At 48.6% G+C, this 131,445-nt stretch overlaps 3 protein-coding genes across 4 annotated transcripts; all 3 read right to left on the reverse strand.

The window, feature by feature from the left end:
• Positions 1-5,960: 5,960 nt before the first annotated feature.
• zdhhc18a (zinc finger DHHC-type palmitoyltransferase 18a) lies at positions 5,961-23,352 on the reverse strand. 2 transcript variants are annotated; one of them, XM_036538823.1, is made up of 10 exons: positions 22,874-23,349; positions 22,179-22,339; positions 20,122-20,271; positions 18,018-18,155; positions 15,767-15,818; positions 14,970-15,072; positions 14,116-14,228; positions 13,741-13,843; positions 8,706-8,793; positions 6,970-7,046 (listed from the first exon to the last, which is right to left on the reverse strand). In XM_036538823.1, the coding sequence occupies exons 1-9, from the start codon at positions 23,110-23,112 to the stop codon at positions 8,752-8,754; spliced, it is 1,101 nt and encodes a 366-aa protein (XP_036394716.1). In that variant the 5' UTR covers positions 23,113-23,349; the 3' UTR covers positions 6,970-7,046; positions 8,706-8,751. The 2 variants fall into 2 exon arrangements, with proteins under 2 accessions (XP_036394717.1, XP_036394716.1); XM_036538824.1 differs by lacking the exon at positions 8,706-8,793 and having other exon boundaries at positions 5,961-7,046; positions 22,874-23,352.
• A 4,030-nt stretch (positions 23,353-27,382) lies between these two features.
• pigv (phosphatidylinositol glycan anchor biosynthesis, class V) lies at positions 27,383-30,614 on the reverse strand. The gene is made up of 3 exons (XM_036539636.1): positions 30,122-30,614; positions 28,529-29,695; positions 27,383-27,998 (listed from the first exon to the last, which is right to left on the reverse strand). Exons 1-3 carry the CDS (start codon positions 30,182-30,184, stop codon positions 27,690-27,692), a joined length of 1,539 nt encoding a protein of 512 aa, XP_036395529.1. The 5' UTR covers positions 30,185-30,614; the 3' UTR covers positions 27,383-27,689.
• Positions 30,615-34,144: 3,530 nt separating this feature from the next.
• On the reverse strand, positions 34,145-101,321 carry arid1aa (AT rich interactive domain 1Aa (SWI-like)). Its single transcript, XM_036538081.1, has 20 exons — positions 100,102-101,321; positions 72,503-72,718; positions 68,076-68,663; positions 67,732-67,851; positions 51,446-51,686; positions 50,903-50,992; positions 50,573-50,743; positions 49,261-49,567; positions 46,877-47,019; positions 45,777-45,874; positions 45,270-45,479; positions 44,587-44,791; positions 41,712-41,844; positions 41,433-41,608; positions 40,911-41,052; positions 40,188-40,310; positions 39,561-39,657; positions 38,386-39,208; positions 37,602-37,732; positions 34,145-37,492 (listed from the first exon to the last, which is right to left on the reverse strand). The coding sequence occupies exons 1-20, from the start codon at positions 101,014-101,016 to the stop codon at positions 35,621-35,623; spliced, it is 6,801 nt and encodes a 2,266-aa protein (XP_036393974.1). The 5' UTR covers positions 101,017-101,321; the 3' UTR covers positions 34,145-35,620.
• Between the last annotated feature and the right edge of the window lie 30,124 nt (positions 101,322-131,445).

The raw sequence follows: 131,445 nt of genomic DNA on the forward strand, positions 1-131,445 counted from the left end.
CGTCCACGTTTACATCAGTGCCCTGCGCCAAGCTGTGCGGCCACCGATGAGATGGCCAAGCGGAAAGACACTTAAGGGCAAAAAAAAAAAAACCAGTCTGAGTCGTCTGAAGTGGAAGACACGGCTGTATTTACCCCCGTTGTCTGTGTGCTTATTTTAGCTTTTGCATTGTCTGTCTGCTCCTCCACAGAGGTCATTATGAAACCAGACGGACCGCTTTCACGGTCGGCGTTCTCTGCCTCCCGTTTAAAGAGCAAAGCTGCACGTCCAGGGCGTCAGGCGCGCCCTATCAGTTTATATCTGACAGACGGCGAAATTAAACAGAATCAATAAGAGGAAGAGGTATCTCAATGCTGCAGCTTCCGCATGCAGCGATGCTAAAAGGTCTCATTGGCTACGAAATCCTGTGCTGAAGAGGATTGAGAAAATAAAGTGAAAATGCTAGCGTTAAGGGTCTTCCTCTTGTTAGGGTCTTCCTCTCTATCCATCTCTATCTATCTTATCTATCCCTATTTTCTATTTTAAAAAAAAGCACTCCACTAGTTTAGCACCTAACTCAGTATCTTACTGACCTCTTGTAAGACTTCTTGATAACACTTATTTGGAAGTCGCTCTGGGTAAGAGCGTCTGCTAAATGATGTAACGTAACCCCTCAAAACCAAACTGACCATTTATGTGCACGTGTATGCAAGGAACTGGTGCAAGTTGTGCTCTCTGAAGCCACTATCAAGTGATGCCACACAAGGGCTTTTTTTTTTTTTTTATTTGATTAGCCAATGTTCTTACCTAGGGAAGCCTACATGGCAATTTTTACATATTATTCATTTATGCTGCTGAATATATATTAAAGCAATGCAGGATAAGCACCCTATTCCATACCGCAGCAGCAGGGCCCCACCCAGGACTCAAACCTGCAACCTCTCAGATTACAGGCTTGGCTCCTTCGCCACGGCGCCACCCAAATCCCGGAAGCCGGAGGGACAGCGGGAGTGCGGAGTCTGGGCTGCGTACCAGACCAAGCGTTGGCGGATCAAGAGGCCGTGAATCAGCATGGAAGAGCTAGCCTGGGAGTTGTGTCACAGCCCGTGTGGGGAGAAGGGCAGTCTGGCCAAAACGGTGAGACACAGCTGAGCGGGCTGGGTCGACGCCCCTCTGACACACACACACGCCACGTGGAACGCGCGGGTGATGTGAAGCAGCACGCCGTGACCACAGCGGCTTGCGCTTACACACCTGTCACGCTCCGAGCGTGACTGGACGCCGCGGCCGGTCCTCATGACGACGCTGAGTCACCAGGCAGAATGCTGTGGGGCGGAGAGATGCCGTGACTCCCTGAAACATGGCACTATGGAGAAACATGGCGGCGAAGAACAAGACAGGGCCATATTCTTTCGTGCTGGAAGTCGCTCTGGATAAGAGCATCCGCTAAATGAATAATGTAACCTAATGTAATGAATGCGGCTAGCTGTTCGGCGACTTCTCAAAACAAGTTTAATCAAAATTTCTAACGTGGGTATGGACGAAGTGAGAGCAGGAAAAACTTGACATGCCTGTAATCTGATTGGCTGTAGGATTATCCTGTCTTTAACGGTGCTACCTGCTATTGTGTCTTTGTTTTCACAGTGTGCTCTCACTACATCCTGCCGTGACAGCTGTGTAAGTCATGCAGAATGACAGCCTCCACCAAATGAACAAATGATGTGTTAATAGACAATGGAACCTCAGAGAGCCGGTTCAGTTTCAGTTTTGTTTCTTCATATTTTAAAGGGCATTATCAAGGTTTTGTAACATGAAAGGCTAGGAATGAAAGGTTTGTCCTCTCCTCAGGAAAAATGCTTTGACCAAAAAAAAAAAAAAAAAAAAAAAAAGGCATGGCTAGTCCCCACTAGTAATGAGAGAGAGAGAGAGCTTTCATTGGCCCCATGACTGTGACATACGCTGTCGATCACTGGCCTATTTGAGCAAACTGACTGTTGCAGTTGCTAGAGGCTGCACGTTTTGTCGGCGTGAGCTGCAGCCCTCCCTTGTTTGATTTATGGACACGCCTAAATCTGCTCTTCAGACCGCCACCGAGACCATTCAGCGACATTCCTGGGGAGACGGTGAGCACTTCTGCATCATTTCAGGGACCTGGAGCTGGAGTGAGGAGATATGAATGGATGGGCCCTCCACAGTCCCCAGGCTACCAGCCTTCAAATGTCCTGTAGAGCATTTATGTTTGTACATTGCATTGATTAAGCTTTGTTTAAAAAAAAAAAAAAAAAAAAAAAAAGGCCACTGTACTATCTGTGCATCTGTGGACCACTGTGAATGCCATGTTGTTGTAATTCTGCACATGGTTTTCTTAGAGGAAGCCGTTACATCCAGGAGGAAAACCTGTGTCCCCTGAGATTTCGTAACTGTTAAAAGTTTTTCCAGTTGGTTCACCTCCCTTCGTCTTGACACTCCTTGTTAAACATCACCCACTCTGTGCTGTCATTAAGAGGAACTGGCCCATGTGCAACCACTGTGTCTGGCCCCCACCCCCTGCTGCTTTGTCACAATGATGATTATGACATCATCACAGCTGGCGAGTGCTTGAGCAATTGTGAGCAGCAGTGTCGTACACCAGTAAGGCGAAGCGTTCATAAATTGCCAATTTAATCCTCAGGTTGGCAATCGTTGGGCAAGAAACTTAATGTGAACTACGTCAGTAAATACCCTGCTATTAATGTAAATATTACACGCTATGTACATTGCTCTGGATAAGACCATCTACTAAAGTTATGGCTAAACAGAATTTTTTTTTTCCTTTTAATGTAAATTGGGCACACGGTGCCAAGGTTTTACCCCTAGTGATGGTTATTTTGTTGTTTACATTAATGTATGTGTTCAGGAAGCACCTGAATTCTTGAGTTGTGGGGAAGGATTTTACAGTTATGTGCCTTTTCGCAATGGCTGTAAGCAGAGAAGCAGTTCAGTATTCTGCTCAGCTTTCAAGCTGTGTTGATTTTAGCTATGAAAAATGGGAGCACAAATTATCACTGTCTTTCAATAGATTTTTCCCAACAGAAAATGAAAGCAGAATGGAGTTTGCAGCCGAGTTAAATTTGTTTTAATTAGTCTGTCTGTCTACTCTCAGTGTACTGTTATGACTCATTAACTTACTATTGCTTAAAATATGGCGTAATGCCAGCCAACCTTTCAACTCTCTTCTGTGAAAAGTAAAAAGCTACTGGCTCGCATCTTGTCTTGCCTTTCTCAATAAATATGGTGGTGAATGGCGCCCTCTGCTGGTCACAAGAATTACATATTACGAATTACCGCTCGTATGTGAAGTTGCGAGTGCATGCCCGTCGTGCGTGAGCGTGTTGCTGGGCAAGCAAAGGCAAGCGTTGCCAGATCGTGAACACCTCCATCCATGGGGAATTAAGACAACAACTTCTGACTGGATGCTTGCAAATGCAACAAGCGAGGGAAACGCAAAAGGACGACGACCAGGCTGGCAGCTTGGTGTAAAAACTAATAAAACTGCTATTATATGGAAGTTCACATTCCTGTACATAGTTAAATTTATCTACAGATGTTAGGAGGAATATCAAAAAATGCAACACATCTATTCCACTACCTTAATAAGGTATTTGATTGTCACTACTAGGAAGCATGGAGTAAAAATAAGTGAACATTTTCTTTTTACCCCATCCATGAGGGATTATACGGAAGGAACCTGGCAACCTTAAGCAAAGGTCACGTAAAGGCAATCCAACAACTTGCCTAGTAGATGAGATCATTTTACAGTTCTAGAATTTTCTGGTGGAGCAGTATCTGTAACACGTCCTTGTTAAGTTGTCACATCAATCATGTGTGCCCTATTTTCGCTTTATGCTGTATTAATTTGCCACAGGTGGTTCTGTCCTAACCGTGTTATTTACAGCTTTGTTAGAGGATATATAAACGGAATAAATGATGCCCGCAAAAAACGTGAAATTATTACCCAACCTCACACTGAAGATAATCTGCAGCTATTGCTGAGTTTGGCAGCATAAGTGCCTTCACTGTTGCGTTTAATGTAGTAGCTAGACTGATAAAAACAATCTTTCCATCGCAGAACGGACAAAAATAAAAGCGGAACCCCCTGTTTCAAATTGTAGTTATCTGGCGTAAAATGATACAAAATTGAAGAACACGGTTTCATTTTAAAGATCTTTTATTGACCTTATTTTGTGAGGACCATTAACTTGAGATAACATGACAAGCCCTTAGGAATCATAAAAAATATATAACGAGCATTATTATGAGTTATTTTTAATCCTCGTTGATTTACCAGTTCAAGTGTGTTGGCAATGGGGATTTAGGATTGAACGACCTATCACCTTAAATTTAGCAAGGAGATCACCAGCAGATTCTCCTCTGCTTAACACAGACAGGTTCAGATGTCCACGTTGGCAAATTGGATGCTATGTACTAAACTGTGGACGATACGTCACATGTCGTTTTCTGTGCAAGTATTGCAAAAGTGAATAAGAAAAACGGTTTGCCCTGAAGAGCATCACTGGTGTGGAGGGGAAGGCTGTGATAATGTTCAGACAGCTGGATTACACTGTATAACCAGGACTTCACTTCCTCTAAATACCTACATATTACATCCCGACTTCAAAACAGATTCAAAGCAATGCCAGACCACAAAATGACCCCTAAACAAAACACCAAGCAAAAAAAAAATACAGTTCTGTGAAATCCCACAAAGGGAAAATGACCAAGATGTATTTCCTCATAAAAGGTAAAATTTGCAACACTACCCGCTTCCTAAAACAACAAAAAAAGTGAGAAACCTTGGGACATTTGCAGTCGGCGTCCTGGTGCGATACATAACATTACATCCTGTACTCCCGCCAGACTCAGTGTGAACTCCCAGCTGGCCACTGATCTCATGTGTGTAGGGGGGGGGGCTCAGATTTCAGCAGGCATTTCAATAGCTGACTGCGGCGAAGCAACATGTGATCCCCAGTGAAGTACGAAGTGGGGGCCCTCTTAAAGGGGACCCGAATATTAACAATGCAACCCTACCCTGCAGCCCGGGGCCACAGAAAAGCAACTCCACCTATTTGTATCAAACAGCCTCAGATCAGGTCATTCGTGGCCTTGTCCTCACCTGTGTGTGCTGCCTGTGAAGTGATGTCATATTGTGTACGATCCGCATCTGCAGAAACTGCAGAATTATATCACATTTGTAGGATTCACACTGTGGACTGTGGAATGGCATCACATTTTTTCACAAGATTTGCGTCTGTAGACTGATGACTGCATTTGCATTCATTTTAACCGTGGAGTGATTTAGCATCTTATGACTGGCGTCTGTTTTTGCTGGAGTGAGGTCATATGTGTTTGATTTGGGTCTGTGGAGTGCTGTTTTTGTATACTTTGCATCGGATGTGGTCGGAGGACTATTACAAATTAGCGTGCCCTCTGTCTTCTGCGACCACTGAGTGGAGTAATAAGTGGGGAGACTCTTCCAGGCTGTACCCATGAGTGAGACAGTTAGGTAAACTGATGGATCCTTCTTAAGCTCGTTAGTCTCGCCTGACGAGTGCATTTGCTTCACTGCTGGTGAAAGGGACCTGAAGCAACGAGTTCCACCACTTTGGGGTGACCGTGATGAGATTATAAAAAAGAAAAAAAAAAAAAGACAATGCAATTGTTTCACTCTTCTGTGTAGCAAAAAATATAAATATACATCTCTGTGGGTTTGCATAACAAGGGTGAGACAGCTCTTTACCTCAGAGCCCCTTCCCATGGTGATCACACCAGCCCCGCAGAAGGCCTTCCAGAGCTGTGGTTTCCGGGTGAGACCAGTTATTGCTGTACCATCGCTAGCCCCTATTGCCTTTTTTAACCCCTTCGTCTGGCAGTTCTGCAGTAGAAAATATGGCTCAAGGCTTTGCACGACGTCCACTTGCTGGAACATGGCCTCAAAAAAAAAAAAAATAAATAAAGAGATAAAACGTTGGAAAAACTAAACTCTTTGACGTGAAGTTTTGTGCTTTTTATAGGTTCCAGGCTAATAAGTCAGTTATCAGTTGCTTTTTTAAAAAATTATTTTAGCATTTTGGCTGTGCCCCTGTGCCACGTTCCTCCATCCCAAACCCCCCACCCAAAGTGTGCATGGTGCCCAGGGAGGCTTCAGTGGGTAACCCCTTGCTGGCTGACGCTCTTGCTTGGCATGGCCCACAGGTGACTCCAGTTCCAGCTGGCAGGTGGGCCTTAGCTTTTTCCACCCCATCTAATTCTTTGGCCTTCTGACAAGGACTTCCATCTTCTGAGGCTAGTCCTCCTCACTAGCCAGTTCCCCCCTTTCACCAAATCACAGGAAAGAAAAACTGGTTTGTACTTCCTGAGCAGTAGGGCTGGTACTCTGGGTCCTTCCACTCCTGTGTGTACCCCAGGGGTGACCACTTTCTTTACAGATCACACAGCGTCACACAAGTACAGTACCTGCAGCCACAAATCCCAAATGACCAGGAAAGCGGAGTGAATTCGTTACAGAGGGGTGTGAATTAGGACGTTACTTGCTTTTCTCCCAACGCCTCTCCCTAAGTCCCGAGTCCTGTTGAAACCTCAGTGGTTATAGGCTCCCTCAGATATAAGGTCTGAGGGGACCAGTCAAGCTGCTCAGCACCGACCCCCTCGAACCGGCCGCCGAGAGGACGGGACGTTGGGCCGCGAGGGTGCAGTCAGTGCAGAGAGATGAAGCCCACGTTCGGGGCGTCGCCGAGGGAGAGTGAGCCATGGGTGGGTGAGGCGGGTGGGCTGCCCACGTTGTAGGCGGGGTTGGGGGCGTGAAACGCCGCCCGCTTGCTGCCGCGCTGGGGGCAAGACTTGTCTGAGAGGCGGCGGGCTCGACGGCCGGCGCAGCCGGTAGGAGGGGGCCCAGTGGGTCGGGAGGGGAGGCTGCTGTTGATGATGTCCGGGCCAGCCGGCGCCGTCTTCAGCTTCCCCGGGGAGCACGGGCCCAGGAGGATCGGAGAGCGGGCGGCCGCTTCCAACAAGCCCTTAGTGCTCTGCGTGAACTGTGGGGGCGGGACGAGGGGCAGGGCCAGAGAACAGGTCACGGGGACAAGGAGGAAGAGGGGCGTATGAGAAACCAAAAAAGGGTAAAAGGAGGCAGGGAGAAGAGGAGAAGAAAAAAAACAGATGTGAGCAGAGTAGGTCAGAGTCCATAAAGCACAGCACACACAGGGAAGTGAAGAACAGAATCACCTCGGAGGATAACGACTCAGACACTCAAGCTCAAACAAGCCAGCGCTGGATGGAAAAGGACATGGCGAAGATGAGCGCAGGCTTTGAGGCTGTGACGTTAGTCCTCCTGTGTGATTGTGGTACGAGCAGCCATGTGCAATGTGGTTATGTTTGCAGCAGCCATACTGGTGAGGGAAAGTCATGTGATCGTTTGCAGCAGCCATATTGGTGAGGGAAAGCCATGTGGTTATGAGCAGAGAAGTCGTCATTAGTGCATAAGGGAAGAAGCCATTAGCACACTGACCCCCATAAAAGAAGGTCCTTTCTTTAGAGCTATGAGATGGCATGACTTATAGTCCTTCCTCAAAGCAAGGTAGGAACCACTCAAAAAAAAATAAATCAGGCCTTCCAATTTGACATACACAGCAGGATATGGAACAGAAATGTATGCTCTCGGGTGACAAAGCATTACTCTTCACGTAACTCCTTCGTCCCACAAAAAGCCGAGGCACACAGATGAGAGAGACTGGGTCATGGCCTGGGATACGGTTTCTCACAGGTCAGAGGAAAGAAAAGCATGGCCTAGTTTGCATCAAGAAAATAAGGGACTACAATCCGAGAACAGCTAAGACTTAAACGCTGCAGCAAAGATATCAAAACTATGCAACGGCCAGCAGAACCCTGTCCTGGTGATCTCACAGTACAGCAGTACCATTATGCTAAGTGAATCCAATAAATCATTTAATGACAAGAGGGAAACTGTGAGAGCCAAAGAAAATTATGCCTTTGACAAGCAGCTTTGCTACGGAAGCGGGAAGAGTTAAGCTCCAGCATCTTGAATTAATCTCCGTCACGGAAATTACTGATTTTGGAAAGACTTAAGACAGGGAACATAAATACATACATAAACAAATACACGGCTCCCTCTTGGCAGCGAGCTGAAATATTAAGAAGTCAAAAAGCGTCCTTTATTTATCCTATACCCCTTCGCTTTGCTCAGGGGAGTTATTAGAGAACTATTTGGGGACAGGGTGGAACAGCCCCCTACATCCTGAGCAGAATAACAATGAGACATAGGAGCACAATCAAGCAGAAACACATGTCTCAAAACCAGGGTACTGGGAACAGAGGAGCCCCTGCCAAAAAGAGAGCCACGACAGTCGGACGCATCCATCTCCAGGTGCACACGCATGGCTTGCATCCAGTTGGAGAAAAAGAGCCACACACACAAACACACACACACTGTATTCACAAATGCACACGTGCTGACATGCACAGAGACCCCCTTCCTCCTAGGACCAGAGGTGCTCAGCGCTCAGAGATTGAGGGTTTTCTCTTCAGCAGCGTCTGCCTGTAAGGCAAGATGTGGATGAGAGCTGGGGGGGGGGGGCGAAAGCGGGGCTGGTGCCTAGCGACGGTTAGCGAATGTTAGCGGTCAGGCAGCATGCAGCGATGGGGGGGGGGGCACAGAGCGGCTCTCAGACTCTTACCAGCCAACCTCAGAGACGCTCCACCCTGCTGCTGCCTACTGTCCCATCAGGCAGTGCAAGACAGGGCAAAGTCCTGACAGTTCTCCTCCTGGGGGGGGGGGGGGGGGGGCAGGAGTGGGGAGGGACAACCACAGAACAACCACAGGTTACTACTCATGGAGACAAGACGACACAAGGACACACATACACACACACACACACACACACAGCAGTGATCACCAGCACATTTGGAAGCATACATACAAGCACCTCCCGCAGACAAAGGGGTAGACACGGAGAATACAAATCAGAAGCCACACAGACATACAGACAGGACAAACAGACAGAGTTGTGTAACGTATCTTCAGATTGATCAGAGCAGGATAAAAACACACACACATATGCACAAATGATCAAGAACAACATCAGGGAACGGATCCAAAAACCTCTTGGTCATTGTTATTAACGGGTAAACAGTGGCGAAAAACAGCCCAAAAGATGGTTGGATTTAACTCTATGAAATTACATTTGTAACCGTTGATGACACAGGGGTTATTTGTTTTGTGAATGTGCTGTGAGGCATATAACCGTAGCAACTTTATTTACACTAAAGGACATTTATAAATGCATGCAGCAGATATTTATCAATGCATGGAATACCAGGAGTCACTGTGGAAGCAGAGAACCGAGTATTAAACACCAAGTTTTGTACACTCTAGACTATAACGAAGAGGCTAATTGAGCTAGTTGAGGCTAGACAAGTCCTTTCTCCTCATTAAACTTGTGTTCTTGTGTACAGCGAGTAGCTGTCGAAAGAGCTGCCAAAGCTAGCGGAAGAAATGAGTGGACGAAAGACAGTTGAAACAGGAGCACTGCAGTGAATACCCTGACCTCCAGCCCACAATGGTCAACAGGTCAAACCAAGGATGAAACCTATAGGATAATACTCACAGGTACTGAAAAAAAGAAAAAACCTTTAGTACTTAATAGTGACCCAGTCACTCGGCCATGTCTGCCGTAACCCTGTGCAAGTCAGGCAGAGGAGATGTCACACAGTTTGTGCGCAGAACTCAGAACAAACTGCATTATTTCCAAGTAACGAGCAGCAAGCAGGGAAAACTTAGCATTCTGCACTTTAAGGACAGTACAGGCTTCAAGGCAATTAAGACAAAGTGATCAGACATGATTAGAATGACCGTGCATGACTCCTCTGATGCACAAAGGCTGATGGCTACTCCCCGCTTTCTGCTGCATTAATGCTTTCAGTGCATTCTCTTTTACAGTTTAATTTACATCCAGACAGAGTCATTTCATTCGGTACAAGGTTATGCTTTCCTTTGTTACTCTCCATTTTCAAATTCTTTTTGGTTGTCAGGACTGGGCTGCATCACACTGGTCTGTAAAATGTTGGTATAAACCGAAAAACACATTTTAAAAATCAATAGTTTCTAAAAATGGAAGAAAAAAAAAACATTCTGTCCAGCCAACTCATCCAGTCATCCACTTTCAGCAACCATACTATCCTGTAGAGGGCAGTGGTGAGCCACAGTCAGGAACAGGGTGCAAGGTGGGAACAAATACAGGGCAGGACTGCATTCCACTATAGGGTGTGTGTGCACACATGTACATAATGTGCTCATACGCGCACATACTCTGAGATGCCAATTCACAATGAATAAATACAATGCCCCGCACATACACATCAGCTGAATGTTGTACCTCGCTCTACACTGCGACTGGGTCTGTTCACCTTCTGCAAGTAACCTCGGATAAGGGCATCTTCCAAAAGAGTTAGCAAAAGCAGCGGAGTGCAGCTCACATTGGCAGAAATGAACAAGCGGAGGAGGATTAAGAGGAGACGGATTAATGCTGCATTAGGATGCCAGTCCCGGTTCACCCTCCAGAGAACTCCAAGTGCTGCGCAAAACTAAGTACAGAGGAAGAGCCGGTTTAGGACTCCGTGTAAAGCTAACGACTTAAAGTGCCTCGCCGCACTGGACAGACCCTAATTATGGTATAAATCATAATAACCCTGAGGGGATGGTGAGGGGGGGACAATGTTACACTTGAAAAAACATGAAAACCACAGAAAACCAACAGTAAAATAAGGAACAAAAAGCAACTGAACATGCTGATATGTGGAAAAATTTTATTTCTGACCAAAAAGGGAACCCTTTAGACATTTAATACTGGACAAAAACTTAGTTTACATTCAAAAGCACCAAAAGAGAGTTCCAAATATTTATAAAAATGTAACGGCTGTCAAAAAAATATAAACAGTACAGTTAGAAAGCAATTACAGGAATAATTTACATATATTACAGATTTTAAGACCTGTGTGTGTGTCTGGCATGTGTGAAAAGACCAAATGTTAAATAAAGCAAGGTAAAAAACAAAGGACACAGAAGAAACCCTATCATCATATACCCTGAGTCTCCAAAAACAGCATCTCATGCTGCTGTTACAGTGCACTCAAACACTGCTTTCACTGAGGACTTCATTCTCCGTTGCACTAAAGGACGTGCGGAGCAAGGAGGTATAACACGGAGGGGACACATTTGGGTGTTACACACACCGACAAGCCATCTGTGAGAGTGACATACTTCACTGGCTTACGACAGTTTCTCCTACCAGGTCAGTTCTGTACACCTCTTTTTACGGCTGGCTGTCCAACCAGCCTTTACCATGCAGAAATTTCAATGAATTCTCAGTGAAAAGGCTGGAACCCACAGGAGGACACTGCAACTGGGTCGTTTTGGCTCCTTTCCCTTTAAGAAGATCCACCTCCAAGGTGAGGTAGAGTAAGACATATTTGTATCTGCTCAGCCTTTGATACTCCAGGTTCACTCAGTGAATCACACTGGTGGCAGTTTCAGCCAGTTCATACCGTTTTTTTTTTCCTCGAAACAGTCTGCTTCTGACAGTATAAGGTGTCAGACAGGGGAAACGGTGGGGAAACGAGATCACGGTTAGTTTCTCTCTGTCTGGGTGTTCAGCAAACACAGACAGGAAGGCACTTGTTCGAGGCTCTGGAGAAAAAAAAAAAAAAAAGCAAATAGAGAATAGGAGACGCCCCACCCCCCCCCCTTACACTGCGGTGAGAGAAGGTTCTAGAGAACCGCTCAAACCAGGCTGTGAAACTTCTGAGCAACACGGAAATGCACAGCTCTTCTTAGTCATAAACTGAAGACTTTCTCAGTACTGCAAAACACAGCACACACTGAGCTCAAACCGAGGGCCCTGAAAATCTCAACTACCCCGACCACAGAACAGGCCCCACAGTCCACCACAGTTACATGTGAACTGGCAACGCCAACTAATACCCTCCACAAATAGACAGGCGTGCAACTCCCAGAGCTCTCTCCTTCTTCTCCTAATCTTTTCGATCACAACCCACGCGTCCCACGTTCCCGGACCGAAGACAGCATGCTCAAAACAGCGCAGTTACAGAGACGAACTTCAGCCGAGCCGACAGCGCCACACCCACCACGCCGACTGCGCTCTCAGTATAACGACTCAATTATTTCCCCTCATCTTCCCCAGACGCTGAAGGAATCAGAGTAATAAACGCCTGCGCCAGGGCTGCCAGTCTTAATCAGCACCCCAGAAATAGCTCTGAACCCCCCCCCCCCCCACTGGCATCTTCACAGACACAAAATAGAAGCTGGCAGCACATCCTCCACAGAGAGCTCTGCTGAGGAACATTCTCTGCTATTAGGGGTAATGAAGAGTAAGTCAATAAGAGATGCACCACTGAGCCCCTGGTCAAAGATATGAATCTGTTCTCAGCGCAGACCGGACTCATGCCTTGTTACATTATACAACAGTCAGAGCTATGTTAAACAAGGTGTACAACGCATACGGGCATAGCCAGTACAAGCTTAAATGTTACCGCTGTTATCCAGGAAGGAGGAGTAGAAATGAGTCACTGTGATCGCATCCTTCATTTTTGGGAGTTTCAGAGGACTACCTACGGGGAACGCCCCGTGTGTCACACTGCACCTGTTGACCTGACAGGCTGAGCTGTTGCAGGCAAGCTGTTGGCAGCAGCTGCTCACTTTAGACAGAGAGAGACAAGCAATTCGGCCTCTGGAGAGGAACTGACTCGCGCTGTGGTCTGACAGAGGTCAGAGGTCAGACTGGGCTGGTACAGGGGGGAGAGAGCTGCCCATCTTTGTATCTTTTGGCATCTTTGTTGTTGTGTGTGTGTGTGTGTGTGTATATGTGTGTGTTGGGGGGGAGTGTGACATTTGTTGAATCACTGGAGTGGTACCGCCTTCACCGCCTCCGAAGGATGGAAATATCTTGCGTGATTGACAGGGGAGGTGAGAAGGGAAACTACAGCAGCCGCAACAGTGGACAAAGAGTGGAAACAGGAAAGCATATCCTCAGTGACATGGATGGATACTTTACAAAATAAGAAGAAATTATAATGACAAAAAATGTAAAGAAAGAGAACCGTTGGAATTGGGGGGAACATCTGAGCGCAGCACAGTAGCACGGCACCTTGTCTTTAGGGCCTGCCTGCTGAGCCCTCAGCTCGAGGCGTCTTACACGGTGCCCGTCAGAGGAGGCAGAGGTGTGTGCAGGTGGGGTGGATGCTGTGCACGCACGGGTACCCGCTGTGTCCGTAGCAGAGCGTGCATTCCCAGCAGGCCCCACGACTAGGAGCGGACACGCCCCAGACACCTCCGCCCCCATACGGCACGCTAATCTGCCTAGCACCAGAACCAGGCACGGTACCAAGCCCCAAACAGGGACGCGGCCCAGAACAAGGCTCGTTATGAAGTTCAGGGAAGGGACCTGGGACCAAAACCAGGCCTGTTACCAAGCTCAGAGCACTGACCAGGACCAGAATCAGGGTTTAACCTCAGGCCCAATCAGAGGCCCCACTGAGCAGAGGGGTGTGGGACTGGGGTGGGTCTTCAGGGTGTTGGGGCGATGCTGGTGGTACTGGAGTTCTGGTTCTGTAGGCCACCTGGCGATGGGGGGGCAGGAGTCTATGGGGCTACAGCACTGCACAGTCTTCATGTCGCCACTAGGTGGGGCTTCCTACCATGTTAGTGTCGTTTTTGGCCACGAAGGGGGGCAGATCCAACTCCTGCGGGGTCGCCTGGGGGTCCCCATCTTCCGGCACAAACCCTCTCCTGTCAATCAAACTGTGGGGTAAGGGGTGAGGGGTGAGGGGTGAGGGGTGGGGGGGGGGGGGGGGGCAGAGATGAACACACTTCATCACACAAGGCACAAAAGACACAAAAATACAGCAGCGCATGAAATGTACTCAATGCGTGATACAAACAGTGTATTGCTCACTCGAAGTGCTTGAAACTCCATATTACCAGAATAGTGCTCTGAAGCAAAATGATTCATCCTTTGCAATTCACAACCGCTGGAATGTGTCATGGCCTGACCCCCCTTGCCCCTGACTCACCTGGGGGGCATGGGCCCACACAGCACCACACAGCAGTTGGTGAAGATGTTGCTGTAGCTGTAGGGGTTCACCGAATCCTCCGCCCCCCTCTTCCCAGACCACGAACCTTTTATCTGCAGAGGGACACACCCATTAACATGAGAGAGGAGATGCACAAAGCCCCAACCAGGTGCAATTTCTGAACCAGGACATGGGATACAGGACTGCCAGGACACACAGCATAACCGTCTGTAATGAGTTCATTATACCCCCAAAACAACAGAACCACTGGGCAGGTACACATACGGGCAGATAAACTTTCACCTAAATCCTTAAATCTAAATTTATTTGATTGATCAATTCCTATAATTGTTCAAATTCCTTGTCTTTTTTCAATAACACACTCAAACTGGCTGCCCTTCCTGGGTATAAAAAGCATTTTAAAAGTATGCAGATCTAAATTTTCCTGCTTCCCACTGACTTGAACAGTTAACACATCACAGAGATAAATATGAGGCAACAAATAAATTCTATGTGGAACTACTTCTATGTTACTGTCTATCTAGCACAATCTGCTAAAAAAAACAGAACCTATGTTTGATGCTCTCTGGGAAAATAAATAAACTTAAGCATGCAAAATATGCCTGGTTAGATGGACCAATCATACAGCAGTATGTCACTTGTCAGCTGATAAGCAACATAAAATGCTTCACTATCACTTAACCCTGTCTTTAACAGTGAATCACCTATTTCACCAGCCAGTCCTGCAAAAAATCTATCTATGACCAGCGTTGGAATAGGCTGTCCATGAGGGGCACAGGCCACATCCCAGGGTCATAACCCATCGTATCCCAGCATGCATTGGCAGTACTCACATCCTCGTTGGTGGTGAGGTTGGAGGCAACAAGGTAGGTATGGAAGCCCGAGAGGCCCAGGATAGACCAAATGGAGAAGAAGCACACGACCAGCTCCAAGACGGTGCAGAGGGAAGGTCAAGGACAGCACTTACTCAGGAGAGGGTTCAGTCAAAGACAGTCAAAAGCCAAGGAGAACCTTTCCCATTTTAACCAGGGAGACCTCAAAACCTTTCATTTCTGACAAGAGCAGCCACACAGTGCCCACAGCATACTATTGCAATTTGTAATTTGTTCAAATGACAAACGTTTAAAACAAAATGGGCAAAAAGAGATTAGTAGCATGTGATTCACTCCACTAATTCACATTTCTATAGCTACAGCTGGGACTTCAGATGGGTTCCTTGAATTTGCTCGCACACAGAACCACAATCTTCTAACCACGAGTGTGACCAGCGACATAAAACTACACAGGTCAGCACAACCCTCAGACATCAAAACACACACAAGTTAACCTAGCCTTGGCAGAGGTTCAGTCTGACCTGCTGTCTGTAGGATGTGCTAAATATCCAGACAAAGGCCTTAATACCGGATCTAAATGAGTAAAAATGTGAGGTGGAGGAAGGGGATCGCAGGCAGGAGGCTTGGGTGAAGAAAGGACACAGCGTTCAGTGCTCACAGCTGTCCGTCACTGACTCGGGCATTGAGTCAGCCATCGCTGCCACCCGCTGCAGGGAACAGCGGCGGGCTGTGCTCCACGGAGAACCCATTCATTCGCAGCGTAAGGCCGGGTGCAGGCGGCAAGGTGAAAAGGATATCTGGCAGGACTCTCCTGTAGTGCGTAGACAAGACCTTTCTCGTCCTGGGCACCTGAGGGGAACAGACAAAAGCTAGAAGAGTCTTTGCATGTATGCACATCAATACTGCCCCAGCAGGCTGGAAGAAGTCCACACACCGTAATACTGCCCCAGAAATCTACATACCTAAATACCACCACAGTAGGCAAGGAGACACCTCAATACAGCCCCAGCCGGCTGGGGTTCATCTACAGACCTCAATACTGCCACAGGTCTTGAGGGGCCAAGAACGGAGGACCAAATTACTTTGTGCCATATGTGTAAGACTGGCTATCACTGCACTAAGAATGGAACTACAAATATTTTGTTATCCCTGGTACACATGAATCACCAACATGTTTACCTATGTTTACCATACTTTTTAATTTCCAAACTGTCTGCTACAAGGACCCTGATTCTTATGTTCCTTCCTACTTCACAGCTGTTTGTGACATCACAATCAAACTTCAGACATGTTCATTCTGGAGCAGCTGGGGTGACCCTGTACAAAACATGCTTCATCCTGTTGACCTGCAAAGACTTGTGCCACAGGCAGGCACACATCTGCTCACCGGCCTGTCAAACTGTCCGACTCCCGCCAAATCCCGCCCAGTCCGGGCGATCAGAGAACACCACCTGTCACAGCGGTAGTATTAGCGCAGATTTACCCGCGCGGATCTGACAGAGTACAGGTTTGGGGATTAGAAAGCGTCTTCACATACAGTATTCCCATCCAGCTGCTAAGAGAGCTCTCTCTGCCTCGTCACTCTCCCTCCACCCCAGAGAGAGAGAGAGAGAGAGAGAGAGAGGGGAAGAGGGGGCATGAGAGACAGAGTGTGGGCATGAGTGAGAGCACGACAGAGAGTGTGGGTGAGAGAGAGAGAGAGAGAGATAGGCAGAGGCCAGAGACAGAGAGAGGGCAAGAGCACGAGAGACAGGGCGTGAGAGAGAGAGAGTGGGCGCGAGAGGGAACATCAGAGAGAGAGAGAACAAGGGAAAAAGAACATGAGAGAGAGTGTGGGCAAGAGAGAGAGAGAGAGAGAGGCAGACGTCAGAGAACAGGGACATGACAGAGGGAGAGATAGAGAAAGAGAGAGAGCAGTAAGCGAGCAGGAAATGAAACGAGGTAGAGAAGGCCAGGACCACATGAGCTGCCCCCTGTACCTTCCCAGGAGCACCATCATCAGATGTGGGGTCTGCGTCAGCACAGGAAGAGAGCTAATCTTCCAGCTTCTCATTTTCCCAGATGGTTTTGGTACATTAACTCAATCAATCCTTTTTAGCCACCCATTCAATCTCTTGACCAGGAGCCCACAGCTGCAATCCAGTACCTGCAACTTGCTTGGGTGGCGTGAGTGGAGTGGCACCTACCCTCCAACTGGCAACCACTTCACTTCTTGCCTGAGAAGGAGCCGTTTGGCTGTGTGTGAGTGTATCGGAGGACTGCATCTGACTCACTATAGCACAAATGCAGGTTGCTGTGGGGGGATGAGCTGAACGTGCAGTTACCATTACAAAAAGGGCTGCAAAGGGAAAAGGCACTAAAAGGCAAAAAAGAAACCCCCCCCTAATCTGTGCAGAGGCTGGTTTCTCAGGGGTGGGGTCACACCACAGCAGGCAGGCCCTTGGGGAGGCTTCACATGACCATGATACTAAAGAACAATGCGCGCACACACCCCGTGCGTGTGCATACATGCACACTCGCGCACACACGCACGCCCATGTGCGTGAACGCACACAAACATACATATACGCTGGCACACATTCACACGCTAATCCCAATGCAAAGTACAAAGTAGATGTGCTCCTTAAAGCTAACTGTGTACTCTTTTCTAAAACAATGGCAAGTAAAACATTTCTTTAGAATTGAAATGAACAGCTTGTCACACAGACATCTCCTCATATGCTGGTGATATCAGTATTCATCATTTAGTAGTACCTCAGTTAAGAAAAAACTGTATACCTGTTCTACTGAACACCTACTGCAAACAAGCCTCAAAGTGCCAATTAAGCCCTGCCTTGTAGACCGAATATTGGGTGAAAACAGTGTGGAGGCAGAGCTTATGTAGGCAGGAGGTGTGCTTACACCTCCTGCCTACATAGGGAGGAGGTGGAGCTTACATACTCAGGGTGAGGTGTGTGACCAATCCCAAGCAGAGAGGAGGTGGAGTTTACATACTCAGGGTAAGGTGTGTGACCAATCCCAAGCAGAGAGGAGGCGGAGCTTACGTACGCAAGGTGAGGTGCGTGATCACGCAGCCAAAGATGAAGGCCGTCAGGAAGGACAGCGACACGATGAAGGTGTAGAAGAAACGGTAGTTGCGCTTGCCCACGCAGTTTCCTACCCAGGGGCAGTGATGGTCGAACCGCTCTGAGGGGGAACAGAGACACAGCATCATTCCTGACCTCCAGCACAGTGCTGACATAGTGAACTGATCCCCGACGCTGAGGAAACTTCAGCAGACCAGAGTAACAAATTATACAAGTTAGGCCTGTGGTCCAAAGTTGACCATATCATAATAGATACCGTGTGACCACAAATACAATATCATAACCGGCAAAATAGACTGGGTTCAGATACAGACAACAGATAGAAAGTACAAAGCAATGTGTTTCTTTTTCAGATGACTGGGCTGTCCTTGTATACCCCTTTGGATATCGTAGCTGGATGCAGGCTGGCAGGAACAGCAGCCAAAGCAGACTAACCCAGCCTTGAGCACCCGTGATCTTCCACTGCAATGCCCACACCCAGGGCTGTAGCATGTGACACTGTGACATCACAGTGAACACTGGCCTCAGAATCCACACTGATACTAACGCCTTCACTTTATGCTGGGGCATGCTTCCATACAGAAACAAAAACACAACACACATTACTCCTGACACACTCTGGCTGTTTGCTTTGTTCGACAACGGCACACTCTTCCCACTCTTCCTGTGTTTATACCCTCAGATTGCTGTGCCGGCACCAACGGAAGCAGCAGGGTGACACAGCCTGTCGATTGCACGCTCTGCCCCGCTGGTAAGTAGGCCAGCGACAGCGATTCTAGCACAGAGAGCTGACACGGGCCCGCATGATGAGAGAGATAAGGGAAAACCACCTGGAACCTGAACTAAACCCGCCTGCCTGTTTCAGCCTCTGCAGTGCTACAAGGGTCCTGGTGCCGTGTGCTTGCACCTTCACACACCAGTAACACAAATCAAAGCTTACACTCTTTGCAGGATCCTTTTATATTAGGAAGAGTCAGAAGTATCACACTCACATCGTAGGCCATAAAAACTTAAATATACCACTTGCTTACCTTAAATATCTTACCTTATCTTACCCACTTGCTTACCTTAAATGTCTTACCTTAAATATACCACTTGCCTATATTAAAAGGCACAAGTCGTTATAGCACCTATTTGCACAGGGGACGCACTTAACAGCCGTTTGCAGTCGATAAAAGTTCACATCCTGCAGCCCATTTACACAGCTGGGCTTCTGCTGGAGCTGAAACGCTGTGCTCAGGGGTCCATAAACAACGTCACACGGTAACTACCCACCACCCACAGAAACGTATGGAGAGGCATGGAGAATATGAACTGAAACAGACACTGAGTCGAGTCTAGCGCATGGCCATCTGATTCAAAATCGGTGCTAATGACACTAATAAACTGAGCAATCTGGTGCAGCTCCCCTGGGGTTCCTAGGCACTGCAAGGGGTCCACGGCGTCAACGTGTCGAGGGCAAAACCGAAAGCTGAGAAGACAGGCATACAAGACCGCATGCTCCTCGACAATCCTGACGATTTAACGTGACATTTTGCACTGGTGTGGGCAGCAACGTGGTGTAGCGGTGAAGAGCAGGGCTTGTAGCTACAAGGTTGCTGGTTCGATTCCCTGCAGGGGACACTGCTGTCGCACCCTTGAGCAAGGTACGTAACTCGCAATTGCCTCAGTAAGTATACAGCTGTGTAAATGAATAAAATTGTATCCTATGTGACTCGCTCTGGGTAAGAGCATCTGCTAAATGACAATAATGTAATGCAATGCAATGGTATCACCATACGCTGGTAATAAAATGGGAAAGACGTCACAAAGATGGCCTTACAGCCCAAAGGCAGCGCTGTCATTTACTTGAGCAAGGTACTTCGCCTGAAACGCCTTCTCAAACAGCCAGCAGTCTAAACGGACAACATGCAAGCTAAGCCGGACACGGCAGAAAAGGCTGCTGCTTAGAAAACCGTAATTTAACAGGTGCATCACCTGAATGCAGGAAAGACAATGACCTACAGAAGAGGGGAGACAGTTTGGAAGTGCCCCGGGCAAAGGCTTCAGATGGGAACCTCTCTTACCCACACAGTTGTCGCAGAGGCTGCAGTGGGACGTCCTCGGGGGGCGAAATATCTTGCAGGTGAAGCAGTACTTGAGCTTCACCACCTGCTCATTGATGACAACTTCCTTGGTGCGCGGCGGGGGGCGGTAGGTGGAAGAGCCTGAGTTATCTGTGTGAGAGAGAGTGAGAGAGAGAGAGAGAGAGAGAGAGAGAGTCCAATCAGACGCCAACCAAGCATATGCAGATACAGGCAGAAGAGGCAGGAACCCTTTCTAAATGTAGAACTGGAATCAAGTACCAACTTGATTTAGCTCAAAAGATGCCACCAGGAGCGCCACTTAAATCAAGGCGCACGCAGCCAACAAAATACTGGAATCCGAGCCGGCGTTAAACACTTCCTGCTAATTAAACAATCAGACCACTGGGAACCGAGCCACCAAGGACTCTGCCATAATGAATAAGTGTTCAGCAGCACTCTCCGATCCACATCCCTGTAAAAAAAGCACTATTTACACATACTAGGGTTACACTGAGTAGCAGGGTGGGGAAGCACAATGCTACCATTCAAAAAACAGTGTGACAGGAAAAAAAAATAGTTTAAGTGGTGAAAAAAATAGTTTAAAATTAACCTGAGACAGGCTACAGTGAGTTTACAGGAAACTTTCAGGGCAGGAAGAGGGTGCATTAATATGAGCTAGCATTAATATGAGTCAGCCACAGGACATTCCTTCTTGTCTGTCTTAAATGTCTGGAAAGTAAGGGATATATCACGAACTTCGTGGAATGCAAAATGAGAAGTCATTGTTTTCAGTGGGAGAACAAAGAAGCTTGTGACAGCGGTGCTGTCGTCTCCGAACAGCCTGGTAACACTGCTCAGCAGCGTGTTCTGTGCGGCTGTTTGTGACATTAGAAAACAGAAACCAGTTCTGAGCTAGTTTGACCCGGTCAGACTGTCAGAGGAACTGTCCCAATAGGCATTACGTGAAAGACAGGACCCCCCACAAACTCTGCCCTCTGGTGAGCTACAGAAGCACATGTGTACCCCATCATGTCCAGACTGCCCCTCCATTCAAACACTGCGAGGGTGGAACAATTTTTTTTTCTGTTTTACTGTCTAGGATACGATGCTATTGTGCTCCAAATCTGAACGCAGGAGGTGGCATATGAGAGACTTATACAAAGAAATGAGATTTAGCAGTCAGCACAGCATCGATTGCCTGCATGCTGGGGTGATCTTTCCCCGTTTCCCATTTTGGCTTCATCGTAACTCCTCCCTACCCCCAGCTCTCCCAGGGCAATCACCAGCCTGCCTCCCTGAAGACTCTCCCGCCCCATCTCTATTCATGCGAACACATAACCTTCACACTCCAGCCACACTAACGGCAAGGTGCATTCATCAAAAGCCAAGGAGCCACGTGAAAGTCACGCTGTGTGTTTAAAAAAAGACTGCAGTTACGTGTTTAAAAAAAGAAAGAAGAAAGAAGCAGCAATGGCATCTGCTGTAATTGGGACAGCATGTCCTTTAATCTTTCTGCCACACAAAGAGCAACTTTCAGCTCCGGGGGCTTCGAGCGCACAGCAACAGGCCGCGCCATCAAAAGCCCTGCTGAGCTGCGAGGCTCCCACAACAGCGCCGGCGTTTCCGAGCGTTTCTTTCCCAGAGTTCACAGCTACCGCTCCGGGAAAAGCCACCTGACACCTGGGGTGGAATGAGCACATTCGATCCAAGTGCATGTCCAAATTACAAGTCCAATGAGACTGTCAGGGACGGTGTGGAGCAGGAATGAAAACAAACCCCAGAGACTCCCCAGGACAATGAAATCAACCAGTCCTGGCCTCAACTGCGGCTCCTGTCCTGTAGTTCTAGGCTCCATCCAAGCTACCGCTGTGTATCCAAGGTTTTCTGTATGACAAAGAAACACCTGGCAGAAAACACTCTGTGTGCCTCAGAGCACACCTGCATGTATGTACCTGTCCAAACCGATTTTCAAACACCAGCAACACCTTCTCATCGCAAATAACCACACCTCAACTCATCAAAGGCCAGCAGGCCTTTCCCAGGGAACCCGCCCTCACCGATCTGCTTCTCGATGTCGGCCGCCTCGTCTGGCGTGGCCCTGGGCAGGATGCCGGGGTCGGTGAAGCTGGTCTGCAGGAGGGAGACCACCACGAAGACGAAGAGCACCCCTCCGATCACCGGGACGCAGCTGGTCAGGTGCACCACCAGGAAGGGGCAGCTGGGAAGAGGGAGGAATCAGAGCGGAACACGGGTCGGTCTGGGGGCGGAGCATGCTCAGACTGCAGCACTGAGCTCATGCCAGAGCGGTCTCCCCCTCAAGGCCCGTCAATGAGGAGTGCCAGGAAAAACGACAGCATCCAAATGACAGGGAGTGACTGCCACGCAGGGCTGCACAAGAGCTTCTCTTTTAAAGTCCTGCTGACTATAAAAATATGTCATTCTGGCATTCCTTCAGACCACAAAGTCTGTATGCTAAATCCCAGATATAAACATTGAACTCTTGCTATATTTTATGCCAAGCATAATGTCATACAGTGCAAAGACATTCAGACATTACAGTATGTAGTCCAATGTAAACACATAAGCGTGGTCTTACAGTAGGTACATTCCTGCACAACAAAATGTCAGCAGAATGTAAAGATACCGTAAACTACGGAAACACATCCTGAATCTGAAACTAACACGCATAGTAATAGGTCGTGTGGTTTCACTTACTCTTTTTAAGGAAGGGGGGGGGGGCGGTGTCACTTACTCGAATATGAAGAACAGGCCACTGGTGACGAGAATAAGGCCGAGCGTTAGGGGGAGGACACCGCTCTGCCGTGCGACGATGATGCGTCCATCACAGTAAAAGCGATTTCTCCCCGGGAAAACTTCCCATTTTCTCCGCGGTCTCTGGCTTTTTCTCTTTGCGCACGGAGGAGGCGGAGGTGTCGGTGTGGGTGTCGAGAGCGCCCGCGGGTCAATCTGCTGATACTCGCAGTTTTTCATGATGTAGTTACCGTTACCGACTTAAGGCGTTTAAAATGTATTAAAACAAAGAAGGTAAAGGACATCCAACATAGAAAAAGACACTATCAAGCAAGCGTTATGTGGTGACTGTTGCTACCTTAGCCTGCTAGCACAGTCCGGTGTCAACTGCCATTACCCCAGCAGTAACTCGCAAGACGAAACAGCCTCAAATTAACTGAGCTGTTTACACCGGCTAATTAAAAACTCGTGTGTTCTTTTACAGCTGATGTAGCTAGTCATGCACTGGCTAGAAAATGTTGCTTAACAGTCGCAGTAGCTGGCTACTTGAGTAGAACACCTAACGAACCGGTTAGCTAGGTAACTACAAAGGAATCAATGAATTGTCAGCTAGGGATCAGCAATCAGTGACTAATCTAGTTAGTTCGCTAGACACCACAGACCAGTGGCGACAACCATTCTTAGCAAAGACATCAGACATTAAAATCCTCCCAGTCTGTGTCAAACCATTATACTATATTATGTCTATAGATTATGCTATTCAACGATTCGTTAGCTACCCTAACGACCTGTACTTACGAAACATAGTAGCCTACCTTGGTAGGTAGCTACAACTTCTGCTTTTATCTTTGATTGCAGAATCTATTAGCTAGTCAGTTCACTGATTAATAGCTTTGATTTGCCTTTTTCGAACCACCCAGCAATTTTAAATATCGTTAATTAACTTACCAGTTAGATTGTCAACAATAACCCGTCCCTAGCAATCTGCCACCACAAATGTGGACATGTTAACAAAGTTACTAGCCAGGCAACTAACGTTATCTAGTGATTCGTTAACTAACGCTAGTTAGACTACAGCATTAAAACACATTGACGTTAGCTAGCGAGCTATTTATAGCTTGCCTGCTTGTTGTTTGGCAACAACCAGAGTCTCCGTGTTTGCGGTTGGAGTTAGCGAGCTAGCTACCCGCACACCAATCCACAAACGTAGCCATTTCACTGCTACTTTTATTGCTCAATGAAGTCTGGATGCCGGCATTCACGGTTCACCAGGTGGCTAGCTCTCTGGCCAGCAAACAGCTGTGTTCCGATTCCTCCAGGCGTCCAGGCATAGGTATGTAGCCAGCTAGCTAAGCAATCAAGGTAGTCCGTGGGTCCGGCATAAGATTGGTCCACGAAGTTTCCTGTTTCATCGGACTGATCGTGTCACTGCCGAGGCATGCAGCGCCTTTGTTAGCTTTCTGTGAAAAGGAGCTATCTTGTTCGTCGTCTCCCCCATAAGACAGCGTCTTTGTCAGACCGTCTGCGAACAATGAGCTAGCTGCCTAAATCGCTATATAATCCCTATGTCGACCCCCTGTGTTCACTTACGCACAGCAATCTTGGCGAGGGTCTACGAGCAGCACCGCTGCTGCAACGGTTTACAGTCGGCTGAAAGGAGTTTTTGCGACACTTTACGACAGTATTGAGGTACTTACGATACTTCCTCCTCCCATGCGGCGTGTAGTCCTTTGATGCGGGCTTCAGATCCTGCGTTGTTTACAAACAAAGAATCTGGGAGAAAAAGAACTTTTTACACCACCTTGTCGGCACTAATTGTAATAAAATATAATCACGGTTTTGCTAATTTTAATAAAAGTGCATCTGCAGTAAAAGTGGCACAAAAAATATAAAGACATCTGGAGCGTCATATGCTATGAAGTGACTCACATGAGGTCTTCATCGTTAACGTTCAAAATCACCTTTATCCAGAGCTATCATAACATTTATTAATAATGTTATTCAAAATGATCATACTTGGAAATATAATGTCATTCTCCTCTAATGAAAGAATCTGAATCCCATACGTCTAAGCCAGTTTAGAAGAACTAGAGATGCCTATTCCAAATAGCCAATTAATGAAAATCACTCCAAACATGAACTCGTCCCATAAATGTCGAAAAAAAACTGATATGATTTGAACAGAAACACGTTTGAGAAATTTACCATTTTACCAATATCTGCAGGCTCCCTTAACTATGGAACAATATTAACAATTATCAGAGCATCAGCAACATCTGGGAACACAAATGATCTCCTTGTACACATGCACCAATTTGGCATAATCAAAATTTTAATAAGCCTTCTGCTCTTCCCTTGTGGAAACAGTCACCCATCTGCATTGCTAGTGTGAGAACAAGCGATTCATAACTTTGCCATACCTTCAGTCCAAGCTGAACATCCCTTCCAAACTCAGTTTGTGCCTGTATTGTACCTCACTTGTAAGTCACTTTGGATAAATGAATGCATGTAAATGTCACTGGCTTTAGATATTTCCAGCTAAAAATTCCACAAGACAAACAGTTAACAATGATGAATTTACTCAAGAACCCCCACCACTTACCAAAGATTTTCTAAAATCTCAAAAGTACAAAACATCAATAAACTTAAACCATATCCTGGACTCCACCAACTCCTGGCTGGCTACCAGGAGACCTGTCTCTACCTACAAACATGTCACCTCCTAATTCATACTTATCTCCATGACCAAGGAAAGCTGTTCTCGCCCATTTGGGGAAAAAAAGCAGACATAAGCTGTCATCAGTATATCAGATCAACTGCAACTCACAGCATGCCAATGCTGAGAAACTCACAGCCTCCATACACAACCATACCAACACCTACAAAGAAATATTGTCCCCTTCCACTTCACTATACACAGTATAAAACTTTTTAACTTTAACTCCATTTAAAAATAACTACTGTGCCATTTTCATCATTTCATCAACCACAACTTTATTAGCTTCCTTTACCTGTTCACCTCAAAAATGTATTATACCAGTTAGCTTTTCCCCTAATGTTTTTTATTCCTTTTTTCTTACCTACCTCACTCACACCCACCCTATACATACCTGCCCTCTATGTATTACACATCCCTATATTCCTTTTTATCAACAAACGCAGGCCAATCATTCTGGGTAAAACAGGAAAAATAAAACATCTTTACACTATAGTTATGTTCAACAGTTTGGGCGGTGACAATGAAAATGAACTAAATTACCACATACATATTTCATGAAAGGTATAGGAAGACAAACGGTGCCTTTAGATTCAACACGTTTTACTTCTAAAACTTACTATTGGTTCTAAACTTTATGGCAAGTACTTCCACTGCCATTATTTATTAGACAAATTCAGAGAAGCACACACAATTCTGTAAACTTAATGAATTAAAAAACCGCACTAATAAACTGATAAAAACTATACTTTGCTTGTTTTTTGGGTGTGCGCATGCTGACGTTAGCTAAGGGGAGTGTCTCTATTGTAGATGCTTCCTGGGCTTTTGCACACCACACTAAATAGTATTTGGTTTGAGATTCCTTTGGCTTCAGTTTAAGTTAATACATCTTCTCACACCCGTGAAATACTTTGTGATCCATAGATATGCTGATATGATAGCAAGCAGCATGTTATTTAAGTCTTGTAAGATGCAAGATATTTTTAGGTAAAGATCCACATAACCTGCCAAAAAACTAGATGTGAATATAGCCTAGATAGGAGCACAGGCCAACTCTTTTTCATCCAAGATTTCCATACTAAAAATGACAGCCTACACATAACATTGATTATTACAGAGATAAAGGAAGAAGTATTAGGTACCATGGCAACCAGACAGTACTTGACACATTAGCTGGCAACTCATTTTTAGCAAGCAGTTCAGTGATGATACGTCTTTGCACATCACCTTGCATTATCTATAAAACAGACCTGTATGCAGTCATCCAAAGAGTAAGTACAATGGCACAATCATTTCAGGGGTGAATTTACAAGCCAGTTTCTCTCTAAGAACCCACCATTTGTTCTATGCCTGGATAAGTGCAACCAGTTTGTGTGTTTGCGATTTGGTCATTTTCATCATAACAATCACCACAATAATTTCTCATCATTAAAGCCAATATCGCAGTAGTAGTATCTGCTAAATGTGGACCTGTATGTCTGTCTATGTATAAATAAAACTCTGATATATTCCCTAGCTCAGTTCCCTAAACTGAGTCAGTTCTGTGCAACAGCAACAAGACATTACTTGTCACTTACCAATTAAACAACTGGTGTAATCTTTCAGTATGGACTAAAACAATCTAAAGTATTTAAAACACCTGCTTTATTCGGTCATACAGAGAACACGTCCATATCAGTGAAAAGTGTAAACGATATATATTTTTTTGTAATTGCTGAATAAAACTTGTGCACACAACGATTTGTGAAAATACTTCATCTGTGCAAGGGATTCCTGAGGTGGCTGGGCGCAAATCACAGCAAGCTAAGCAGGAATCGTGGTGGCTTGAGGTGACAGATCAAGACCAGTGGCTCTGTGGCTTCACATCAGTGCAGTTTCAAACTAAACATGTCTACACATAGCTGAATTTTGAAATAACTAGCGTCCAGTGGATATCTTGACAGACAATACCACTACAGTTTCTGTGTAGACAAATAGTGAAACCCATCCAAACCCCCAGCTGACAGATAATGCTCTGACAGTGTTTTCACAGTGACGGTGACATACAGTTGTTAAAGCTGGTTAGAGCTTTTCCCTTCTCTCAAAAGCCCCGGATCCACTGTCAGGTCCAGGGCAGAAAGTTGCAGTGCAGTGCCAGGCCCAGCAGCCAATAGGATATGAAGTATCCCAGCAGCCACCGCGTCGCGGCAGAACAGCTCCTCCATTGGAGAAACAGCCGGGTAACAGGGTTACAGTACGGAGCTCTCCACGGGGATCCGCGGATCCCCGAGCCAGTGTCATTCTGCCTCTGCTGCTCCTCTGCTGAAGCCCAGAGACCCTCTTCCTGCAGTAAAGGCTCGTAGCGGAGAAGGAGGTGAGCGCTGAACCAGTACAGCACAGGAGAGGAGGAGGCCAGGAACCGGGTCAGAACCTGAGGAGAGAAACATCAAAGGAGGACAAGTACATCAGAAAATGCAAAATGATTCTGGGGGGGGGCTGGGGGGCAGCAGTGTGGCACACTGGTACCGAGTGGTGCTCATAACCAAAAAGTTGCTGGTTCTATTCCCTGCTGGGACACTTTTATTATATTATATTGTCAGGCAAGATACTGCCTCAGTGGAATACCCAGCTGTATAAACGAATAAAATTGTAACCTATGTAAGTCACTCTGGATAACAGCCTCTGCTAAATGACAACAATGTAACGTAATTTAAGGTATTTCATTCCAATCCCTAAATCCCCCAAGGCTGGAATTCAATCAGAACTCTCAAGTATCTGCTCAGTCATCACTGATTGCAACCCAGGAACAATCAGCACGTTGCATTACATTTTAGGAAGGTTAAGGACTAACACAAAAGAAACTGCTTAGAGCAGGATTTTTTTTCCTTGGAAGTAGACTTGGGTAACGCACTGAATGACAGCTGGCCGCTTCGTGCTTTGAGAATGATAAAGGGTCATTACCTGCACATGCATGCAGAACACCCCAAAGCCCAGGAGAGCAGTGGCATGCACCACGTACACAAACACCCTGGGGTTGTGGAAACCAGAGGCTGGTTTTTCGGAGCCCTGCTTTAGTCCTTTGCCCCAAAGCCCCAGCCGGAGGCACAAGGCTGGATTAGCGGCAGCGTAACTCCACGCCGCCATGGCGATGATCACAGCCATGGGTGTGGCCAACAGGAAGTTGGGGGCCTGCCTGAGCTGGAAGTAGCGCAGGAAGCCCACGTCCCAGTACACATCCTGGATGTAGGAGTAGAGGAGTGGGAGGGGCCTGGAGCACCAGGGGGGAGGGGGCTGGGTGGCGTCTGGGACCCTGTAACCTTTTCTCCGCGCTAGGTCCAGGAGCGCAGGGGACACCTGCTCCGGCACCAGCGAGGGCGTGCAGAACGTCCAATACCCGTAGTACTGAAAGACACCGAAGGGAAGTGTGAGGATGGCGGTGCCCAGGGCAGCCGTGAGCAGGAAGCGGAGGGCGATCCAGGTATAGCAGAGGCACCTGCCCGTCACACCTGCGTCCTTACGGACCGCCCTGGCCCAGGCGAGTCCCCACTGCAGAGGCAGGTAAAGCAGGAAGCCGGCGTTGACCAGGCCGTTGGCGCGGGCACCGGTCGCCAGGGCGAGGACCAGGCAGGCCCTCAGCACGCACCCCCTCTCAAGCAGCCACAGCCCCCCAAACGTCAGCGTGGCGAAGAGGCCCTCCGAGTACCCGGCGGCAAAAAACACGTTGGCGGGCGTGAGGCAGAACAGCAGGCTGGCGAGCAGGGCCAGGCGTCGTTCCCCGAGCACAAGACGCCCCAGCCCGTACAGGGCCACAGCGCTCAGCAGGAAGAGGGCGCTGTTGCCCAGGGCGACTGCCAGCAGGAGGCGCCCGCGCACCGTCAGCCAGCCGCCCAGGGGCTGGAGGAGGGTGGCCGCCACGGCCCGCAGGCTGAGCGGGAGCAGCGGGAAGAAGGCAAAGTTGTGCTCATAGAGGTAGCCGCGCTCGGCGATGAAGAGGAAGTGCTCAGCGTCCCAGCGGGAGAGGCCCCCCAGCAGGGTCTCCGCGGCGGGGTCCAGGAGCCGCGCCTCCTCGGCACGAGGGGGGCTGAACGCATCCGCCGTGTGGTCCGGAATCACGGCGTTAAACGTGGCCTGCAGGAGAGCAGGTGACACACGGTCAGTGGGCCCAGCGCTATGGGGGTGCACCCCCAGCTGTCTCCTTACATCCCCATGTCAACAAATTTATTACTTTTTTTTTTTTTTTCTTTTTTTAAGGTATGACTTTTTGTGCCCCCCGGCGGATTGCAGTTGCACCCCTCTATATTTTGTCCTGGCACCAAGCCTGATAGTCAGACTGAAGAAAGGTTGTAACTCTCTCTCAAAGACAGACACAGCATTTATGCAACCATAACCAAAGGATGTGCTTTCTTTATTACTTATGTCACTGTAAGCCACTCAAGGTATACACATTTTGAAAATCACCCCAAAACCACTACACGTAATTTCATATAAGCAACGCCTCAATTCAGTTAATTGCAGGTGATGACCACAATTCAACCGAAGCTCTCAAGATCCTACCTGTAAAACTAGAGTCAGGACTCTGGTGTATGCCGCAAACCGCACCACTGTCGTCACGTCCATCTCGACCGATTCTTTCCCACCTGTACGAAACTACACTGGGACGCAAACGCTCCGTATGGCTACTGAGAGAGAACCAGCCATGAAAGCTAATGCTTACCGTTTTTCATTGGTGCAAACTTGCAACCTATTCCATTTACAGTTACGATGCAAAAAAGTTAGCGTGTAGCTATATATCGAGTTTATTACAATTCCCTCCCTGGTAGCTAAACTGCTAACGGCTTCTGTAGCTATTTGCAACAACTGTGTAATATTGGGTTCTGATGTTTCAATGAATAGATAAGAAATTGGACTTCCGTTAATTCTGTACACAACCGGACAACACGTGTACAATGGTTTCGTAAATACAGCTTCACATTATGCCTTAAATGGGTGTTGCTACCACTGAATAGCTAGGTTCCAGGGCAACCAGACAGACAGGTTTAGCTGTGGCTGTTCCTGTTCCTGGTTGAGAATGCGTTGCAGCGTGCTGACGCTAAACTGGACGCATGCGCGCACCCCCAACTCGCTGGCGTGCACAATTTGACGTAAAAGCGCGCGGCGCTCTCTCGACCACAAGAGGGTGCTACCATTCCATATCTAGCACAGGCGATAGTAAGGAATAAGCAAGCCATAATCAGCGCAGATTCACGTACGTCTAATGCTCCCAACGACACAATAATGCGAAAGTGTGCATGAGTTTTAAACAATGAAAGCGAGCTGTGTACGTGTAGTATTCGCTGCTTAAGGCAACGGAAACTGATGAGACAACAGATGTTTAAAAGTGATATTACAATGACAATATTAGCCTAATACTTAACGGCTAAAAATCCTCAAAGATGCGAGATCATCAGCAGATCATCAGTAGGCCCAAGAGCGACAGAACGGGATGCAACAATTACAGGCCCAAGTAGGCTACACAAACGTGAGAAGAAAACGTAGGCTATATACACTTCCTCCCTAAAAAGGGAATGCGGCAAACCCGTATTAAAATGACCCTGATTACATTACTATCCACAGTAAAGACCTGAAAATTACCGGTAAAGAGCACCCTGATCCAAAATCGGCTCCTGCTGTCAGTGGTACCTCAAGTTGGTCTGATGTGACATACTGGAAAACACGCCATGGCATTTAGGCAGCTCGTGGGGCTGTTTTACGACCACTTTCGCACTTTTTTCTCCATTTCGTTCAGAATGCCAGGGTATGGCAGCCGACGGTTTCCTCAGATCCGCGGTGTTCAGCTGAGGGCCGCCATAGCAGGGGTTTAGTGACAATGATCCGTGAAAACCTAGTGAGCCAATTAGGCTAACGAGCGGATGCTGGCAAACATCCCAGTTTCAACAGTTTAATCGGCAATGCAACGGACAGAAAAAAAGACACCAGGATAGTATAGTTATTACAAACTAAGCCGATGTAGCGTGATTTTTCTACTACCTTTCATTGTTCCTGTGCCAAATTGTGCGTGTTAACATTTGACATAGCTCGCTCAGTCTGTCAGTAGACCTAATTGCAGCTACAAACTTTTTTTTTCTGACCACCAAAGACAATGTACGATTTTGTCTGATTATTACAGGACCCATAATGACGTAACACCACGTGCCCAAACTTGGTGAAGCGTATTTATTTCTTGCTGATAAATGGCTGGTAAATACCAACATATATGGGCAAACTATTTCAATCATCATATTGTCGCCGAGAACATTGCATAAAATACTGCATGCAGTAGTATTTTTACCGTTTTGTGATTCTCACTTCGGCATGCAGTCTTCTCTTTGCTGGACAGAAGCTCCGAATAGGCTATATATTTTTAATTTAAAATACAGCTGAATTAAAGATGGCAGAATACGTGCAAAATGTGTTTGTGCGTAAATTATTCTTTAAAGAAAACAATCCTAAAACATGTATTTTAATAAGAATTTGGTTCGTTGGTTACACCGCTAGACGTCAGCCATCATCAATGTTAGACGTAAGGAGGGATTTGATTCGTTTTCTTTGATATAGGCTAATATCAAGAGAGGGTGGCAAAAGGGAATTGCTTTTCCGGTCTTTTCAGAAACGTGGAGCTGTTCAAGGCCAGTCGGATTAATTCTACGTATAAACTGATTCGATCACGAGTAATATGAAACAGAATTTGCTAATTAGGCCTGTAGGCCTGAGCGAACGGACACAATTAGCACACACTACGATGTTGCGCGTTTGCAAACTATCCTTATCTCGACCGTTTATTCAGAAGACAGATCCGAGCGGTACATTTGGCAAGGGTTCGGGGCAAAGTTGAGTAGCCTGTCAGACAGGGTGAATTGGTAGTAGGGAATCCCTGCAATAGATCATACAACAAATATTCACTTCAACTGTCGCATTAAGACAGCTATTTTGCACACATTTTGACATATCAGGTCTATCCGATTTTATGGTGGGGTTTAAAAAACGTTACAGGAATGAATAAATCAGAAGCCAGATAACCCTGCCAGAAAAGTTGCAGTAGCAAGGCGTACATCAGCAAATCCACAGGACAGCAAATGTAACGTATCGGTCAAGAAAATAACGGCAACTTTTGGAAAACGTTCTTTGAATTCCATAAACTGTAGCCTACCACATATTTCGTCATTTATTGGCAAACGTAAGAAGTTCGACAGTTTGCCATAACGGTTTTAATGCTGAGATAAAGGCCTACTCCTGCCGAACAAATTAGCCTACAGCTAGCTGTGAAGAACTGGAGAGGGGGAAATTTGCATTGTGGAATCCCCAATAAATAATTCTTGTATATGTCAATGTTATACGGGGTGTCAGTCAGACACACAGAAGCAACCGAGAGAGGCTCGTGAATGAATGTGAGTATCAATAATGGAAAATAATCTTTCCACGGCACCTCTGCGAGACCCGTTCCCCATTACTTATACCGACGTTCATTTTTGCATTCGGGCACGACGCTCCAGCGCCACCGCCGCAAATCTCTCTGATGGATTCCTCAGACAATGTAAATATGGATGCAAACGCGCGATGATGGAGAGCAGGTGCGAGGCGGGCGACGCCCGCAGGAGTCTCGAGCTTCATTCCGGCGCGGTGGCGGGAAAATAAAGGCGACGCTGCGCGTGATTTATCGCGCGCCGAAAGATGCATAACGGCCAGAAAAAGGGGAATAATTTGTCCCCCGTGTCAGTTGCGTTTTAGGCGCAGACACCAGACTCGCAACCAGAGGTAATAACCCACCAGGTTCACCATCCATCACCGGCTGGGAGAATACGGAAATGGAGGGGGAAAAAAAGAGGGCGATGGAGAGGTGCCAGAAAGCTGTGGCGTCTGAACACGGGTAAGGGTGAATAACAATGAAAACATATCTCAAATGAAATGACATTGTGTAGCGGCGCTGATATTTTTCTTCGTACCGGTAGGAGTCGACCCGTCCCTTCAAAACACCCATTTTCTGACCCCGCAGTTGAGCTGTAATATCGGTTTCATTATTTATGTTTGGCAGGTGGACCGCTCGCACCTCGGGACAACGCGAATCGCCCGCCTGAATTACAGTTTTTCGGGTCGAATACAATGGTCGGTGGCTCAAGGCTTAATTTCAAACGGTGCCAAAGCTGGGGCTAACAGTAATGAGAAAAAAACACCATCTGTGAATAATTCTCTATGTGACAGTATGTGATAACATACTATACCACCCCTCTCTGACAGGGCGAAAAACAAACGAAAGCATCCCAAAACTAACCACATCTGTGTTCCAATCCACATTTTAGAAGTGGTGACTGTTAGACTTTGCATTTTTCAGATGTAAAGAATGAAAGACATAATTAAATTATGTATCAAATATATGAACTGTGGCTTTAAAGCTTTTTCATTGCCGTTCTGATTTGCTTATTCCAGCTGCAAATAAACCATGTAGGAACTACCAACAGACAACCTCATGATGGGTACATCAAAAGAATAAAACCATCACAAACGTCTTACGAAGATTTAATGTACATTTATTCTTAACACGTGGAACATATAGTATAAAGATTTCATACTGAATAAATGATATTCATTAAGCCAAAAAAGGAAAAAAAGAAGGAATTTACATCAAGTTTTTAGCTACATTGTCTGAAATACAAATATGTAGAATCCATATCACTGAAAAAAAAAATCTCAAATTTGTGTTTCGTCATCAGGGGTTTCGGTTCTGTTGTACACGGATCTGAAATTGAACCTCAAACTAGTTTCTCTTGTCTTTGATTTCCACACCTTTGACTGGAAATGCAATGATCTGTCATGTGATTGGTGGAAGGAGACAGCAGCTAAGACCGGGGATGGTTAAGCGCAGTACTGTGTACTCCCCTGATTGGACAGGGGAGGTTGTAGGGGGATGGGTTAAATTAGCACATGGTGGGGACTTGATGTAGGAAATCCAGCGTTTGTGTAACCTTTTATTCTTCAAAGATATAAAGGGTGAAGAGCTTCAGAGGGTGAGAAAGAGAGAGAGAGAGAGAGCAAAAGCGAGAGAGAGAGTGTAATTAATGTACAACGTCATATATACAACCGCAGCCTGGGCTGCATCTAATGTTGAAAACCAGTCCTAAGAGGTGATTTCTTTTTCAGGGTCAATTCATACAATCGAGGGTTAAAGAGAAGAGGTCGGGGTGTTGTAGGTTCACGATACTTTGGGGGGAAAGCCTTTTTTTCTCTTCAACGTTAACTAAAAACATTTTTTCTTTTTTTTTTTTTAAAAACTACAGTTTTGCTGCCGAGCCAGCATTTCTCAGTGTGAAACAGTATTATTACAGTATGTTTACAGTTGTATTCTTAAGGTGTACAGTACAGAAGAGGTCCTACAATCTACTGCACAGGCCTCCCATTTAAAGGCGTCTGTTCACAGCCAATAACCTGGTTCCTGTAGGTCTGAATATATAGCGTCCAAGTTACAGCAATTATACCAGAGTCCAGAAGTCTGTTTAGCCTCCAAATATGAACCATAAAATTGTACTCATCACACCCCCCCTGGGGAGAGCTAGGGCACATATCCCCCAAACTCACTGTAAACGAGACAGCAACTTTGGTTACAGTTTTGTTTTTTGTATTTTTCTTTCTTTTTTTTTTCTTTTTTTTGTTTTAATTTCGTTAAAAAAAGCCTTCCTTGTCAGGCGGTGCACTCTCCTAAGCCAGGATCTCGATCTGATCGTCTGCGTTGATTATACCGTCGGTTGAATATCTGGTTAAAAATCCACAGCTACTTCATGACATCCTTCCTTTAGGGCAAAGCAGGGCAGAAAGGGGAGGGGGGGGGGGGGTTCAGACAGTGGAATCCGAGGTGTTTTTGCATAAATAAAAAAAGGACAAAAACAAGTCAGTTTCGCTCTAAATCATCTTCCACTCACGCTCAACATACACACAAAAAAAAAATTTGAGGAAAGGGGATTTTTTTTGTGGGGGGGGAGAGAAAAAAAAAAACCGAGGAGGCAGAGCCGCCAGGCCCCACAGCTGTCATGACTGGCCAATCAGAAAGAGTACATCACAGATCACATGGGACACCAGAGAGTTCATGAGGGGGGACACGGAGATGTCCAGTAGCCGCGACTCGTATAGCGTGAACTCGGAGTGGTTCTCCTCCACCTTGGCCATGGCATGCAAGGCCCGGGCCGCCCGCCGCATCATGTCCACGCTGGTGGGCTCGAAGGGGGCACTCTGCAGGTGCAGCAGGGAGCTCTGGCTCTGCTGGAACTGGGTGGCCGCCAGGCTGTCCTCCAGGAAGCCCAGCAGGTTTCCCACGCTGCCCTTCTGCACGGCGATGGCACGGGCCGCCAGGCTGTCGCCCTGGGCCAGGTTGGCCAGCAGCACCACCGCCATCTCCCGGCAGACGGGCACCTTGCGCTCGCCCACCAGGCGCACCAGCGAGCCGTATAGCTTCTCCAGCCGGCTGAAGGGGGGCGTGGCCAGGATGAGGTCTACGTTGTTGTCCTGGATGCTCAGCTTGCTGAGGGTCTCGAGGACCAGTCTCTGAGGGGACAGCGCCCCGTTGAGCCCCAGGGTGGGGAAGGGGTCCTGGGCCTCGGCCGAGGGGCAGACGGCCCAGTGGAGCAGCCCGTCCAGCAGGGGGAGACAGATGCTCTCGGGGTAGATGGACAGGTCCAGCTGGCCCGAGATGTTGGCCAGGGTGACCAGGCAGTTCTCGCGCAGCAGCTCCAGGCAGTCCCACCACCACTCGTCCTTCTTGCCAGCGGCTCCCTCCTCGCCCTCCTCCTCCTTCTCGTAGGTGAGGGGCGCCTGCTTGCGCTCGGGGTGCCTGTGGTGGAGCAGGATGAGGCGGCCCAGCAGCAGCAGCAGGCCCGGGTGCTTGGACATCTCCAGGTCATTGCCCGGCACAAAGGAAAGGCTGCGCACAATGTTGGAGACGCACACGCAGCGCCTGGCCAGCGAGTCCTGCCAGTCCGACAGGGTGCTGAGGGGGGCCTCGTCCTTGCTGTGCGGCTCGTCCTCCAGGATCTTGATGTTGCGGAGGCCCTGCTGGCCGGGGTTGCCGCTGAAGAGGAACTTGCCGTTGTCCTGCTGGCCCTCAGCCGCCGCCCCCGCCTCTGTCATGGAGCCCGGGCGGGCTGAGAGCACGTCGTCAATGGTGGCCGTGATGCTGGCGGCCGGTGCCATCTTCTCCACGAGAGGCTGCTCCTCGCTGCACTTGGCCGGCCCCTTCTCCTCGCCATCCCCTGACGTCGCCGCCGTCGTCTTCTTGTCGGCCGGCGGGGTTGAGGGTACCCTCTTCCGGGACTGCAGCAGGTCCATCTTGCTCTCGAAGTGGGTCTGGATGTGCTCGGTGGAGTCCCCGCCCCCGATGCTCCAATGAATCAGCCCGCTATCGAACTCCTGTAGCCGGCCCAGCTTGCCGGAGCAGTCTACCACAAAGGGGTCCTTCTTGCGCACCATCTTGATGGGGAGCTTGTCGAACTTGCTGGCCTGCTTGGGCTTCTCCTGGGGTCCTTCCGGATGGGAGGGGCCTTCCACCACGTTGGGCTCCTTAGCGGAGGACCGACCCTCTTTCTCCTCTTCTTCCTCCTCTTCCTCTTCCTCATCAGTGTCCACCTTCTTGCCCTGCGCCGGCTCCTCCTCCTGCTTGATGTGGACCTTTGGCGTGACTGCTGGCTGGCCGTTCTCTTCATCCTCCTCCTCGTCCTCCTCCATGTCCTCCACCTCGGGCTCCTCCAGCTCCTCCTCCTCGGAGTCCCCCTGCTCTCGGTCCAGGGCGTGGGGGTCCAGCAGCGTCTGCTGCCCTGGGTCTCCCACCTCGTACTCCTTCAGGATCCCGAAGATCTCAATGAGGCAACGTCGGAAGTACTCCACCAGCAACTCCAAGAAGCCGGGCAACTGTTGAAGAGATGAAAAAGAGCACATTCACTGGTACGCCACAAACGCCCAGGAAGATACAGTTACAGTCACAACACAAGAGAATCGTTTGCTAAGCTGATGGGCTCACCTGGCAGAGGCTGAAGGTAGAAATGCTGTTGTCATCATACAGTAGAATATTAATGGTGTCTAAGGCCCAAGTGCTCTCGGCTAACAGCCCCGATTTTAGTGACATCATCACTCGCCAAGCCTCAGGGGTTCCTGTTGGAAGACATGTTCAAAGTAAATCAACCGTGTTTTGTGCCACTCTGAAAACGTCACTATACAGTAAACGCTTTCGACCACAAGAGAACTTAGACCAGAGCAGTCAGAGAATGACTCCTCTTTGGGATTGCTGCTAGAACGTAGATGTTCTCCCTAGCTGCCAGCCTAGGACAGTTAAAAAGATAGCTGCCCAAAGCTGGCAGGCACCATAATCTCTGACTTGGCATCAGTGGGAACTTTCATACATGGATATTACACACCATGGGTATCAAAGTCAAAGCAGCTTCCATGCACAGTGCCAAACATGAAACTGAGACTGTAGTCTCTGTAGTCTATGGTTACTGATAAGATAAGGCTGCTGTTCTGAGCTGGGTTGATGAAGTGCTGTGACCAGGGGTTGGGAATACGGGGCGTGTGTGTGTGTGTGTGTGTGTGTGTGTGTGTGTGTGTGTGTGTGTGTGTCGAAACTGCTGATTAAATGTTAAAAACATAATTTTAATAAAAACCAAGAAGGACCAGTCCGGCCAGAGCCAGAAGTGTGTTGTGGGTGTGTGCACATCTGTGCATGTGCTGCTGATTGAATGATGAAAACATGATTTTTAACAACAAAAAAAAAAAAACAAGAGCCAGAGGTGGGGTGCAGGTCGTACCGATGTCCTTCATGGTGAGCCGCCTGCGAGGTTTGAGGATGGGCTGGGTGGCCTCGACAGAGCCCGGGGGGAAGGTGATGTCCCGCCGGATGAGTGGCGGCTGCACAGGGGGTGGGGCGATGTGCGAGGCGGGCACGGGGGGCCCCGCCTTCTGCATCTTTATGCCGCTGTGCATGTAGGGCGACTTGCTCGGGGACGTCCGGCTCTCCATGGGGCGGGGCATGGGGGCAGGGCTGGACACCTGCGGAATGTGGTTCTGCATGGACTGGGGCGACTGGTAGCTGGACTGCAGCGGCCGGGTCATGGGCGGGCCGGCGCCGGCGGGGCCATAGGGAGGCTGCCGGGGGCCCACGTGGCCTGGCCACTGCTCGTGGTTCATGCGCTGGTCAGCTGGCATCATCTCCTCAGAGCGGTTCAAGCCGTGGTAGCCGGGCCCTTGGGCAGGCACCCCGGGGCCCTGCCGGTTGGGGTAACCCGGGTACCCCATCTCGTTGCGGCCCTGCCACATGCCCCCCTGGGGCCCGTCCGGGGCCGACTGCATGGGGCTGCCCATCATCTGTGGGGGCATGGAGGGCTGGGAGTTGGGTCCCGCCGAGGCCTGCACCCGGTCCCTGCCGAAGGGGAAGGGGAACTGGTTCTGGGGCCCCGGGGGCCGGCGGTCTGGGTAGGCGTTGCTGTACTGGTTGTACATGTCCTGCTGGCCTGGAGGGGGTGCCGACTGCGGCGTCTGCTGCTGCTGCCCGCTGAAGGGCACGTTGTACATCTCCCCCTCGTGGCGCTTAGCTGGAGGCCCGTAACCCCCATCCACTGGCCGCTTGTAGTTCTATGCAAGGAAGGAGAAGGCAATTTGACACAGATCAGTCTCTCTGTATCACGGGACAGTCAATTCAAAGCGTTGAGAGGAGTTTACGAAACTAATCTGGTTTCTGGGAGGCTACATTACGGTGTACTTCAGTTTCTTCAGTTTTATACTGACAATCTAAAAACCGAATTCATTTTTCACACGTCTAAACCTCGTACCAAGTGTCTGGCTTCGCTTCTACTTTTGTTCACTTACATGCTGTAATTTATCATACATTTTATTCACAGCTGGTATGACTTTGCGCCAATTAAATGACATTAAAACTCAAAGCCCCATGATTACAAAGCAATTGTGAGCTGCAGGGGACACTGACCGGCTGTTGCTGTGGATACATTCCTGGCTGCTGATTGGGGTATGGGCCACCAGGGGGCGCGCCTTGGCCAGGGTACTGATTACCATAGGAATCATGCCTGCAAAAACCAACACACAAGTCAGGAACAAGCCACAGTAATACATCACCAATACTTCGCCATCACTTAAAACACACACATATCTATGAAATACATGGCTTGAATACCGTGAATAAAAAGCTCAGAGAAGATGTACACACACATTAAATTATTGAGGGGAGAGTTGGGCTTCGTGACCCTTTTAATAGGTTGAACTACCACATACCATAACTCTGACTCATAATAACCTTCAAAGGGCACTGCCCAGCTAAACATTATGATCAGTAAGTCAGTGATAAGACATGATAGTTTCACCCATCCTGCACTTAGTGAATCCCTCTTCTCTCATCAACTACATTAAGCATGAAGAACATGAATGGCTCATGCACGGGACCAACCGAAGGAAAACCATGCACATTATCAGCAAAGCTTAAAATTTAAACTCCCCCTCCCCGACCCCCCCGGGGGACAGCACTGTGGGGGGGTTCAGAGCTCAGGGGACACGTTGGGGGGCGACGTTCGGCGAGGGGTGGGGCGGGGCAGAAACTGACCGCTGCGGCTGCGGAGGGTAGCGGTTCGGCGAGTACATCCCCGTGTCGGCGTTGGAGGGCATCATGTTCTGCTGCTGCGCCGCCGCTCCCATGCCGCCCTCCGGGCCCATACCGGGCTCCTGCCTGCGGGGGCGTCAGAGAGCCAGGGTCACATCACTCACACACCTTTCCTCCAACCTCTAGCCAGTTTACCATGGCTTTAACTTCCATGCAGGCTTACCCAACAGCTAAATACACCCTCGTGCTTAATGCTTATCCTTAATAGATATCGCCATAACAGTTATGCTTAATAGATATCGCTACTTAAATAAAATAGCTCACTTGACAGCATGACGTTACATCAAGAGATAACGGGGGGAAAAAAGATTTAATAAACCACCAAAGCCAGGGTTATCAATAACTAAGTTTCTCTGTAATTATAACATTACATTAATGTCATTTAGCAGATGCTCTTACCCGAGTTACATTGGTTACAATTTTCGATTTTATCCATTTACACTGGACATTTACCAAGGCAATTGTGTGTTCACTATCTTTGCCAAGGGTACAGCAGCAATGCCCCAGAGGGGAATCAAACCAGCAACCTTTCGATTACCAGTCCTGCTCCTTATATTATACATTATTATACTGTTATACAAAGCTCCAGTGGGACATGCCGAACGTTGGTCTCCACATGCTCACTTTGCTGCTCTGAGAGTGGGACAGAGAGGCCGGCCCTCGTACCTCCTGTCGTAGCTTGGTCCGTAGGGGTACTGCTGCCTGGGTCCCATCTGCATGCTGCCCATGCCTCCAGGGGGGCCCCGGTTGTACTGTTCGGCCATGCCGCTGTTGGCAGCCTGTCCCGGGGGCATGAACTGCTCTCCCACTGCAGGGACAAAACAGCACCATCGGAACATCAGCATCAATGAGCACGCTCAGTTCAAGACTTCCTGGTTCAGGTGTGAGAGGAGCAGGGAACTGTAGAAGTCATAACTGACGGTACTGAGAGAAGGGCTTTGTTTTTAGCAGGGCTGGCATATGGCGGTTTGGGTGAAATTTGCTTTTAAAACACTACTGACCACACCCATTGTGCCCTTGTGCATGTCATTTTTCTGTTATTTACAAATGCAAGTGCTCAATGTTATGTTTTCACACACACACTGATTTTAAAGACAACAATTTGAACTGCATCTCAATAGATTTTATTGTTTTTTTGCATATCTGGCTTCTGTTTATATGTGAAGTTGCCCCACAAGCCGCTCTCACCTTTCCTCATAGCCCCGAATGGGTCTTTGTTGGGTTCATAGGGGCCCATGCGGCCCATCATGTCTGTCCCGGCCATCCCGGGCTGGTACCCCGAGTTGGGGGTCATGGAGTTCCTCCTGGGGAAGGCAGGGTCACTGCCGTCCGCAAAAGGGTCCTGCAGACTCACCACACTGCTCCTGCAAAGGGTGGGGATGGCGGAAAGGGGGATGGGAGGTCAGTACCTGTGACAGAGGCACTGCTGCAGGTATACGGATCAGAGGGAGGAGGGTGAGGGCGTACCTGACCCCCGGCATGGGGGGCATCTGGCTGTGCGGGGTGGAAGCCGGGGTCGGGGGCTTCAGGTCGCTCCCCTCCGCCATGGAGCTGCTCGTGGACTGAGGGGTCTGGGGACCCTGCAGAGACCCGGAGCCCGCTGCAGGACACAAACGCACAGTTAAGTATTAGGGTGAAGCTGAGACACACGCACGCGCACGCGCACGCGCACACGCACACGCAAATATTAGGGTGAAGCTGAGACACACAGACACTCTAATACTGGGGTGAAGCTGGGAGATAGTCACGAAGGAGAGTCATCTATTAGAGAATCAGTCACTTAGCATCAACACATCTGGAACAAACCAGCACAAGCCCACGTGAAACGCTCCACAAACCAGAATCAAACCGTGTTTGATGAACGGGATTCTTGGAAAGGGATTAATAATTCACTTCAAAAAAAAAAAAACTTGAGTGAATGATTTGCGTTTCCCTCCGCCAGCTAGGCACATCATGGAAAGTGTAACAAACGCTCAGGGTGTTTGCACCTCCCAGATGAAACCCATCAACAAAGCCTGCGGAGTGCCGATCGAACAGAGGCCACGGCTCCCGCCGGCACTCCGCTTTTCCCAAATTCCATTTAAAAATCCCACGCGCGGAGACGGGGGGGAAAGAGGCTTCCGCTGGCTCTGAATAGAAACAGTCCTTCAGCTCACCCCAGTGAGCCAAACCGTTCCCCACAGGGCTGGACGCAGCCACGGGAAGGGGGGGGGGGCATTGATCCCAGCTCAGTTCTCTCTCAGTGTACCGCCCGCCCCAGCCTGTGTGTGTGTGTGTGTGTGTGTGTCTGCAGGCATGCTCTTGCCCACCCCGCCACCAACCGTGACTTCTCACTATTAGCATGCACGGTCTGATGACTCATGCCTTCTATTCATTAACTGGCAAGGGGTCGTTGGCAGGTCACATTTATTTACATGTTGGCGCATCGTGCACGGCACACACGCTAGCCCTCCCTCCCCCTCCCCCTCCCCCTCTCCCTCTCTCCCCTCCCTCCTCCTCTTTCTCCTTCTGGGCAGGGATTTCCCTCTTAGGAGGCAGGAAGGGAGTGGAGGAAGGAGAGAGAGAGAGAGAGAGAGAGCGCAAGACCGAGCTAGCAGGAGGGAGACCCCCCCCGCCCCCCCCTTCCCCATTCATCAGTTTTCTGGCTCTGCACAAATATCCGCAGGACTGGCCTCTGACGGCCTCAGCCGGGGAGTGACACCACTGCCGCCACAGTACCCAGCGGAGGGGGGGCTGGGCCCAGTGGGTCGCTAACCCCAGGCTGGCAGGCACTCCCACTACTACGGCTGGAGGAATTCCCTCACCTACCGCCCCGTCCCCTGCCGCCCCTCCCCTCTCCCGGGAGCACTCCGCAGCAGGCCTGCAACCCGGGGAGAGGGAGGGAGAGAGAGAGGGGTATCCCTGCGTCCCTGGCCTGCGTCTGCCAGGCCAGGCAGCGCCAGAGCTCTGACACACAGCTCTGCGAAAGACCCCTATTCACGTTTCCCCTTTTTCCACCCCGACTGTTTTCGGAATCGACGACTGACCACACCCCCCACCTCGAACCTCTGCTAAAGCAAGACTCCTTCGGTTCCCTCCACCGCAATGCCGGCTGCCATTTCCCCCACACACCATAACCACAGCAGAGCTGGTGCCCGCTGGGGAAGCAGCACTTTCAGCAGCCTCACACACACCTCAGCACCGTACGACTGCCTGGCAAACAGCTGGCACTGACACGGTGCTAACCCCAGGAACACTGGCTGGTTTCAGCCCTTCCTACTCCTGGAGGACAAAACCAATTACATCTCACTGCAGTGGGCTTCCAGTCATACTCTGCTAATAACCTACTTTAGACTCACACTAGTGCTGTCTGGTCAATAGGGCTCAGCCTGCAGAGGGAGATGACTGCACCACTCAGGAGGCCACGAAATTTTAACACATCCATGCATCCCTCAGTAGAACGTATATGCTTTGCAGTAAATTATGGCAGCTGCAGTTGTTCTGCTGTAACTAAACTATATGACCTGCAGCGACAAAGTCTTGCACAGAGTTGCACTAAAAACAGTTCACGCCTCGTTATGAAGACCACAAGGGAGTAGAGACCTTCTGACGGCGAACAAGCCTGAGAACGTGATCTCCCCCTTTCCAGAGCCAAGGCCGGGAGCCTTTAACGTGTTCAATAAAAGGGGGGAAAAATGCAGACTGTCAGGATGAATAATCGGGTTCACAGCCATACAAAAAGACACCCACATGCTAAGGAAAGCGGCTTGCTTCGTTCATCACAGATGATGCATGGCCTTTAATTCATCCTCGCATTTCGCATATTTCCATTAATATCATAAAGTAAAATACGCCAGCTGACAGACATGATGAATGATAAAAGAGGTAGGAAGGAGCAAACATGACATTATGTGTATCTGTAATAAATGCAGAGTCTGAGACCTGACTGAGATATCAGGATACAAATAAAGCAACACACACAGAATTTGACACAAAGACCCACCTTATCAGACTTTTATCTTGGCTCAACTAACTAACTCTTAAGTTATAACCCTTAAATTTAGCCCTGTCTTATAAATTACTGATGATGTTTCAGACATTTTCACAGTAGTGGTTGTAATTGTTTTATTGTGGCCCTTGCTCTGATGTCGGTATGGCATTAGCTATAACAGCACTGTCTGAGAGAGAGAGATTTTCAGGTGTGGTCTGTGCTGTTGTACATTTAGCCTCTTTAAAGGCACGTTTGCACCTTTGAACCTTTGTTCAGCTCTATGTTGCCCTGAATAACAGTCTGTCTAATGACAATATAAATGTAAACACAAAGGCAGAAGGCCGAAGCCTGGGAGCAGAGTGTCGAGCAGACCTGGGGAAGGTGGCTGGATCTTGGGCTGGTTCTTCTTGGTGTCGGTGGTGAAGATGTCCGGGGGAGGGTCTTCCCCGCGCTCGATCTTGCACTCGAAGGCGTACAGACACTGGATGTACTGCTTCTTGAGCGAGCTGGCCGCGCTGCTGGAGGTGCCCACGTTTAGGTTGGTCGCCAGCTCCCGCCACTTCTTATTCTTGTTCACCTGGACGGGCGGGCATGGGGGAGAGGGATCAATTTAAACCACTGGCACGGAAGGGGGACAACTGGTCACCCATGCGACAATGCAGGAGTCAACGAGTGACACCCCCTAATCCAGACCCCCCACAGCCTGTCAGGTCACTGCTGGGTGGCTGATGACTTCAAAATGTCAAAATCAATTACGTACAAGACGTACCAAGGACGAGTGAATTCCAAATACGGAATCGCTTTGTCATTCGTTATCAATAGGTTTACACTGAAAACCTTTACCGGAGTAATATTCAATTAAATATTGTGCCAGTGCAGGTTTTAATGTCAACCTTTGAATGTTGTGGCAGTAAATGTTTTAAAGATATAACAAAGTCTGACCATGTAATAAACCGCTTATATAATTCTCCCTATTGCCAGTGCGTTCGGTTCATTACAAAGATCAGTAAAACGGTACTGTGCTCGCAGGCATTGTTCTGGCCGGCCACGCTCACCTGTGTGAGGCCCCCGATCTCCTTGACTGACACGTAGAGGCGGAAGAGGTCGAGCGGCTTGCGGCCCACAGCGGGCAGGTTATTCATCCCCATTGCCTTCTCCTCGATGAAGGCCAGGTAGCGGTCCACCCACATCTTCCTCTCCGGCTCCGGGCCTAGCTCGTACAGCTTGGTGATTTTCTCGTTGGTCGTCGTGGAAGAGCTTGACTTCTTTGGGACAAAGAGGGAGGGGGAGGAGAGGGAGGACGAGGAGGAAGAGGCAGGTCAGTTCCCACAGGGCACCCAAATGTAACATTAGCCTGAATCCAAGGGGACTTTGCTTTACTCTGTTACAGAAACCTCAGAGTTGAGTTAAAGCTATCCGACTTTATAAGTTAATCTACTCTCTAACGTACCACGCTGCTTGACCAGCATCCACCTTGTGCGACTTTTTTTTTTTTTTTATTATCTGTGACAACGCAAATACCACCAAAGGGTGTCACTGGCCTGTCGATTTCAGCCAATTACCTTGGATTTCGTTTCAGGTTTCGGAGTCCCGTCTGTTTTGTTGTTTATCTTCTGATTTAATTTCACATCGAGGCCAAACTCAGGACTCGGAGCCATACCTGGAGGGCAGGAGAGGGGGGGGGGGCGAGAATCAATCAAAATCCACCTGGCAGCAAATCATTCTCTGAGAAACGCGGGAGTGGCTGTAATCAGCCCAGCCAGCTGCCTGCCATGGCCTTACAGGTCGAGGTGCAGCCTGTCTGATCACAGCACTCTGCCCTTCATGATAACAACCGCAGCAGACTAACTCACGCACAATGGGACATACGCTGTTCACGGAGCAATAAAGCAGTGCTTGTAAACCGACGCTGTCAGTGGCACGAGATGCTCGTTTTCCCCTTGTTCAGCTGGGTCCAACTGTTGGTTTTACACTGGACATAATCAAGGCTAATATCTCAAACATTGTAAGTGATTTCATTTGCACAGCCGTTCAGAAAAGCACTGTAGCTGAAACTGCGGCACTTGCAATAGGGAAAGCTCTGGCTAAGCTCTGCAGACAATACAGTTTTTACCAGTGATACAGTTTTGCTGAATTCTTGCTTATTTTACTGATAAATTTTCCAAAAACACAAAAGCTTGCACTCTACGGTTAAGAGATAACGTAAGTTTTATATTTACGTTTACATTTATTCATTTGGCAGACACTTTTATCCAAAGCGACTTACAAGCGAGGCAGACTACAACAAAAGCAAAAAACCATAAGGAGTCAACAATATCAGAAGTGCTGCACGACCAGGTTTCCATGGTTAAGGATATGGATTGAACAGTATCCTTGATCGACCAAACTCATGCTTTGCTTTCATACAGGCCAATAGGACTGGAACACAAAAATGAAATTCTTAATTCAAATGACTGGAAAAATTTTTGCACTTGCTAGCCACCCACTGATCATTCATTGCAGTGCATTCTGCTCACTCTAAGGGCTCTTCTGAGAGTATCACATCCCACCCATGGGTATCGGAGCTATCCAAGCATATCACATCCAGTGACTTAACACCTTCATTCCTTTCATCCTGGACACCGGGCACGGCGCTGTCTGGCGGGGCCACGGCGGTACTCACCTGCGGTGTTGTTGGCCATGTTCCCGCCCATGGGGTACGGGGGGCCCTGGGGGTTCATCATGCCCGACATGCTGTTCATGGTGGGGGTGTAAGGAGAGCCAGTGCCCATCACGCCGGGAGACATGCTGGGGTAACCGGGCGGCCTGCAGAGGGAGGGGAGGGGGAGGCAGAGCGTGAGATTCTCTTCACTGTCAGGTCACACAGAACATCACAACGGCTCTGTGACTTCACAGAACATTCTCTCCAACGCTGGGTGAAATGAACAACATCGGCTCTGTGGCGTCACATGGCGCAAACGTAGAGGAACTACACATTAAACAGCAGAAGCTGCCAACAAAATCAAAACCTGACGTTTTATTTACATGCTAGGAAAACGGTTTATGCTGTACATTACATGTTAAATGCCGTTCAGCACAGGGCTCATCACCCACGGTTGTGTGGGGCTGTACTTTGCCATTTTGTTACATTTCACTACCTACCCACCAAGTTCAGCTACGAATATTCAAGTAAACCATTATAGCATGACCTGTTCTGCGGGTATTAGCTGAGCATTATTTTGCAGCTCTCAAAGAAACAAAGAGAATATCTTCAGTTTATCACACACATTAACAACACCAAGAAGTTTAACAATGAGCACAAGCTATTCAGCCCACCTAGCTTCTGCCTATAGTCTAGAGTTCATCTAGGAATACATCAAGCCTGACCTTCAACACTCTGCAGGGCTCTGCTTCCACTGTGAATCCCGCTAAGATATAAGCACACATTTATGACTTTCTGATTGAAAAAACTGCTTCCTACCGTCAGTGTGAAATTGCAATACCACTGCGCTGTGCCCACACCAAGCAGCACCTCCACCTGCCTACCACAGCTCCTCTCTCTGATCCGGCTGCACAAGAACTCATTCATCTCACTGCTCAATGCATACATGCCTCAGCTCCAGATTAACCAAAGACTACCGTGCCACACGCACCATGTGATCATATGCCTCTGAACAACATACCGATGTCCAGCTCACTGTCCTTCTAATTAATTATAATTCTTAGGAAGTAAATAATAATGATTATCTATAAAACATCAGCATTACACTGCCACTTAGCAGACACTCTTATCCAGAGCAAATTATATAGTTTACAATTTTATTAATTTATACAGCTTGATATGTACTAATGCAATTGTGGATTAAGTACTTTGCCCAAGGGTAGAGCAGCAGTGCCCCTGTGGGAAATCGAACAAGGATCCCTCCTCCTTACCACTACGCCACTTATCACCGTATCAAGTAAGTTGCTTAAGTAAGCTTAGTAACTCGGTGGTCGTTTCAGACACATGCAGAGACACAGCTTCAGATAGAGACAGCAGCCTCTCAAAGGCAGCTAAATACAGCACCCTGGCCCTTGCCAAGAAGAAACTGGCATGAGCTACATCACATACCGGAAAGCTATTCAACTGAACAGTTACCGAGGGAAGATTAACAGTCAATGTTTAACTTAAGTTCAAAAGGTAAACAAGAGAATTAGCTCAAAAAATTTCTTCAAATTTACATTTGGACTGTTTTTCTTCCGCGAGACACATCGAAAACACCAGCCATTTCATTTAAGCACCAGCAACAGGAGGAGAATAAAGGGAGTGAACTGAAAACAAGCCCTGTGTTTCATACTGGACAGCCCCATGGCTCATACTAGAAGACCTGGCAAGCCTGGATGTTAGAAACGACTTCTTCAATCAAGCTGGGTAGTTAAACTGATGTTTATGTATTGTCTGCAGATGTTTTCTCCCCAGTCCGAGGCTCTGTGAGGCTGAATAATCTGAACTCGCGGTTGAAGCTGTGGTTCTCTCCCTCTCCCTCTCCCTCGTTCTGCCCCTGCGTGGTCGCCGGACTCGCCTCACCTCCAAGCCACGCACACAGCTCTCCTGCCTCCTTCCTGCCAGCCTGCCTGTGCCTACACCTCTCTCCCCCCTCTGGCTGCACTCTCCCTGGGCTAACCCCCTCCTCTCACTCCAGCTACGGACCTTTAACAGAGAACGGAGATTGTGAGAAACCAACAGGGCCAAGATACAAGCACCACACAGGTTCCTGTAGTGTGGCCTCTTTCTCCAAGTTTCCCTTTACAGCTACCTGCAAATACGCAAAGCCTACAAAATAAAGTGTTTAAGTCCAATGATCTGAGCACAGACAGCCATAAAATAATTTTTACAGCTAAAGACTGTTATCCCTGCCAGTGCAAAGACATCTCATCCTCTGCTCAAGGTCTCATGGCTCTGGGCATGTGCACGGCCCCGCCGAGGCCTAGCGGAGTTAGCGAAGAGCAGACTTTCCCCCCCTCCAAGTGCACCCGTGTAGCTGCTGTGTGTGGAGCTGTGGCACACGCTCCCGCGCTCGCACCTACCTGTTATGTATAGAGTTGGCAGCGTGCTGCATGGCGGTGGCCGCGGCTTCCTGTGCCTTCCTGTTCATGCTGCCCGGGGGAGGGCACATCCCTGAGCCCACCTGCGGGGGCATGCTGCCCATGTTGGGGCCCATGTTGGGGCCGTAGGGCCGGGCGCCCATCTGCCCAGGGCCCATCCTGCCCGGGGGCATGCCCCCGTAGGGAGGGCCCCCTCCCTGCCCCGGCATGGGGTTCATGCCCCCGGCCATGCCGGGACCCGGGTAGCTGGCATTGGGCATGCCGCTGTAGCCTGGTTGCCGGGGGTAACCTGCAGGATGAGGAAGGGGGGAGACACACATGAGGAGCTGGCGCCTCAAAGCACACCCCCCCCCTTTTCACCATGCCAAGAAACATGTTCTGCACAATAGGTACAAAATGGATTATTAACACTGCTAAAGTGAGACCATGATTAGTGAAACTGTGTTGTGCTGGATTACTGCAGGTTTGTGAATGGCGTGTAACAGCTACAACAGCTCAGGCTGCACAGAGGCTGCTGGGGGCTGAAGGCCTTCATGCAGACGCGCTGCCCTCTGTCCCACACATGCTCAGTCAGCACCCACTGACTTCACTAACAGAAGCACCACAGCGTCAGCCTGGCCCTCTTCCTCTCCTAAAAATAGCCGAATTCTCTCCGCTCACACGGGCCCTCTGAAGGAGGAAGGTTTGGATGTTTGGTTGGAGGAGCGATGTTTATCCTTTCATCTCGGTCCCTCTGAAAGCCCGTGGAGAAAGGAGCTCCCGGGGACGGCGGTGTATGAATATTTTTACTTAAGCCACCTCAAAGCCGTACAGTTCCCAGGGTGCCTTTCAGACGCGGTTACGGATGTCAGAGGACAAATGAAAAACCTCTCAGTCAGTCATAATACGCATTTGTTTGGGTCAACTGCAGCGGCTCTTCGGTTACCGCCGTTTCCCACCGTGCCTTCATGGCTGAATTGTGTTCGCTTTTTACGCGTGGCGTCTACAACGCGATTCATCCAGCAGGTGTACATTATCATCGAAGGAAAAAGGAAAAAAAAAAAAAAAACCCTTATTCATTCCAAAAAGGGATTTTTCATATTTTGACAGAAATTCCTGTACCAAAAGAAATCCGCTGAGAACATCTCAGCAGCAGCTGCCTCTGACAACTCCTGCAAAAATGTGAGGAGAAACTGAGAGGCGGTATTTCCAGAGCTGCCCGTATGGCGGGTTGTATTATGGACAGTCCAAACCTCTCCATTCCTCTCCTCCCAGGGGTACATGTACACCCCCTGCCCCCACCCCCCCTGCTCACCTTGCGGCCCGTATTGGCCACCCTGAGGCCCGTAGTTGCCCATGGAGTTGTTCTGCTGATACGGTCCCATCCCAGCATGCATCTGGCCCCCTGAGGACTGGCGTGGAGATAAGGCGGAGCCAGGCTGTGGCGACCCGTAAGGAGGCATCTGTGGATTCCTCTGCATGAACCCTGGCAAGGGGGAGGGCAGACCAAGGGGACATCACCAAACCACGCCCCCACACGGCCAACACACGCTCCCACACCATTCGATGAATGCCAAATAAATAACGTTTTTTTTTTTTTTTTTTTTTTTTCTAAGGCTCCCTGAGGCGAGCCCCGAACGCTCACCTCTGTCTTGGCCCATCGCAGACTGGTTCATGGAAGAGTGCAGGATTCCGTCCGACTGCACACTGGGAGGTCGGGGGGGCATCTGGTTCCCTGCAGAACCAAACCACTCCAAGTTAGACACACAACAAACTCCAGGTGCTGCGCTGGTGTACGGTCATGCATCTGTGCCGTAGCTATGGTGTGATGCATCTGCGCTGTGCTGTGTCTATACTGCGTGTTGTGTCTGCGCACGCATTTATCTGTTATGTCTATTACAGTACATTACATTTTGTGCCCATTACATTACCTTACATTACTGTCATTTAGCAGAAACCCTTATCAAGAACAACTTACATGCAGTAGGCTACAGTTTTATCCATTTATACAGCTGGATATTTACTGAGGCAATTCTGAGTTACGCACCTTGCCCAAGGGAATCGAACCAGCAACCTTGAGGTTACAAGCCCTGCTCCTTACCACTATGCCACACTCCCAGCCGGATACTGTGGTGCGCATTTATAGTACACCATTACACACGTGTGTGCACGTGCCACGCCCTCTCACCTGGCACGGCGGCCGGGGACAGCGGGCCCGAGCGGGACTGCGTGACGCTGGCGGGCGAGCCCACGGGTGAGGGCGAGGGGCCACGGATACCGGGCAGGTGCGGGGAGGTGTGGGGCGAGAAGGGGGACTGCGCTGGGTTGCTCTGCTCGCCCTGGCTGCTGGACACGCCCGAGGTGCTGACGCCCGGGCTCAGGGCAACCTCGGTGCCCGTGGGCAGGTCGTCGATGGACCCCGACAGATCCTGGGGGGGGAGAAGAGAAGAGAAGAGAGGGGGTGTCATTACACAGGGAGTTATGGGTAACGGCAGCCGGGGCTTTTGTTTTCAGCGGCTGCTGGGCAGGCACACTTCTCCAGGGCCACAGACAGTTCTGTAGAGTGAGCGCTGTTCGCATTCTGCCGCTCACACAAACAGCTCCTTTCAGGTGAAGAGCAGGTTAAGTATCAGCACCCAAAGGCAGAGGTGAAGAGGATATGTTCTGAGTCAAGTGTGGAGGCAATGCTGAAGGATCCGGCAAATCAGGATTAAAAAAAAAAAAGATGTAGAAACATGAAATTCCTGCCAAAGCTGCCAGATGCCCTGTCTTCACAGAGAGTAGAACAGAGAACGTGGGAGGTGTACCTAAAACCGTGCATTAAGCAGGGAGCTAGAAATCGAACACTGGCAAGACAATCTGGACGGGGAGTAAAAGTTCAAGATCGCAGTGCATAAAGCTGTCAGAACAAAAACATTTCACCTTTTCAAAAAAAAGGACAACAGGCCTGTGTCACAGTGTAATCAGGGCACCGAAGTACAGGCAGAGGCGGAGAGCAGGGTACCGGGGTGAACCCAGGCCCGCCTTGCTGGTGAACTCACCCGAGGACTCTGCTCTCTCTGCCACCTGTTCACTCTCTGCAGAGGAGCGCTAGAGCTGGAGGGAAGCGTGTGTGTGTGTGTGAGAGGGCACGCGTGTGCTCTGAATGCCTCCCTCACAGACTTCCCCATGTGTTTCCCAGTGTTGCGAGATCATCTGCCAGTCAGATCAGAAGGGGGGGGGGGGAGGTGGCTGAGGAAGGCGGGGGGGAAAAAAAAGAAAAACATTGGAAGGGGGCCAGAAATTTCCCATAGAAATCTGGCACTCCGGAGGCTGGCTGTAGCCCCGAAGCCGGCGGTTTTCAGCTTGAAACGGAGCCCGCTGCTATTTTTGGGACGTGACCTGACGAAGGAACCCTGGAGAGAGTGACAGGAGGACGGCAATCAGAGCTGGAGCTCATTCAGACTCGCTCGCTCGCTCGCTCTCTCGCTCTCTCTCGCGCCAGCCTTGCCTACGGGGACTGGCGCCCAGCGTGAAAACACCGCACAGCACCGGAGGGGCGGAGCGCACGGTTAAACACACAAGCCGTGAGTTTATCTGGAGGCAGTGGGCCCGGGGCTATGACAGGAGCGAGAACGGGGCAGCGAACAAGGTGAGAAAGGGATGAGAAGAGGGTGAGAAAGGGATGAGAAGAGGGTAAGAAAGGGATGAGAAGAGGGTGAGAAAGGGATGAGAAGAGGGTGAGAAAGGGATGAGAAGAAGGTAAGAAAGGGATGAGAAGAGGGTGAGAAAGGGATGAGAAGAAGGTAAGAAAGGGATGAGAAGAGGGTGAGAAAGGGATGAGAAGAAGGTAAGAAAGGGATGAGAAGAGGGTGAGAAAAGGGCAAGAACAGGGAAAGGGATCAGGGCAAGAGAGCGGAGTGAGAGCGGGGTGAGAAAGGGGTGAGCCCGTGCCCCTGCTGATGTGGGTGGGGCAAAGGCCTGATCAGCCGCGTAGACCACAGCGCTGTGGCGTGATCAGCCGAGCTCCACACACCCAGCCTGAGCTGTGCGCTCAGATCAGCAAGTGCATGGACAAAAACACTGCTAGCTCTAGCTCTTGTGATCACACTCCCTTCAACTGCCAATCAGCAGTGTAGAACGGAAATCCGGACAGCAACTACACTGGAAAACTGAGACGGACAAGACACCGTTTCCTCTCCTGCAGATTATCAGAGCTAGTAAACCAAGATCATCACCATCAATCTGATTTGTGCATGGTTCATGTAAGCCAAGTAATCCACCACGCTTTCTTAGACAACGCTCATTCATAACTGAAACAAATTCGGAATTACGCCCCCCTTCTCCACCACATTAGCTCTGGTACACATGTGTGGTGTTAAGGACCGAGTCAGTTCAGAGGAAACCCTATTGATAAAAAGAGTTTTTCCATCTTCATTCAGTCATGCTTAAAACCCACTAAAGGGCCCTCACATCTGCACAATGAGCTCTGGACACGAACCCTCCCCCCCCAGGCATCACAAGACCTGCCATGTGACACTGGAGGCTGAGCCGAGGGAGCTGCCCCCCCCCCCCCCCCCCGGTCCTGAGCCCCATTCACTGTCAGGGCACCGAGACGGTCCAAGGTGTCAGTGTGGCACAGAGAAACATCCGGAATGTTCAGAGCACACAAACAAACCCCCCACTCACTGACGGAGCTGAGGGGGTTCAGTGTGTGCCCGAGACTGAATGCTGGGTATTGACTGCATGTTCCAGAGCAAGGCACGGCTACACACTGCCATATACATGCTAGGACACAGACTGAACACGGTGTGTGTCTGTGTGTGTGTATGCGTGCGTGCACATATGTATGGGGGGGAAGACTGTGTGTGAATGACAGTGTGCATCTGTTTACAAGTGTGAAAGTATGTGTGTGTGTGTTTATGAAAACATGTCTGAGACAGTGTGTTTATTAGAGTGTGTGTGTGTACGCACATGCGTGTGTGTTTATGAGTATAGGTGTGACAGTATGTGTCTGCGTTTATGGGACTGTGTGTGTGTGTGTGTGTGTGTGTGTGTGTGGGGGGATGTGTGTGTGTGGGAGAGGGAGATAAAGGCAGCAGTAACAGCACATCAGCAGTGTGTGAATACTAACCCCCTCCCCACCCCTCCACCCCCCACCCCCCCAGCAGGGAGGGTGAAACAGGCTCCAGTTAGAATTGGAGTGTCCTGTGAACAATGGCCCATTGTGGCCACCAACAATGCCTCATTCTGCAGAGGCCAGCCAGAGACGGGCTTAAGAGCGGGGAATCCTCCCCACATGACAACCCGACAGGAAGGGCCCGACGGCTGCCCTCCGAAAACAGCGCGGGGCCCTTTGTGTCCCGGTCAAAGCACGGTGTACCTTTTCTGGAGGTGTGAAATCAAGATTTATTAGCGCACATAATGGGTCTCTGAATGGGGGCACGTGGTTCACTTCCATTAAGGGCAGGAGCTAGACCACACCACACCAGGGCACGCTACGCTATGGTGCACCACGCAGGTCTGGCTCTGAGCGGTCTGATGCTGGAGGGGTGGTGCATCTTGCGTTCGCGCGGCGTGGAGAGTCGTCAGGAAGCGGAGGCATTTGATCAGCGCATTCTGTTTGAACTTCATCAGCGAGGCCTCATCAAACAGGTCCTCGCACTCAGACGAGTGCCACCCAGCCCTCGCAGGCTGGAGGAGCCTGCAAACCACTTCAGACCGCTTCTGCTTTTAATCTGGCCTGGGAAATTTGAAAAATTATGCACCGGCAGGAAAGAGCGCTGTCGTTAAGCCAGTGTGACAAGAGTCGTTTTCCGTACCGAAATGGCAAAAAAAAACGCGCTAAGCTACGACACAAGAATGCACAGGGACAGGGACAGGGACGCGGCCTGAATCTCAATCTGAAAAAACTTCACTTTGTATTATTATTATTTTTTTTTTTATTGTGTGTCGTGGAGAAGCGTGGAACACAGACAGACGTACGTGGGAGGTGGTGCCGATCCCTTCCAGCACTCTCACTGTGCAGCGCGTGCTCTGAAAACCAATGAAGCCATGAGAGAGCGCCATCAGATAATGCGCTAAAGCCGGGCCTGGCTATGGGACTGTGCAGAGACCCCAATGCCCGGCTATGGGGGGCCCTAAAAGCTCCCAGGTCTGGCTATGGGGGGGCAGAGACCCCTGCATGTGGCTGTGGGAGGACCAAAATTAGGGCTATGGGACTGCAGAGACCCCCGCGTCTGGCTATGGGGGGGGCCTACAGGATCCCAGCCCTGACTACGAGAGCGCCCGCAGGCTGCTGGGCCCCCCCGCAGAGCCTCCCCCGCCGCCTGCCGCACACGGCTCCCGCCCGAGGGCACTCCACATCCTGTCTGCAGCCAGCGAGCCCGGCCGCCGACGAGCTGACCGCGGGTCAGCCTTCCGGGTCAGAGCGGGAGGCCGACGGAAAGAGTGGGATTCAATTAGAGGGGCCAACTGCGGAGCATGGGAGTGAGAGAGAGAGACAGGAAGAGAGCGTGTACATGTCTCCGACTCCCATTCATTCTGAGACGGATCATTCCCCGTTTTACAATGACGGTGGCGCGAGGAGAATACGTTTGAACCAATCACAGCATTTCGGTATGGAGAGACATCTTCTGACTGGTTTATACGAGTGATTGACAGCTCACAGCAGCCCCACCCCTACATTTTGCATGTGTTCTTGAGCACAAATTAAGAGATTCAGCAACGAGATTAAAGGTTATAGGCCCAGCTCCAGAGCGTCTCTGTTCTTCAGCAGAGCAAGCACATTCACAACACTTAAACAGCTATTGTTTAATTGATGTTTTTTTTCTCTTCTCCATTGTTACTGGGCACGATGAGAAACCTTTTGAATTGCTTGTCACTGTAGTGCCCACTCGTGAACCCGAGTGAATAATCGAGATCCTACAGCCACATGGAAAGGAGACCGGCAGCAATGAGCTGCGCTGATAGCTGCTGTACTCCCACCCACTGCACGGCCTGTACTGAAGAGACAGGCACTGACGGGGAAAGGGAGCGAGAAAGGGAGATGAGAGAAAGAGAGACAGAGAAAAAAAACAAAAGAGAAAGACGAAGGAAAAAGCTAGAGGACAGAAAGAGAGCAAGGGAGAAAGAGACTGACAGGGAAACCGAGAAAGGGAGATGAGAGAAAGAGAAAAAAAAACAAAAGAGAAAGATGGATGAAAAAGCTAGAGGAATGAAAGAGTACAAGCCAGAGAGAGGCAGACAGAGAGGCCTGGTTTGGCTGAGGACTGTGAGGCACATGGTGGCTGGATGTGGGGACTCGTATCGACCCAGGGGAGGGAGGAGGCCCGCATCTGAGAAACGCGTCACCCCATCGACCGTTTGCCGAGCAGCTCTCAGAGCTCAGTTCCCTTTCCCTGCGTGGGGGTGGGTCACACATAAACCGCTCAGAGATTTCACTTCCGCAAAGAGGGGGCGGGGTACCACAACATTTCACAATGCAAATGAGCCCGCCGCCATCCGAGATAAACCGCACAGGCCCCGCCCCTGGGATATTCAAGTCATGAATATTCATCAGCTGTCTTCTCCTGAATAGACTCCATCCAAGCTTTGGCGGCAATGCACAGTAGGTTAGATGTGAGAGTGAGCGTGTGTGTGTGTGTGTGTGTGTGTTTAGAGACAAGAAACCAAATATCATCCATCCCCTCTGGGGAGCAGTGTAAGCTACACAAAAAACCCTGCCTCCTCCCTGACAAGCCGAACAATGAGTGTTTGCTTCTCACACACTCTCTCTCTTGCGCACGCACAGTCTTACACACACACACACACACACACACACACACACACACACACACACACACACACACACACACACACACACACACACACACACACACACACACACACAGAGTTTCGGCCCTCACATGCTGCAGTCATTGATTTTTTTTTTTCTCAGCCCGATACTGCACGGCCGCCTCCCAGTTCTGCTGACTACACAAGCTCGCCCCAGAAACGCAATTACATCCCAACTGCATGTGCCAGTCAACGAACGCTGGTCACTCTTCACCGGGCAGGGAAGGAGGCGGCAGCATTCGCCCTCTTTCGGCTGCGGACAACATCAACAAACGTGAGAAAGGAACCAACTGGGTCAGGGCTGTGTTTCCGGCCCCACCCTCCTACCCCAACCCTGCTCTCAAGTCCCACCCATATATGGACACATTGGCACATACTGCACAACCATACAACAGGCTTACTCTTGCAGCCTCAAGCACTGGAAAACACAGGCAAGGTGTTTCTGAGAGGGTGCCAAGCCCTGAATCACACAGGCCTACACTCAAAGAGTTCTCAGACTCAGAGTACCTTAACACCGACTATCGGCACTGTGTTACGTTTTCAGATACAGATGCCACAGTAATCTAGCTGATAAGGTAGCCTGCAAAGCTCTGGACTGCCTGTGCTGTTTCTGTGGTTCCGTTTTGCTTTTTTGTACAGCATACTATCGACTCCAGTGATTCAGGCAATTTGCAGAAAAAGGCAGCTGCTGTGGAGCGCCCCGAAAATGAAATCAACATGTACCCCCAGAGCGCTGGACCGGCCAGCGCGGACCCCGTCACTGTGAGGCCCGCGGGCCGTCATCTGGGAATCCCGGAACGCGGCCAGCCCCGAAACGGGATACACAGGGAGAGAGACGCGGACGGAGGGGATGCCTGAGGTCTCTTCTGTCACCACACGAGGGACAACCCCCCCCCCCCCCCCACAATCCCAGCACTCCTGCTGTAGGACAATGGCCAGAGGCCCGGGGTCTTGACTCGCTCACTCACTTCTCCCTGCCTCATTCCCTCTCTCCCACCAGGCTTGGCACCTTTCCCTGGTGATTCCTACTGCACCACACACAGACACACACACACACACAGATTGACATGCTCATTTGTCCTCTCCAGGCAAGGAGGGGGAAAAAAAAAAAGAAAGGCGTCTCTGCAGTTGCCATGGTTACTGCATTTTTTTGCTCCACGTGTGTTGACAGAGACACCCCCCCCCAACAGGCATACACTGCACCCCCCTCTTTGCTCTCTCTCTCTCCCTTTCTCTCTCACTCTCTCTCTCTCTCTCTCTCTCTCTGACTCAGGGGTCACAGCCAAGTCAATTCCTACAAAGAGAGGCCTGTCATTGTTACAGGAAGCTCAGGCAGACTTCAGCTATCTCTCCTGCTCTGCGCTCCTTTTAATTAAACTCCCAGAGCTCAGGCTGGACTTTTCAGACACACACACACACACACACACACACACACACACACACACACACAAACACACGCAACTAACCCAGTCATCCCAGTCGTCTCTCCCTCGCTCGATTCCTCTCTCAGAACCCGGCAGCCTTCAGCCGTGTTCGTCCTCTCATCCAGAGTCAAGACACTAAAAATAGAGACAACTGAGTCTTTGTGAATAATGACCCACATACCTCTTCAAGTCCTGGGTAATATTAGACTGGCAAAAAAAGGAGAGGGGAGGAAAAAAAATTCAGCTAAATGGCTTTTCGTGAAGCGGGATTGAAAATCCAATTTGTTTTATCTTTCCATCCCAATAGCGGCCGTCTAGCCCCCTTGTAAGCAATATTCAATAAGTCTTTAGGTGCTCTCAGATTTGGAGGCATGCTGGGTACTAAATCACAAGACACGCCACTCTGAGCCGCCGCTCCGGCCAGCGGCAGGAAGCTCGCCCACTCGGAGGAAATAAGGCACGGGGAAAGGGGTTAAAAGCTTTCGGGGACCTCGGCACACAGGCACCCCATTTCCCAGAGCGATTTCCCACGTCACAGAGCTGTCCCTTTAACTGCCGTGTCACGGCGGGAATCGGTCTTCGGTAATCCGCTGTGGCGTTTCAATCACGGCGTCAATGTCAGCCGTCTGAGGAGCGCAGACAGGGGCTTGTTTCTGGAGACGGTTTGAGCTCAGTGCTGCACCTTTTTTTTTTTTCTTTTGCCCGCAAAAGAACAAGCGCCTGCCATCTTTCATCAAGTCACATGGTGTCCCTGGAGTCACATGACCCTGGCAACGGCAGCCATCTTAGGCAGGAAAGGGAGGCAGCTGAGTGCGAGGCACAAACTGTGCAATGAGCGTAAACTGCACAGGGCTGTCAGACTGCTGGGGAGCCGCACATCTGCAGCATCCGCACCTTCTGAGAATGCAGAGAGGGAGAGGGGCTTTCAGCAGCTGGGTAGGCCAGACTGCGGCTCTCTCACTCGCTCCACAGGGCCCAGTCTGCCCTGTGCCCCGAATCCAGCTGGACCACAGCCGGCCGGTGCAGGACAGCAGCATCTGAACTGGCTGTTCCTAGAAGCACAGGGTCTGCCAGGGCCCACTGTTCTCTATCACACACTCACTCACTCTCTCACCTTCACACCGATCAGGAGCCAAGGTCCGCATGCCCAGAGTCAAAACCCAAGGCTTTCCAGCAGAGCTACTTTAACTAAAGGTAGGACCTCCTCCCAGACTGCTGTCTATATAAGCACACTGGGCTTTGGACAGCAGGGGGAGCTCAGATGGCCGGACAAACCTTTCTGCAGAGGCTTACAGTCACACACCAGGACTCCAAACAGGCCCCTCTATGGGTTGCCACATAATCCCTGCCACCCAAACAAAATCTGCTCCATTTTCACAGCGGCGGAGGTTCATTCTCCATCTGCGGTCCTCGGCTCGCAGCTAATTCTGAGCGCGCCCGGTGTAGCTCTACTGTTTGACCCCTTCTCCAGGGACGTGGAGGGTACCAGGAGGTGCACCATGGGGAAACGGGCGGGTCGGATCGTGGACGGGCTGAAAACGCAAGCGCTCCCGGGTCTGTCCGTGGTTTTATTCCGAGCAGGCTGGGCTGCATCGGCTCTCTCAGTGCCGCTCTCTGCTTTGCAGAGCGGATCTCCACCATAAGAGGGCACTCCCATTCCACCGGAGAGCCGGAAGAGCCAGGTCCCGGCGACTGAAACTCCCCCCCCTCCGCCTCCACGTCCACACCCCCACGCCTCCATCAGGACCCGGTGTGCTTTACAATGCAGTTTACACACCGGCACACGCGCACAAAAACACACACACAGGAGCGGCCATCAAACGGCCACAGACTCAATACACACGCACAGACAGATAAAACCACGGTCACACAGACAGGCCCACACGTGTGTTTATGGCCAGAGAGGATAAATGCGCTATATGGGCGGCTGTGCTCTCAGAATGCCGGGGCGGGGGTGGGATGGGGGACACAATTACAACCAGGAGGTGGTGGGTTTCAAACACACACAACACTGCTGCCACTGAACCCCTGAGAAGGGCTTAATTTTATATCCTGCTGAACGTAATGGGTGATGTACCGAAACGGAAGCCAGGCCCCAGAGAGTCTTCATCTGCTTTGGAAACAGACAGCGGGGTGAAACCGTGCTGTCCGTGCCTCTGTGTGTGGACAGAGGGGGCTCCGGCACTTTCTGCCAACCTCGTTCCTTCGCTGTGCCAAAGCCAAGCAACACTCCGCAGCTCAGAGGGAGGTAGATCTGAACCCACGGACAACGGGGAACGAGTTCCAGCCCCCAGAGGGATCGGGGTACATTTCCCACGGATGCCCTCTGTATAGACATCCTCATCATGTGCTCAAATCCCACCTGGGCCAAAAGCTTTAAAATAATAACTACCCCCATCAAGAAGCACTCTCACTTTTGAGAAAACACAGCAAGTGGAGGTGTAACCGCCAAATTTCAGGCTCCACTAGGCATGAAAGGCCTACTTTACGAGACGCAGAGGGAAGAGGAAGAATATGTAAAGTACAGCACAGCTAAACAGATACCCAATCAGCGGTTTAATGCAAGCTGACCACTGACTTTAGTTTTGGGACCAGAGATATTGGACCAGGTCTGAAAGCTACCACAGGTATCAGCTGAATCGCGTCAGTGTGAATCATCACCGTCTGCTATGGCTAGGCTGGGCAGTCAGTGCCTGTGGTGTGCGTGTGTGTGTGTGTGTGTGTGTGATCTGCATTTGTGCACTATGATCTGCATGTGTATCCCAGGGCTGCTCGGCAGGTCACTCTCGGTGTGGGCCTCTGCCAAACAAGCAGAAAATAAAAGCGTGGGGCCGGTTACTTGGAGACAGACGCTGCTCTCTTTAGATTTTATCACAGAGCCGACTTGTGCAAAGTGCCTTCATTGTGCTGTGCTTACATCTCTGTGAGCTTTCAAAGAGAGGGAGAGAGGGACAGCGATACAGAGGGGGAGAGACAGAGAGAGAGAGAGAGAGCGACAGAGAGAAAGAGAGAGAGAGAGAGAGCGACAGAGAGAGGCAGAAATAAGCAATGAAGAGAGAGAGAAAGAAAGAAAGGGAGACAGAGAAGCAGAGAGAGAAGGAGATGGAATAGGAGAGCAATACAGAGGGGAGAGAGAGAGATACAGAGAAAGGCAGAAGGAGAGACAGACAGAGGGAGAGAGAAAGAGAGATAGAAGGAGACGGGGGGGGGGTTCCAGGGTTGCTGCACTTAACCCTGGGGACCGCTGGAGAAGCAGCCAAGCGGAGTCATGACACAACCGCGGCTGGCCTGGTGAGACTCCCACAGACCGCCATCACCCACTTAACCGCCGCTGAATTTCGGGCCACTGCCAGCATCCCGGGGAGCGGGGCCTGACTGACCCGGAGAACTCCTCCCCCTGCTATGCTTCCAACAGAGGCAGAGGTACTGCCCTCCTGACCCAGGCCTTCAGCTGGACAGACAGGAGCTGCTGCTCTTTCAGGGAGGCCTGGAGGGCCTTTTCCAGCACGGCAGGACAAAGCAAGCCAATGACCAACGAGCTTTCTACAGAGCCAGGCAGCAAAATGATGATCACATGTGCCAACCCACCACATATCTGAACATAATCGCACACACACACACTCATGCGCACATGCACACTGACACACAATCACGCACAATTACACCCACTTCACACACACACATACACACACACACACACACAGTGCACTGAGCCTACATCTCTTCTTCCTGAAGGTGGAAGGTGGAAGCTGGATATTTACTGGGGAAATTCTGGGTTAAGTACCTTGCTCAAGGGTACAGCAGCAGTGCAGCGCTACAGCAGGGAATCAAACCAGCAACCTTTCGGTTACGAGACCTGCTCCTTAACCACTATGCCACACTGCCACCCCTTTTAAACCCTTAAACGAATCAGAGGCTGATGTGGCAGCCATCGGTTCCTCAGCAGACAGCGCAGCAGCACAGCCCTCAGAAACACAGAGAGGAGGGAGGCGAGAGGAGGGGAGTGATTCAGCGCTGCATTTCTAAATCTCCCTAAAACCCTGATACATTCCTCTGCCTCTCTCCATCCAGCTCATTCGGCCGGTCCTGCTGTTCTCCAGCTCCCTCTGACTCAGTTCCTTCCCTGGAAGAATTCTGCGCCTCGGTGAAAAGGAGAGGCAGACAGAGAGAGGGAGAGGGAGCGAAAGCTGACTGGAGTGGAGAAGTGGGAGGCAGGCAGGCAGGCAGACAGGCCAGGCAGGCAGGCCCCGGAATCTGAATAAGACCACGCACACAGGAAATGCAGGCCCATGAGCCACGGGACCAGAATAGAAACAGGAAACACGCCCCAGACGCTGAATACTGCAATAGCGCAGCTCCGCAAAACAAGGTCGAGCGGAGAGAGCGCTCTTATGAAAGCAGAGTTACACAGCGGCGGAGGGAGAGGGGCGAGAGAGGCAGGGTTCTGGGGGGAGAAATGCGCCCGTTTCAGCCGCTCAACCAACTCCCCTCTGCGCTCAGCCAGGGGAAGGAGAGAGCAGGGGCAAACGGGGGAACAGAGGTAGCGGAGTGGGTGCGACACTGAGCGAATCGGGGACTTTAACCCAGCCCACGATGCGGCGGCAGGCCGAGCGGAGGTCTCGTGAGTCCGGGGGAACATTCTTCACGCGTGAAGAGGCTGCCTCTGCTCATTTCCCAGAGTGCAGTTTACATTCCCCCCCCCTCCACAGGACAGAGGAGGGAGGGGAGGGGGGAGAAAAAACCTAGACAGCCGGTCTGACCAACTGGTGACCTTCCTTTCCTGCCCCAAGAGCTCATTCAGACGAGTCTGTTAATGAAACCTGCGTGTGTAAGTGAGTGTAGGCGAGTCTGTCTCAGGGTGCATGCGAACAAGGGTAAGCATGTGTCGGGGTGCATGTGAGAGAGTGTAAGTGTGTGTCGGGGCACATGTGAGAGTGTAAGTGTGTGTGTTACTGAGTGTGTGTATATGTGTGTGTGTGTGTGTGTGTGTGTATGGGGAGTGTGTGTGCAAGGCTTGGTCAGGCCTGTGTGTGTATGTGTATGCGGTGTGTGTATATATGAGTGTGTATGAGTGTGAGTATGCAGGGTGTGTGTGTGTGCGTGTGAATGTGTATGTGTGTGTGCGGTGTGTGTGTGTGTGTATGTGTGTGTGCGAGTGAATGTGTATGTGTGTGTGGCTCTGTCTCTGTGATCCCCGGGCCTCGGCGGTGGTCGGGCCCGGGGCAGAGAGGGGCGGAGTGGAGCAGGATTAGGCTGATCAGGGGAGAGGGACACAAAGAAGCGCCTCACTGAGGAGAGGCAGAGATTAGGCTCACAGAGCGGAGGGAGGAGGGGCGCGGAGAGGAAACATTCCCACGCACCCACATGCAGAGGATGTGACTCGGGATGTGACTCTTCCACAGAGAAAGGCCTCGTGCTGCTCACAGCGCAGCTGCTCTGAGCTACACAGAACACACACGCGCAGACGGGTACGCACACACACGCAGACGTGTACACACACACACACGTACGCACGCACGCACACACACTCAAAACCGTGTACACAAGCACAAACACACACACACACAGACGTGTACACATACAAACACACACACACACAAACGTGTACACATGCACACATACAAATACACGCGCACACACACAAATGGACACACGCACATATACACACACAGACATAACCATGTACATATACACACAAAAGCACATACACAAGCATGCATATAAAGACACATGCATACATACACATACAAAGACACGTACACATGCATGCATACAAACACACGCACAGACAAACACACACAAATACATACGTGCACATGCACACACACATCAGGAACTACCATGACCAAAAGCCTGACAACTGGCACCGCGCACAGATATTGCCAAAGTTATCGAACACAGAAGGCTGGGCAGCTGGATGCAGCCTTTTCCAAGAGGAAGGATTTTTCCCCCAGGTGAGTGACAACCAAGTGCAATCAAGAAAAAGCACAGTGACATCCAAAAAACTGTGTGTGTGTGTGTGTGTGTGTGTGTGTGTGTGTGTGTGCGTGCAAATGTGTGTGCGTGTGACATTTTGCCTTCAAAGCAATCAGAACATCTCTGGGTTAACCTCACTTCACAAATATTAAGGCCCATTTTTTGGTTGGGACAGCTCACGAAAGAATTGCTCCCATAAATATCTCCCAAGAACCAAAACCAATGTTTGTTTGTAAAAATTAAGTTACAGTGGCAGTGTTGTGTGTCCATACAAGAACAGCCGAGCAGCTTCAGAGCATGTCTGTGGGTTGGTTCATGAGCACTGTACGGATTTCTACCCTTTTAGGGTAAAACCTGCCAAGCAGTGAGCCAGACACTACACCCAGCTTTGTCTTAAAACCCAGTGAAAACCGGCCCTCACTGCAGGAGGCATGTCTCAGGGCAAACCCCTTTCAAGTGCTCAACACACCTCACTGCCAGCTCAGTGCTCAGTGAAAATAAGATGCACCTCTCAGCAGTGCCAACGTAAATGCCAAGCTAACAAGCGTTCCGACAACATCTCCGTATCTCTGCCCGTTAACCCAATCAGGCTCCAACCCAGGCTGCCAGCCAATTGGTCCCGCCTTCTCTAACCGCCAAACTGCCGCCACAACCCGACACCACAAAGGCCCCCCTGGGAGGAGGGAGCTCCCCAGTTCCCACAACAGAAGTGGAGGAGGAGAGGGAGAAGCCATCTGACGGTGTCATGTTCGCTAATCCTCTCGCACGGACCTACCACCAACCACCACCCACCCCCCACTAACCCCTCCCCAATCAGCATAGCCTAAACCCTAATAATCTGCTTGGCACTCCCACGCACACCCACCCCCCACCACGCCACCTCCCCCCCAGCCCTCCGTCCACGTGGGCCCACTGCCACTATCCCACTCCGGTCACTCCACCCCCCCACCCGGAGAGGTCACCTCAGGGGTCAAGTGTGCATCTTGTGCCCAGACTTCTTAGCGGCAGACGCCTGTTTAATAGGGGTTAACACCCTCTTGATTTAAGCACCGCACCCTCTGCTCACACAAACCAAATCAGGGCTCCACAGCAAACTACCTGAGTAATTCAGCAGGTGACTTTTGCTGCTAGGTCTGGTATGCTTCAGAAATATTATAAGAAACTGTTATTAGAAATGGTTATTTAGAAATCATTGTTTGAAACAGTGGCAGTCTAAGCCAGCTCATGCAACGGTAATCTAGAAGTGGCGAAGGCCGCGTGCTGCTGCCAAGAAAAAACTGGAAAGCTTTCAGAGGTGAAGAGGCATCCGAGACTCAACAGCCCACTCCGGTCCTCAGGACGAAAAAAAATTTTAAAAATCGTCAATCGGCGCTGGATGAAAAGGCTGACGTCCTGTCGACCGCGGGCGGGTGGCGGCGAGGGAGCGATGTCACGCAGGGGGCGGGGCCCTGGCGGCACAGCGTGGCGCGGTGCAGGCACGGCGCGGGCGGCAGGAGGGCCTGCTAAACCTGACGAGCGGGTCCTTATCAGATGGCAGGCAAGTGAAGGCGCTGTCATGTGAGCCAGGAGCGCGGGGCCCGCAGCGCAGGCTGATAGCCAGATTAATGGCCCTTACAGCCAGACGCACGGCAGGGAAGAAGAGGGGGGAGGGGGGGCGGGGGATTTCCTCTTCAATAGGTAACTTCCTGAGTCGCGTCCAAGGGCTTTGCCACTCCAAAAAAAAAAAAAAAACCTGAAAAATATCCTCAGGGTATCCCCCACCGGCAGAAGAAGCTGCACGCTTTCTCTCTCTCTCTCTCTCTCTCTCTGCTGCTCGGAAAGAGGGAGTCATCATCTGGTAACTGATAAGCACAACTACAGCAGGGAACAGGGGTGCACAGCTCCTCCAGATCATGTGGAGTTCAAACCTCTGTCATCGCTTCAGTGCCCTCCTCCGGCAGCAAAGCAGGGTTCCCATTCGTTCCACACCCGCGGGGCTCCACCCCCCCAGGCCCTTACAACCAATCCCCACGCTCCGGGCAAAAGAAATCTACTCCAACATAAATGGATGTGTTAGCACTAATGAACACTCAATACCGCCGCCCAGGGGTTTAACCTTGGCCCGTGGCATGTGTTTTTCCAACGACAATTATTGACGTTTTCACATCTTCAAACGCAGCAGTTTTTTCTGGCAACGGAGAGCGGATCTGACTTGACCATGGCTAAATGACTCGGATGGAGAGATGGCCCTTTTGGGGTGCTCCCCCTCTCCCCCACCCCCCTCGCTCTCACCCAGGACAGCTGTTTTTGTTGACGCTGGTTCACTGTAACTCTGTTACATTGTAACACTGTGGCCTGCGAGACACTGCTCTCACACTGTCGCTGTGGATGACATCACCTCTCCCTGCCCCCTGGCACTGCCCCGCCTCTCACATTACACACGAGTCACAATAACACACAGGTGTCACTCTCTGGGCTGCGGGGGAGGGGCTTGGAGAAGGGTGGGTCCATGGAGACGGGAGGGGCCAGAGAGAGAATATGCAGCATGGTGTTTTCAGTGCACTTCAGATCACTACACCACAGGGGCTGGGGGGCATGAATTTATGAAGTCCTCTATGAGGGGTGTGGGGTTTGGTACACAGGTGCAATTACTAGAGACTGCATTGTACATCCTGACCTTATCTTCCGGGTGCAATCAATTAAATCCTGAAAAGACGAAACGAGATACGGCAGGCGGGTTTTTCTCGCTCGCCGGTTCCGCTTTGATCGCAGCCAGCTGAAGTATTCTCACGGCAAGAGATCCGTTTTGGATTCCCGCCACAGAGAACTGTCACAGCGCTGAGTGGCGTGATTTAATGCCAAGTTCACGCTGTGGCCGTGATCAAACTAATGGGGTATAATGACAGGGAGAGACGGCTCCCGTGCGGAGCGAAAGCCACGCTCACACTGGGCATGCTAAACAGCCAAGGTGAGCTTTCATTAGCGCAAAAAACGATCGCTTTCGCACTAATTAATGTAAATTGTCTGCCCTTTCAAACGTTTCTGCTCGATTCACACTCTCGATTCCACGTGGGGCTGTCACAGTCTTGTTGTAACTGCTTACAGCACTATCCATCGTCATTGACAAACAACTGACGCTTCACAGGGTAGCGGAGAGTGGCTGCAAGGCCTGGGTGTGTGCCATATTGGAGATTAAAAAAAAAAATGCTTCTGTGTGTGGTGGGCGGGGCACTGGAAGCCAGCTGGGATTGGTCAGGGAGACGGATGGGCGGAGACTCACCGGGAGGCTGGAAGGCCGGCCCTGCATTGTGACATCATCGGTGCCGCTCTTGTTGGAAGCCATGGGTTGGTTGGAAGGAGGAGCGCTGGACTGGGAGCTGAAGGAGTCCTGGGACAGCTCCTAGAGAGGGGCACAAGGTATAAGCTGGAGCAGGGGTACAGGAACAGTCGCAAGTGCTTCCTACATTCATGCATATGTTTGACTGCAGCCCTCTAACACAGCCCCAGTGGGACACTGGGGACTGTTATTGCTGCGGGTGGGCTCGATCGAATCTTGTACCCAGATTTCCCACGATGCACTGCACACGAACCTTCTGAGTACTGGACGGAGGGGCAAGTTTTTACCTGGGGAGGAGGAGGGAACCGCTGGTAGGGAGACTGCTGCTGCTGCTGCTGCTGCGGGGGGGTCTGGGAGTAGGGCTGGACCTGGGGGGGCACGCCATGTCCCGGTGGCTGCTGGGCCTGGGGGCCACTCGTTTGGGGGGGCTGCTGCTGCTGCTGCTGCTGCTGTTGCTGCTGCTGCTGCTGCTGCTGCGGGGGCTGCTGCTGGCTGCCAGGCTGCTGCTGGCCGGGACCCGGGGTCTGGGGGTAGCTGGGCTGCGACTGCGGCCCCTGGGGGCCCTGGGAGCTCTGCTGGGGCGGCGGCTGGGCCGGGGGGACCTGCTGCTGTGAGAAGGGCGGCTGGGCGGACTGGGGCGGGGGCTGGGTGTAGGGAGGTTGGCCCTGGGACGGGCCCTGGGGCTGGGGGTAGCCTGACTGGGAAGAGTGGGTCTGCTGGGGGTAGGGGGCCTGGGGCCCCGGCTGGCCCGGCGGAGGCTGAGGGAAGGGCCCCTGCTGCTGGCTGCCGTGCGGAGGCTGCGACTGCTGGCTGTAGTAAGGGGCCTGGCTCTGCTGGCTGTAGCCCGGCGGGCCCTGCTGTCCGTACGCTGACATCTGCTGGGAGAGAGGGAGGGAGCGAGGTTAGGGGACAGCCCGGTGATAAATACCTCTTCACAAAAGTTCTGTCCATAAGAGGCACCATCATTATCATCATCACCATCATCATCATCATCACCATCATCATCATCATCACCATAACCATCATAACCACCACCACCATCATCATCATAACCATCAACGCCGTCACTACTAATATCATCACAACCATTAACACCGTAAGCATCAACACCACCACCATCATCACAATAATAATCAACACCATAACCATCATCACCATCACCGTCATAATTAACACCATCATCATCATAATCACCCTCATTTCATCACCATAAACACGACCATCACTATCATTATCACCACCTGTGCGGTGCCTGAGTGCGGGTCGAGTTGGGTTTTTACATGTGGCTTTTCATTAGCGTGTCAACAGTTATTACTTCCAGGCGAGGGAAGAAAAGGCAGGCTGACCTTTAAGAGCACTGCTCCAGCAACAGCAGAGAGAGGGGGAAAAAAAAAGCCCCACACGCGAAAGGCTGGTGGTGGGGATCTGAAAGGCAGAAGCACTTACCCTCTGAAGACAGGAACAAAAGAAAAAACGGCGCAGACAAAGGAAACCTTAACAATCAGAAGCAACGGGAGAGCATGTTTGGTAACACGGTCAAACGGGGAGAATTACCCTTTTTACTGCGTAATTCAAGGGCACAGTGCCCCAGCCTGCTATCAGAGCCAGCGCACGGTCACGCTGGGAGAGCTCCGAGAGGAGCAGACAGAGGAATTTTACCATGCCGCGGACTCCCCCCTCCCATCCCCACGCCCGCGAGCCGTGGAGACACCGGCGGTAATCCGAACCCTCGGTACCGCTGATCTCTGATCAGAGCTCCAGCAGCGGAACAGATCAGCGGCTGCGCCCTGCACCCTCACCCTCTGATCTGAGACCAGTACTGCCGGGCGATAAGGGAGCCAGGGAGTCTTTTGGAATGCGCAAGGCTCTGTATGATGTGCTGGAAGAACATGGGTTATTTGTAGACCTCCGGGCAGTGGGATACTGCCCAGACATAAGTCTGTGGCTGTCTACAGGAGCAAGGATTTTAAATCCTTTAGGACTGCCCTTTGATATAGGGAATAAAAAAAAAAAAACACACATTTCCTGGTATAGTCTGCAGTTGAAATGCACCTTCTTCAGACAGGAACTACTTCTGGCTAAATCTTTTGGCTAATACACTATTCTGAAGCATAAATTTGTGAAGCTTGTTTTTGCGTAGCGTAAAAGCTACAGAAGTTATTGCTTACTTTTGTGCAGAAAAGTGAGATCCTGTCAGACGACACTAGTCTTGCCATGGTTCGCATGGAGACTAATAACGCTAATAACCCTGGTGCAAATATTAAAATGTTCAACTGAGGCCTGCTAATACAAATACTGCTATATTCCACAATTTGCATGTCGCATCTCATTCTCACATTGGAATATTTCTCTGCTTTCTCTAAATGCAGACTTGCTGGAGTAATGTTGAGAATGTTTAATGCTTAATCTCATCGGAATTACTCAATTAAACTGCTATTAAATGGAGCTGACGGTAGCAAGCTAGATCATACTTGCTGCTATTTTTGTGCATTGCTGATGAACATAAAACCTTTACAGAATTTACTTTCTTTACACTGTTGTTCATTAAAAAAGAACTGACTGAAAGTACACCGATATTAGAAGAATTGATCTGACCTCAGACCTGTGAGCACACTTCTAACGCATCATTTTGAAACTCCCTCTCAAGAGCAGCTAGCTAACCAGCGAGCTGACTTACCTTTGCTTTCCAAATCAAATACTTACAAATAAATAAAAAATTCGCATAAGTTTACATCGCATAATCCTTTTCTATGAAAGCGTTTCCATGTATCAGTCAACCATCTGTTCTCTATCCAAAGTCTACCCAGCTAATTAGCCCAATGGCTGATGGTCATATACATATCATATACACATACATACATCTTTTCTTTGGAAAGGTAACTTGGCCAGCTAGTTAACAAATGCCTGCCACTGACTTGACTTCTTCTATAATATTACTAAGCCAGCTCGCCAGCATTTTCTTGCAGTGGTTTTGTTTTGTCTCGTTCACCAGATAAGATACCCGTTACCTGAGCTGGGGAAGCATTAAATCTGGAGAATGAAAACAGAAAACTGAATTAACGAGAAAAACAAAATAAACACTACAAGGGTCTCCTCATTCGCAAATCTGTGCACTCAATCCCGCTTCGAGAGGTTGCTGTGCAGCAAGAAAGCAGAGCCTTTGACAAAAGGACAGCCCAGTCAGGAGGTCTGCACGAACATGCAGGGACTGCACTTCAACGCTTGACGTTATTTAGCGCATCGCCCCACAATGGGAAAGTAATCAAATGCTGAAGCAGCCAGAGAGGGAAGCAATCATTTGTGGTCTCCACTGAGCCTTTGGGAAGACAGTGGGAGGGGATATTTTCCCGCCGTCCCGAAAGACGCCGGCGAGAGCCACACGCTGACTCCCAACGCATTGTTCCGCACAAAATCTGCGCGTGTCAACGGGGTATTTATTGATCCTGACATCATGTTCATTTCCCTCCCCTCGGTTAATGCGATTTAAGAGTTGGGTTTTGGCCGTGTACTTTCTGAAATATAATTATACAGTAGCAAGGTCAAATATTTACGGTGTGAAATTGAACATAATGGGGTGATCGGTGAAATACGACTCAAACACGGCACACATTTTTCCCCCTTCTCCCTGCGTGTATAATCGTTTGTGTGCAGTCCAGACCGTCTAATCTTGGCGAGCTGTCAGGAGATGCCGCAAAAAAAAAGAACAGTGAAGCGAGCCACAAATTTCACCCTGTGCAACTGGACGACATTAAACATTCCCCACACCACGTGCTAGGCTCCCTCTCCCTGGCAATTTGACAGGCTTTAATATCAAAGCCCAGACGTTGCGGCACCCAGGAAAGAAGCGGTTATGGAATGCTAAGAAACGCATCTCCGGGGCACTGGTGACATTAATAAAAAAAAAAAGATCTTCAGACCGGAGCTTAAACAAGTTCAGAGAGTTGTGTAAACAACCGTGGAGGATATGTGTTTATGCAGATGAGTTTTTTCGCTGTGTGAAGGCTGAGCTTTAGAGGTCTTCACAGGTTGACGTAATTATACCTGACCTGGGCCGAAATGGTCTGTTACTTACGCGATTATCGTAGACATGAACAAAACGATTTCCCACCATTGGCTGAATCAAAAACAAATTAGCGTCCTCCTTTAGACCTCCAGGGCAACCGTTTTCTCCTAACCATCATCCAAGACCCTGTCTCACACGCTACATAAGTGGTTTTCCTGGTCGTTTTTTTTTTTTCACGGTGATGTTCTCTGCTTTCCGGTTCAGCCCCGATGTCCTTTTCTACAGCCATCTAATACTGGTCCACTCAACACGCTACAACACTGGCATGTGCTTACTGCTGATGTTAGACAGCGATGTCCACGCCGACCTGACTGACGTGTCACAGTTTTGCACTGACGTGCAGCATAGTGCTAAAGAGCTGGGCTCGTAACCGCAGGGTTCCCAGTTCGATTCCCTGCCAACTCACTGCAGCTGCAGCCTTGACCAAGGTACTAAACCCACAACTGTGTCAGTAAATATGCAGCTGTACAAATGGACATCATGCAGAAAAATCACTCTGGATAACAGTGTATGTTAAATGACAATAATTGTAATGTGATGTAAAACCCAGAAGTGGTTTGCAGGTTGTCTGGTTGGGACCTACCCATGCCCCCCCCCCCCCAGCACGGTCCCATTTCCAGAGTGAGCGAGACGAAAGCGCCCCCTACTGACCTGCTGCCCGTACGGCATGCCCCCCATGGCCCCTGGGGTTCGGCTCTGCATGCCCATGGGGTATCTCTGCGGGCCGGGGGGGCCGTAGCCCTGGCCCGGGTACGAGGCCCCCTGCTGGGAGCCCGGCGGGGGCCCCGGCTGCTGCTGGGAGTAGGGGTTAGCGGCCCCGTAAGGCTGGCCCCTCATCTTCCCCATCTGGTCCATCGGGCTGGAGGGCTGTAACAGAGAGAGAGACAGACAGAGCTGGGGTTAGACCATCGGCACATTCCTGCGACACTGCAATCGCCCATACAAGCAAGCAATCGCGTATAATAAAACACTGTACCGCAGTGATTTCCCATGAAACCAATCAATCGCTTATAATCGAAGAATGTATCACGTCTCCAGTGATCATCCATAAAACCAATCAATCAATCACTTATAATCAGCGACTGTAAGCAAAGCAACAAACGCTCAACAATTAAATACGCTGAGCAGAAGTGACCTCTTAAGAATGACATTACGAGACAAGCAAGGCTGACCGCACTTCCAAAGGTCGCCAAGCGACGGTCGTCCCGGCGACACAGTCCCAAAAGCAGAGGAGCCCAGCCGATCCGCTGAGCCAGAGCTTTCCCACAAACGCCTCCATCGCTCCCGAAACGCACGGAGGGCCACCTCCGCCCTGACCGCAGCGTACAGCTGTGCCGTTATGGCCATGTGACCGAAGCAGGCACGCTCTGAAGCGTCTACACTCCGAAATGTTTACGCCACACCGTGGCGGAGCGCCCGAGGCCGCTACGCTTGCCCACGGGGGTGAGTGTTACTGTCTCCCCGTCATACTGCCTACAGCAGACCCCAGCCATCAATAAATAAACAGCGCAGTCATTTCCCGAACAGCACCTCAAAGTGATCAGGGCGGGAGGGAGAAGCTGTCAGACACGCGCTCCGTCTCCGCCCACAGGGGACGCAGGTAAATACTGGCGAAAAGGGAGAGAGTTCAGGCGAGGAAGTCAGCTTCTGCTTCCAGATACCCGAAAGCGAAAACAAAACGCCGCCGTTTTCCACGCCTCGCGTCTGACAGAACCGGCGCGCGACGCTTGGCAGGCACTAGCCGCGATCTGTAACTACAGCTTTCCAATATCTGAGCATGAACAAACAAGCGAGGGCGATGTGCGGGTCATGAACTCTCGCTGCCCCAGGAACAGGCCTGCCATTCAGAGGATATCGTTACGGGGAAAAGCTCGCCCATTATCACTGAGGGAGAAACCAGGGAAAGGATGCTCCTTTGAATTTTGTGACTTCTAGGAGGCTGTGCTGTTTCCATCAAGAGCAGTCACAAGCATTATAGAGGCAATTTTTCCTGCAATGCTCACATAAAATCAGACAGGCAAGTAGGGAAACCGACCTGCCAATGCACAGCAGTTTTTGCCATTCCAGGATTTAGAACAAGCAGGTTAGTACACCACTAAAAGCAGTTCCCACTCAGCACGCTAGCCTGCTTCTAGTAAAACCCGGTATGGCTCAAACTGCTATGGACCGGAAATGCCAGTTCCATCCCTGGAAGAGGATTCCAAGATGGAATGTGTTCCAGTCCAGTCCCTGGGTGCTCCTTCCACTCCAGAATCACAGAGCGCCCAGTTAAAGGGCTGAGCTCAACACTGATTCCAGATCTGTGTTTCTACTGTGAGCTGGAACGGAGAACTGTGGACTGCAACCCTGCATTTGCATGTGTGAAGCAACTCCAAAATCTCCCTCCCTGCCTTCTCAGCAATGCGGAACTTCCCAACACGAAAGCAGACACTTTCGCAGTGCCGTCCCCACCCACACAGGAAGAGAGAGGTTTTAACCGTTTCCCACGGTTATTAACCTGAATTTTACCTCGCTCAGCCTTCGTTAAGGAAGTCGACAACAGCGCTATTTATAACTCATCTCAAATGGAGGGCAGACTGCCGAAAATTTAACACATCCCAGCTGTACTCCTGTTTGAACCGCGGCCAGGCCTTTTTTTTTTTAATAAAGCAGTCTTGGCACTGAATGAATGACACCAGTGGAGAGAGAGGGGGTGGTGGTGAGGGAAGGGGGGGCGGGGGCAGGGAAACGGGATGCTGACCTCATGGCTGTTTGACAGCTCGGCTGTCTGAGTGAAAGAGCAGTGTGCGCACACACACACACACACACACACACACACACACACACACACACACACACACACACACACGTGCACACAGACAGACACACACTCACACACATATATCTGGATGTTTTCTCCTTTTCTTGTGCTGGCTCAATGCAGATAGGTGCGGCCCCAAAAGCCCTGTTCCTGGATCAGTTTTTTGCATACTAGCTAGGGAAGGGCTAAGGCTGGGAAAACTGATCCTGGGCTGGTTTCTGGAGACAGACAGTGAGATAAAGGGAAGGCCAGATCACGCTGACTGCCTCTGCCTGCCTGTCGCTATCAATCCAACATAGTTAGCCATGTCTTCCATTCTCACCTCTCCAATCACGGGCCGGTAATGGTTTCATTAGTCTCTGGGCAAGATGATATGCCTCAAGCCCTCTCAGGGCATTCATCTCTGATTGGCTGGGATGCTCCACACTCAAGGAGGAACAATCACTGAGCCTCAGATCTGCTCGTGCATCTCCCAGAATGCAGTGTGGCCTCCAGGTAGGCGAGGGCCAATCAGATGAGGGTGGGCGGGTGTGGTCATGTCAGCTCGGCAGAGACAGGGGGCGATCAGCTCTGTGAAGAGGTATCACTATAGCATCAGAATCCCTGATACCTCTGACTGGCAATTCAACAGCAAATTAGCCAGTCATACAGTGATGTGTGTGTGTGTGTGTGTGTGTGTGTGTGTGTGTGTGTGTGTGTGTGTGTGTGTGTGTGTGTGTGTGTATGGTGGGTCAGGGGTCACCAACCTCCCCTGCGTTTAGTTTTACTATTCTTATTTTTGGAGTACCATAAATGGACCAGTTTCATAAACATATGCCTCATCATTCATCATACTTTTTACATCATTCAACAGTGTACAAATTTAAGGCTACGAATACATAAATAACATGTTTTAAAAGCTTGCTTCGTTTGAAAAAAAGGTTGCTAGTGACAAGACAGACAAGACAGAAATGGTGCGGGCTGTCCATGTGCATAACATAGATCATTTATTCTGTGTACCAGCAATACCCCTCAACAAGGCATTTTAATTCTTGAGTAAAACTCCTGCCCCACACATGCAAGATGTGCACTCACACATAAGCATAAGCATATACAGACTCCAGAAGCTTTACAAGGTAAAAGCTGACTACTGCAAGGTTCCCCAAACAAACAATGTAAAATAAAAGAACCATAAGACTATCAGAACCAGAACACTGCACCAACATCTCCCGCTAGGCAAACCACCCAGCGAAGGAAACAACCCGAATACGCAGAGTAGCCATTTCAGGTACCCAGGATCATATGAACTGATAGGAGCTGAGCAGAGAGCTGTGGCTGCCACATCTCTCTCTCCATCCACAGCAGTCGCCTACCTCATAAGCTGCACTTTCTCCATTAAAAGCTGAAGAAAGAACTGGAATGTAAGATCAGACCAATTTCAAAAATCTTCTTTTTTTTTTTTTAGATTTTTAAATGTCACGAATTACATGGTATATTATGTTTCAGCTTATTCCCGAAAGGTTTCTGGGTTTCATTTCTGAAATGTAATTTCATTCCTTTTAATTTTCATTCTACTCTCATTTCATTTATTCTGCAAATTTGCTCATCTTCGACTTTCTCCACACGATTTAGAGTTTTCTGTCTGTCACAGAATGTAAGGACCATCTGTCTCAGGTACCAGTCTCCTGATTTACGCAGTTTTACCCTGACTTCTGCTCAGCTTTCACACATTAACCCCGGGGGGGACAGTCCTGATGCATGATAGTTAGAGCCATTCCAGGTTTTACAGGATGCTGGTTACTGTATGGTCAACAGGAAATTTCCATTCAGTACACAATAACCTGCTTCCAGTAAAACCTGGACTGGCTCAAACGGTTATGACCGGGAGTGCCATTTACATCCCTCTGGCCTCTGAAACAAAACTCCATCTTCCCCAGAGAGACTTCCTCACCCGAGCATCACCAACCGGTGAAATTTAATCCGAACACTTCCACGTTTCCCCTCTCAACGACCCGCTAGCATTCGCACGGCTCAGTTCGAGTTACGGGCCACGCCATCTCCAAATGCTGCGAGGCCCCGAGGATTCTGGGAAAGCATGTGAATACTGCGAGTGTTGGTGCTCCCTGCTGATGTCACACAGAGAGAGAAGCCCCGGCGCACACTTCGATATCGCCGGTCACAGTGTGCCGCCTCTGTTACGTCTTTCTCCATGGCTGACGGCACCGTCCCCCCGTCCCCCCCAACCCCCCCTCACCCCCCACCCCGGCGGCCCAATTTTCGCTTCGTAAGGGGAGCAGCTCAGGTCAAGCGCCGAGGTGGGACAGCCCCCATTAATAACCTGCTAACGAGTCCAAAACCAAGGGCCTGCACTCCAGGATCTCCTGGCACAACTCCACAGCCGTTCAACAAGACAGCGCAGCGATTTCAGACAAACACGTTCGTGTCACACAGACCTTCTACAGACGCACCGAGGACTGGCCGAAACAATTTACCGTTTCTTGTCTGCCAGTGTCTGATAATTAAAGGCGACTTTTTTTTCAGAATTACGCGGGGTTTCTTTCAGCTGTGTGAGAGAGGGTACTTTCCGTTTGACTTCCCCCAGCTATTTTGGACGCGCGCCCCCCCCTCGAGGCACTGAGCGACCCGCTGGGGACCGAGCCCTCTGTGCTCTGTGGGTACGACCCGAGCCGCAATTAATAACCCGCCGCCGCTGCTTTTCCCATGAGCACCGGGGTGTCCCCTCGCTCCCTCTGGCAGGAGGGACGAGTGCCCGCCCCCGTTCCAGGTGAGGACTCCCTGACTCCGCCCGCGTGGCCGGAGGGGCCCGGGGGCCCCAGCAGATGCCAGCACCGTGGCGTGCCGTGCCAGCCGGACCCTGGCATTGTGGTCTGCCCTCCGCCGCGATCTTGCATCACCGCGGCGGTGTACCCGGGCCCGGCCAACGTCCAGCCCCTCCGCTCACAGCCACAGACTGCAGAAGCTCTGAGGGCCAGCGGCTTCTCACTCTTCCACAGCCCGCCTGTCCATGCCATCCTCCTCCTCCATGAGCTCCACTCCATTTTATTTCCCTACCCGCCAACACCAGTGAGGGAATAAAGGCCCGTTCCAGCTATCCAAATGTCACCACACTAATGTATACATACACACATACATATCCCCACAAACAAACACACAACTACACACACGCTCACACACACACACACACACACAAACAACCAGTGCTACAGATGAGACACTGACACACACACAGCTGAAGGTAGAGCCCTGTGTTGAGCAGCTTTCGTTCAGTCAGAGTGAGATCAGAGATGCAGGGCAGGCGGCCGAGCTCTCCTCCCGTGGAACGCACTCTTTCCCTCGCTCTCCTCCCGTGGAATGCGCTCTTTCCCTCGCTCCCCTCCTCCCTCGTTCTCCTCCCGTGGAACGCGCTCTTTCCCCCGCTCCGTTTTCTGAATGGAATCTGCAAAGGTGGTAAACGCCTGCGGTTTGTAGGGCACGGCGAGGCTTGGCTCTCCTACAGCCAGCTGTCAGCATTACAGATGGCTGCTTATATAGGTAACGCTCCAGTTTCGCTAGCATAGACAGAGCGTACCACGAGCTGCATAACTCCCTCCGAACAGAGCCACCACCTCCCCCTCCAAAACACCCCCCCCAAAACAAAACAGCTTCTGTACCCCCCCGAAACCGAGCCGCTGCACCCCCTCCCCAAAACAAAGCCACCATACCCCTCCCCAAAAGAAAGCCCGCGTACCCCTCCCCAAAACAGAGCCACCGTACCCTCTACAAACAGCAATTACTGGATCTGAGGTCACATGAGAGAAGGAACCCCACCACTGTTCAAAACAGGGCCTCTGAGCTATCAATCAGCAACCAAGAGCAGGCAAAATATCAGCCGTCCAATTACATGACATGTACATGACCACTACATCACACTCCCAAACAGCAGAAGCTGACCGGAAGAGAGAGCTGATGGAGCTTACAGAGATACCTTTACAAAGAAGTCTGTTACAGAAAGGCTCATGTTTTAGGATGGATGAATTATATCTGATGTTATATCTGGGCAGCATTTTAGAAGAAAATGTGAACAATGTGTATCTGGTACGTGTGTGTGTGTGTGTGTGTGTGTGTGTGTGTGTGTATATGAGTGTGTATGAGTGTGTGTGCCCTGCTGTGGATAAGGGCTTGGAAGCGCTGGCTCTCCCTCCCTCCCTCCCTCCCTCCCTCTAATCAATCGCTGGAAGAAGGCCATCCCTGCCCTTTCCTACCCCTCCCTTTCCAAATAAACAAACAAACATAACCAGCACATGGCTAATCTGCATAAGAGAGCAGCACACAGCGCTCTTGGCAGAAAAGGTTCAGCTGGTTGGAATGTCTCACTGTGGTACCAGCGAGCGTGTATGGGGGGGGGGGAATGGGTGCTGGGCTGGGCTGAGCTGCTCGGGGGGGGTTGGAGTGTCGCCTGACGGCAGAGATAGCGCCGAGTCAGACAGATAGACTGGGGATGGCCGATAAACAGCGGCTGCCACTCCACCCCTGCACGCCAAACTCCACCATTCCGCAGCCAGGAGCCGGGGGTCAGGTCCATTCCCCACAATTCCGCATTCCAACTCGTTTCATCACAATGCCGTCCATTCCAACCGCAAGTCTGAATTCCAAACCACAATTCCAGTTCCAATTCCAGCCAATTCAAATATATTCCAGTTGAACAAAAACTGAAATCCAACTGCAGTTGTGGGAAAACACATTTAATTGTATTTAAGTCTAATTCATTCACATTTTGACTACCGGCACAGATTTTGCAGGCTATTCAGTTTCCTGTGAGAATCTTGTGTACTGAAATCTATTCAGCGCCTCTTTCAGTGAATATGCAAAAACCATTGGCCCTTCCGTTTTTTCATATAACACCCAGGAAAGATCATGCGCAAGTTTACACAAGGATATTTAGCGAAGCAACATAGTCTTTCATAGTTCAATTACCGTTTATACTTGTGTATTGCAATACATCGAATTAGTGTGTTTGTGAGCAATGTTCTGGGAGTGGGAAATGGGTGAGAATCTTGCTTTCAGTGAGCACTGACTTGCAGCATGCAACATTTTAATTGGGCTGAAGGTTTTTGGATTTCGGCACACACAGCTTTATCACAACGCTACTGAGTAGTTAAGATAAACATCTGATGAGAACTTTTTTTAAAAACGCACAGCAGTATTTAAATAAAACACACAAAAAGAACAGACGTCTACAGCAGAGTCCCCTGCACTCTAACCAAAGCACACGCATGTTCTTCCTGACCACAGCATCTCCCAGTCTCCTGTGGGATCACCTCAGAAACAGGTGCTGTTTTTGGCATATTTACATATGCGAAAGAGGCAAGATGCAGCATAAACGCAGACAGAGGCGAAGGCTGACATGGTGAGATCCACAGCACCAATGGGAGCGTTGCACGCACAGCCCCTGTCAGCGCGGCGGTTAACAGCACCCGCTCGGGGGAGATCCCCTGCACCCCCACAACGGCGGGGCGGAAACGCAGACTGTGCTTTCCTTTTGGGTCACTGTGGAAGCGTGTCGGGGACATCCTGAGGTGCAGGCTAAGGCTCCTCCCCCCTCCCCGAACACCTCACACAGACGTACCTGCATCTGAGCGGCGGGGGGGATGGAGGCTCGGACATGAAGCTGCTCTGGGTTCTCCGCCGGTTCTAGCAGCTAGCCTGTTCCTGAAAGGACCACACCCTGCTCCGCTAGAAGCCCGAGAGACAGTCTTACTAGTTAGCATCTTCAGATTCTTTATCAGACGATCCCGTGGTGCCAAATCCTACTGACTGGGGCCCCAGAGCGCCTCAATCAGCAAGGCGCTCACCTTGAGCGCAGGCCGAGCCTCACAGCCCGAGTTTGAGCCCAGCCATGTCAGGCAAAACTGACCAGGAGCCCACAGCGGAGGCACAGACTGGCTGGGACGTGGTGCGTCTGTCAGCAGGGCTTCCCCCCATCCCTCCACCCCCACACATCCTGCAACTCATTAGAATTACCAGGATATTTTCATATTAATTACTCGGGATAGCACTGAATCTCCAAAAAAAAAAAAAAATTTAAAATAAATGAATAAATAACGGATAAGTGCGGATTCGGCCCGTTCATCTCCAGCGCTCAGGAGCACCATGCGGTGGTGCACAGGGGCGCCATGCGGTGGTGCACAGGGGCGCCATGCGGCGGCGCACAGGAGCACCATGCGGCGGTGCACAGGGGCGCCATGCGGAGGTGCACAGGGGCGCCATGTGGCGGCGCACAGGAGCACCATGCGGCGGCGCACAGGGGCGCCATGCGGCGGCGCACAGGGGCCCTGCGCATTCCCTCAGACTCCTCATCCAGCGGGAGAAACCCCCTGCTGCTCTCAGCCTGGTCAGCACTGCATACAGTAAAAAAAAGTAAAGCTATTTTCTCCTCTCGCTCAGCTTTGTCTCGCAGCCAGTACACAAGATGACTGCACATCACTGTTCACTATGACACATGCACACACTCAAATACATTAAACAGGTTTTTAGACATTGATATTCACACCAGCAATCTTAACATATCAGAATTAAACAACATGATTGGCTGTGGGCCTAAACCCTAGAATTCATTCCAAAAGGCCAGAAAATTAGGCCATGCGATTTTATTCCAAGTAACTCCAACCTTTTTCCCCCACAAGTTGGTTTTTGTAAGTGACACAGGATTAAAACTGAATTCAATGCAAATTCTGCTGGTGTGCCAGAGCGCTCACACACTTCCTTGATCTCGCAGAGTTAATTTTCATTCCCGTCCTTATTGCCATTTCGCTTGTGCAGTTTCACTCGCACGAAAATGGAATGCGTTTAGACGTGGCGTTATCGTAATATATCCACTAAGCTATCTGCGCAAAAGGTTGTACTTCAAAGGGGGATATGCAATGGGTTTTTCTTTTTTCTCGAGCTTCACATTATTTATATGATAATAATAAGGAGAGCTACATTTCAAATTGATTCCAGGCTACACTTCCACAGTAGATTACACCATCCAGCCTAGTCTTGAAGCGAAAACGGGATAACAACAATCCCTGTGCGAAAAAAAGCTGAGCTAAAAATATTTTTTCAGAAAAGCAGGCATCGCTCCCACAGGCAATGTTTAAGAACCTGCTGTTATTCAAATATCTTGTCAGACGGGATGGAGCACTACCTGGCCAAAGCAGTGTGCCTACTCATTACGCATGCATGCATGCTAGGACATTTTCAGTTTCCTTACAAATGCAATACGCTTTGCAATACGCAATACGCTTATGGTACACACACACACACACAGACACACACACAGACACACACACACACACAAACACACGCAGGCGCACCTACACACAAACACCGCAAACACGCAGACAGAGAGACAGACACACACACACACACACACACACATACACACACACACACGCGTGCACAGGCGCACCCACACACAAACATCCCAACCCCAAACACGCAGACAGACAGACAGACAGACACAGACACATATACCCCAACCAGCACACATCCCAACCCCACATGCACACACACACGCACGCACGCACCCCCCCCTCTCTCTCTCTCTCTCTCTCTCGCTCTCACAAGCTAAGGATCCTGTATGGTTTTGAGTCAGCAGCTGGGTGTATGTTCCACAGTCTCTGAAGGAGGCAGGAGCAGTGAGCTGCTTGTGAATTCAAAGCGCCGCTCCGGTTGTCAGCGTGATGTCAGGTTGAGGGGGGAGAGGTGATTACACATTCCTCCTAACTGTAAGAGCGCTCGCCCTCTCTCTCCATCGCGGGGCGCGGGAAGTGGGGCGCGGGGCACGGGCACGCTGATCCGGGGAGAACGGCAGGCACCGGACTCCGCCTGTCAAAGTGTCAGTGCACCCCTGCTCACTGCAGAGTACCCCCTCTCTCTCAGCCCGCCCTTCACAGCCGCGATGCCGAGGAAAGTCAAAAGGGCCGGCGGTCTTCACCTGAAACACCCCTGCAAAAATGCACGCGGTGTACTGCAAAAGGATGTGGTACACACTCAGACAAAGCACACGCACATGTGCCTGAGCAAATCAAGCCTGAATTCAACTTCACATTCAGATCCTGAAGATTTTTTTTTTGGGGGGGGGGGCAAACAGATACTTTGCATTGCACACACTGATGCTTAAGCACAGTAACAAAAACAGAAAAAGGATGCAGGAAAAAAAAACAGGCAAAACTGATCTATTATTGGGGTAAACCATGTCAAACATCGCGCAGAGTTTCTCCACCGAACAAAATGTTTAGTCTGGGGCCCGAGTGGCCAGAACAGAGGCAAGTATAGCAAAGCGGGTGGGGGGGTGTGCGCGCGGTGGGGTGGGTGGGTGTGCGTGTGTGTGTGCGTGCGTGGTGGGGCGGGGGTGAGGTGTGTGTGTGTGTGTGTGCGTGTGTGTGTGTGTGTGTGTGTGTGTGCGTGCGCGCGCATGGGGGGGGGATAACAAGGCTCTGCTGAAGTCTTCAGAAGCAGAGCGCGAGCGGGTTTAATGACAAGCCCGCGCTCCCGGAGGACTGCTTTTGAAACGCGGCTTCAAAACGTGCGGCGGGTCTTTGTGAGCAGGTGCTCTGCTGAACAATGGCGCGGTGGCGGAGGAGCTCGGCCCGCCGGGGGAGGCTGCATCGCGGTGCTCAGCCCATGAAAGGGGCCCCCGCGCCGCCGCGCATCTCTGATCGACCCCCCCCCACCCCCTTCCCAAAACAAACACGCAAAACGCGAGCGGATGCAGCGGCTTCAAAGGGCCCGCGTCGCAGGCAGAGGGAGGGAGAGAGGGAGGGAGCGTGCGTGTGTGTGTGTGCGCGCATGCGTGCGTGTGTGTGTGTCTGTGTGTGTCTGTGTGTGCATGTGCGTGGGAGTGTGTGCATGCGCATGTGTGTGTGTGTGTGTGTGTGTGTACCGGCTCCCAGGAAATCACAAGCTCACTGGGCGGAAGAGGAACGCTCCCGAACACTTCAAGGTCACGGGCGGGCGGCCGAAAGCGGCAGACGGGCGGGAGGGGCGGCGTTCTGACGGGACACTGGGCTGTCTGGCGTGCCATGGAGCGGGAGGAGCGGGCACGCGTTCGAGCTCTCGCATGGCTGTTCTGAGAGGTGAAATGTAAAATTAAAAGCAAAACACACGCTGAAAAACCCTGGAGATTTGAGAGTTCTGCTCCAGCAGAAATTGCTCTTTTGGAACGGTTGAGTAAACAACCGCGGGCACCTGCTCCACGCAGTAACGTTCTCTGCTGGTGACGGTGGGGGCGGCACTCTAACGCCCAAAACGCAGAGTCACCGCAGCCGTAAAGCACATGGTAACCAGCCCCTAAAGCTGCCCACCTGCAAAACCATCCTCACTCCTTACACTAAGTCCAAGCATCAAGAACAACAAACAACCTTCGCTGAGGCTCAATGCATATTATAGCTATCTAGCAAAAAAAAAAAAAACATGATGCTTAATTTCATCATTTTAATGACATCCTCATCTTAATAATAATTTTCAAAAAAGGTTTTTAGTGTATAAATAGTAGGTTCATGTTATGGGACTAGACAACTGTCTTAGCATAAATTGTGCCAGCGTTGCTTTTGAACCTCAAAAGATGGTGGCCTGTAACTCCAATGTCAAATGCAACCACTCAATACAGTTAACAAATAGAGATAAGCAGACCAGGGTTAGAATTAGAGGACCGCTCAGGTGCAAAACATATCTAGACATGTGTATAAACCAATAGCTGAGACCAACTAACATTTAAAGGTCAAATCTGCCAAACAAGCCACTTTTCACACTACAAGTCCCATAATGCACCACAACTGGACACACAACAATTGGAGGATAGGCGGATTTCCACTGCTGCCACACAAGCTGTTGTTCTGCCACAGTAAGCCAATAGCTCGAATAGATCAAACCCAGACCGTTAGGCTCAACACACACTCAGAACAAGCACTTTAGCTGACTGGGCCACTCAGGAGCCAATCAGGAGCCCTGAAATCAAACTCTCCGAGTTACAGATCTCTCACACATAATATCAACAGGACCCGAGACCGCTGTGCAGACTCACTCAGCACTTCAGAGCCAGTCACTCAACCAGGGACTCATGCATTTGATGTGTACTGAACAAAGCATCATTTGACAGACACTGTAATCCAGAGAAATTTACAAGCCCGTCGTGGCAAGACGCACACAGTGCGTAATCTTAAGCGCTTTAAAACCTAACAGCACTGAACGAGGTGTAGACTTTGGACCAGCTTTTTATTTATTTATTTTTTTTTATTCCGGGTAAAGTTTTAAAGAGCAGGGTTTATGTCCGAGAAACACCAAACAAACAGACCCGCTGCAGTCTTCCAAACCCTGACCAACCACCGAGAGCCCCTCTTGGGGAAAGGAGATGCAAAAAGCCGCCCGCACTTCCTGCGCGGCTCCCGACACGGCAGCGGAGTGACTGCCGGAGCTGCAAATTTCAGCACAGTTACAGTTACCGCTTATGCAAATCGCAGGGCTGGAGACGAGCTCAGCAACTGACAGGCATCAGCGCTGCACCTTCTACACAAGCTTCCAGATGGGACCGGTCAGGGCCAAAGCCAAAAACTCATTTACCCTTTCAACAGAAAGACAGACATTTCCCACCCAGGTTTATACAGGTTTTTTTTCCCCCCACCAACTGCCAAAAACCAAATAGGGCAGGCTACAGTTTTATCATTAATATGCAAAAGGTCTGCGACCGGGTGCTGGAGATGACTGGCATAGCCCAGTTCAGTTCCTCTTTGCCACAAGCATCACTTTTTACTCCAACGGAAATCATCAGAGCCTATTGCCACGCTGAGCAAAGTCATACTCTGCGCTTGGGTGTAACGGACCACAGTTACTTTAGTACGCATCAGAGATGTTTTTTGCTCAAATACCAGAATAAATTTTTTACTCACAGGGTGTTCCAAGTTCCAGGTACCCTAAGCTATATATTGCAGTGAAGACTTTTTTTTTTATTTTTTATTTTTTTACACAGTTGACACAAATGGAATATACTCAGGGTTTAACAAGTAATTTTTTCAGATGCAAGGGCAAGTCTTGCGATCCATGAAGCAAGATGGCAATCAACAGGCTATTATTGTGTGCAAAGCCCCTCTACATATCACAAAACAACATATATATCTATAAATATTTGTATATGTAAATGCAGTCCAACTTCACCACCAGCACACAAAGTCCTGTTCCCTCCTCTGGACCAAGCCAAGAGGCAAAACATGGACAACCGAGTCTGTCTCTGATCTGACTGCTTTATCCAACGCTACGTACAGGTGATATTTTTAATGTTACCACACACACTTATATTTACAGGAGCAATTCGGCTTCGATGGCACAAAAGCGTGGCATCAGGTGGCACAGGTGTTCGACCTGGGAATCAAGCCTGCAACCCAGCTCCACAGCCACGACAGCACACTACCATCCCTCGAACTCTTGCTATATTACATGTGATATTGTCTTTAATAGTTTTTTCATGAGACCCTCCAGTTGCAGACATCCCTGCTAATTGGAGAACCTGAGAATGGTGTATGGTTCCGATAATGAACTTGTGCACACAGAGGAATCTGTTTACAACGCAAAACAGCCACATCTTCAGCACAAAAAGCAAAGTAATAAGGAAACAAACAAGTGATTAATACGGATAATTATGTAATGACGCTGTAAGTAGGTGTAATTGTAATATCTGGAATATATGTGAGAGCGTGGGTTGGCGCGGTGCTCTGCTCGAGTCTCTGAGACCAGTCAGCGCTGCCTGGCGCCAGTACCTGAAACCGTGAATCACAAATCTATGAATGGAGGGGGGCCTCCTGGCCCAAGAACAGAAGGCAGAAAATCTTCAATTTACCATCAAAGCTGAACTCAACACTGTGAAACGCCAAGTCTGTTTTTAAAGAAATTAGACAACTTAATCAAATCAGATCAGATAATGAGAAAGATCAATCAGGCTCACTGAATAGAGGCTAAGCGGGCCAAACGACCCCGGTGCTGACAGACAACTAATGCCGTGCACTCTTCTGGAAACTGCATTCGGTAGCTTGGTATTCTGAAAGATCCGACGGGCGCAGGAACATGGGGTTTTGAATGCGTTCACTGTATGAAGTGCAGGTGGAAAGTCCTTTCAGACTCAGAGCCCCGCTGTGAAGTGTCCCATTTCCTCCGTCTCGTGCTGTTAAAGGGGGGATCCTCCCTCTCACTCCTGCAAGAGTCCGAGTCCCCCACACACCCATGCGTTAGTCTGCTACCGCCAACCGGCTTCTCCCAGTCTGAATGTTCTGTCGCTCAATGCGTGAGGAGAGGCCCGATATGGCTGTCCTTGACAAAAAGGCAGAGTTCCAGCGTCTACACAGAACCCAAAGAATCACAGAACCGACAGAGGCACAGAACAACAGAAGAACCCTTTCACTGTGAAATACCCCGCAGAGGGCGGCCATGTTTGTACTGTATCTTTCAGACTGTATGAGGCCTGTCTTAAACTCACCAAGGGGTCCACGGAAAATCAAAGCTGCATTAGAAAGATACAGCATTTTTTCTGTGATCTGCTCAAATACGTGTATACGTGTATATTTACCAACGATAAACACAAGAAGTGCAAGGGAAACAGGTAAGCTACACAGGCATGAAGTCTGCCCACCACACACAAGCATAGCCCATCCTCCAAAATAATTTCAATAAACACACCTGCTGTCACATATTCACCATAATCCCCTGAACATGCTTCTTACGAAGTATTTTAATGAAAACTGGGTCTCTGGTTCTGTGTGGAAGAAGGAGGGGAGAAATAAATTAACATTGTAACAGGACTGTAATGATTGATGATTGAAACACAGGCTGAGGCGGGCAGGAAATCGCCTCTCCACCGGGCCTCTCACCCCCAAACCACACAGATACTCCCCCCCGCACTCCAACCTCCACGGCCACTTAAAGGTTAACCACTTTCCCATAAAAGACACACATGCATTATGTAAATCAGGACCACGGAGAGCCATGAGTTTTGGCAGGAAATTGCTATGCTAATCTGGCGCGTTTTTAAAAGTAAATGTCAAGCGAAATGAATTACCTTTACGTTTCAGTGTAGCATGATGAAGAAGCCTGTGTTTGACATTTGTCTTCACGTGAGGGAGGGGGTGGGGGTCAAAGCGGGAGTGTGTGGGGGGAGAAACCCCTGGCATCAGTTGTGGTCCAGTCCCAGAGTTTTGAATACACACACACACACTTGCACACACACTTCGACACGCAGTTACCCAGTTACCTCTCACTCATTCACCACGTTCAGACACACTCAGGCAGAGAGCGCGACAGGTTTGTGATTCATCAGAGCACAGTGTCTGGGGAGGGGAAATCCCTACAGTTCCTGGAGAGACAGAATAAGGAAGGTATAGAGAGAAAGCAGAGAGTGCAAGAGACAGAGAGAAGGAGGGGGGGAGAGAGGGGGTGTAGGGAAGTGAGGGAGTACGAAACAGGGGGACAGACAGGAAGGAAGGAGGAAGAAGGGAGGGAGAGGGAACCAAACAGGGAAAAAGAGAGAAAGAGAAAGTGGAAGACAAAGGGGAGGGAGAGAGAGAGAGAATGCTGACAGCATGTGAAAAGGGAAGGAGGTCGGAGTTGTTCCTGAGGCCAGAATCCCGCACCCCCCATCTCTCTCTCTCTCTCTCTCTCTCTCACACTCTCTTACACAGACACACACACACACACACACACAGACACACACACACACACACACACACACACAGACACACACACACACACACACAGACACACACACACACACACACACAGACACACAGACACACACACACACAGACACACACACACACACACAGACACACACACACACACACAGACACACACACACACACAGACACACACACACACACACAGACACACACACACACACACACACACAGACACACACACACACACACACACACACACACACACACACACACACACACACACAGACACACACACACAGACATACACACACAGACACACACACACACACAGACACACACACACACACAGACATACACACACAGACACACACACACACACAGACACACACAGACACACACAGACACAGACACACACAGACACACACACACAGACACACACACACAGACACACACACAGACACACACACAGACACACACACACACACACAGACACACACAGACACACACAGACACACACAGACACACACAGACACACACACACACACACACAGACACACACACACACACACACACACACACACACACACAGACACACACAGACACACACAGACACACACAGACAGACACACACACACACACACACACACACACACACACACACACACACACACACACACACACACACAGACACACACACACACACACACACACACACACACACACAGACACACACACACACACACACACACACACAGACACACACACACACACACACAGACACACACACACAGACCCCTTCCCTGGATCCCATGCTCGCGGCTCCGGCTGTCACCGCGGCGACGCTGGGCACTGTCAGGCAGTGGCTCCCCCGTGGCAGTGGGGGAAACTCATTACTCAGCACCACGTCTCAGAGCCCTCACAGTGCGCGCTGAACGCACCTCTACACACCGTCCCATTGGCTGAGCCTGCCACAGTGCATGCTGAACGCACCTCTACACACCGTCCCATTGGCTGAGCCTGTCTCAGTGCACCTCTACACACCGTCCCATTGGCTGATCCCTCACAGTGGACCTCAACAACTGAGCACTTACAGTGTATACTGAGCACACTTCTATACACTGCCTCAATGCCTATCTGTGCGTGTGCTTGTGCCTTTACACACTACTCCACAAGGTAGACTGTCTGCCTCTGTGCATGTGTGCATGTCTGTAGCCCCACACACCACCCTGTGGCTGCAGGCATGTGGTTTTAGCACTGAGGATGAGGAAGAGCGCAGGGTTAACCCCATGCTGGCCATGGGAAATCCCACTGCTGCCACCAAGCGTCACCTCTCTGTGACTCAAACTCGTGTGCATTTCTGGTGTTTACCACACTGACCTACATCAGAAACGGCAAACGCAACAAGGACACACTGTTTCACTGCAAAATTTAGGTGCTATAACACCTCCTCCAGCATCGCCATCATAATCACTTCCTAACGGTGAGAAATCAAACTCCCCCACAGAGCTGCTGCAAAATCCCCGCCGAGTCGCTCATACAGAGGCCTGCTGTGGCCCTCCTGGTCTTTACCTGGCTGGGAAATCTGAAATTTTAGGAAAAACTGGCTGTTTAAGTGAAGAAAGCAACAGCAGACACAGCAAAACACACCTCAGCTAACGGCAGGCCCATTACCTGCAAACTCCGACTTAAAACCAAGCGAGTCCCCATAAAACACAGAGAGAGTACTCTGAGCCTGGATAAAGGCTGCCATCTGCTCAAACCAAATGTCACTGTGTTCCATTACAAAAAATAATTCCCAAAAATTATATATTTATAATATAATAAAGTATTGTAAAACACTAACTTCAATTTGTACTAAGCAAAATTGCCCATAAAACTGAATAAACAGGACACCAACCTTTGATGAATTAAGACATTCGACAGGCACAATTTCACTGAGATGTTAACCACAATAATGTGTAATACCGTAATACCGTAATCAAAGAGGCCACAGGCCATCACAGGAGACCGCAGCGTTGAGTTCAGACCGAAGCAGCGAGGCCTTCCAGCCCGCGTACCCACGTAAGCAGCTTCACACATCCGGTATCTGTGCTGCGTGACCACTCTCACTCGGAGCTCCGTAACCCGTGAACGTGGCGGCAAAGCCTGCGGGGGTCACCTCTCGCCTCCACCGCACTCTCTCTCACCTCGCCCTCGCCCCCCCCCCCCCCCCCCCCCCCTCCCCCCCCCTCCCTCCCCGAACGCTGCGATAGGGCACGGTGCCGAGCGCGGCAGACCTCAGCTCAGCTCAGCTCGCCGAAGGGACCTTTGCTCTCAAACACGTGTGACACCGAGAGCTGCTGCCGAGATCTAACTGCCAAGCTTTCGGTTTGCAGTCGGGACAGAGACAAAGCAGTTAAAACTATGAACAATAAAAATGGCGAAAAAAAACAATAAGTGACAGAAAAAAAATGAACTGGCCATTTTTTTACCAACAGAAAAGTAAAAAAAAAAATTTAATCTGAAAAGGCTGACCAACATGACCAAGGGCAAAACAACTTAATTCACCTTAAAATTGCCACACACGTGTGTTGTGGAGAGTTAAGGAGTAACTGAATAACGGGAGATTCTGATGTTAAATTCCCCCTCTGTCACTTCCAGTTTCATTATCTGCAGGCCAGGTAGATGCGCTGGGAACGGCGTCACCCTCAGCCGTGGCTCGTTAAAACATGCAGCCCAGCTCTACCCTAAATCACACCACAGCATTTATCAGACAGCTCTGTGCGACTGAGGAAGACAGCTCTTTACACGGCTCTCTGTGGCGTTTCTGTACGGCGGGGGGGGGCGTCTGTGAGGAGACAGAAAGCTGCCTTTAGCTCACAGGCCCAGCTCATCCTGGCCGCAGGAGATAAAACAGGGCTCCATGCAGCCCTCGCTGGGCACAGCTCTCCGCAATGAGGAGAGCCTGTCCCGGAGAATGAACACGAGCCTGTCGCACACAGGGCCTCCGCCTGAGGGCACAGGAGCACAGGGCCTTCCCCTGAGAGCACAGGCGCACAGGGCCTCCCCCTGAGAGCACAGGCGCACAGGGCCTCCCCCTGAGAGCACAGGCGCACAGGGCCTCCCCCTGAGAGCACAGGCGCACAGGGCCTCCCCCTGAGAGCACAGGCGCACAGGGCCTCCCCCTGAGAGCACAGGCGCACAGGGCCTCTCCTGGACTTTGCTCAGTGGCCTCCCTCCCTACCCTGCGGACAGCAGCGTACCCTGTGCTGCGCCGCTGCCTGCGCTGCGCCGCTGCCTGCAATGTGCCACTGCTCTCGCATTCTGCCGTCGCACTATTTTAAAATGACCCCTTTTCCCTCCCACACACGCTTGCCGCTGCAAGGCATCATGGTTTAAAATTTAATTATGAAAACACAGATAAGGCATTTGAAAAAATAAAGAAAATATCAGACTTATTTCTGAAGTCAGATTAGCATTCGCATGAGGTTTGAAACAGATTTAAAATGGGCACCAATTTCACAAAAAAAGGGGTTAGGAAAGGCTTAGGAAAGAGTTAAACTACAGCTGGCTATGCAAGCCCAGTGTCCAAATCGGCAGGAATTCACACATTCCATACTAAGAGGCAAAGCTCCAGATATGGCAGATGACTTTCGGTGTGAAATCATGACTTAGAGGTGTGAAGCCCCAAGTGTCACCAAGCACAGTGACTGCAATTCTCCTTTGCGCCAAGAAAGAAAAAAAAGGCAAGCGCTCACTCAGCACAGAGAGGGGAAATGTAATCTCATTTGGGGGGGGGGGGCGTGCACAGAAAAGTCCCTCTTATTTACGACTTCCGTGTGATCAAACCGCTGAATACCTGAAATAAATTTCAGCCGTCGTAATCACAGACAAGGCTCACCAAAGCAAACGATCACAGCACTGTCTGCACCTACAGCGGTGGTATTTCAGGGATCATTTTCTTACACTCGAACACAGCTGAAATGAAATTAAATAGATATATGCACTGCATTTGAGATATGCAATGCACTCTTTCACTGTAATTACAGGAAAAGGCAAAAACAGCAGGAAGGACATTTTAAGTGAGACATGAATGTTACAGCAAAAAAAAAAATAAAATGTATAAATTAAAAGGTCCTAAATTTATATTTTAAAAAGGTAATGAGACGACGCCAATACAATTTCATTTCAGCTTCTCGTGAGCGAATTTTACTCCTCCAAAGAGATACAACTTGCTGCCATCATCCTCTAAGTGGGCCAGTCAGCCAATGGTCCAATTAGCAGGAAATTAGCCCAGGCAAAAATGTCTGGCAGTGCAGAATCAGATTTAGGCTGAGCACCTTCCCAAAAGACACCCAGACTCTCAACCGGAAAACTCCTCCTGCCCTCTCAGGTGATGGGGTATTACCAGCCTACCAGACCGGTGGGGATTTTAACAGGGTTTATACTACACACACACACACACACACAGTCATACATATATACACACACATATACAGAAATACACGCGTACATACTCATACATACATACACGTAAATACGCATGCACTCATACGTATACACACACACACACGTATGCTCACACTCATCCATACGTACATACACACATGCACGCACGCACGCACACACACGGAGTCATAGTCCATTATGTTCAGCGGTGTCTGCTACACTGTCCCTGCCATCACCATCGCAATCTTTCCCTTCTGTGTAATCACCCAGTTTGGTGCATTTCAATTGTTCCCCATGTCAACCACAACACAGTAGGAAGCTAGCAGCTTAGAATGACCACCCCCCCCCCCCACCCCCTCATCTGACCACAAGATCAACCCCGCTTTGGTCTGCAAACACAGGAAGTCAAGTGCAGTAGGGACAGCGGTTTGGGACACGAAATCCTCCTCACTCAGGGGGCACCAGAAATACCGCAGCACCTGCAACACCAGTTACCTTCATCCAAAGGAAGGCCATCTGGCCTTGGCTTTGTCTCTAACCACACTGACCCTGTGAGTTTACACTGTCCCACGCAACCGGTGGCCGTTTCACACGTAACATCCCCGCGATCATCACAACCAACAGCCCGGCCCTCAGCAGTGAGAGGGGCTGCCATGCAGGACTTGGCTGTAAACTTAACCTGGGAGCCATTATTTCCTCAAACCGCTGACTTTGGTCAAACTTCTTAGTTACAACCAATCACAGTGTGGACAGTGGTTTTTTCCCAGTTTGGGGTTGGTCTTATCAAACTCAGCAAGTGACGACAGCATCAAAGCATTAAATTAAGTCGCATGCCGCCCCCCCCCCCCCCACCCCACTGCACCCCCGCCCACTCCAACAGAATGGAGTTTACAGTTAACAAATTGGGGAAGATTAAGAGCAGCGGCTGGTGTGTGCGTGTTTACTCTCTGTAACTGCGGCGTGACGGCGCAGGAGATGTGTCTGAGAGCGTAATTTAGGGGATACGCATGCAAATCACCCGGCTTTAAAGAAAGAACTCTGCGATTTGCACAAGATTCTCCAAGGAGGCCGCGCTTGTGAGCTGCCTCATTTCAATCTCTCCTGCTTGCAGAGAGGGCTTCCTCACAGAGCTCATCGTCAGCCGGAGACTGTTTTAAACAGATACAGGCAGAAGCCTGCGTAAATGAGGGTAACGAACTGATCTGAGATCAGGTCATGACCTCAGAACTGTGAAAGGTTTCCTTTTCTTTCCTAACACAAAGGCAATGAGAGCAAAATCCCAGAGACCACTCATCTCATGGCCGTTTATTAATTTTCTTGCAAAACTTAAGACCGTTGGACATCTCCAGCCAAGACTGTACTCTCTGAACACACTCAAGGGGAAATAAAAATTCTGAAAAGCAAACAAGCTCTCAGCTTCCTCCGAGTTAAGCTTTGCCCTGAGACCACACACCCAGGCAGAACCCAGACACAGAGACGCTTTCACTCTGAAAGCACAGCAACACCTTCACCTTTTAGTGTTGGTGCGAGTGACGTTCCCAGAGGTCAATCTGAAATGACCTCTCGTAATAACAGCTCACGGAGTCTCTGTGGCACACCGACGTCAGCGTAGCGTATGTATTCGACCTCCCGCAGTTTTCCAGGCTGTCTAGATTCAGGTTAACTTAAGTGAGTTAACTTGCGCTAACTTATTCACAACTTGAATGGTGTTGTGCTCACACTCACTGGTCTGGGAGCAACATGGTCTGACACTGTTGCTCATTATACCTTGACAGATACACTTTACATTAGATCACATTATCATCCTTTAGCAGATACTCTCACCCAGAGCAGCGTACACAGGTTACAATTTTTTACATGTTATTCATTGAGGCAGCTGGATATTTTACTAAGGCCTCACTTCTGTTTTATTATGCTGGAAGTCGCTCTTGATAAGAGCATCTGCTAAATGAGTGTAATGTAGAGTAATGTAATGTATTTAGCTGTGAATTCAGGCCACGGAAATTATTAACCACGTGCCACGAGCTTCAGCCACCCCCCAAAAACCGAGACTGGCATGACCTCTGGTACAGTCTCCTCTCTGTCCAGCCATTCAATTCCTGAATAAGTCTGAGTGAAGGTGAGGTACAGCAGGCGGCCGGGAGACAGAGATCGATCGATGTGATAGTTTGAGGGGTTTATCAGTCAGAGGTTGACAGTGAAGCTCTGGGGTGGACAGGCAGGAAGTGAAGCTGAAGAGAGAGACACACATGGCCTCGCCCATTTGTCGAAAGGAAGCCGCCTCACAGAACATTCTCGGTCCCACACAGGTGATCTGTGACAAAACTGGGGGACCTGCACAGAGCACGGTCGGACAGTTCACCTGGGTGAGGGTGACAAGCCACACGCCACAATTTCTGCCAACAAGAGTCCCTGCCTAGAACAGCCCACGTCAGCCTACCTGGAATCCCCCAGCCTAGCCTCAGCAATAACCTGCCCCCATCCATTCACTTGCCTGTCTCTATCCACCCCTCCCTCCCTGACCGCCGGCCTGTTTCCCAGCAGCCCCTGCTGCATCAGCGCAGCAGATGCGGCGCACGAGCTGCTGGTTGTAAACACACACACACACGCCACTGCTGCACGCGCACCTGATTAATGCATGAGCTGAGAGGCCTGGTCAGACGCTGCACTGAGGCTCCAGCCTCCTCTGTGTGTGTGTGTGTGTGTGTGTGTTTGAGGAGATTACACTGCCCTCCCCACTGCTCTCTCAGAGGTACACACACACACAAACGCATCACACATACACGCATCACACACACACACACACACACACAGAAATACATCACATATACATACATAGAAGTACGTCACACATACACACAAACATACGTCTCTCACACATCACACACACATACATACAGAAATGTCACACATACACACATCAAAACACTTCATACACACATCATACATACACATACAACAAAAACACAAACAGACATATACACACCATATATACACACCATTCTTCCTGAAAGACACATCTCACACACAGAAATTCATCACACATACAAATCAACACACATACCACACACACAACACAAAAAACATACACACACATCACATATACAATTCTACCTGACAGACAAATATCACACATATACACACATCACACCCACACACAGCATTCTTGCTACTTTCACTTACACATACACACACAAAACACTCCTCTCTCCCCAACTGGCTCTCACATACCCTCACACAGCCACCACTGAAATACTCACACCATCACACAGAAAATGCCATTTTCCCCAGCTCAACCACAGACACACACACACACACAAATCTCACAATCCCTCCCTCCTCAACCACACAGACACGACCACTATTCTCAAACCCACGTGTGTACACACACCACTGACAACCACCCCCCACACGCACCACTCTCATTTAACCATACACACAAACCCGCATGCATGCGCTCATACACACACGCATGCACACACATCTCACCACTCTCCCAGCGTCCTGACACTTTTACCATAAAAGTCACCACCATTTAACAGTTCCCTCTCCCAGAGGCAGGAGGCTCTTCTGAGAAACTGCAAAGCAGGTGCATCAGGAAGACCTCATCACCAGAATAAGCAGGGAAAGTGAAAGCTGCTCCTTATAAGGCCTGCAGTTCGGCACACTGCAACGGCTTCCTTCAGCGCTAGCCGAGGCACACAGACGGGTTCACGCCTCCCTGATCTCTGAACAGGTCCGGTCACACGGACGCTTCATTCATGAAAATCGGCCTCTTCACTATCATTTAATCAATGCACTTTCAAACACACTTCAGCCTCTCACACTTCCACTTTCCTTCCTAAGGGCTCTTAAGGATGTCCGAAAGCATAGAGGGGGGGGGAAAAAAATTACATTTCACATTGCATCCATCACCGTTAACAGACGGAGACACTGCGAATGCTATTACAGCACAAATTAATAACAGGTTAACCGTCTGAAACTGTATATAAATTCTCAAGTGTCCATGTCATGCAACTGAACTACAAGCCGCAACAAGACTGAACCAGCACTTTAAATATCAACGTAAATTTGCAGTCTGGTCTAGATTAAATGCTAATAAGCCTTTGGCCACAGTACAGACACTGCTTTCCAAACTGCCAAACGTTGCCCTGGTGGTGTGGCGAGCCAACAATACATTCAACAAGTCTGAAACCAGGAAATACTATGAGCCTTATGGTTACGAGCTCAGAGTTAAAACGAGTAAACAAACAAAGCAGGAACACGTGGTTGACACATTGGCCTCTCGTAAACACGACCACGGCATGTCGATTTCTTCTGAAAAAACTACGAGAGGAAGGAGTCATGTCTGCTGCACGAAGTCCAGCGTTACGGTTTCGCCTAATCCTGAAAACATGCAGCATTCACTTTAAGCACGATGACGCACAAGTGCGGTCAACTGTACACTTTTGAGAACAAGTACACGTGAAACACAAGCTCAGTTACCCTGTCCTTAATGCAGGAAAAAAAAAAAAAAAAAAAAAAAAAAAAAACTTTCCAGTTACAACCATTATTACCCCTAAAATGAAAGCGCTGAGGAAATTCTGCCATCGATGGTAGAAGGCAGAATGATGCCGGCAAACCCCTTCAATCCTACCAGCCTTTGAATCAAAAAACGTCACAGAGCAAAATGAGTCAGGTAATTGCAAAAGGAAAATTCGGCCAATCGGCAATCAAAACAAAAAGGAGGCCGGCCCAGTCCCATTCAGAACTAGCGCACCGTTCCAAAAACACAACCCCTCTCCCTTCAAAACACACCAGTGAGAGGAGACCAGGGCCCAAGCAATGCAAGCCTCCTCTGCACACCGCCACCCAGAAAGGTGAATCAACGGGAACAGACCACCTGGGCACCCACCCCCTCTTCACCTGGTGCAACAGGTACCTTCCCCACGCTCTCTGCACCAGATGAGCACAACCCAATCTCATACGGTCCACTGCTGTTCATGTCATCCCCCAACACCAAAAAAATATAAAAAAATCAAACCAAAATCAACAAAGAGAGAACAAAAATGTTACAGCAGCCACGCTTACTGTAGAGTTGACTTTAATAAGCAGCAGATACTTTGACCATGTTCAACCAACTAAAATCTGCTCTCAGACAGTGTAGCTGAACCGACAATCAAACCACAATTTTCTATAGGCCAACAAACTGAATGGCGGGAACTGTGCAGTATTTGGGAGGGCATTCTGGTAAGTCCATTTTGTGTGTTATTAATCGAAGTTAATTACACAATAATTTATAGTACTTACGCTTTACATTTTTATGCACGCTGCATTTGTAGCCATCTCCTCATATTCTATATAATGCCTTATTTTGCCTTCATGTATGCCTTTTTTATATCTAATTTTATTTAAAAAAACAATTTTGTGTTACATCACTATTAAATGACAATATTGTAGCGCATGCTTCGAAACAATCATAGACCCCATCAGTTTTAACACATGCTGGACCTAACTGGCTGAACTTAAAAATCAGTTTATCAAAGAGGAAGAGAAATTCAGCAACAGGCCCTTCATTCACTTGAGCAGCAAGACGACACAAAACGAAACCACACAAAACGGCCTCTTTAAGCTTATTAACACCATATTTCTAACACGTCTCGAGTTAAAATAATCATATTCGTTGCAAACTGTAAAGGCAATTTCATTATAAGATACTCTGCAGCAGCATAACAGACACCAAGTGAATTTATCTATTTTCACACCAATGAATGCACAGAAAAGCAGGCAAATGTTTAATTTTCTAAATAAAATTAGTATAAAGCATGAAACAGCATTCAATTTAATAGCCATTGCTTTTGGATAAAGTGTGGGGCCGCTCAAAGATAGCCCACTTAACGTGGTAAGGGATTCTATCGTTCAGTCCAGCTCCCCTCGGTGGAAAAACTCCCCAGAAATAACAAAAAATACAAAAAAACAAAGTAAAACAGGTTCTAAAATTAGCCTATCCACAGGCACCTGTTCCAAAGAACTAAAAGTTTCTAATGCAAGTCCCCAATCCAGACAACAGATGATGCTGGGAGACAAAGTTAAAAGCAACCACAAAATGGATACTTTTCCCGAACAAAAGGGGTTCACGCTGTGATCATCAAAATCATAATTACATCCTGATATTATTCATCATTGCAGACTCGATTACACGTAAACACCAATTACACGTTCAGTAAATCACACGCCAAAACACGTTGCTTGGCCATCGGGCGAAACAACCCGACATTTTGCAGTCGTTCCGAAGCCGAATAAAGCTACGACCAAGACTCTCGGGGGTCAAAATAACGAATGCGAAAAGAGTTGATATTAATTCTTGTTTAGATACGTTTAATATCGTCACAATGCAAGAGCGCACGGGCTAATCAGGGATTGTTGCTGCATTACATCAGATGCAATTATAAATGGCCAAGAGCAGAGGATGGGGAGCCAATCAGATCTCAGCTAGCATGTCAACCTAAGACCAACTGTCTCCTGGCTTTGACAGAAGGATTTTACCTCCATAATTCAAATCCCAGAGCAAAGCAATCTGCACTTACTCAAATCACAGGCCGATGTTTACTAGCAGCAAATACGGAAAAAAACAACCAAGATCTGGAAATACGAGGACGAAAAATCAAACGGCTCTCCTCTAGAAGAAATAGGTCACGATTTAAAAAAAACTGCAGATACCCGTGATACATTTCATTTCATACAATGACACAACTTGGGCAAACATTTCCAAACCATCCATTTCTGGACGATTTTTCTACCAAACATGGATTTATCGAGCCTCGACAAAACTTCTGCGAAGCTGGACGTTTTCCTACCGTTTTAAGTCAAATATGCAAATGTAATTAAAACAAACTTGTTAATCTTTTGTTGATGAGTTCGTGTATTCTTCCGACAGTTAAGTTTAACCAGTGGTTCAGACACCAGAAGGACTCTTTGACAGGGGCAAACGCCACAGCTCCGAATAACACATTTTAATTGCGTTTTAAGACGCCTGTGTCTGTAAGACAAACACGCAGAACAAAATAAGCTTTCTGCTTGTCATTTTACCTCCTCAAATGCGGGGTCTCCTCCACCCCCCGACAGTCCAGAGCTCGATATAACCCCCCGCTTTTCGAAAAGACTGCTATTTGGACGGAGGACTTATTTTACTAGATAAATGTAGTTAAAGGAGGTGGTGTGGGGGGAAAAGCAGAGAGGCAGCCATTTTAGAGAGTCTCAGATAGACAATGGCTGGTCCGTTGCAATATGTGCTACTCCATTACATAGAGCTGTTTGCACTACACACAAAAGTACCCAGGACCCAGAGGCAAATTAAAGTTTACCTGATTTCTGCTAAGTGGTTGCCCGGTGCTTCCCGGGCTCATAGGCGGCGGGTGATGGCTTCTTTGTTGCCAACCCTGGTGGCCCCCGCCGTACTGGCCGCCGCTGCCCATGTCCGCTGGTCCCTTGTTCGCCCCTTCCTGGTTGCTGTAGTCGCTCGGCGGGTAGTTTTGGTAGCCCCTGGCGGAGCTGGGAGAGGTTAGGAGCTGGTTGAGGGTCGGGGTGGCCGTGGGCTGCGGGTTTCCCATGTTATACCTCTGATTATTGTAAGAGGCGGCCATGGCTGTAGTTCCGCCCGCTGGCTGTTGCTTGGCTGGCTGCCCCCCGGCCGCCGGAGGCTGGTTGTTTCGCGGAGAGTTCATGGCGTACCCTTGGCCCGGGTACGGAGTCCGGTTCGGGAACGGGCTGTAGTTGTTGAACTGGTGGTTGGGGTACCCGTGGTCGTGCGAATTGGGCTGGTAGGAGTCCATCATGCCGCCTGGCTGCACGACCGGCCCCGCTGGAGCTGCCATGCCAGGGCTTTGTTGTCCGCCATGTTGATGAAAAGGGGCCCGGCCGTAGTGCTGACTGTAACCGTAGGAAGGTGGGGGAAAGGCGGCCGAGTGGTGGTGTGCCAGCCCGGGGTGGCTATTCCCTTCGGGGCCCCCCGAATCATTCTGGTTGTTGTTATTGTTAACTCTGGACGGATTCCCGTTCCCGTTCTTCATCTCAACATCGCCTCCTCCCCCCGCATTTCCAGCATCGGCCCCGTCCTGCAGTTCCTTCTGACCCGGAGATCCGCTCTCGGATCCCGCTTCCTTATTTTCCTGCTGCTTCTCTCCCGGTACCGTCTCCTCCTGTGGGTCCCGATCCGGTTTTTTTAGTTCGGCAGGCGGGCTGGTATTGAGAGTGGCGGCGCTGGCGACCTGAGCGGCCATGATACCCCTCTCTCTCCCTCTCTTTCACTGCGAGTCAGTCACAATCAAACACTCAATCGCATTGAATATAAATGCAATTATTTATAACAATTTACCCGTGTCCCGGCTCATTCCCCCCTAACACCGGACCGAATCCGGGCTCCAACTCCCGGTTCCGATGCGAATTAAAAAGTTACTGGAAAATATAAATACAAGTCCCGGGAATTAATTTTACCGACACTGAATTTGGAGGGGGTTCTGTTACAGAACGAGACTGAGAGCGAGAAACTGATCAAACCAGCACGAGGCTCCGCGAGATACAGCCATTTTACTGAGGCACACGGAGAGACGCAAAACATGGAGCGGATCTAGCACGATAACGGAGCGGGATTGGAAAAAGGGCTTGATATGTATATGTTTATTAATAATACCAACGGCAGTAGTGCTTTACAAACTAATACAGGGAGTCTTTAGCGGCCTGTCTAATTTTCAATATAAATTACCGTTACTTGCACAATTACTGATTGTGTATTAACACTGCAAATACTAACATTGTTTAAATATGATCCTCTTGTATGTATTTCGGTTAATTTATAATTTCATAAAATTCTCACAGTTAGGGGTATGTTCAATATATGTTAAAATATATTTAAAGCACCGTAAATGCTGTGTTTGTGTGTGTGCGTCAGTTGAAGGAGGGGGTGGTAGAACAAGGACCAATCTGAAAAAATAAAATAAACGTAAATTAAACGCACAATCAAATACATATTTTTGTTACAAATGTACAGGTGGTATCAAAATTAATCGCTCGTTAACCAGCGACTCAAAACAGTAGTGCATCTCCAAGCATGTGTCGCGAGCAAATGAGAAGCATGAGTGTGTCAGCAGAGTGGCTGATCTGCGGAGAGTAAAGCATGGAATTACAGGCTGTGTGTGCGAGGGAGGGAGGGGGAGGGGTGAACTGAACCAGTCAGCAAGCAGGAAGTGAGAACGAAAAAAAAGAGAGAAGGAGAGAGAGCAAAAAAAAAAAAAAAAAAAAAACAGAATAAGCCACAGAAGCAGCAACAATCCAGAAAACAATTTCTTCAGAAAACAATCCTTCACATTCTCACTCTGGTGTGGTGGAAAGGCCAAAAAGGAGTTGAGGGGGGATTTTTTTTTAGAGAGCGTCAAAAGAGAAAAAAAATAACAGGAGTATAAAAGCACCTTCCACAGGCCCCCCTCCCTCTCCCCCTCTGCCTCTCTCCCCACCCCCCTCTCCTCATTCTCTCTCTCTCTCTCTCTCTCTCTGCCTGACTCTCGCTCGCGCGTCAGGCTCATCGGTTGCAAAAGCAGCACAACTTCGCTGCGCGTGGGGGATGGGCGGCCGCGCGCAGGGTTTTATACAGCAGCGCTGCCAGCGCGAGCTCTACGCCGGCCAACTTGACCTTGCCCGGCGCGAGGAAGGGGATCCCCTCAGTTTTTTATTGGGCGCTGAGGTGGTGTGGGGTTTTGTGTGTGAAATTTTAAAGAGTGTGGCCAGGAGAGGAGAAAAAAAAAATCAATTTCTCACTATTTTTATTTGAGCCGAAAGAGGGAGAGCCGCTGCTTGCTGCTCTCTCGCGCGAATGTGCGGTGCAGTATGCAGGCGAGCGAGAGAGGGGGTTGGGAGATCTCTGGGCCACATGCATAAGCAACTGTGCTGTTTATTATCAGAGGTCTTCTTCCTCCCTATTTTTATTCTTTTCTTTCCTCCTCTTGCTACTATTGCCTCCAACCCCCGCCCTTTAACGGCACATTCTTTCTTTCACCTGGTTGGTTACATGTGTCTAGTAGGCCTTTGGCTTCTCAGAGTGGATACATTTTGAATAAAGCTTTGGTATAAAGAAACAGGAGGACATATTGCAGTGAGGTCTTTAAATCCTAAACCCTCAGGTCAATACAAATCAGTACATTTAAATATTTCTTGTACTTTTAGGCTTGGTGAGCATTTATGTGAATTATTAGAACATACTGATTTCACAGATTTGAGATACACACATGGACTAATGTAATACTAACCTTGATTTTTTAAAGATGATTCCACCTCTACCAGGGAGTTACAATTAATTTACTGCACAATGCATTTTTGAGGAAAAAAGTAAAAAAAAAATCTACACCCTTTTAATAGTTTAATACCTATTTCCTATTTATAAGGTGTAGTCTTCAACAGGATAAAGAAGACTCCAGGCCTGGAGGCAGCCATGTAGATCTGATCTGTCTGTTGCTGGAGTGCAGAAAGCCCTGCAACGTCACTGTCTCCTGAAGTCTCAGGAAAGATGATTCCCTGCCAAGACTGCACACGCTGCTACCCCCTGACTCTGACCCATTTATTTCCCAATATAAATGTCTCGGACCTTTTGGCTTAATCGTAATAACTCCTGATGTTACTTGAACTGAGGGAAACCCACATTTACGGAGTATATCAAGTTTCTTTGGCTTTGAAGGTGGGAATACATGCGCCAGGAGATCTGGGCTGGAGGAGTGGGTGGGGGAGTTATGGGGGGGGGTATGCAATTTTCAGAGTGTAAGGGCTGGAGCTTGTTGAAAATGATAAAACTCATGTTTTACAGTTACTAAAAATATTCCTCATGAGATGTTCTTTCTGCACATTGTACAAAATAACCAGTGCAGCATTTAATGCATGTTTTATGTACCGATAATAGTATTTTCATTTTAAAAAATGAAGCCCATATTGTCACTTTCCTCTGCTTAACTTTTCACGTGTTTTGTCACTATTCATTTTGAGGAAATTTTCATACATCACAGCAGAGTGAAACTTAGACATATGGACATTTTAAAAATGAAGATGCATGCTCACACAATTTTTTGACCACATTATACCACATTGGACATTTGCAAAACCATCATATTAATATGTACAGTATTTATACATTAAAATAGGCAGTGTTACATATGTTTTGATGTTTACAATAAATGAATAAATGGCATATATTTGTACCTAAAAACTGAAATGTATTATAAAGGAGAAACACAAAAAAATACTTCACTTGTTCTTACCTTACCAACAATAAAAAAGTGTTTAAAATAGTTTATTAAACTATTTAAGGTAGAATCTCACACATGCAAATGATTATTTCTTTCTTTGTCTTCTAAAATTTGGACAAATTTCCAAATGAGCCACAAATTTCCCACAAAGTTTAAAAGACATGTACAGTCTTTCACATGAAGTATCAATCATTTATTTTACTTTATTTTACATCTGAAATGAAATCTAGTGAAATAGTTTAACACGCAGTCTGAAGGAAGGATCCATAGAAGGGTGTTTGATAGATGCTTGGCTTGAGCAAATGCCTGGGTTTATATTGTCAGAGAGCCAATCCAGCTGACCTTTAAAGGAGCCCCATATAATTCTGCCATTGAGATGACATTGCACACCACTTCCGCAAGGAGTCATCGATCAATAACCGAATCTCTGAGACAAACAAAAGTACACCTACACAAAACACTCACTCACCAGATTAAATCATAAATACGAATCGAATCCAGTTTGACAAACGTGATTCTTATGAGGCTGCGTGCACCGCAATTGAAAGCTCATTCATAAGGAAAAATAAAAAAATAACCCTTGATCATTAGGTTTCACAAATAGCACATGATACAAGAATATTTGGTTGAATAACCAAACGTGAAATCGGTCTGTCTCCACGTCCTCTCTGCCACTTTTCCTGCTTTGCCTCAGCTGTGAGTGGATAAGGTGACTTAATTGGTCTGTCTTTTGATTATGATGTAATAGTGTTTAAATCATGTCTTCTGCCCCACCCCCCGAGCACTGACCATGATGCCATTTCCATGGCAGCGGTTCTGAATCCACCAATGGAAGCAGACCTGAAACATACTGAGATCCTCTGAGCTCCCACAAAGAAATGTTCTCAGATCTTTATTACAATATTACAGTGATGTTGTCAGCTGAGAATACTATGTGTTTAATGAGTTGCCCCCGACAGTAATTAACACCCACTGGAAGCTTAAACCTGTGATAGCAACAACAACACCTTGGGCCATAAATAACTATGATCCAGTAATAATAGACATTTATCTTAAATGCTGAGTGTGTCTTTCCAGACAGAAGTGTAAAAATAACTTTTATGATAAAAGTGTATGTTTACAGTAATATTAAAAGAGACCATCTGTTGAGGAAGCAATTTAATGTTGAATCGGCCACACAGCTTGGCGCTGTTGTTCCCATTCCAGTACTCAGCAACACTGATCTCAGATCAGTGTCTCTGGTGAGAGTTTAGAAAGCTTGCGTTTCCTGCGAGGTATCCAACAGAGCACTAAGCACGGACTGTCACCAGCGCTGCCGAAGGAGTAAGACTCGTGTGTTTGCTATCACGGACAGACACAGATGAAATGGTGCCTCACCCACTTGTGGATGCTTCAGCTACAGCCCAGTTATCACCTGTGATGTGACATTTTCCACCCACCCACCCTTTCACCCTCTTTCCTACATCCACCTCTGACCTTAGGACCTGTTGGCCCTTATCACTGACAATTATTGGAGGGGGGGGGGGGGGGGGGGTAGAGTGGAGGGCAAACCATGAAAAATCTCAATAATTAAACATATTCTTGTGAGACCAGCCATGATTTCTATTCACTTTCATTACACCGTATGTCAAGAAAAAAAAACAGCCCATTCAATTTTGCTCAGTAATTCTGCTGTATTTCTCCAGAGATTGTTTTTGTTTCTGAAATCATTTTTCAATCTAGTGCTTTAATTTAGATGTTATTGCCGAAGTAAAAGAAATAGGACCGCAGTAGATCATTGCTCCAGCAAGCCATTTGCCGCAATAACGCCCGTCGTATAAAAAACCCACCAAGGAGCATGGCGGAGAGGAGAGAGTCAGGACTGAGAGCGCTGAAGGAGCCAGGAACATTTGATTAAAGGCTTTGGAGAAAAGTGGTTTAATGCAAAACGACTTGAGAAATCAATCCTGGTACAGCTTCGAGCGGCCGGCGTTGCCTTTGTCTGCAGCTCAAAAAGCACTAATCAAACTTATTGTCCAACGCGAGCTCGGCGGGGTGTAACGTGGACATCTCTGCGTGATTAACACGAGCAGTCAGATTAATGAGAGGGCTGTCCATTGTTACAGCGACCAAGACCCAACATGCACCGGCACAGGGACCTGAACAATGCTGCTCGGAATCACATGATGTAATTATAGCTCCAGAACGGCCAAGCTAATGCATAGATCTTTTTTTTTCATGACGGCTGCTCCTTATCCAATTTCTGTTTTCACGGCAGAGGTTGAGGTGAGTGTTTGGCGGGATGGAGAGGTAATGGGATGTTTTGGGTCGGGAAACAGTGAAGGTATGTTATCAGCCGCAGTGCATATGCTCAAGGTTAATGAGGCCCCTGACATGAGGTTTTAAACTTTCGTCTGAAAGAGAGTGGCAAATGGCACCAATTGGTGACCACAGGATGAAGGAGGACTGTGGGGGGGTGGGGTGCAGATGGGTGGGTAGGTTTTTTTTTTTGGTTTTTTTTTGGGGGGGGGGGGGGGGGGGGGCTGCTGTATCCTCCTTCTCAGTTCCTGTTTTAGAATCCGAAAGAATCAGAAAGCACTTGACTTGAAAGCACTGATCACATTGGTTTCTTTGACATTTCAGAAACCGGGTATTCTATGAGTGGTATGTACTGGAACTTTCACTCCCAGAGAAATGCAAATGCAGCTATAAGGAAGATGTCTTTTAAAGACGTCTTTTAAGTCTTTTAAACAGCCCCTAACACACACTGGCAAATGGCTCTCCCATCATGCTCTGAGCACATTCTGTGTGCAATAACCGAATTTACCATTTCAGTACTCCAGACTACAATAATTCCCCATCAGGTAAACTGACTGTTGAATTAATCACAGTTTGTAATCTGCAGACTGAGTATCACTGGAAGAAAAACTGACACGCATCTGAGAACAACATGATGGGAAAGCTGTCCCTCTCCACCCTTGGTATGATGTCATGATGAAGTGTCCAGATGTGACATCACTTTGCATCTACAGATGTTAGAGGAGGAACTTTAAAGCAACAGCCCTTAAAACAAAGCCCAATGTCTTGATAAGTCCGTACATCGGGAATGAAACGTGACAGGAGAAGATGTGGATGGGGTCACCTATCTACTTGTGGTTGATCGGGTATTTCATTCAACATGTGGAGAGCTTTGCAGAGGTAGTCAGCTGTCCTCAGAGAGAGCTGGCTGAAGCACTGAGGATTCAGTTATTTCTCCTCCTCATTCGATTTGTTGTGACAGCCTTGCACTGCATGAGCCGAAGCCTGCGAAGACATTGCCTCGATGTAAAAATATAAAACTCACAGCTTTTTTCTCTAATTTTCTGCTGTCAGAAATATAGCACAGGCTGTCACCTCACTCAGTGGCTGCATTAGTGGACTGGTAACAAAGGAATAACTGTAGCACAGAAAGGAAATTCTAATATATGAGCTCCCAATGAGTTTTTGGGATATCTGTGTCAAGGAGTAACATAATTACCAACTTCACTGAGAGTGTAAAAGAAAGTCATTTAGTCAACAGTGAACAAATGTGAAACAGAAGTAAAACATATTTCTAACTTTTGACTCTGTCATAGATAGACAAGAGCATCATAGCGGAGACAAGTGAATTGATAACAGATCATTATTTTTGAGGCGTTTTTTTTTCTTCTCCCATTGGATCTTGTCTGGGAATGGAGCCATTTAATTACTAAGACAGACAGATAACGTGGAATGGAATTTTGAAAGAAAAGTGGAGCTGGGTCAGGTACACCAAGAACACATACACATTTCCCTCCCATGGGAATGCACACACGCGCGCACGCACGCACACACACACACACACAAACATTCAGACTCCCACACCAGCCAACACACCCCCTCGGGGAGGCCTGGACATGCATATACCCACTCCGGCTCATTCAGTCTCAGGCTGTCTCAGACACGCCCCCACATGGGAACAGACACGCACACACACACAGACACACACAAATGCAGCACGGTTGGGCCACGTCCAACAGGTTGCCGGGCAGCAGCAGTGCACGCACTCTGGAGTGCGCTGGGGAAGGAAGTGCCACTCTCCGGACTCCGCTGGGGGTCCGGCTCGTTCCCACACAGAGAGGCACAGGGGCGAGCGAGAGAGAGAGGCACAGGGGCGAGAGAGAGAGGACAGGGGCGAGCGAGAGAGAGGCACAGGGGCGAGCGAGAGAGGACAGGGGCGAGCGAGAGAGAGGCACAGGGGCGAGCGAGAGAGAGGGACAGGGGCGAGCGAGAGAGAGAGGCACAGGGGCGAGAGAGAGAGGACAGGGGCGAGCGAGAGAGAGGCACAGGGGCGAGAGAGAGAGGACAGGGGCGAGCGAGAGAGAGGCACAGGGGCGAGCGGAGAGAGGGACAGGGGCGAGCGAGAGAGAGGCACAGGGGCGAGCGAGAGAGAGGCACAGGGGCAAGCGAGAGAGAGGGACAGGGGCGAGAGAGAGAGAGGACAGGGGCGAGCGAGAGAGAGGCACAGGGGCGAGCGAGAGAGAGGCACAGGGGCGAGCGAGAGAGGACAGGGGCGAGCGAGAGAGAGGCACAGGGGCGAGCGAGAGAGAGGGACAGGGGCGAGCGAGAGAGAGGCACAGGGGCGAGAGAGAGAGGACAGGGGCGAGCGAGAGAGAGGCACAGGGGCGAGCGAGAGAGAGGGACAGGGGCGAGCGAGAGAGAGGCACAGGGGCGAGCGAGAGAGAGGGACAGGGGCGAGCGAGAGAGAGGCACAGGGGCGAGCGAGAGAGAGGCACAGGGGCGAGCGAGAGAGGACAGGGGCAAGCGAGAGAGAGGCACAGGGGCGGGCGAGAGAGAGGGACAGGGGCGAGCGGGAGAGAGGGACAGGCCTCACCGCTAGTGTACTCACACTAAGTCTGATACCTGAACTGGGTGAGAGGTGTTCTTAAAAATCTTTAGAGCTAAGATGAAGACAGAACTGAAAAATGTAAATTATTCAGTCTTTCCCAAGACTGAAACAGCTGTAGTCAAAATCAACTTTCAGTGGGTTATTGAGTGGTTTTCCGCAATCATTTATACCTGTGTTCATCAAAACTGACAGAAAATAGAAAGGGGGTTTTTATATGTATAAATAAAGGATACATTCATAAAATCCAGAATTGCAAAGATTTGCAAGAAGAACATTTACTGCTTTCTGCACACTCGTAAAAAATAATTGTTTATTTCAGCCATAAAAAAATACATTTTCTTTCCCCCAAACCATTACTGTCGCTGTGTGGTGTTAAAAGGAAAAAAAAAACATTGATCAGAATAATGTTAGCTACCACATTTATACACATCACTGAACAATGCGAAACCAAAGCACACACACACACACAGATCAGGAATTCATACAAACCTGCAAAGAGTGCAAAGATCAGCTAAAGCCATCTAATGATGGAATTGCCTTGGACGGCAGGGCCTGTTTGTGGTGTGCCTCAGGAACCAGGAGGATTAACAGGAGGGGGACCGGGAACGCTGGATGGAGAGGTGCCAGTGGGGGGGGGGGGGGGGCTGTGGACGATAGCCAAATCCAGGCCACTCGGAGGACTGTCATGGATAGGAGAGATTACCCCTCCACGGAGACTCCTCAACACAGAGGTTTACTCAGGGTAAATGGGCTGGAGCTAGCGGTAAGTAGCCGCTGATAAGGGCAGGAAAGGACCGTCTGTTATTAGATAAGGACAGCTCCGGCCAAAGAGTGTTGTGCCGAAATTTACATAAAAATCACTTCCCCACCCACTCCAGATGGGGAGGGAGGTGCATCAGTTTCTCATTCTGTTTCTGGTCTTGTGGGAACAAGCAACACTGTTGCCTAAGTTCGTTAAGTTTATTTATAAATATATATATATATATATATATATATATATAAAAATGTGTTCACATATATATATTGCATTCAGCAAAATCTGTGGTGTAGTCTGGGCCCCGACTCCAGTCAAGTGCTGGGTGCGCTGCGTCTGTGCTTACTTTGCAACGCCAGTTACCACAATATCTCTGCAGGTGCTCTTCAATCAACCACAATCACGCAAGGTGCGAGGGGCCATTTCTCCAGTCCCCCGCGTTCACATTACAGCAGAAACTCGCACACTCAAGGGAACACAATCACCAACACATTAATTTACTCGCTGACTGAGAGGCTAGGCCAAGACCCCTGCCTTTTACAAAGTACCATGAGATAAAGTGTGGTCTGGAAAGTGATTTTTCTTTTTTCTTTTCTTTTCTTTTCTTTTTTTTTTTTTTTTGCAAGGACAGTTGGGAAAGCATTGAATGCCTCTCACAGGAGGAGTCCTTGGACATGGCGCTTGCTGTTCCTATTGAGCGGGAGAGCCGGCGGGTCACAGAACATGCTGCGCACTCTGTTCCCCTGTTGACAGATATTTACACTCGCTGAAAGTGAAACCTGCCCTCTCTTGTTATCATTAGATCTTCCACCGAAAGCAGAGGAGAGCTGAATTCATGAGTGAAAACACAGATGCGGGAAAAAAAGCCAGCTTTCTGTGCGCATTGTTTGAATCGTGTGCAGCATAAGGCATAAATTATTTCATTCATAACTACTCGTATGGTCACTGGTTTACCCTTAAAAAATGTCATACGAGGAAATGAGGCCTAACCATAGGGCAGGTAATATCAGTTATTATAATGGGTTATGAATACTTATGAATCACTTGTAGGCAATATCCATGCTGTGTAAAATCCAGAAGCATTATGTTTTTGTGGTTTGAGGCATTTTATCCTCACCTGAGGAACAACAGTAAAGTTATTAGCAATTATTAGTTAACAGTACAAAAGTTAATTAGGATATTGAGGCAGAAAAATGAAACATGAAAAATATGGCATAACATTCAGCCTCCCCAGTCACGGTTAAGTGGTCCATTTGTTTTCCTGGTTCAGCTCTTGATAGCTGACCAGTGGCTGAGATCTGAGACGGCTGTCCTTCTATCTTAAAGCAAATCAATCCTAATCCGTCTCCCAAACAATAGCACTCCTGTGACAACTCATCTGTGATGGCTGTGACTACTGGCTAGCATTTCCAGACAAGAACTACGTGGTGAATATGATTTTCACATTACGAACAAGGGCTGGGCTAGTCTACGGTGTGGCTCACCAAGCTGCCAACCATGACAAACGCTAAGCCTAACTGGAGTGCCTGTGCCGGGCAGTGTGGAAGACACCATTCACTGTAATTGTGTGCGATTGTTTTGTTGTTTAACCCTGTAAAAAAACTGTCTGTTAGTCTTGAAGGTAACTGAGATGGATGACAGGGATTTTATGCAAGCTCCACTGATAAGCAGTGCAGTATCGAAACTGTGTAGCACTCACGCTGAGCAGATTACATGACTGAGTTGTCACAGTCCTGGGTCAGGCCTGGCAATTAATCTGCTCTTTACTGGTCTGAGTTGGGAAAACTCAGAACCCCCTCAGGCTAGCAGGTTGGAGAGCTCAGTCTTCAGGTGTGTGCCAAAAATAGAAAAAGTACGTTCTTGGTGAAGGATTTTTTTTTTTGGGGGGGGGGGGGGGGGGGTGACAAGAACTGAATGTAGGACTTGGTTCATTCAAATTTTAGCCCATCCACTTTTCAAATGCAAAACCACCACAAAGAGTACTTTGGCTTTCTTTTGCCATTGATTCTCAGTGACATGTGTAAGAGGCACTTATAAAAACTGCTGGGTAAAAGCTCAGATCCCAGCCTTGGTCTCTGAGCTGGCTACGTTATATTTGCTGAAGGCAAGAGGGCAGATTTGACTTGTCAAGTCAACACTCCCTCACCTTTTGTTTATATAGTGCAAAGCAGCATGTTTATTCAACTTGGCTGTTTACAAAGCCACCAGATCTCAATGAGTGACATCCTCGCTGCACACACAGTCTAGGACTGTCCTGCAGAGGTGACCCAGAGCAAATTCACCTTGATCAATCATACGAGTTCCTGGAAACTATTGGAAAGCTTAATAATATGCAGGGTATGTGTATTTGTTCATTCCATCGGATGTTCTGTTTACATGTATCTGTTATGTGACTGAGAAATGCCACAGAGGACATGGATGCAGACAAATGTAATCACAAGGAAAATATTATATTTGAATGCTGGGGTACTGAGGACTGAGATGGGGGGGGGTCTGAAGCCGTGACTTTCAAGGCAAGCAGCAGAACCGCTACATTTTCAACAATGAATGCAACAAAGAATGCAGATTGGGGTGAAGGTCTGAGTAGAAGGGGTGCAGTGCTGGCGAGGAGTGGTGTCACAAGTCAGACGGGTGCTGTATCCCCCAAATGCTCCTGCTCCCAGCTTCTCTTCTTCCCTGAGAAGTAGGGGCTAGCTCTCTCGACAGGGGGTTGGGGGGGGGGGGGGCGGGTAACAGCCATGGAGGAACGTGCCCCCGACTCACGCCGGCACACTTCATGAGTGACCCCCCACGTGCTCATGCCCCCCCCAACCACTAAGAAATTCCCACACATCCCACCAGCCAACTGTGAAAACAAAACTAGACCTGGCTTTGTGGCGCTGCGGCAGGGAGGACCAGCTTTGGGCTGCAAGCTGCTGGGGTCTTGTGCTATTGTCCCATGTGACCTGAGGCAGATTACGGGACAAGAGGTTGACAAGGTAAGAGGGAGGGGTGGGCCAGTTCTGGGTACAGCTTTCAAAGAGGGAGCATTCAAATGGGGAAGAAAGGACCTCGGGCTGCATTTGCCCCCTGGGCAGGACCTCCCAAAAACACACACTTCCCCACCTCCCATGCTCTTCCAGATTTTTTAAAGAGTTATTGCATTTTTTTCAGTTAGTTAGCCTTTTATGAGTTAGTTTACGGTACATCTTGGGTTCAAGTCTCTATGGTCCAATCAAGATGATTGGTTTGGTTCAGGTCGAGACATGAACCGGAGTTGCACGCGACAATTATGACAGCCGAGATTTCTTTGCATTGCGCATTCATGGCAGAATTGCACAAAGAACACAACTTTAGGGCAGGTCTGTGGGTTGGTACGTGAGTATTAATGGATTTCTAATTTACTAAGGCAGATATTGGCAAGCGATTTGAGAGAAATGAAACCAAGCAGGGCGACCGCATTGCAGAGATAACTGTGACTATTTTAATGAGTCAAAAACCTCTCATGTGGAAGCCTTCCTGAATTAGAAAGAATAAACCACTGCATGACTTGTATAGTTCTCAGTCTAAAAGTCTGTCACAGCGGGGTACTGCACTCTGGGTTTGACTTATAGTTGATCTTGCACCCTCTGAACAAAACTACTTCTCTTTTAGTGATTCTCATCCCCCAATTTGGAATCATCAAATGTAGGCTACATCAAGCCGGTCTCACCATCTTCCCATCACTATCCACACAAGAATGAAGCCAGCACAGCGCCATGGACACCAGGTATTGTCAGCAGGTGATACGGCCAGTTTGCAGCCCAGAGGTTCAGTCTGTGCTCCTGACCAAGCGCTTTAACAGGCTGAGCCATTCCGGAGCCCCAGGCAATTTCTTAATTTCTCTCATTAAAAAAATGAAGGCTTCCAGTGCAAAAGCAAAAAAAAATGCGTAAGATTCTAAATTGTTATGTCAGCCAGGAGGAGGGTGCCTGCCAAGCGTATGAGTAAATGAATATAATTTTGGACGAGACCGATCCACAATTTCACAGCGCTCTTTCCAGGTCTTATGACGAAGCTGGTAAACAGACAGGCTGTCCACCCTCGTGCAGGTACTCCTTAACGGCCCAGACACTGAGACACTGACACAGGCAGTGAGTCAGATTTAAACGGAGAGTCACACCGTGCGCAAATTTGTCCTCAACAGGTAGACTCCACGTTTACCCGTGCTGGAACGGACAAATGGATTTAGGTCGCGGGGCGACACCGTCAGACAGAACAGCTCACCTCTCCAGTTGAATGCCACCCAAGCGCTGGCTCACGCCGCGGTGATTAACTGTAGAGATGGGGCGGAAAACCCTCATGTCGGGGGGTGAGCCAGGCCCACGCGAGGGTGCCAACTTAGGGTGCCAGCGTGAGGGACCAGAGCGGAGCAGTTTGGCACTCCTAACGCCATGCCTCTTTCAGGCAGACAGAGGGAGGCCTCCCCCTGTGCTTCCCACTGTTCGCGATTTGACAGCTCCTTAATGAATCAGCGGTAACGAGCCCCACCTGAAGAGGTAGCGAGATACTTTGTATTATTCAGTATGTGAGGGAGATACTAGCGAAGCTGCCCTAGGTGTCGGTGACAGCGGGGGCGGAGTCTGCCCGCCAGTAGGTGCGTTCACACGCTCAGGGTGGTTCCCTGGCACAGATCAACGCAAATGTGTGAAATGGCACACAGGTGTCACGCTTACTGGAGCCGTGCACGCTTGAGGGGCAAAGCACACCAACAGACGCAGGAATATTGTATTTGGTTATAAGTACAGGCTCGCGCTACACAGACTTAATGGTCCCTCCACCTCTCTCCTGTGTTTTAATCTTATTGGTCACATTCTTCACTTCATCTCTCCCCCGGCCTCTTGTAATATCTATACGGGTCAACAGAACCCCTGCGATGAACCTCGGTAAATTAATTTTTGAAGTACAGAAGAGCTCTGTGGTATATGAAAAATACCCCCCCCCCCACCCACAACAGAGATTGCTACCTGGAGGTTGCATTTAAAGAGATGGGCCAGATTATTCACAAATATCTCGAAACATTTCACGAGTTTCACGACAGCTTCTGCCAGTGCCGCCATTGAACGCCAGCTTTTGGGTGTTTTCGCATTCTGTCCAAAAAAAAAAAAAAAAAAACGTTTAGCATGCAAGCGCCGTCCTAAATAGAGGATATTCTGACATTGGTAACCATACTGGAATGCATTATGTGCATGATCCTGTAAATCATGTCCCCCCGTGGGTCCTGTCCCTGGGTCTGTCCTTCAATCAAGTATATGATGTTCCCGGGAGAAGTTCGGGGTAATGCAAGGGACGTCTGAAGGAAACAAGCCTCACTGACACACAGCAATGCAGACTGCGCAGTGAAAGGAAGGTTATAAGGGCAGCAGTGTGGCATAGTACAACACTTGTAACTGAGAGGTTGCCAGTTTGATTCCAAGCTGGGGTACAGCTGTTTTACCCTTGGGCAAGGTACTTAACCCACAACTGCCTCAGTAAATATCTAGCTCTATTGTAACCTATTCTGAAATTGTAAAATTGTAACCTATGTAAGTCGTTCCGGATAAGAGTGTCTGGTAAATGACAATAGTGTAAAATGCTGTGCTGGGGACTGAACTAGTTTGCATGCATCACAAGAGACCTGATGTCATTTCCTAGCCTACTTCCTTTTTGAGAATACGGTGGCCTTAATTTCGTCAGCTGCCCATATATCTAGAAGGGCCTCCATCTCCTTTTGTGCCCATGCCACTGTCTTGACATTTGCTGTCTTGCTCATTATCCCACAGCTGGTACTAAAAAGGTACTAAAAAGAAATGGCAGATACATATACACACATACAAACTCCTCCACACACCTGCTTGACAACCACATTTATGAATTTCCACAGAGCCTTGGCCATCTCCATTAATTCTTCAAATATATAAATGTGTTATTTTTATGATTGCAAAAAAAAAATCTTTTGTGTTGGAGAAATGAGGCATTCTGTAATTTTTTACAAATAAAATAAAACAAACAAACAAAAAAAAAAAACAGGCAAAATGTTTTGCAGTATGCATGTATCTCTCAGTCCTGTCATTTCTACTTTTTATAGCTTAACTCTCTGATTCGCCAGTTCCCCAAAACAGGAAATGCAGTTAAGATCATATTCTGTGCATGCATTGCTCCATGCCTATGGGCAAGCAGGACACCACTAACTCACACTATATAGTCTGGCACAGCCATACAGCCAATCCTAAATGTCACGAAGTTCAATTGTCACACAATTGTTATGTAATGTTAAACTTTTTTTATGAATTATCTAATCATATAATACCATTAAAAACACCCCTATCAGCAGAATATTAACAAAAAAATTATATGAATGACTTATTTTTTTTTCCATGACGATACTTTTTTTTCCACAATTGTTATGGAGAAATGAATGGAGAAAGAGGTTTATACAGTTCAAACAATGGAGTGTCAAATGCCCTGGCGCTACCGCTTTGGCCAAACCGAGCCAGTTTTAGCACTCAGAGTTTTGTGGACCAGTTTGTCAAGACAACTGGTGAACCAACTTCAAGCATGCTTCAAAAGGTCTTATATTAAAGGTTCCCAACAGCCCTGGTGTCAGTGGCCTCTATACACCCTATAAACGCCATTCAGACGCACAGAGTGCCTTCAGATCCTCAGAGGACTGTGGAGGTGGCCATCATGATGTCAGGGTTGCTGTTGACTCAACAGGATCCGTATTTAGGATTACAGAAGTGAACAGAAAAATTTGACACACAAGTTAACAAATCATTTTTTTTCCCCACTATCTGTTTTTTCTAGATTTTTAGAGAAGTAAACGGATTCTCAGCATTCTGCATGCATTTTAGCCTTTTATATATATTTATTATATATTCTTCACAATCTGTTAGGGTCATTGGCTGCTACCTACTTGAGAGGGAGCAGAAAAGCAATGCCTTTTTGCTCTGTAGCTTTTTCTCTGGCAAACACCAGAGAACGTTGTTAACAAAGCTACGCAACAAAACAGGTTCTAAACACATCAGCAGGGAATGAGGACTCTTCATGAAATAAGTGCCCATTTGCACTACACAAAAGTACATTTTGCCATTTCAGAACGAACATTTTACACAGTTACGGCCTCTTCCTTTTGTTTTTCTCTCAGACAAAGCAATTTATAAGGAAATAGAAGAGGGAGGGGGGTGGGGAAAATAAAGGATCAAATAAAAGACTCCACCCCCCCCTCCACCGAAAAAAGCAGGTTTCTGTTGCTGTAGTGCGGGCAATATAAAAACTAACTTTTAAAATGCGGTTCTTGACTGCAAGGTAGAGTGTTTGTGACCGCACAGCTCTCTATTTTGTATTTTGGTAAGGCCTTGAGAAAATCTTTCAGCTTTGTTCAGGGAGAAAAGAACTCTACAGTTCTACCATCCTTTATTTATTTTTTTTTTTTGAGAGGGAAAACAGGGGAGAGCGAGAGCAAGAGAGCGTGAGAGGCAGAAGAGGGCTCAGTGTGCCTGTTTAAGGTGCCTACCCTACGAGAGACTGAAAGAGAGAGAGAAAGAGAGAGAAAGAGAGAGGCCCGGCAGCCTAGCGCACACATGAGGCCAGTTATGCAGAAACACAGATTTAATGTAAGGCTTGGCTCCCTCTCTCTGCCTCTCTCTTTTTTTTTTTTTTTCTTCCTTTAAAATACAAAAGCTGGCGTGAAAAACCGGCCTGGATCGGAGCAAGGGAAGGGAAGGCGGATCAGGCTGGCCCACAGTCCCATCCCCCCTGGTCTACTGAAGGGCCAGGAACACATGAGAGGCCTTCCCGTTAAAATCAGGGTCACTCCTGCCCCTTCACAGCCTCTGGAAATGAGTCAGCTTTTGGCCTATGTGGAATGTCGGCTGAGTCACCCTCAGGTACTGGAAGTTAAAAGGCTTGTTGCGTTCCCTTTTTACTGTCCAGCACACTGTGGAAAATAAGGCTGTAATATTTGAAATGTGCTGCACACAGCCCAGGGGAAATCAGGCCGTAGTGCCCCAAATTTACTGAATGCTATCCTCTTTAGCTTCAGTAACCTTCCTATTGAAACACTTTTCTTATGTGGTGGTGTATAGCATGGTAAGACTATTAATAATAAATGCTTATTGTGTTTGTGTGTAACAATGATGATTATTGTGGGAATTTTATTATAATATTATAAAATATTATAATATTAAAATAATATTTTATTTTATTATTGTTATTGTAACTGTGTGTGTGTGTGTGATTACACAGACACAGACACACACACACACACACACATACACACACTGCTCAATGGTGTTTGTTTGTTAAATAATGCTTGAGAAGATACAAGGCCTTTAGTCATTGTACACAGAATAGAAAACAGTGTATGAATTCAAATATGAACAAATGTAGGAATGTTTGGTTTGATGAAGAGAAATGGCATAGGAGTTGTAAGGATGTCTTCACTGAACATTGAGGATAAACATCAGAGATTCAAATATGTAGCTAAATTTGCTCATGTAGTCCTTACACTGTATGCGCCACCACCAATATAGTTTCAACAATACTCTGAATACTCTGAAAAATATCCTGACAAAGACCCTTTCAGGTTAAGATTTATGAGTTAAGAGCGTATGGCTCTCGCTTGTGTTGTACCTGGCCTTGCTTGTAAGTCGTGTTGGATAAAAGCATCCGCCAAATGAACAAATGTAACGCAGTGTAATATTAGCATTTTTGTTCTGTTAGGAGATCACAGAGGGGATTTAGGGATGGTTGCCACCACATGGGTGGTTCCGTGCTGTAGGTGTCCACCAGATCAAAGTGCTGATAGACAGACGCTCACCTGTCAGGTGACCCTCTCCTCCACCACAACGTGAGTCCCATTACAACCTGGTGTGGGGAATCAATTTACCCCTGCTTTAAACCTGCTGACAAAAAGAAGGGGGGGGGGGGGGGGGGGACTAGGGGGAATTTAACCTGTGAGGAGGGTCTGCTTTTCCAGCAATCTGGAACTCCAAGACCAAATGGCATGTCTTCTGTCATCTGCAGAGTACCCGGGATTACTGCAGTTTCAACGCAGCAAAGGCATTCCTACAGAGCTTACTGAACTAATGAGGAAAAGTCAAATAACTTTGCAGGAATACTATATTTTCTGTAAATACAATGAAAGAAGAATAAAAAATGTAAAGGTGGGGAAAAAAGCATGATAATAGAAGTGAAGTAAAAGAAAGAAACGCCTTAATAAAAGGTAGAAAGATGAGAGTGACAAAGCAGTGGAGAATACCACTGTTACAATATTATTACTATTATATTTTTGTTTTTATGATATCACTATATTGTTGGTATTAAAATATACCTATGCCATTAGTGTTGATATATTACTATATTATGATATAACAGTAATATTACAGTTATGATAGACATTGGAGTGTTATGCATCTCTGGTCCTCATTCTATCTCTGGTGTTAATTATATTGTTGGAGTGGATGGGAATTTAATTCCTGTTATTTAAAATGTCAGACAGATGCTGGTTCAAAGGCATTTCTGAAACTCCAGACACCTTGGATCTCTATATTTCACCACAGGGACATGTTCTTGTTGCACCGGCATTGAGATGTTACAATTTTTGGTGTAAATTGTGCCGAAACAAAGATGGCACCGAAGTGGTGCTTTTCAAAAAACGATCACCGTTGTGCAATTTCCTTTATCAAGTCATAGTTCCTGTTACTGTATCAAGCTGTAAGAAACATTGCCTTGCAGACAGTGTTTGTCTTCTGTAAAAATTCTAAATGCTTTTTTAGCCTGTTGTACTGTAGCGCTCATCTCAGTTAAAATTTTAGTTAAAATTAAGTTAAGATTAAGTAAAGTGACAGGCAATCATATTCATGAGCAACATCTTGACAGCAAGTAAACATTTTTTCATGCTTAAAAAAGAGCCAACTTTTTTTTGCGGCCATTTTGATTCAGTTTATATCATTGGCGATGGCGAATAATGACCAAAGATAAAGTATACCAGAAAAAGCTTATGGGCAAGACAGGAGGATCTCAAATATTGTCTAAGCTGATGTACAGACGTTCAGAAAGCAGGTGCCTCTTCAGATCACACTGTACAAATGAGGCTTCGCTTCTGTGAATGCAGGGGCATAGGGGTGATCCCTAACCCAATCTATGGCAGGCGTTTAGGCTTTAAGTGGACCCAAGGGAGCAACTGATTTGCATAAATCTGCAGCATGGTTTTTACGCACATACAAACACGCGGGAGAGAGAGAGCATTGGCCTGCCGCTGACACCGCCACCGTCGCGTGAAGCCTCAAACTGGATGTGAACCCATCCAGTGTGGTGGGGAGACAGCCTGGGGTGGAGTATGTGTGTGTGTGGGGGGGGGGGGTGTCGCAGATGGATATAATGGCTCACTCGCAGTGGGGGGATAACAGGGCCCCAATTCCGTCCTAACCCCCCCCCCCCCCCAACCACCCACCACCCCAAATGAGGTTAAACAAATAAGCAGATGCACAGAGATCAGCAGCAGCAGACACAGTGTAAAGCAGTTAGAGAATGAAATACAGCCTGTGGTTTGAGGGAATGGGGGGGGGGGGGACGGGTGTGAATGGTCTTGAATGCGGCTTGCCCCCCCCCCCCCCCCTCCCCACACACACACACACACACACACACACATGCACATATGTACAGATGCACACACATCCCACCCTGCTTGCTGTGGGAGTCCAGGTACGGAACCCCGCCTGGAAGAGGTTTTTTACCAGGTGGATAATCCCACACACAATCACAACGCATGACAGGCCCACAAAGCCACCCGCCTATTATGTAACCACCAACAGCTGGGCTTCTGGGCGTCTTCGTGGCGGCAGCATTTAATGTTGGGCAGAAGTGACAATCAATCGGGGGCCTGAGGGCTGCTGGGGGGGGGCAGAGGGGGAGGAGGAGGGTCTGCTTGTGCATGCTGGCAAAAGCAAATAGCAAACTGAGCTAGCTCAATACTCCTGTTGCCCTGGTGAAAACCGTGAAAGAGAACCTGATGTTAATGCATCAGAAATCTGAAAGGTCCATTAAAGGATTTTGTCTGTTGGGGAAGGGCCGCTATAGAGTCGGGTTCTGATTTCACCTCATACACCCAAAGTGCGCTCAGCACACAGTGTTTCCCTCTTGTAGTCCCCACATACTTTCTTACATTCTTCTTTCCATTTAAAATTTAATTTGAGATGGCTTGTTAAAAAATACCTAAAAGAAAACAATAGCGTACAAGCACTTATAGCTCCAGACATATAGAAACTGCAGCTGTAATCTCATACACAAATGTACAAAAGTACTTTACAAATGGACAACACTAACAGCCACACTTCATATTATTTTAATTACTTCATATTATTTTAATTACTTATTTACATTAGGCGGCCCAAATACCTCGGTGGCCACAATGTTGAAGCACTCCTATTGCAGAGGCTTCCTGTATATTATTCGATAATGTTTCTGTAATTCTGTAATTTTACTAAGACATTTACTTTTTTGGGAGGACAAGGTATTTACATTTACATTTATTCAATTTCCAGATACTCTCATCCAGATACTCTCATCTACTTACAAAGCAAGGTCCATCAATACATACTGTATAATAAGCCCTTTTGAAAAACAGCACACAGAGGTGTCCTTTCCTCATATACAACAAAGATGGCTACTCCTCCGCCAGTCCAAAAGAAAATCTGCAAACCTTACTTCTCCTGGTGCATAAGCTGTTTGTGCACTTCTTGCTTGTGCACCCCCCACCCTCCTCCTCCTCTCTCTGCCTCTTGCTGCTCACCTCTAAGATGTAGGTGTCCATGCCAGGCTGTACCTGAGGGTCCTCTTTTTAGCCTTGATGACCCTTTCTCTTCGGTTGGACCCTGGGTTCCAGTGCAGCCGCAACCCCTCCCACACACACACACACACACACACACACACACACAGCCAGGGCTGGAGGGGCTGCTCTCAGGACTGCTGTAGCCTTGCTGTGCGGTAGCGTAATGTAATAGAATGCAAATTTGCCCTCGCGTTACGGGAATCTTTTGACTGATTGCTTACAAAAAGCAGTAATCTTCATAGTGTTGACAGAAATCCTCGTCCTTGTGGCTTTGTTGTATGACAAAAAAAAAATGGATGGCAAAATAAAAGACAACTCTCCAGGTGTAATGAAACAGGTAACTGGTAAATGTTCCTGGCTCATGGATTGGCACAGGAAAGCAACTAGAGCATAGGATTCTGGGACGGCTACTGGTGGTAGCACACTGAGGCACACTCCTCTGTAGCCCTCTCCACAAGAGCTACCAAATGCAACACTATCTCTTCAGCTGTCTCTGGAGCCCGTTGCCTTCCCAGTTCCACACAATCACACAGTCCTGCCTCCATCTTGAAAAGTGCAGTTAAATTGGCTGTTGTTGAGCAAGATTGCAAATTACACACAATGTAAACACTAAGCACTGTTAAGGGTACTCCCCCCCCCCTAAAAAAAAGGTTGTCTAAATGTTTACACACGGTAATGTGAATGCTAATTTGGAGAGGGACTTATTGTTATGCAAGGGAAGCGATAGGCAGGATTCTGCCTGTTGTTGTGCGGCAGGCTCCAACAGGCAAGAGAGGAGCGACAGGCTGGGAGAAACCCTTGAAGGAGCCCCAAAAATTGGCCAGTGACCCCCATCTCTCTACCCACTAACCCACTGGCACCTCCCATTCAACAACAGGAGGCGGGGGGGGGGAGTGGGCTCGGTGTGCTCTTTCAAATCCCAAAGTTCCCAGGGGCCTTTCATATTGTGTGCCCTTGTCACCTCATATCTCATATCCTCATATCTAATAGCGCCGACGCTGGACTGAACGGCACCCTAATGTTTGATTAACTCTGTCTTCCATTACCCATTAGCAACCTTTCATATTATCCACCCCTCCCCCCAAAATCACACACACACACACACACACACACACACACACACACACACACACACACACACGTGCACACTTCTAGCTTGCCATGCTTACAGAAAAACACTCCGAAATTGAGATTCCCAGTAAAACTCCCGGAGCCAGATTGGCTGTGGGTGGCGATGGGCGGTCCTGGAGCCTCCCTCCAAGCTCCAAAGAGGTTTTGGTTGCCAGAGGAAAGAATCCCGGGAGCAGCATTCCAAAGCCCGGGAGTTGAGCAGTGAGAATGGAAGACACACTATGTAGGGCTCATGGGAAGGAGGCCATCGTCAAGCTCTATCCCTGTCACTGATTGGAGGTGTAAATGGCAAGCCTGTTAGCTGCTGCAGCAAAAAGACCAAGATTAATTAATAAGACAGGCGCTACAATCTTCGTTGGTTGACAGCTGGGGAAAGGAGTTAAAGGTTGTTGTTTTGCGTAGTGGGTGTAGAAAAGGGGGGCTCTAATCAGAATGTTACAGGGTCCAAATCCCAGATGGGACTGTGATTTTGTTCCCTCAAGTAAGGTATTCTTTATTAGTAATTATCCTAGTGCTGAAATGGATAATATAATATGTGAAACATGTAAACTGCCTGGATAACTTCATATTTGATGATTTCAAGAAGGATAAAAAAAATAATGACAATGGGATGCTTCAGTTATACACAAAACTGTATGCAGTATAAATGGTAGTTACAGCATAAAGGATTCGCTCACTGTAAATGTAATATGCAAAATGAAGGCAAGGGTTAAAGGCATGAAAAACGCAGGCAGACAGAAGACAACTGACTTAACTGCAGTTGTGTAGCTGGACATTGTGAAAATGGTCATAATTCAAACACTACAATTAAATCACCTATGAACAAGAAGTGAAAATGCTAGGTGAGTGGGATGAAAACCACAGATTCTTACAATTTAAGAATTACCGTTCAGCTATTTTGTAACTTAGTTTATACATTAACCTGTCTGAATCACGTGACCTATGAATTCTTAAAAATAGCATATTCAGACCTTAGTTTTATACATGAAACATTAAATAAATACGGAAAGTGTACGTTAGGCTACAGTGTGTCACGGTACAATTGAAAACGTGGCATTCTGCGGCTCCATCTGAGTGAAACGCAACGCAAACTTTCTTGCAATCACATTGGTTGAGAGGAAGGCGGCGCCGTCTTTCTATACATTCGGCAGCGTCAATAGTTTGCGTTGGTTGTTTGTTTCCAGCGGGATGACGTTTATATTCTATCTGTACAGAAGCCACCGCTGTCCTTTATTCCATGAACAATTACTTGTGTCGACTGATTTGATGCACGTCCTACGAATTGATTTGAGTGCGCCTTTACGCACACTTCAGCTGCAATTAGCAACTAGCTATGTGCGTGCGTCTGGAGGTCAGAGTCCCTTCTCCCGAGGGAGAGAGCGGCCCGTAATCTGGATTCACAAAACATACGGTCTTGTCAGCCACCAGAATCTGTACCAAACCAGGAGAAGCGTTGGCTAACGAATAACTGGGTATATCAGCGTAATGTAAAGCGCTACACTATGTCCTGTTTTGTTTTATAAATATATTTAAGTGCATGTGAAATGATACTCCGGTCCGGGTTTTGACGGTGGCTTGATCTCCAACCTACTGTCTGTGTGAGCGCTTTGAGAGACGTAGCACAGATCAACAACCTTACTGATTCTTCCACGGCTCAGTTATGTGCGTGTAGGTGATTGTGTTTTTGCCACAAACAGACACGTTTTCCACACGTTTTACGGGGAATGTCACAAACAAGTACTTGTTCAGTCAATGCTGAATTTTCCTGCGTGCAGGAAGGCAGTATTTTCCGGTAAAGAGCTTATGAAGAAGGCGTGCACTAGTTCGCGTGGCTGTCCTGTCTTTCTCTCACACACATACAATGCATTCCAGTGTTGCTCCGCGTGTAATGCGGCTGCCTGCTCGCTGTTCCTGGAAACTCCCGCCTTTAATTTTGTGAGCGAGAGCGAACAGAGGGAGGAAGGGATAGACGCTTTTAAAAGGGCATGGAAAAAGCGATGTGCGCGCCGTGGACTCTAAAGAACACACTCGCTGCATGTGCAGCATTTTATTTCGCAACAAATATATGATTGTTGCTTTTTAGCATGAGAAACACATTTTAAAAAGCCATACTAAAGGAAATAGTGAATGGCCCAGTGGGCAAGCACATGGCATTGGAAAGATAAGGGTGTATTAAAATGACCAACCCAATACAAATCGGATAACTAACACTTATTAAGTGCAATGGAACAATTACTGCATACGCTAACACACATTATATAAATTATAAATACTTGAAACAATAGCTCAGTACTGTAGTTGCATTACAAATGTTAGAAGTGTGTGCGTGTGTGTGTGTATACATACATATATAGTACATATATACACAAGGCTAAACACATTTGTGTGTTTAGCCTCTTTACTTCACATGATTTTAATTCATCTGAATTATAAGCAAAAGGCCATCTGGGTAAATAAAAGATGAGCATTATGAACGGTAAAAAAAAGAAAGCAATATATTATTCCTGACAATTCATGCTGTCGTTTAATTGAACCGTCCTTATACTTCCATCCCCCTCCCTTCTCGAAGTGTGAGACCATTATACTGTGGGTTGCTTGTCTATCCCATACATATTTATTATTTTCTGTATTATAAAAGGGGGTTCCTGGACCAAGCTGTCAATTCATGTTTGAGGCAATTTCATTTTTGCATAACAGAGTACGCGTGGAGGTAGGCACAGGGTCCTTCATTCGAGAGGGATGACTGACGTTTTCACAGTCAGAGTCTCATGGAGATACGAGATTCCGCTACCCTTAAGTGACAGTTTATGGTCTGTGATTTCGTTTAGGGCACGATTGCCAGGCAACTAAACTACTCCACAGCGGAATAAAGTAGCCATCTGTTCCGGGCACTGTACGACTGAATTAATTTGAAGCAATCCTGGAGTTCCAACGTCAAATATCTGTCTGAGAGGGAAAACTACAACACTACAGCTTCCTGAAAGCTGCACCAATGAGATTTTTTTTTTTTTTTTAAATCCCAGACCTATTTTATCTTCCTTTCATATTATTCTCCACTTTCATTGAACGATTGATGTGAAATGCTGAGGCACCTCCAGAGGGAGGCATGAGAGAGAGAAAGAGAGAGAGAGAGAGAGAGAGAGTGCACACAATACATGTACGTGCGTTCGGCTGCCCCCATTGAATCAAACTGCTAAGATCTGAGACTTGTGGCCAATCAGTTCAGAGATTGGATCAGAGGGAGAGCACTCAGATTCCTCTGGGATTCACTACACTCTCAGACATCTACTCTACCGCCTGACATTAAACAAACAGACCCCCTCCCCCCCACCCACTCCCACCCCGTCCAGGCTGAATAAGAAGGGGAAGAGGAGCCCTATCAGTCTGCAGTATAATGCAGCCGTCTGTGTACACGTTTCTCCCGTCTATATTACTGTGGTCCGAATGGCGCCTCTTAATCTGTGGATCGTATTCGCAACCCAGGATACCCCACAAAGCTTAAAAAAGAGGATTGGTGGGTAGATTTGAATATTTTGAGAGATACGAGACAGACACATGGGGAAAATGTTGATAATATGGACTGCTACAAATATCCTGCTGCAGGCTATGGGCAAAACAAACAGAGACCAAACCGTTGCCTGCAAAGACTACCGTTCAGAGTCTAACTGTCAGTCTGGTAATCACAACAGCTGTGAGATTCCCTGTTTTGAGTCCAAAGGTAGCTCATGTGGTACACTGACTTTCCCCACATTATACAGTCCTTGGAACAAGCGGTTTCACACACAGGCTGTCATTCTCGGGGTTATTAAAACGGGGTTACGGCAGGCTGTGATGTCTCCGCTCACCGGTGCCAGGCCGGAACCGGCCAGCTCCACATGTTTACATGGACGTAATTCGCTTCCTGTTTGGCACCCAGTAAGTGGACACGTTGCTGCCTTTCCTACCCTTGTTTTAACAACCATAGTCACAGCAATTCTAACCGCTCCGGGAGGGTGTTGGGGGTCCAGGTGAATTCACACTTGTGTCTGGCCCTTCCTGTCTGAACCCCCCCCCCCGCTGCCGCCTTGATCTTTGCGGTAGAGAGTGTGGAAGGTCAGGGCACTGTCACTTCCTGAACAAACTGACTGGCCCCTGGCCTGTTTCTTAGATGCTGATTTTGTTCTGTTTCGCCATGGCGACCCAGGAGCGCGGCAACCCTTTGCCTGGCGATGGATGCCGATCGGTCCTGAGGTCCTGCTTTATTTCTCTCTACCATCACGATGAAATGGTGTAGACTGAGCACCTCAGCAAAGAATACATCTTGCATTTGGCAGCAGTGTAGCATAGTGGTTAAGTAACTGGACTCGTAACCGAAAGGTTACCGGTTTGATTCCCTGCTGGGGCACTGCTGCTGTTGTACCCTTAGGCAAGGTACTTAACCCACAATTGCCTCAGTGAATATCCAGCTGTATAAATGGATAACATTGTAGAAGAAATGGTAACTGATATAAGTCGCTCTGGATAAGAGCATCCGCCAGTGCTCTGATAAGTGCCAGTAATGTAATGTAATGTGTTTGTTTGGGGTCTGATGGAGTGAATTACCCATCTGTACTACAGCACAGGTGCAGATAGAATGACTTGGGGTGGCTGTAAGGAGAGATAAGGAAGGGGTGAAAGTGGGTCAAAACAGAGCCCAGTGACAATGCAGAAGGCTTTTTTTCCCTTCCTTTAGGACAATGTGTCAGTGCTCTGCCTCCTTAGCTGTGGTGTTTTTGTTTTCCATGTCCATGTGCTTTTGTTTTCCTTGTGTTCTAGCCCTGCCCCGCTCCCCGCCCGGCCTCCGCCCGCCTGATTGCCTGCACACCTGCTTCCCATCCCCTCGTCAGCTCTGCCCTATATCTTCCCTTCGTGTCCCTGTCCTGTTGCTAGTTCATTGCAGTGTGTTTCCTACCTGTTTCGTCCCCGCCATTGCTTCTGCCTGTTCGTTTTCCCTGGTGATCGATCCTGCCTGTGCCCGACCTGGTTTTCTGCCTGCTGCTTTTGCCCTGTTTGCCTGATTGCCTGCTTGCCTGGTTCCTGACTCTGCCTGACTCCACGATCGCCTTCCTCGGATTTGCCCTCGGACTGCCTGCCTGGTTTAGACCCTGCCTGTTATCATTTTCGCTACTCTGTCACCCTCCTTGAATAAAGTCGCACGGAACCTGAAACGTGCGTGGTCCTCTCCTGAGTCCTTGCCTGAGTCATGACACAATGTTAGGCAAACATTACATTTTCACTACATTCATTTGCTCCGCAGACGGTCTGACCCAGACCGACGTACACATCTTACATTTCATCCAGGCAGATATTTACAGAAGAAATCTGGGTTAAGTATCTTGCCCAAAGGAACAAAGAGTCACGCCCCAACGGGGATCAAACCAGCAACCTGCTCCTGACAGTGAACATCCCAACACACCCACTCACTTTTCAGGGAAACAAGTCTTCCCTGCATCAGGCCACCAGAAAGGCGCAGTCAGCCGAGTGGTAATGACAGAGTTCCCCCTGCTCTCCTAAGAGGAGCAGATCATCGTTTCTTCAATAAATCGAAAACATGAGGTGTAACGCTGATGGCTCTGTAGGAACAGAGCACTGCCAGGATAAAGCATTTCACAGCGGAACACCAGTACGCAGAGTGCACCCTTATAGTCCTCTACACTCTTCTACAAAGAAGCTAGCCAGTGTCAGAAACAGAGGTCTTATGCTGGCTGACAGTCAGAGGGAGCTCTACGCGTGTGTGTGTGTGTGTGTGTGTGTGTGTGCGTGTGTGTCTGTGTGTGTTCGTGTGCCTGTGTATTGGTTGGAGGGGGGGGTGTGACAGACCCCTCGGATTAAGTGCACACGTGGCCCGACTGCTGCTCTCTCAGCGTTGCCGTGACGTTGCAGAAACATGATAGTGGAGCTTCAATGCTTTGGTGCTTCAATGACAGCAGTCAGCCGCCCGAGGGACACCCCCCACCTCCCTCCCCCCTCTCCGCCCCTGCCCCCCACCCCCCCGCCTCCTCCAGCCAGCAGCAGCAGCCTTTCGGTGACTCTGTTACCACCCCCCCCCCCCCCCCGCCACCACCCCCCTTTTCACACTCAGCCTCATCGCACCGTGAACTTTAACACATTTTCCCATCATTGTGCTGCCATCTGTCTGTGGCGGCCGCACGGGTCAGACCGATTGGCGGGCCCCCCTGTCACAGGCGCGACCACGACGTGCAGTCAGGGCGGAGCTGCAATGTCACGCCAACATCGAGAGATCGCCACCGCCGCTGTGGCCAGTGCTCCTGACCGAGAACAGGCAATATGGGTGTGTGGGGAGTGTGGTGTGGTGAGAGTCGGACATTAGAAACACATTTGAACCCCACTGTCTCAAACACCCCAAGATGAAAAATACACAGAATTTTGTTATCAATGTTACATTATTGTCATTTTAGCAGAGCCTCTTATCCAGAGCAACTTATATCGGTTATAATTTTTTATGATATCCATTTATACAGCTGAATATTTACTGAGGTAATTCTGGGATAAGTACTTTGACCAAGGGGTACAGCAGCAGTACCCCAGCAGGGAATCGAACCAGCAGCTTTTCAGTTACAAGCCCTGTTACTTACCACTATGCTACACTGCCTACTAACTATGTTTGCACATGGTTAATCATAGTTATGGATACAAAGGATTGTACACCACTGGACATGATCATGTTGACCTGGTAGATGCTAAAATTGCACTGACATCAGGAAGTATATTTCTCAGGAGCATGCTTGTGTCAGACTAACTTATTTCAACAATGATGAAAATAAGTTGACACATTTGATGGACACATGGCAGGCACACCTGATGCAAATGCACTGCGAATGTAAGCCAAAAGGTCATTTGATATATGAAACAAACATTTGTTTCAGAACTGGAAAAGTATCAGTTGTTGGTAGACACGATACGCTGGACTCGGATGTAAGTGCCAATGATTAATTTTAATTTTTGGAGGCTTTTAGTACAGATGGCAGGTATGCTTAAGAGAAAAGACAAACACCTTGAAGGATATTGCGCCAGATCTCAGCTATTTTTGGAAGTTTGTCCATTTGGAAGATGCTACATGCACCCCTAAGAAAATACTTGCTGGATGATTAATTATGTTTCATATATTTGCTAAGAAACAGAAGGGAAAACAGGATGCCATCCCATAGATATATATTACTATAACTATATAATAATATAATATATAACTATATTTGAATCTTTTTTTTATTTTTTGTAACCTGAGTATTTCATTGTGGATTTTGAATAAAGTATTCAAATCGCAGCGAGCATAATCCCCTAATGAAACAAATTATACAACAGTTGAAGAGTGACTGAAGAATAATGTACCATGAGAGATAAGAACACAATGTGACCTGTCAAGTTTCTGAATTCCACTGTCAATCACCAGCTAAAGCACTTACTATTGCTGGTTTAATCCTCTAATGTTCTTTCGCCATTAATCAATGAAGAAAACCATGGTATCTGCCGTGAAATGCAACTTCTGCCTGTATTTTTTATGCACCACGTGAACACCCCCCCCCCCCCCCCCAAAAAAAAAAAAACAAAAACAAATAAAACTCTTGATCATCTGCAGATTGCCTGCATTTGTGAAATTATTTACCAACACATTTCATACTTGATTTATTTAGTGGAAGCTGTTACACAGGACCACAGGAAAAGTATGTTTCAATCTCTATCAAAGAAATGAGATGAACTGCAGAGGCAGCAGTCAGTTGTGATTTGCAAATATAAGCATATTGTAAAGCTCTCCTCAGCCCTCCTCTCCTAACAGCATTATCGGTTTAACGGAAATGAACAAGAACAAAAAGAAAGAAAAGAAAGGAGAGAGAGAGAGAGAGAGGGGGAGAGAAAGAGAGAGAGAGGCTTGGCAAGGATGGCTTCTATTTTGGGTTTTGGTTTATTTCACAGTGTTTCAATTAATTAAGCAGCCTATTTTAATTGAAAAACGCTGTGCCAGCGAAACGAGGAGCTCCTATCTCAAGTTATCCAGTGAGGGTGCCCAATAAAGGCTCAACAAACCAGCCCGTTCCTTTTATCTGTGTAATTAGAAAATGCGCATGAGGAGAGAAGGAAGGGAAGAAAATGAAAGTCAATACGCGGCTGACAAAATGCCTCATTGTTACCCTCTAGTGACCAAAAGGAGGTACTGCAACCATACAGTCACATGCCTCAGAAAAAGCAGACGCAATTAACCCCTTCCTGTATGCGAAGCAATATTAAAACACCAAGGATGAGAGTGGGTGGAGGTTATCACAGGATGTTCTGAAATGACTGACAGAATTTGCATCCCCCCCCCAAAAAAAAAAAATACAATCACTGTGCCAAAATGAATGTGCTAATTCATAAAATGTTCTAAGCAGAGAGCAGGCCGTACTCTGTGGCTACGGTGCGACTCACCATGGAAACCCTGCACCGCCGCATACCCACAGAGTCGTTCTTGCGTCTCTTGAAATGACGGCCTTAAATGTGGAACTGCAAAGTACCGCAAAATGTTTGGGCGCCCAGAAGGTGAGTTAACAGGGAAAGGGAAAGGAGCAGGGTTGAAGTTCAGAGTCTTCAATGCCAGCTTACTAAATCATAGCTAAATAAATCCTTCACTGTCCCCCCAGCTGACGTGCGGGGGGTGTTTCAGCACAAAATGGCCACCATGCATAACCCAAGCAGGTGCTCTACAGTGGTGCTGATGGAGTTGGGTCACCTCACTCCCATCTTGCTTTGAGATCAATGGAAGGCAAAGGCATAAAGATACAATATAAATAATATGCAACTTTCTGACAAAGT

The sequence above is a fragment of the Megalops cyprinoides genome, chromosome 10, assembly GCF_013368585.1.
Source record: "Megalops cyprinoides isolate fMegCyp1 chromosome 10, fMegCyp1.pri, whole genome shotgun sequence".
Classification (NCBI taxonomy): domain Eukaryota; kingdom Metazoa; phylum Chordata; class Actinopteri; order Elopiformes; family Megalopidae; genus Megalops; species Megalops cyprinoides.

Coding starts and splice junctions, on each gene's coding strand:
- zdhhc18a (XM_036538824.1), bottom strand. CDS start 23,112: ATGAAAAACTGCGAGTATCAGCAGATTGACCCGCGGGCGCTCTCGACA. Junction 18,156..20,121: donor CCTCTGCGACAACTGTGTGG/GTAAGAGAGGTT, acceptor GTTCCCCCTCAG/AGCGGTTCGACCATCACTGC. Junction 15,073..15,766: donor CTACAGGAGAGTCCTGCCAG/ATATCCTTTTCA, acceptor TTCCCTCTGCAC/CGTCTTGGAGCTGGTCGTGT.
- pigv (XM_036539636.1), bottom strand. CDS start 30,184: ATGGACGTGACGACAGTGGTGCGGTTTGCGGCATACACCAGAGTCCTG. Junction 29,696..30,121: donor TCCTGACTCTAGTTTTACAG/GTAGGATCTTGA, acceptor GCTCTCCTGCAG/GCCACGTTTAACGCCGTGAT. Junction 27,999..28,528: donor TGTTCTGCATGCATGTGCAG/GTAATGACCCTT, acceptor TTCTCTCCTCAG/GTTCTGACCCGGTTCCTGGC.
- arid1aa (XM_036538081.1), bottom strand. CDS start 101,016: ATGGCCGCTCAGGTCGCCAGCGCCGCCACTCTCAATACCAGCCCGCCT. Junction 37,733..38,385: donor GCTCACCATGAAGGACATCG/GTACGACCTGCA, acceptor GTCTTCCAACAG/GAACCCCTGAGGCTTGGCGA. Junction 37,493..37,601: donor CTACCTTCAGCCTCTGCCAG/GTGAGCCCATCA, acceptor TCTCTTCAACAG/TTGCCCGGCTTCTTGGAGTT.